This window comes from Antechinus flavipes, chromosome 4 (genome assembly GCF_016432865.1).
Source record: "Antechinus flavipes isolate AdamAnt ecotype Samford, QLD, Australia chromosome 4, AdamAnt_v2, whole genome shotgun sequence".
NCBI lineage: Eukaryota > Metazoa > Chordata > Mammalia > Dasyuromorphia > Dasyuridae > Antechinus > Antechinus flavipes.
Window position 1 is genome coordinate 268,772,986 of NC_067401.1, and position 144,179 is coordinate 268,917,164.

At 33.4% G+C, this 144,179-nt stretch overlaps 1 long non-coding RNA gene across 1 annotated transcript; it reads left to right on the plus strand.

Annotated features, from left to right (window-relative positions):
- Positions 1-45,023: 45,023 nt before the first annotated feature.
- LOC127562012 (uncharacterized) lies at positions 45,024-91,818 on the plus strand. The gene is made up of 2 exons (XR_007953590.1): positions 45,024-45,183; positions 91,618-91,818. It is a non-coding gene; the product is annotated as an uncharacterized LOC127562012 (long non-coding RNA).
- The last annotated feature ends 52,361 nt before the right edge of the window (positions 91,819-144,179 follow it).

Consider the following 144,179-nt stretch of genomic DNA (forward strand, 5'->3'; position numbering starts at 1 on the left):
ATCTGGAAGAACAAAAGTTCAAGAAGTTCAAGCAAATTAATGAAAAAAAAAATGAAGTTGGCCTAGCTGTATCAGATATAAAACTATATTATAAAGCAGTGGTCCTCAAAACCATTTGTTACTGCCTAAGAAATAGACTGGTTGATCGGTAGAATAGATTAGGTTCACAAGATAAAATAATCAATAACTATAGCAATCTAGTGTTTGATGAACTCAATAACTCCATCTTTTGGGATAAGAATTCACTATTTGACAAAAACTGCTAGGAAAATTGGAAACTAGTATGGCAGCAATTAGGCATTGACCCACATATGCCATATACCAAGACAAGGTCAAAATGGTTTCATGATCTAGATATGAAGAATGAGATTATAAATAAATTAGAAGAATATAGGATAGTTTACCCCTCAGAACTATGGAGGAGGAAGGATTTTGTGATCAAAGAACTAAAGATCATTATTAATCATAAAATAGATAATTTTGACAATATTAAATTTAAAAGTTTTTGAACAAACAAAACTAATGTAGACAAGATTAGAAGGGAAGCAATGAACTGGGAAAACATTTTTACAGTCAAAGATTCTGATAAAGACCTCATTTCCAAAATATATAGAGAATTGATTCTAATTTATAAGAAATCAAGCCATTCTCCAATTGAAAAATGGTCAAAGAATATGAACAGACAATTTTCAAATGAGGAAACTGAAACTATTTCTACTCATATGAAAAAAAGTGCTCTAAATCATTATTGATCAGAGAAATGCAAATTAAGACAACTCTGAGATACCACTACACACCTGTCAGATTGGCTAAGATGACAGGAAAAGATAATGAGAAATGTTGGAGAGGATATGGGAAAACTAGAACAGTGATACCTTGTTAGTAGAATTGTGAATGAATCGAACCACTCTGGAGAGCAGTTTGGAACTGTGCTCAAAAAGTTATCAAACTGTGCATACCCTTTGATCTAGCAATGTTACTACTGGGCTTATATCCCAAAGAGATCTTAAAGAAGGCAAGAGACCCACATGTGTGAAAAACTGGAAACAGAGTGGATGCCAACAAATGGTCTATGGCTGAATAAATTGTGGTATTAATAATATTATGGAATATTATTGTTCTGTAAGAAATGACCAGCAGGATAATTTAAGAAAAGCCTGGAGATACTTACATGAACTGATGCTGAGTGAAATGAGAAGGACCAGGAGATCATTGTATATTTCAACAACAATACTATATGAAGATCAGTTCTGACCGATGTGGCCCTTTTTGATGATGAGATGAACCAAATCAGTTCCAAGAGAGCAGTAATGAATTGAACTAGTTGCACTCAGCAAAAGAATTCTGGTAAATGAGTATGAACTACTATATAGAATTCCCAGTCCCTCTATTTTTGTCCACCTGCATTTTTGATTTCCTTCAAAGTTTAAATGTACACTATTTCAAAGTCCAATTCATTTTGTACAATAAACACAAAGTTTTCCAAGGGTCGATGTTGAAAAATTATGCATTTGTGTTGTAAATAAAAGCTATGATAAAAAAAAAGAAACTAGGATTTAGAATTGAAAGAAATCTTAGAAGTCAAGTTCAACATCTTCATTTTATAAACTAAGGTCACAAATAGTGTCCTTCTCAGCCTTAAATCATATCAAACAAATAATATCAGCAAAGCCTTAATGTAAATAAACTCAGATCTTCCCAGTTTAAGTTTATAACTCTTTCCACTAAACCACACTCCTTCATTACTAACATTTTCATTAGTCCTATGGATACTTCATAAATTATGATAAACATATTTTCTAGTTTTTTTTTAAATTTTAATCTTCTAATCTGTCAAAAATTGTTATTCAAGCCTTAACTTCATCTGTATATAATATCCTTTGTAAATTGATATGACTTCATTTAAAATTGTCTATTTTTAAAAATTCTAAATAAGTTACTCATTTTTGTGTTTATACAACACGTGCATTTTTTAAAGACTCTATAGTTAATAAACACAAGACTGGCTAACCTTAAAATATAGCTGCAACTTCTTTCTGGAGGCAAAAAAACTAGAAATTGAGGTGATGTATATCAATTGAATAATGGATGAATAAACTATACCATATAATTGTGATTGAGTACTCTTATGCTATAAGAAATAATGAGTAGGATGTTCCAGAAAAAACTGGAAAACTTCCATGAATTGCTGCAAAGTAAAATGTAGTTTGTACAAAGTATCAGCAATATTGTGAAATGATCAGCAATACAATGATTCATGACAACTATGAAGGGATTTATGATGAAAAATGCTTTCCATACACAGAAAAATAACTGATGATGTCTGAATAGAAATTTTAAGCATCTTTTTTTTCTTTTTGGTCTAACTTTTCTTTCACATGACTAATTATAGAAATGTTTTGTATGACTACACATGTGTCATCTATATTGATTGCTTGCATTCTCAATGAGGGGGCCGATAGGAAGGGAAGAGAAAGAAAATTTGGAATTCAAAAATTATTTTTTACATGTGCTGGGGAAAAAATGCAGTGTCAGCAAATTGACATATCCCTAATATGATCATTTTCACTAGCCAAAATAAAGTCTCATAATTTTATTAGAGATACACATCAAAAAAATAAAGTTCATGTTTATCAATTTTAACACAATAAAGAAAATTTTAAAATAAAACTTCATTTTTCTGAAATTTCCAGTGATGTCATGGGGACTAAAAGAAATGTGGCCAGTCATTTATCACTGAAGAAATTTGTCTCTTAATTTCTTTTGCTTTTGTAGAATATTGTTAAATGACTGCTTGTTTGTGCGAGATATAAATTAATGTGAATGGTCTTTTAACCATTAAAAAAAAAAAAGCCTAAGTAAAGCTGTAGCTTCATGTTCTATAAAATAACTTTTTTTTTTTTCGTATCGGATTCCCTCATGTGCTTTCTTATATAATTGAAACAGATTTCTATGTGTATATTATAGCTATCTTCCATATGCACAAAGTTGCTTCAATATTGCTTACTTTTATAGCTATTGCTTGTCTACTGGTAGAATGTAAACCTCTTGAGGGCATGTTTTCAGTTTATATTTGTATTCCCATTATCAAGGACAGTTGGGTGCTTAATAAATTCTTATTAAATGGATTGAACATACAATGTATTAATCATAAAATCAGCCATGGGAATAAATTTGTTAAAGGAGATTCATGTAACTATATATATACAATGAGTAAATGGCTTGTTATTTGAAAACATTTATGTTATGTGTAGCATTTTAGGTAAATATCTACTTAGTCTATTATGGGACAGATAGATTTGTTTTAATGAGAACAATTGAAATTCCAAGAAGAATACTGATCCTTGTCATCAGCTGGAAATTTATTTCTATTACTAGGAATTTATTATTTCCTACGTTTAAATGTTTCCTTTAACGTAAAACAGTTCAAATATTGGATGGCATACAAGTTTAAGTACTCTATAAACTGAAATTTTACTTTTCCAATCATGCCGTAGACAGTATTCATGTTATTTTCTACTTGTTTTAATCTCTAAAAACAATTTTTTACAGGCAATGATTCTTTGCTCTTGAACTGCTAGGGTATGCAAGAAAAGTGTCAAGAGCAAAATGACTCTGATACACTACATTAAAAGATAGATTTTTAAAAAAAAGTTGGGTGAAATGATTTAATTCATGATTTCTTCCACTTGACATTGCTCATACCCAATGAGAATCATCTATTATTTCGCTACATGAAACTCTCACTTTTGCAAATTAAACTTCTTCTCAAAAAGACATGTAGCCCATTAGGCCATAGTGCAATGGTTCATGTGTTGAGATTCAATGCAATCTATAAAGAAGTTGGTGATTGGATGTTAAAGCCTGATTAAACTGGGGAAAACATGTGGCTTGAAGATGGATGAGTTGTAATGTGCCACTACAGCGATCCCATCGCTCTGTTTATCTTAGTTTCAAGCTGGCACTAAATCAAGATAACAAGCAGACCAATATAAAAGAAAATATAAAGGAGGGACATTTAATCACTGTATTAGCTTCAGATGAGTATTGATTCCTGCCCTGCACTGTCAGATAAATGGAGTTTGGTAAAGTAAACTCTGTGTGTGTGTGTGTGTGTGTGTGTGTGTGTGTGTGTGTGTGTGTTCAACACCTTGAGTTCTCTTGGTATCAACTAGCTAGCCCACTCTCTGACCTAATGCACTAGCTATAGAAGAAATTATTCTGACTCAGATCTATTTCCTTACTTCCCTTCATGTCAGGAGTATTAGGATTCAATAATTCAGTATTAGGAAGGACCATGGTTATTCAATTTACTCAATCAAAAAAGTTGTCCTTCCAATTGCATGATTAAACATCTACCTCTTCCCCCTGCCTCATTTATGTTTTACTGTAATCACCTTTCATCTATTTAGAAGTATGTTTCTTCTCATATTAAAGAAATGACATTTATGCACATTCAATGAACTTCTTAGGTTCCTGTGAATGAGAGAATATTAGACTTTTTTGTACAGCTAGTAATTCCATTAGCATTTTTTCTTTATAATAGAAAAGCTTTATGGATGAATTTAGAAAATATGTCAGCCTAAAAAGATTATATATGCTTCCAGAGTTGTCCTGGAATTTTCTACATTTGACTTGTGATGTCAGGAAGCATAAATAATCTGAGGAAATACAGCACTCATGCCAGGAGTAATTTTTTTTCCAATGGTATTAAAGTTATTACTTTCCTAGTTTTATTTCTTTTAGAATTTAGATCAATGAAGGCATTACAACTAATTAGAATTGGCTACCAAATCTGATTATGTAAACCATAATGGTTTATTATAAGTATGTGTAGATTGGGAATGGATGAAGGTTTTTGGATGCAAAATAATGAGACTTACAAATATGAAGATTTCCCTACAAATAGTAACAATTAATCAAATATCTACAAGAATTTTTTTAAAAACTTAAGAGGTGAGTTCCCACAATACTACATACACTCAGTATATATTATGCATCCCAGTGACTGGCTGAAGGGAAAGTGGTCAAGTAGAAGGTACATTAAACTAAGCTTCAGGACACTGAGGCTCTACTCTAATTGCTGGCTGACTTGGAATAATGTGGAACTTTAGCCTTTTCATCAGTAAAGTTAAGGTGGAAGGTGATAGATTAGACAGTCTCTATAAGTCTATTTGAGATCTAAATATTCATAATTGTTGGGCCCAATTTATGCAAAAGGAGAAGGGGGAAATTATTCCTCCTCTTCCATAAATATTATAATAAACTTTCAGGAAATAGCTAAATTGTTTATATAAAAGAGAAACATAGGAAACTAAAATCCTGCCATGTAATGTAATGAATTAATAGCCAAAAATTGCAAACAAAGAGTGTTATAATTGACACAGATATGAGCATATTTTTCAAGACCAGGCATATTTATGAGAATGAAAAAGAGGAAAAAAAAGATTTACAAGGCCAAATTTCTGAATAAGAACATAATAGAAAACATAACCAACAAACTATATGACATTTCTTTCAGATGATACGTCAATCAAATTTGCAATTTTTTAAACAAATAAAATATATGTGTATACACATATGCATATCCTGGATTACCTGGGATGATTTTATATATTATGCATGGATGTGTGTGTGTGTGTGTGTGTGTGTGTGTGTGTATAAAATGTATGTACATGTAATATATTTACATGTACACAAATATATATTTAGGGGTATATAGACATATAAGGCATTTTGGGGCTTGTTTGCATTTTTTATTTATTGAATAAAAGAAGTGTTGCTATAATTTAGTATAGTAAAGATATGATTGTTCATGAAACTGCAAATCTATTATGTACAACTTGTTATTTAAATATATAATAATTGAAAATTTTCCACTGCTTATGTAAGTGATGTAAGTAATAAGTGGGTGATCTCATAAATGTGGCAGAATTCTGAAATCTGCTTTGTCCCAGTATTCATTGTCAAGTCAGGGTGAAGTTACTGAAGCTCTCTTTAAGACTCCTCAAAATGAAGTTATTGATCAACTCATCAAGATGCTTCTACTATGTTCTAACCATGTGGTAGGTACTGTGCTAGATGTTGGGGCCTTAAAAACAAAAATGAAAAAGTCTTTGTTCTGGAAAGCTTATATTCTATCAAAAGAGATTATATGTGCTTACACACACACACACACACACACACACACATACTTTATACTTCCAGGGATGGGATAGCAATTCTGATCTCAGATAAAGGAAAAGTAAAAATAGATCAATAGAGCTTATTAAAAGAGATAAGGAAGAAGAGTTACATCTTGTTATAGAGCATTATAAACAATGAAATTATAAGCATCATAAACAATGAAATTATAAGGCTGTTAAATGTGTATGCACCACGTTGTAGAGCAGTCAAATTCCTAGAGAAGATTTTAAGAAGAAATAGTTAGCTAAATTTTACTAGTGCAGGACCTCAAACTTCTTCCCCCCTCAGAATCAGATAAATAAACAAAAAGAAACTAGGGAGGTTAATAGGAATATAAAAAAACCTAGATATGATAGATCTCTGGTGAAAAGTGAATAAAGACTGAAAGGAACATACCTTTTTCTCTGCAGTACATGGCACCTACACAAAAACTGACCATCTATTAGGGCATAAAACATCTCAATCAAATGCAAAAAAGCAATAATAGTAAATGTTTCCTTTTCAGACCACAATACAATAAAAATTACATTAAATAAAGGGGCAAGACAGACTAAAAACAATTTGGAAATACAATAATACAATTCTAGAAAATGAGAGGGTCAAACAACAAATCACAGAAAAAAATCCATAATTTCATTCAAGACAATGAAAATTTAATTCAAGAGTCAAAGTAGTTCTTAGGGGAAATTTTCTATCTCTAAATAGCATTAATTAAATAGAACAAGAGGAAATAAATGAATTAGGCATGCAATTAACAAAGCTAGGGGGAAAAATTAAAAACCCTCAATTAAATACCAAATTTGAAATTCTGAAACTTAAAGGAGATGTTAATGAAATTGAAACTAAGAAAATTATTAAACTAGTAAATAAAACTTAGAGTTTCATCATGAGAGAAAAAATGACTGAAAAAAGTAACTAAATAGATAAACTTTTGATTAATTGGATTAAAAAAAATCACCAGTATCAAAGATGAATAGGATGAATTTACCACCAATGACAAAAAAAGTTAAAGTATGATCAGGCGCTATTTTGCCCATCTCTACAGCATCAAATCTGATAATTTAACCAACACAGATTAAAATATATAAATTGTCCAAATTAACAGAAGAGGATCACTTCAATAGTTTCATTTGAGAAAGAGAAGTTGAACAAGCCATTAATGAACTCCCTAAGAAAAAATCTTCAATGCCAGATAGAGTCACAAGTGAATTCTACCAAATATTTAAAGAAAATTAATTCCAATAATGATGTAAACTATTTGGAAAAAAATAGGCAAAGGAGTACTGCCAAACTCCTACTATGACACAAACATGATACTGATACCTAAACCAAGCAGAGACAAAACAGAGAAAGACAATTATATATCAATCTCCCTACTAAATATGAGTGCAAAAATTTTAAATAAAATATATGCAAATAGATTAGTGCAACTTATCACCTTGATCATACATTATGACCAAATAGGATTCATAAAAGGAATCCAAGGCTAGTTCAATATCAGGAAAACTATTATCATAATTGACCATATCAATAACAAAATCAACAGAAAGCCTATGATAGTCAATAGATGCAGAAAAAGCTTTCGACAAAATACTAGACAGCATAGCTATTAAGGGAGCTTTCCTTAAAATAATAAGTATCTATCTATCTAAAGTATCTATCTAAAAGAAACAACAAGCACTATTTGTAATGGAAAGAAGTTGGATACATTCCCAATAAGATCATGGGTGAAACAAGGATGCCCATTATCATCACTGTTATTCAAAATACTTGGGAGTGTGTCTGCTAAGACAAAACCAAGAACTACATGAACACAATTACAAAACACTTCTCACACGAATAAAGTCAGATCAAAACAATTGGAAAAATATCAATTGCTCATTGGTAGGCTAGGCTAATATAATAAAAATGACAATTCTGGACCTTAATTTGCTTATTCAGTGCCATATCAATCAAATGGCCAAAAATTTATTTTATAGAACTAAAAAGAGTAATAATAAAATTCATCTGGAAGAATTAAAAATCAAGAATATCAAGGAAATTAATGAAACAAAAAAAAAAATAAAAAGATGGTAGCTTAGCAGCACCAAACCTAAAACTGTGTTATGAAGCAATAGTCATCAAAACCATTTCCTACTGGTTAAGAAATAGAGTGGTAATTCAGTGGAATAGATTAGATACACATGACAAAATAATCAAGATCTACAGTAATTTAGTTTTGATAAACCCCCAAACTCCAACTTCTGGAATAAAAACTCTAAATTGCTGTAAAAAACTTGGAAATAATATGTCAGAAACTCAGCATAGACCTTCATCCCACATTGTATACCAAAATAAGATCAAAATAGGTACATAATTTGGGCATAAAGGATGATATCATAAACAAATCAAGAGAACAAGGGATAATTTACCTATCAAATCTTTGGAGAAGGCAGAATTTATGACCAAAGAAGTACTAGAAGACATCATGAAAGTTAAAATGGACAATTCTGATTACATTAAATTAAAAAGGTTTTGGCACAGACAAAATCAACAGGAAAAAAAAAAAAGATTTAAAGGAAAGTACAGAGGTAAGGAAAAATCTTTACAGCCCAAATTTCTGATAAAGAAACTCATTTCTAAATTACATAAAATTATATATCTATATATATCTAAATTATATAAATTTGTCTCATTTCTAAATTATATAAAGCACTGTGTCAAATTTATAAGAACACAAGTCATTCCCCAATAGACAAATGGTCAAAAGATATGAACAATTTTCAGATGACAAAATTAAAGCCATCTATAGTCATATGATAAAATGCTCTAAATCATTACTGACTAAAGAAATGCATATTAAACAACACTGAGGTATCATCTCACACCTCTGCAAATGGATAAAATGACACAAGAAGATAATGAGGATGTGAAAAAACTGGGACACTAATAGGTTGTTAGTGGAATTGTAAACTGATCAAACCATTTTGGAAAGCAATTTTAAACTATGCCCAAAGAGCTGTAAATCTGTGCATACCATTTGATCCAGCACTTCCATTATTAGGTGTGTATTCCTAAGAAATCTTAAAGGAGGAAAAAGGCCCTGCATGTGCAAAGATGTTTGTAGTCTGCCACACACTTGGAAAAATTAATCAGTTAATCAATACATTTATTAATCATTACTGTCATGAAAGAGAAACAAAATACTCATAAAGAGAACTTATGGCTTTTACATGCTTTTGAAAAAAAAATTGCACAGATTTTTCAAGAATGATGTATTAAATTGCTGGAATTAGTAAAACCTAATGAAAATAACAAAATAAACTGACATTTAACTCAAGGTTATTTAAATGGAAAAAAATATAGCACATATAAAGAGGGTTTAACCATGACCTTAACAAAAAAAGTTTTAAGAGGCAGGCGATGATTTAAAGATATAGAAAAGGATACTTAAAAAGCCTATCTAAAGATAAGAACCCTAGAAACTTTAAAAGAAAACAAGAAAACTTATTTTACTTTTCTGTTAAAAATTAAACTATATCTGAAACAAGAGTAAAAGAAAACTTTCTGACTGTCAGATCCTGAACATTGAGTTGGTGGAAATGAGATCTCTCAACAGATCCTACTGGAAGTAAAATATAACTATCTACATCTCAATTCTGATAAATATAAATAGCATTTGCATTTTTTAGAAAGGAAAAAATAAAATTTAGCATGAATGATCCTTTGTGTATAATAAGTACAGAGAATTGTGTCCAAAATTAGATAGGGATCTCTGCAGTATTTTTTCTATAGCAAACCCAAATAAAATTTCAGAAGATGCATTTTAAACATTTTTAAGTTGATATGGGAGGGGAGTCAGCAGTGAATGTACAGCATAAAAATGCCTTTTAGACTAATAAAATGTCTAAGAAACATTCACATTCCTTTAAAAAATCCATTAGGTGGCACTTGGAGTATAGTACACTTGGTGTATAATAGTATTAAAGATAAATTCGCTAATTCATGAATAAGCATGATGAAAATGCTGTAGTAAACTTTTTCCATCAGAGCTTTGCTTAAAAAGAAAATAAAATCCATTTAATATTTTATTTTTTAATTTTTAACTCTAGACCATATCATGCATGTGATTGTGAGATGGACTTGTGTTTCATAAGGGTTTTTGTAGTTTTGATATTAGTGGGAAAGAGATAGCTATGTGAGGATTATCTTCTAATGTTACTCTTCTAGTACAGTGTTATTTCAAACTAACTTTAACACAAAATGAGATTGGACTTTAAACTATTTTGGAGATTCCATTATTGGATTATTGGATATGTAGAGGTGAGTTAGGGAGGAGACTTGGGGTGTAGAGTACCAAGATCAGGTGTATGGGGAAATTTTGAAGCAAAATAGTGGAAATCAAGCCTCTTTCCACAATTCCACATGTAAATATTTTTGATATAATTCTTCATAATCAATTTTATAAGAATATCATTTTGCCTGGATAATATTCTGTCTGTATTATATATAATATGTATAAAAATTTGGGAAATATTGATGTATCCATATGTCTTTTTCCTTTCAGTCCTGCCTGTGAACTCCCTGGAGCCTGGGACAAAAAGATTACAAAGAAAACATTTTATTTGCAAAAAAAGTTCTTTATTATTTGTAATGCTCATACTATTCTAAAGTGGTTTCAGATCTCCTTTCCATATAGCACTTTCTTTAACAGTGCTAATCTACTGCAATAATGCTAAATTATTCGTATAAGATTTCTATATTCCGGAGGATACTACTTAGTCAAACACTTGGGGCATGCTACATAGCCGTAAATTCTTTGTAATCTTTATTATCTTTCAAAATAGAATGAAATGAACTTTATTTAGAGTTCATATTTTAGAAGTATGACATTAAATAAAGAGTCATATTTATAGTGCAGAAATTAACAAACAGTACATTTTTTTCCTAACTACTACACATCTTGTTAGAAGGAAGAAAGCAAGGCAGAACAAGCAAGGGAAAACTATTATACATTAGAAAATAATGAATTACTCTTCTATATCAAAATTGATCAATCTAAGAAAAGAAACTAAACATTAAAGACACTTTTCAGAGAAAAGAAGTCTGCTCAGCAGATTTACTATAGTGATATATAGAAATCTATACATATATATACACACACACATGCATTCTTGTATGCACAAATACATATATGCCCACATACATGACAATCAAAGTGATAAAGTGAATACTGAGCCAATCTTGAAGTTACAAAACCTGTATTCAACACCTAACTCTGATAAAATTTGGCTGATTGACCCTAAACAAGTTACCTAAGACAAAAAATTATAGAGCATGTAGAGATAGTTTTGGTAAATGGAGTTATCTCACCTGAGACTTTGCTATACATATGAAATCTCTAGTCAGGCCTATATTAATACATATTTATATTCATGTTTTTCCAATATACCAAAAATCTGATACTCATTTCATTTCATTGCATAGAAAAATTGGTATAAATTGACATCAAATTGTAAATATCTCCAAATTTAATTCTTCTTGAAATGGATGTTTCTAAAATGTCTGAACATGAACCATTATAATGCTGCTCTAAATTATTAAGCAAGAAAAAGCAAGATCAAATTGTTGTTTGACCCACACAGACAGACACAGACAAATACTGATTTACTGACATTGGCCTGATAGCACAATTTCATTCTGTGACTTATGGCTTGGTTTTATGAACATCTGCACCTAGACACTCTCATCTCCATACTTCTTCTGAAATCTGATTTTCTTTCATCATCCTGGAATGAGGATTCAAAGCCTCTTGTAAAATTGCTGAAGGTTTTCGTTTAAAGCCACCTCTTTTACCTTCCACAACATATTTGGGGTAGTTCTTGTTGCCTTTGTTTGTTACTCATATATGTCCCTTATGACTCCTTTAAAGCTTTATCATCTAGAATTCTTAACTATATCACAGAAGAATACAGTGAGGAAAAAAGAAAAATAATAAAAAGACTGATCATCATAAAAATAGACAGTCTAGGAAAAATGTGCATATTGTCAAAATAATAAGAGTTTGAGGCAAACTAATCAAATGAAGGAAGAATTCTGCTAAGTGTTAAAACAGTGGGGAAAAGTCCTTTCCCCTCCCTCCCAAGTCCTACTTTTAAGTTCCTTTGATACAAGGTGGCACAAAGTCAAGAGAGAACTTAAAACAAGCTTCACATTAATATTTGAAAAAGGGCACCCAGTGTGTTTGATGTGGCGCCCTTCATGCAAATCATGTAGTCCGAGAGAAGTCCCAATAGGGAAGATTCTGCTTTCTTCTTAGCATGTGCTTCTTTTTTTCTGGTGGATAATAATGAACTTTTCACACTCCCTTTGCAACCCCCCTGAGCTATACAGAAATAAAGTTATTACTTGCTGGCTGCTGACTGTTTTGGCAGATTTGGGAGGCCTTTTATTATTGATTTTTGGTACAGAAAAAGAAGCAGAATCTAATCTTTATGAAGTAGAAAAAAAAAATCTTGCCTACTTTTCTCCCAGAAAAAAAGCTAGGAAAAAATCTGGGAAATGGATGCCAAAAGAAAATAATTGTTTTAAGAAATATACCAAATGGCTACTGATAACAATAAAAGCAAAATAGATCCCCACATATTTATTCATTGGTTGCACACAAGACACTAATTTAGCTGGTGAGAAGGAATTATCAGCAGAGTGAGCCTAGAGGGTTAAAGGGATGCTATAAAGAAGATTCTTGAACTCCTTATAAACAGCTCCCAGCTTCAGAAATACGTAGTTACAATTATCAAGTCTTGCAGTTAGAATTGCTACTCTATTGACAGTCCTCCATATGTCATGCAATGTCATGCAAACTCAGAGTAACTGTACAAAAACAGCTCCCCACCCCGCCCCCCAACACACACACCTTAGAATACTTGGAGGAAAGGCTCATCTACTTTCTCTCTATAATGAAAATAAGGTCATGTCCAGCATCTCAAAGCCTTCAACTAGGTGAATAACTGAGGAATGCTGCTTGGTTTTTCCATCTCCAGAGGCTACTTGGTTTTGAACAGGAATTCACCTATTTCACTTTAATTATTCTGAATATTTAGAGGATTTTCTTGACAATTATACTATATAGCTGCTTTTAGCAAACCAGAATAGTTACCCAAGCACATAATAAACATGAATCCTTTTCCTCCATCCCCACAGCACATCATATCTGCATAGACAGGCATTATCAAAAGCACTGAAAATGTTCAGAAGTTTTTCCTGGCCTTTGATTAATTGTAGACTTTTATCCTCCTGATATGTGCACTCCTGTCTCATTACTTTTGTTACCAGAAAAAATATTTATGGTAATGCAAAAGACACCAATTATTCTCACCATTAAGGATGCATCCATATGGAAAGTCAACCTATGACTAGCAGTTCTATTCATTCAATTGCTTTATCAAACCATAAACTAACCTCCTTATCTTATTGAGTGTCAGGTAGTTGGTAGGGACATAGGACACCAAAAATGATCACCTTCATATAACAGCATGCAAAAACAGGATTTGAATGAATTCAGGGTGTATTTGACTGGAATATAAACATTTTTTTCTTCTTTATAAAGCTCTATATTTTCAAAGCATATATATATATGAAAGAAAGAGAGAGAGAGAGAGACGGTTTTCAACATTCACCCTTGCAAAGCCTTGTACTCCAATTTTTTTCTCCCTCCTTTCCTCCCACTCCCTTCCATAGACAGAAAGTAATTTAATATATGTTAAACAGGTGCAATTCTTCTATATACATATATATATATATGTATATATATATATATATACATATATATATATATATATGCTGCAGAAGAAAAATCAAATCCAAAAGAAAAAAATGAGAGAAAACAAATTGTAAACAAAAAACAAAAAAGTAATGATGCTATGTTGTGATCCACATTCAGTCCCCATAGTTTTCCTTCTGGGTGCAGATGGCTCTCTCCATCACAAGACCATTGGAAATGGCCTGAATCACCTTGCTATTGAAAAGAGCTATGTCAATCAGAATTGATCATCATATGCTCTTGTTGCTCTGTACAGTGTTCTCTTGGTTATACACATTTCACTTAGTCTCAGTTCATGCAAGTCTCTCCAGGCCTCTCTGAAATCATCCTGCTGATCATTTCTTGTAGGACAATAATATTCCATAACATTCATATACCATAATTTATTCAGCCATTTTAAAAACTAATGGGCAATCATTCAGTTTCCAGTGACTTGCCACTTCAAAAAGGATTGTTACTGGAAACTGAGTAGATGCTCATTATTTGGAGAATGGCTGAATAAATTATGATATATGAAGGCTATGGAATGCTACTTTTCTGTAAGAAATGAACAGTAGGATGAGCTCAGAGAGGCTTGGAGAGACCTACATGAACTAAAGTTAAGTGAATGAACAAAACCAGGAGATCACTATACAAAGCAACAACAAGACTATACATATGGATGATCAATTCTGATGGACGTGGCTGTCTTCAATGAGATGATTCAAACCAGTTTCACTTGATCAGTGATAAAAAGAGCCATCTACACCCAAAGAGAGAACTGTGGGAACAGTGTAGAACACAACATAGCATTTTCACTCTCTTTGTTATTACTTTCTTGCATTTTGTTTTCTTTCACAGTTTTTCTTGTTCTTTCTTGATCTGATTTTCTTGTGTAGCAATATAACTGTATAAATATGTATACATATATTGGATTTACCTTGTATTTTAACGTATTTGACATGTATTGGACTACCTGCCAACTAGGAGAGGAGATGGGAAGGAGGGGAAATTTTGGAACAAAAGATTTTGCAAGGGTTAAATGTTGGAAAAATTACTCATACAAATATTTTGTAAATAAAAAAAAACTTTAATAAAAAATAATAAAATAAAAAAGGATTGTTACAAACATTTTGCACGCGTGGATCATTTTCCCTTTTTTTATGATCTCTTTCCATCTCCAGAATTGTTGAATCAGTTCACAACTTCACCAACAATGTATCAGTATTGCAATTTTCCCACATCTCCTCCAACATTCGTCATTATCTTTTCCTGTCATTTTAGCCAATCTGAGAGGCATGTAGTGATACCTCAAAGTTGTCTTAATTTGTTTTTCTCTGATCAATAGTGATTTGGAGCATTTTTTCATATGACTAAAATGGCTTTAATTTTTTCATCTGAAAATCATCTTTCGTATTTCTTGACCATTTGTCAATTGGAAAGTGACTTACGGAATATAAACTTCTTCAAGGCTGAATCTTCCCCCCCCACTGGAACAAAAGATATGACAATTTGATAGTTCTTGTGGCATAGTTCCAAATTGTTATCCAGAATGGTTGGACTAGTTCATTAGTCAAGGAATACTTCACTATTGTATTTATTTTTCCACATCTCCACTCACTTTTTTTTTTTTTTTTTTTTTGATAGGTGAGAGGCTGTAATGTTCCATTTAGCTTTCTGGAGGGCCTTTGGACCATCCTTGGTTTCAGCAGAGTAATCACCATGTGAATAGTCAGGAATAAAGTTCAAAGTCTTTATCATCTCTTTCAAAGTCTGTTTCCTTCACCTGGGGCTGGGCAAGCTTTCTGAGGGACCTCCAAATGGGTCTTGGTTTCAGTGGAGAAGTGAAGGAGTCTATATCTGTCTGAGTCCAAGAGGTTGAGCTGTTGCAGCCGCCAGTCCTCTGTCTTCTCTCTCTCCAGTTGAATTTGTCCCAAGTTTATATATTCTATTACAATTACATCATTACAGTATACTGAATATAAGCCAATCATTATATCACTAGGGAACCATTATTTGTTCTAAGATTAAATTAATCATACTGAATTAGAACCCTTTTAATCACCATGCTAAACTAGATAACCATTGTCATATCAATTCCACTGAATTAAAACCTTCTAAGAATCCTTGCCTCAAGAATACTTCTCCAGAGTTCTGGCCCATTACAAGAGGTGGTACCATAGAGGTGTTTCAATTTCTATTTCACCAATACTGATTTAGACCATTTTTTTAGCATGACTACAAATTGTTTTGATTTCATCTGGAAAATGCCTGTTCTTATACTTTGGCTATGGATCAGTTTGGAAATGACTACTTATATATATATATATATATATATACACACACACACACACATGTATGTATATATAAATTTGACTCAGTTTTCTACATGAGAAATTATGGTTTTATCATAATTATAAATTGTAAAAAATTGATATTTCTGTATTGTCTATGTTGCTTTTTAGCAAAATGTAGTTTCCATAATTTAAATTAGATATATTTTTGTTTTTGCTTTTTCTGGGATTATGATTGCTATTTCTACTTTTTTTTTTTTTTAACTTAATCGAAGCATGTTAGATTCTGCTGTAGCTTTGTACATGCTTCTGTTTCAAATATATTTCTTGTAAACAACATATTATTGGAATCAGGTTTCTAATCCATTTTATCTACTTCCATCTTATGAGTTAGCTCATAATACATTAGTTCATCCCATTCACATTCATAGCAATGATTACTCACTATGCATTTCTCTTTATCTTATTTCCTTCTGTTTCTTCTTCTATTTTTTCTTCTAATCACTATCTCTCTTAATCTACATTCCCTTTCATCACCCTTTCTACTCCTTCTTTCTTATTTCCTTCCACTCCTATTTCCCCATTGGGAAAGATACATTTCTATAGATGGTTAAGTATGTATAAATGTGTTTTGTGTGTGTGTGTGTGTGTGTGTGTGTGTGTGTGTGGTGTGTGTGTGTGTGTGTGTGAGTTCCATTTTTAACCAATTCTGATGAAAGTGAGGTTCAAACATTGGCACCACACACATTCACAATTTCTTCTCTACTATTAAAGTTCTTTTATTCCTCCCTCTTCGTCATTCCTCTAATGTATCCATTTTTTTATCTCTTCATTTTTTGAGATCATTCCAATATAATTACCTATTTCCTCTATGTAAACTTTTTTTGCTTCTCTAATAATGACAAAATTCTTAGGAGTCTTCATACATTCTATAAAGAAATGTAAATGTTTAACCTTAATGAGTTCCTTATGTTCTCTTTTGAACGTTTAGCTTTTTATGCTTTGCTTGGATCTTGTATTGGAAATTAAATTTTCTGACTTACAAGAACAGATGTTGAGTGAAGTGATCAGAACCAGTAGAACATTGTGCCCAATAACAGCAAAATTGTGTGATAATCAACTATAACAGACTTAGCTCTTTTCAGCAATTCAGTGATCCAAGACAGTTCTAAGATGTGAGATGGAAAATGCCATTTGCATCCAGAGAAAGAACTATGGAGACTAAATGACAATCAAATGATACTATTTTCACAGGTGTTTTTTGTATGTTTGTTTATTTTCTCCCTTATATTTTTTCCCTTTTTATTTTGACTTTTCTTTCACGACATGACTAATGGAAATATGTTCAAGATTATTGGCCATATATAACTATATCATATCACTTCTGTCTTGGGGAAAGGAGAGATTAGGGAAGGAGGAAAAATTGGAACTCAAAATCTTATAAAATTCATGTTGAAAACTATCTTTACATGTAATTCAGAGAAAAAAAAAACAAATTTTCTATTGAGCTCTAGTCTTTTCATCAGGAATTTTTGAAAGTCCTTTATTTCATTACATAGCCATTTCCCCCCTGAAATATGAAAATCACTTTTCGTGGGTAAATGAATCATCATTCTAACCCCAGCTCCTTTATTTTCTGGAATATAAAATTTCAAATCCTCCAATCATTTAACATGAAAGCTGCTAAATATTGTGTGATCCTGATTGTGCCTCCATAACATGAGAACTGTTCTTTGCTGCTTGCTGTATTTTATTGTTGATGCTAGAACATTCTAATTTGTCTATAATATTCTTGGGAGTTTTCTTTTCTTTCTTTCTTTTTTTTTTAGTTTGGTTACTCCAAAAGTTAATTTGAGGTGATATATAAGAGTGTTTTGGAAGGAAATAATCAGAGAGCACAACTAGGTTGTTTTCCCTAATCTCTATGTGTTTATATATTTAAGTAAAATATATAACAACATTAGATTCTTTGGAGAAGGACAGTTTCAGCGAGGGAATAAAAGAAAAATGCTTCATTAGAAGGTGGTACTTTCCCTGAATTTTGAAGGAAAACATGAATTACAAAAAACACAAGTAAAGAGAGAGTCAGCCATTGAAAAGCCTAGAGATGGCAAAAACCAGGTATTGACCCACACTTAACATTGTACACCAAGACAACGTCAAAATGGGTTCATGTTTTAGGCATAAAGAATAAGATTATAAATAAATTAGAAGAATATAGGCTAGTTTACCTCTTAGACCTGTGGAGGAGGAAGGAATTTGCGATCAAAGAAGAACTATCTTTATTATTTATCACATTTTTTATGTGATCATTATTTATCACAAACTAGAAAAATTTGATTATATCAAATTCAAAACCTTTTGTACAAACAAAACTGAATACAGACAAGATTAAAAGGGAAACAATAAACTGGGAAAACATTTTTACAATCAAAGGTTCTGATAAAGGCCTCATTTCCAAAATATATAGAGAATTGACTCTAATCTATAAGAAATCAAACCATTCTCCAATTGATAAATGGTCAAAGGATATGAACAGACAATTTTCAGATGAAGAAACTGAAACTATTTCTATACATATGAAAAGATGTTTCAAGTCATTATTAATCAGACAAATGCAAATTAAGACAATTCTGAGATACCACTATACACCTGTCAGATTGGCTAAGATGACAGGAAAAGATAATGCTGAATGTTGGAGGGGATGTGGGAAAACTGGGACAGTGATACATTGTTGGTGGAATTGTGAATGCATTCAACCATTCTGGAGAGCAATTTGGAACTATGCTCAAAAAGTTATCAACTGTGCATACCTTTTGATGCTTCAGTGTTACTACTGAGCTTATATCCTAAAGCAATCTTAAAGAAGGGAAAGAGACCCACATGTGCGAAAATGTTTGTGGCAGCCCTGTTTGTAGTGGCAAGAAACTGAAAATTGAATGGATACCCATAGATTGGAGATTGGCTGAATAAATTGTGGCATATGAATGTTATGGAATATTATTGTTCTGTAAGAAATGACCAGCAGGATGATTTCAGAAAGACCTGGAGAGACTTATATGAACTGATGCTGAGTAAAATGAGCAGGACCAGGAGATCATCATATATATCAACAACAATACTATATGATGATCAATTCTGATGAATATGGCTCTCTTCAACAATGAGATGAACCAAGTCAGTTCCATTTGTTCAATAATGAAGAGAACCAGCTACACCCAGCAAAAGAACTATGGGAAATGAGTATGAACCATAACATAGCATTTCCACTCTCTCTGTCTTTGTCCATTTGCATTTTTGATTTCCTTCTCAGTTGATTTTTACCTTATTTCTAATTGTATAGATATGTTTACATATATTGTATTTTTAACATCTACTTTAACATATTAAACATGTATTGGTCTACCTGCCATCTAGGGAGCAGGTGGAGGGAAAAAGAGGAAAAGTTGGAATAGAAGGTTTTGTAGTTCTCAATGCTGAAAAATTACTCATGCATATATCTTGTAAAGAAAAAGCTATAATAAAAAAAGAAAAGCCTAGAGAGACAAAAAGATAGTTTTCAACATTCACCCTTGCAACACCTTGTGTTCCCTCCTTTCCCCCACTCCCTCTCCTAGAGAGCAAGCAATTCAATTTATGTACAATTCTTCTATACATATCTCCACATTTATCAGATCAAAAGGGAAAAGAATGAGAATAAAAATAAAAAATAAATAGCAAGAAAACAACAACAAATAACAAGAAAAATTATGTTGTCATCCACATTCAGTCCCCATAGTCATCTTTCTGCATGCAGGTGGCTCTCTCCATAAAAATTTTTTCAAATTTTTTCCTGAATCATCTCATTGTTGAAAAGAGCCACATCTATCAGAATTGATTATCACATGATCTTTTTGCTGTGTACAATGATCTCTTGGTTCTGCATGTCATTTCACTTTGCTTCAGTTCATGTAAGCCTCTCCAGGTTATTCTGAAATCATCCTGCTGATTGTTTGTTGTAGAACGATAATAGTCCATAACATTCATATATCATAACTTCTTCAACCATTCTCCAATTGATGGGCAATCGTCAGTTTCCAGTTCCTGGGCACTACAAAAAGGTTTGCTAAAAATATCTTTGAATATGTGGGTCTTTTTCTCTTTTTATGATCTTTTTGGAATATATATCCAATAGACACACTGCAGGATCAAAGAGTATGCCCTTTGGGCATAGTTCCAAATTGCTCTTCAGAAATGAACCAGTTTACAACTTCACCAACAATGTATTAATGTCCTACTTTTCCACATCTCCTCCAACATTTATCATTATCTGTTCCTGCCATTTTTCAGCCAATCTGAGAGGTGTATAGTGGTACCTCAGAGTTGTCTTAATTTGCATTTCTCTGATCAATAGTGATTTACAACATTTTTTCATATCATTATAAATGGTTTTAATTTTTTCATCTAAAAATTGTTTCTTCATGTCCTATAATCATTTATCAATTAAAGAATGGCTGATGCAAACATTTTAAATTAAATATTAGCAAAGTGATTACAGCAACTTATCACCAGGCTAATACATGACAACCAAGAGAGATTTACACCAAGAATGCATGGCTGGTTCAATAATAGGAAAACTCTTACTATAATTGACCATATCAATAAGGAAACCAACGGAAATGATATGATAATCTCAATAGATGCAGAAAAAGCTTTTGACAAAATGCAGCACCTATTCCTATTAAAGTATTACAGAACACTGGAATACAGAGAGCCTTCTTTAAAATAATAATCAGTATCTATCTAAAACAAATAGCAAATATTATTTATAATGGTGAGAAGCTGGATGCATTCCCAATAATATCAGGGGTGAAACAAAGATGCCCATTATCACCATATTATTCAACATTGTACTAGAAATATTGATTTAAGTAATAAGAAAAGAAAAGGAAATCAAAGGAATTAGAGTAGGCCATGAGGAAATAAAACTATCACTCTTTGCAGATGATACGATGATGTACTTAGTGAATCCTAGAAAATCATTCAAAAACTACTGGAAACAATTCATAACTTTAGCAGAGTTACAATATATAAAATAAACCCACACAAGTCATCAGCATTTCTATATATTACTAATAAAGCTCATCACCAAGAAATAGAAAGAGAAATTCCATTTAAAATGACTGTAGAAAAAATAAAATATTTGGGTGTCTATTATGCCAAGACAAACCCAAGAATTATACAAACAAAATTACAAAACACTTCTTACACAAATAAAGTTCTAATAACTGGAAAAATAGTAATTTCTCATGAGTAAGCTGAGCTAATATAATAAGAATGATAATTCTGCTTAAATATGTCTATTTATTTAGTACCTTAGCAATTAAACTGCCAAAAATTATTTTATAGAACTAGAAAAAAATAATAACAAAATTTATTTGGAGCAACAAAACGTAAAGAATATCAAGGGAATTAATAAAAAAAATAAAAAAGATGGAAGCTTAGCAATACTAGACTTAAAACTATATTATAAAGCAGCAGTCATTAAAATCATTTGATACTGGCCTAAGAAATAGAGTGGTAGATCAATAAAAAAGATTAGATACACATGACACAATAATCAACCCCTGTAGTAATCTAGTATTTAATAAGCCCCCAAATTTGAGTTTCTGGGTAAGAACTTGCTCTTTGACAAAATTTGCTAGGAAAATTGAAAAATAAATTATCAGAAACTCAGCAGAGACCTACATTTCACACCTCATATCAAAATAAGTTCTTATAAATTTGAGTCACCTTTTTATATATGTTAGAAATGAAATCTTTATCAGAAACACTGGCTATTAATTTTTTTAAATTTTTATAAGACTATAAGTCATTCCATAATTGATAAATGATCAAAGAAAAGATATGAACAGAAAATGTCCGGATGATGAAATTAAAATCATCTATAGTCATATGAAAAAATTGCTCTAAATTATTACTGATTAGAGAATTGCACATTAAAACAACTTTGAGGTACCACCTCACACATCTCAGATTGGCTAAGATGAGAGGAAAAGATAATGATAAGTGTTGGAGGGGATGTAGGAAAACTGGGACACTAATGTATTGTTTGTGGAATTTGAAATGATCCAAACATTCTGAAGAGCAGTGTAAAACTATGCCTGAAGGACTCTAAAACTGTGCATAACCCTTTGACCCAGCAATGCCATATTGGGTCTGTATCCCAAGGAAATCATAAAGGAGGGAAAGGGCCCCACAATGTGCAAAGATGTTTGTAGCAGTTCTGTTTATGATAGCCAAGAATTAGAAAATGAGCAGATGCCCATCAATTGGGGAATGACTGAGTAAGCTGTGAAGGTAATAGTATGTTATCATTCTATAAGATTGGTGAACAAGCTGATTTTAAAAAGACCTGGAAAGATTTACATGAACTTGATGTTCACTTTTTTTTCTGTTTTTCTCTCTCCCATGTTTTTTCCCTTTTGTTCTGATTTTTCTCTCCCAACATGATTCATGAATCAATGTGTATTAAAAATAAATGAATAAATGAAAGAATTTTTAAAAATTGGTTCTAAAGGAAATAGGGAGCCATTAGAGATTATAAATAATGGGTGACATAACAATATCTATAATTTAAGAAATGTTTGTCAATAGGGCCTTGGACAACAAGAACAACAGAAATGGTCATGGGCAATAGTGGCAGTGGCAGTTTGCAAAAGTTTCAGCTCACAGGAGGTCTCATTACTATCACTGAGGAAGGGCTCTGTTGTATTAGCAGACTAGATCTTACAGCTACTGAGGGACAGGGACACTCCTAACAGTTACAGGACAGAAATCAATGCTTGTGGTCAGGTGTCTAAAAAGAACTCTGAAAACAACAGCACAAGAAAATGATGTTTCACTTGAGTGATTAGGTCTGAAAAAAATACAGAGGATTCATTAGAAGTTTCTTTAATGTTATAGAAATATTTTATTCCATATATTAAAAATGAAATAAATGAAAAACATTTTCAGTCCCTATCCTATGGATATATACCTCATTATTTTTATCACTTAGGATGGTAACACTATTTAGAACAAGACAATATGAAAATTCTGGGCATCTTAATTACAATCTTATACATTGAGCATTACAGTCTTTTCAAGAATAAGAGTTGGTAACATACATATTGAAAAAATAAGCTGTGATTGGATCTATGATATACTTAGATTCAAATCCTGCCTTTGATATTTACTAGCTGAGGGACTCTGGACCATCACATCATGATTCAGAATCTCAATTTTATCCTTTTATAAACGGGTATGGCCCAGGAAGTAGTAGAAGATTCTGGCATTTTTGATGTCTGACCAAACTCTTAACATTCTGCAGAATCTGCTTCAGCTGCCTTCTTAGTCCATTGGAATAAATTGTTCTTATATTCCCATTCTACCAGAGAAAATGTTCACATGCCCCTTAATCACCAATAGATTTGAACCATGTTGGTTATGTTCAACTTATTTTAGCCTTTCTGCCAAGATAATTTATTGGGGTATATCTGCTGCCCATGCTAAAGTGTCTTAGAACAGGTGAGAGTTGAGTGATAGTTGATGGACACCAAAATTGAACAAACAGCACTAAAAAGTGTTCAGAGTGCATCAAATACTCTGAAAATCTTAGAGCATTATCCACTATGAAAGTCAGATGCCATTATCATTTTTACTCTATCACCTATATGTATATATATGTGTGTATATATATAAATATAATAAAGGGCCTTCTTTTATGTTCTAATCACACTCTGGAAATTATCATTAAAAGACCATACTTATGATATATAACATATGGGTTTTTGTTTTTGTTTTTGTTTTTTTTTTTGAAATCTAGAAAATTCTTGGGATGGAAGGGATTCATTTTCTGAATCAAATTATGTATTTGCTGTCCCAGGAAACCAATAAACCAAAGGAAGCAGTAGTTATAAAACTGATGAAGTTGTCAAAATATGGACAAGAAAGTTTTTTTTTACTAAATTATTTCTACTTTGATAACTCTAAAATAGTGAGTTCTTATCCCCTCAAATAAGATCCTATATTTTAATATAACACCTCAAACAATTAGTATATCTAATCTTCACAAGACAGGTGCTCACGCCAGCTGCTTGAGAGAAAGACTAAAAATCACATATATATCCTTCTATTCAGAGCATACAGCACCCTTACTGACCCGAACAGATGACACATTTATTCCTCGGAGATTCTAATGACTTCTCTAATGATCATATCTTTCATAGTTACCTTCTGCTAACAGTTTAAAAATTGAACAATCTTTTCAAAAAGATAGGTAAGCATGCAATCATATGCAATCATAGTAACTTAGCATTGACCTTTTTTTATTCTTTTTAGAAACCAAAAGCTTTTTTTTTATTGCTTTACAATTTCCTTTGACATGGCTTTTATTGTTAGAAGACAAAAAAATATGTCTTTCACTAATTAAAAAAATGGGAATGTGACATAAGGAATGGTTAGCTTTTGCTTTGTTTTGCCACTACAATAGTCTACACCAAGAATTTATTAAGCATCTATGACATGCTACTTATTGCACAAAGATGTGAATATAAATAAGAGGAAAAAAATAACAATTTCTGTTCTCAAAGATCTCATATTATGGAGGTGGTAATATTCAAACAACCACATACAAACAAGATATATCAAGATTAATTTGGAGGTTATCACAAGGAGCTTGATAATTAAGAAAAACTAAGAAATGCTCTTTCAGAAGCTATTAATTGAGATTAAAAGGAAGTCAGGGAAGCCAGGAGTTAGAAGTAAAGATGGGGCTAATTCCAGGCATAGAGGGTAATCAATGAAAAAAGCGTTCATGAGATAAAAAATCTTGTAAAAGGAACAAGGAAGTCAAAGGTATAATTTGATGTGTACTATGTAGATGGAAATAATGTAGATGAAGACTAGAAACACTGGAAGAAGTTAAGATATGAAAAATCTTAAAAACAAAATGAGAGATTTTATGTTTCATACTAGAGGAAATAGAGTGCCACTTGAGTTTATTAAAGAGAGGAAAGACATCAGTACAACTGGGATTTTAAAATCTAACATTGATAGTTGAGTGGAGGATGGGATGGAATGTGGAGAGATTTGAAGCATGGTGATTTTGCAATATATCATACATGAAGTGATAATGGCCGGCACCAGAGTGATAGCTGTGTCAGGAGAGAGAAGGAAAGTGCATAATATATGAGAGATATTAAAGAATTAGAATTAACAGAAGTTGGTAACTCAGTGGATATGGGTGTCAGAAAGGGTGAGAGTCCAGAATAATATTGAGGTTCCAGGTTTAATTGAAGAGGAAGGTGTTTGCATCCTCAATAACAGTAATATGGATGTTGGGTAGAAAGCAAGGTTTGAAGAAAAATAATGAATTTAATTTTAGGCATGTTAATGTAATGAAAGCTGAATTAATCTTATTTTTTGGCCACAGAATGCAGAACCTAGTAATGTATAAATTTTAGAGAGGTTGATTTCAGGAAATACTTTCTAGAAACTAAACTATTCAAAAGTGGAATGGACAGATCTGAAAAGAAATAGATTCATTCTTAATAGAGATCTTCAACAATAGCTGAATGCATACTTGTAAAGACTATTTTATAGAAGAGTCCAGTTTAAGTAGGAATTAGAATTAATGGGTTCTAAACTCTTTTCCAATGCTAAGATACTGTGATTCTGTGACATGTTCCCCTCTAAAGATTTATGTATGTGAGAAATCAAGGTTTGTCTGTGCAGGAACACTATGGCAATTGGATTCTTCTCAGGTGGTAGAAGCTATTTTAAATTATTCTTAAACATCTATTAGGTATCTATATGACTTTAAGTGGGAGTGGAGATGGGAGGGAGGAAGTAATCAAAATAATGATAGCAACATCTATGCTATTATGCTGGGATTATTGAATAAAGAGATGTCTTTCAGTCAGAAAAGAACTGAGTTCATAGCCTGTCTTTGACATATTCTAGCTATGTGACTCTGAACAAGTCACTGAATTTCCCAGGATTCTAGGCAATATATTCAGAATATAAATTGTAGAATAATTTCACTGTTGAAGGGAATTTCCTCTCTCTGGGGCTTTCAAAAATAATAAAATCATACATCTGGACTGATCATAATAACAAACATGATGGTGATGATTACAATATTGATGATGAAAAATTACCCAAAGCAGCTATCCACCTACAATTATCTTTAAAAGAACCTAGTGAAGACTATATACTGACTTAGAGAGGAGAAAATATTAGAATTGTCTTTGGGACCCATCTCTGCCCTTTCCAAATCTCCATTTCTCTTTCAATAATATTGGACATTTATTTAGTCTAAATTCAAAGAATGTGAAAAGCTTTACATAAATTATTTATTAATCCTCACAACATGCCTGTGAGTTAAAGAGTATTATCTTTATTTTATAGATGGAGAAACTGATGGTGAAATCTGTTCAAGGTTAAACAATGAGTCGGTCATGGGTCTAGAAATAGAAAACGAGGCCCAATATTTTATCCTCTAAACCATACTACCTCCTTTAATAAATAATTCAAAACAAAATGCTATGCATTATTTCCCTTCATGTTAAAAAACGGAAAAACCCTCATTCCCAGCTATGTCCTCCACCAGAAAGTCTGAGTTAAATTCAGAGCATTTGTACATAGCATAAACTCCACCTAGAGTTTTCATCACCCACTGAAACCTACTGGAGGATTACTACTCTTTCTTCCTAGATGAACCTAAATAAGGAAGGCCTACAAAGTCCTTTCTTTCAACGGTGCCTTTACTCAGAAGCAGAGAAGACAGAGATTTTCATTTTGTTTGATGATTTCTTTAATCTTTTAAAAATTTATTTTATTTTTAATTAACAAGAATTTATCTTCTTCTCACTTTATCTCCCCACCCAATTTAAAAGAAAAATAACTGTGATGATTATTCATATTCTTGTAAAATATTCATCTGAAGGAATAAAAGGTTAAGAATCTTAAGGGAAATTGTGGTTATATTTTTAAGTAAGAATGAAGGGGGAATACCAAATCTCAAAATATAATACCAAGTACTAGTCATCCAAATTATTTGGTACAATTATTTGGTAATTAAAAATTAAAAGTTCTTATGCCCAAAGAGCTGTCAAACTGTGCATTCCCTTTGATCCAGCAGTGTTTCTATTGGGCTTGTATCCTAAAGAGATCATAAAGGAGGGAAAGGGACCCACATGTGCAAAAATGTTTGTGGCAGCCCTTTTTGTAGTAGCAAGAGCCTGGAAAGTGAATGTTTACCCATCAATTGGAGAATGGCTGAATAAATTATGTTATATGAATGTTATGGAATATTATTGTTCTATAAGAAATGACCAGCAGGATGATTTCAGAGACGCCTAGAGAGACTCACATGAACTGATGTTAAATGAAATGAGCAGAACCAGGAGAACATTATACACAGAAAAGAAGGATTTTACAATGATCAGTTCTGATGGACATAGTTCTCATCAAGAAGAAGATAATTGAGGCCAATTCCTATGGCCTTGTGATGTAGAAAGCCATCTGTACCTAGAAAAAGGACAGTGGGAACTGAATATGGACTACAACATAATATTTTCACTCATTTTGTTGTTGTTTGCTTGTGTTTAATTTTTTTCTCATTTTTTTCCCTTTTGACCTGATTTTTTTTTTTTTTTTTTTGTGTGCAGCATAATTGTGGAATTATGATTAGGAGAATTATAAGTGTTTAACATATATTGGATCAATTGTCATCTAGGGGAGGAGGTGGAAGGAAGGGAGGGAAAAATTAGAACACAAGGTTTTGTAAGAGTAAATGTTGAACATTATCCATGTATATATTTAGAAAATAAAAAGCTTTAATTAAAAAAAAAAATTGAAAGTTCTATCAGTGTAATAAATTAAGCACCAAAATGACTGAAGCAAACAAATGTAGTAACCTAGTGTTCTGTAAACCTTGATGGCTTTTTCTGGTATGGCTTTTGTAATCTGAATGTCCCATTATCAGTTCTGGGAATTTCTTACTTTCTTGAATTAGAAGTTCGTCGATAGGCAATAACTCAGAAGTATATTTTCACCATCTCCAGAAAATAAGTAATAATAGCTTTCCAGCTAAATCTTATAAGCACATCCTATCTCAATCACCAGCTTTTTAAAATATTAGTTTATTTACTTATTTTTAATATACATTGCTTTTATAAATGTTGTTAGAGAAAAATCAGAACAAAAGGGAAAAAAACATGGAAGAGAGAAAAAATAACAGAAAAAAGAAGTGAATATAGCCTTTGCTGATTTACATTCAATCTCTATATTTCTTTTTCTGGATGCAGATAGCATTTTCTATCTAAAGTCTATTGGAATTGCATTGGATCACTGAACCACTGAAAAGAACCAAGTCTTTTACAGGTGATTATTGCATTCTTTACAAAGTATTTCTGCTCTGCTTGTTTCTCTCAACATCAATTCATGTAAATCTTTCCAGGCTTTTCTAAAATCATCTTGTTCATCAACTTTATAGAATAATAATATCCAATTATGTTCACCATAACTTATTCAGCAATCCCCCAATTAATGAGTATTTGCTCATTTTCCAATTTTTTGCTACCACAAAAAGAGTCGCTACAAACATTTTTACATATGTGGGTCCTTTTCCCTTCTTTATGATTTCCTTGGGATTCAGGCCCAGTAGAGACACTGATGGATAAAAGGGTATATATAGTTTGATAGGCCTTTGGGCATAGTTCCAAATTGCTGTCCAGAATAGTTGGATCATTTCACAACCCACTGACAATGAATTAGTGTTCCACTTTTCCCACATTCCCTCCAACATTTACCATTGTCTTTTCCTGCCATTTTAGCCAATATGAGAGGTTTGAGATGGTACCTCATAGTTGTTTTAATTTGCATTTCACTAATTTATAGAGATTTAGAGAATTTTCATATGATTATAGATGGCTTTAATTTCATCATCTGAAAATTGTCTGTTCATATTCTTTGACCAAAGACTAGCTTTATAAAAACTATAGTAATTTTTTAAAATTGCACAAATATCCCTAGAATCTGACTAGACAGGAAATCTTTATAATAGCACAATGTTAAACTTTTATTTGCCACAATGTCCTTCTATTTCTGTGAGCTGGATTTAAAGCTGAAAGAGACATTAATTTCTAGTCATGATATGTAATATGAATGAATTGTACCATGTTAATTTTCATATGAGGCCCAGAAAGATAAGGCACAAATTCACAAGGGTAAAATGATGAAAACCCAACATTAATTAAGATGTTCTTGGATCAACAACAATATCTCCAATCTTGGTTTCAATTTTCTCACTCCTACTTCAACTCTTTGTAATTTGGCTTCAACCATCATCTGTCAACCAAAATTCTTCTCTTTACAGTTACCAGTTTGGAGGGAAAAATAAAGTTATCTATTATCTAATAATTATAAAATATTATGTTATTTTCTCTATCCTCACCTTTTTTGACCTATCTATTGCTTTTCACACTAATGTCACCTTTTTAGTCCTGAATATGCTGTCTTCTCTGGGTTTTCATGACTACTTTTTTCTTCATTTTTATTCGACCTTTCTGAATATCTCCTTTTCTAGCTTATTATTTCTATCAGACTATCGAAGTGTAAGTATTCCCTAAGATTCTTATCCTGTGCTTGGTCTTCTTTTCCCTATTAAAATTCTTTTGAAAATATTCATTAGTTTTCATAGTCTTAACCATAATCTTTATCCAGATTATATATAGATGATAGATTATATATGATAGAAATAGGTATAGATATAGTTAGATTGAACTTGTACAAAAATGAACTTATCTCATTTACCCAAACACTTCCTTCTTCCAAGCTTACATATTAATGTTTAAAATACCACTATCCTTCCAATCTTTTAGTTTCTTAACATCAGCATTCTCCTGAATTTCTCATTCCTTCTAACTTAATATATCCAATTAGTTGTTGAACTTGATATCTCTATATTCATTGCATCTTTTACATCTGACTACTTTTTTTCTTCAATAATACAACTGCCACCTTAATCTTAAATTTCTCTCTCCAAGATTATCATAACAGTTTTCTGAGGCAGCTTCTCTGCCTCAAGTCCTTACAATTCACTCTGTACACTCCTACCAATTTCTCTTCCTTCAGGTCTGATCATGGATTCCCCTTCTCAATAGGCTCCAGTGACTTCCTGTTATTGCTAAGATAAAGTATAAACTCTTTTATTTCACTTTGAGATGCTTACATGACCATCCCAACTTATCTTTCCTTCTCACTGAATATTACTCTTTCTCCTTTCCTCTGCAATCTAAACACAATGACCTTCTCTGTAATCCTGACATAATCACTATTGATCTCTGATTTATGTACTTTTTTCTATTGGCCATCTTCAAAGACTAATGCACCAAATCTACTCTTAAAACTTGCCTTCTTTAACCCCTCTTTTGTTTGAAGATGCAGCCTAAACACCACATACTGCATTTTTTGATCTTCTAATTGATAGTGCTTTCTTTCCAGAATGCCACATATTTTAACTTAGTATATATTTGCATGCACTGGATTACATTTATGCTATATATATACATTGGTATTTATACCTGTGCTTTGCTATTTCTCCCATTACAATTTAAATGCCTTTAAAGACATTTAAATTCCTTTCATTCTTTGCATTTGCATTCCCCAGAGCCTCGAGAGGTCTTGATTTGTTACTGAGTGAGTAATTGTTTCTGTCTATATTTTTTTCTATTGTTACATAATACAATTTTATTCAACTTGATATACATCTATTGAGTGACTACTAAGTGCAAAGAGAACACTTCACTTATCAATGAGGGAGATATAGAGATAAGTTCTTCATAGGAACAAAAAATTATAGATATGGATCCGGAAGGAGCTTTGGAGGTCATCTTTTTTATACTCAGCCTCATTCTGTAGATTAGGAAACTGAGACCCAGAGAGGTTAAGAGTCTTGAACATAGTCACACAGAGAGAAAGAAACAGTTTGTGGATATGAAATAGTCATCTAATTCCATTAACTCTAAATCCAAAATAATTTTCCATTCTGTTACAGTACTTCTTTTATGGATCAAAGTAAATCTGCAAAGGGACTATCTTGGGAGGAAGAAGTCGAAAAACATATAACTAATCAGACTAAAAAAAGAATAAATGTATAAGAAAAGTACAAAGGGTTACACAAAATTTGAATAAATAAGAAATGAAACATAATCTGGAATTTCAGCTAGGGTGAGGAAATCAATTGTCATTTGATCTGAAACGTAAAAGATAAGTAGGTAGATACAATTATTCTCCCTTTGCCCAGTGTTCTTCCTTATATGACACAAGGGTGCCTTCTTAGAATGTGACAGAGTACAGACTAAATAATTTCTAAGTCAAATATTAATGGTTATAAAGACTATTTTCATTCCCTTGATTTATAAGGTTTCTTATGATTTAGAGCTAGAAGGGATCTCAGAGATCATGTGGCCATTCACATTATAATTAAGATAATTGAGGCCTACATTGGTGAAAAGTTTCAAATTCATTCTCAAATTCATTATTAGGGGAGCATTAGCATCTTGATAGTTTAGGTCTGATTTGGGAAAAAAATGAAGCAATCACAAATCATTGATTTGTGCATCATCAGTTAATAAAAAAAAAGATTGTTTATTCCTAACATGGTAATGATTGTAACAAGGATAGACAGGCGTTAGCTTCTATAGATGCAGACTTTCCATCCATATGGAAATGAGTCTGGTCAGTAAGACAGGATGTAATAACTCACATGGTTATCAGAAATCCACTATGACAGGGACTCCCATACCATATGATTGGGAGTTTCTATGTTCTTAGCTGATTAAAAACAAACAAAAAAAGAAAACAAAAACAAAATACAACAACAACAACAAAAACTTCATCAATAAAGGTAGAAGTCAAAATCCCAGCTGTTGTAGAAACAGCTTTGTCTCCTTTTTAAGCAAAATTTTCCCCTTTTAGGGATAAGAAGAGAGTGGGGAAACCCTAGTAGATATTATTCCCATTATAGACATATAAGTAGAAAATAACTGAACCAGGACTCAAATGTCCCTTATCCACTATATACTCATTAGTGGCAAAGGCCAAGGACCATTCTATATATCCCATGGTTCAGTAAGCTATATATTAAAATTAACCTCAATAATATACCTGGGTCACAATACAAGATGCTTTTCATGACAGACTGCTAGGGATAGAAGTAGCTATGTGGAACTAAAATATGCAAACCTTAGGATTTTGTTCCTTTCTCTTTGTTGATATGTTTTGTCATCATTTGAGTCTGACTCTTCCTGACTCTATTTGGGATTTACTTGGCAAAGATAGTGGAGTCATAGGCCATTTCCTTCTCTAGTGCTTTTTACAGATGAATAAACTGAGGCAAAGGGGGTTAGGCAATTTGTTTGGAGAAACACAGTTAGTAAGTGTCTATTTTGAATTTGAATTCAGATTCATTCTCTTGATTTTAGGCTGATAATATTCACTGCACCACCTGGCTGCTCTTTCTGTTTACATGCATTTATTTTCTAATATGGTAGAAACCAGTTTTATTCTTTATACAGGTGCAATGGACATAATTAACTATCCATAGTTCCATCTCTAAAAGTTACCTACCAATCTGTTTATTTCTTTATTTTCTTCATTATGGTTAAAAGTGTGACTGAGCATATTCCTACAGCAGTATACTAGTTTACAAAACAATGACATTCTGAAAAGATTGCTTAACTTTCCTATAGTTTCAGAGGAAGAACACTAAAGATTTAATTAAAGGACTTGGTCCTGAAATTATCCCTCTCACTAACCGTAAGCAAATTCAAACTGAGGTTCAGTTTTATCATTTAGAAAACTGGTGTAATAACAATGTCTATCTTAAGCATGTTCACAGAATCATAGTTCCTAGGGAGGAAGAGCAAGAAGAAGAAAAGGAAGAAGAGAGGGAAAGAAGCATTTATGCTTTAAATTTTAAATAAAAATGCTTTAAAATTTGAAAAAATGTATACTTTTGTTATTTCATTTGTTTCTTATAATAGTACTGTCCTATAAGTGCTATGACCCCTGCTTTATAGATGAGGAAACTAAGACTAAGAAAGGTTAAGTGACTTGCTCAAAAGCAAAGATTTAGTAAGAATCCAAGCAAGATTTGAACTCTGATCTCCTTAAATTGACTACCTACTATATTACCTTGGTGTGGGAAGAAACTATGGAAGTGTTCTAATTAATTTGTGTCTGACCAAACATTCCCATTTGAACATTCCAAACAAATGATCATTGAGCCTTAACTTAAAAATTCCCAGTGGGGAAAAAAATTCTGTAAAAAGCCCCTTTCCCTTTTGTATAACTAAAATTGCAAAGAAGTTTATTTTTTTCTTTGTTTTCTGAAAGTCTGAAATTTTTATCTATTTCTCCCAAGTCTACTCTTTAGAGACTAGCAGAGCAAATCATATTCCTCTTACTTGTGAAAAATCTTAAATATATATTATCACCACCCTTAGGTGGCTGTAAGTGTGTTATTTAGATGAAACATTCATAATCCCTCAAAGAATATGAGAATACCAACTTATTTAACCATTTTGATTGTCCTTGAGTGAATGCTTGCCAGCTTGTCTATGTTCATAATAGAACATTATGATCTGAATTTCATATTTTATCTCAGATATGACTTAACCAGAGAATATAATACACAATTCTTACCTTCCTCATTTTGGACACTATGTTTTTATGTAGCCTAGAATGACTTTAGCATCTGGAGCTGTCATATCACACTGTTGAGAAGCATAACAAATGGTATGGTGAATAGTGTGGAGATCTTAAAAACAGGAAACCCAGAACAATCTTACCTACGGCATTTTGTAGTTATGTGGCTGAGCAAGTCACTTATAAATACTGAAAAACCAAAAGGAAAAGAACAAAAGGAAAACAAGTGTCTTAGCTTAATTATATATTTAAAAGGAATCACAGATTGTACACAATATATTTACGGGTTCAAGTACAATCACCTCTCTTTTATTCTAGTATATTATGGAAATACTAGTTTATTTCTTGAGTTCAGAATAAAATTATAATTATTTTTCAATTTGGATATGTTGCAAAAAAAGGAGGAAAGCTTCAGAAGAAATTGAATCAAAGGTATAACTAAAGAGTTGGCCTTGTCAAGGAAAAGATACAATTATTATTATTATTATTATTAAATCATAGACAGAAGTAAAGGATATTAAAATGGAGGATGATGTTCAGGTGATTTAAGTTTAGAACTGAGGAAAAGGAATCATCATTTTTTTCAACAAGTATGAAGCAAGATCCTCTGTTGAGACCAGGAGAGGTGAAGGAAGCAGGAGAAGGAAAGATTTAGGATTTTAGATAGTCAGTGATCCTTTTGCTTCTGTTCTAACTTCCAAATCCAGGTGAAACAATTCCATGTATTTTTTTTTTTTTCTGTTAATTTCTCTTTTGAAGTTTTCCTTTCAAGGAATAATTTCTTTTCTAATAACCTCTCTCCCTTATCTTTAATTTAATTAAGACATACCTATCAGAGGCAGCTAGGTGTCATAGTCAGAGTATAGGACTTAAGAGGCAGGAAGACCTAAGTACTAGTCCTGAGATAATAATTTACTAAATACGAGACCCTCCAAAAAGGCACTTAGTTACTGTGAGGCTCAATTTCTTCATCTATAAGATGGAAATAAAATAATCTCTATCTCAGAGAGTTATTGTGAAGATCAAATTAGGCAATAATGCTTTTCAAACCTTAATGTACTTTATGTGATATTTCAAAAGTCAATGCAGTTTTAAATTGTTACAATTTAAAACTGCATTAAGATTTTTTGGACTCCTGTATACATTCTGGCATTAGTTATATTGTTAAAATTCTGATTGTTGTAGGTATTATTATAGCTATAAGTGAGCAAATCATTTATAAATATCTACATCAACTACAAAAGACATATACTCTGAAAAAGAATTCAAAGAAAAAACTGATAAATTGAAGTATATATAAAATGGTTTTACATATATTTACACAGTTATGTCTAATGTTAACCAAGCAAAGGAGCAGGGGAGAGAAGAAGAAAATAGAAAAAATAAAATTATAATTTTATTATGTGTTTAAATGGAATAACTAATTATAATACATTTGCTGTTTCACATGCAATTTTTTCTACTGTATTGCAAAAATGCTTGTTTTATTTTATAAGTTCAGAATAAAATAAATAAAATTAGTTATAATTAGTTTAAAATACACTTTGGGGTACTGTATAAATGTTACATTATGTCATCATCATCATTAGTAGTGTAGTACTGCTAATACTAATATATATATGCCTTCCCTTACAAAACAAATACTCCTTGAGCAATGAGAGAAGGATTAATTTTTGCCTTTGTATTTCTGGAGTTGAAGCTAGAAATTGACATATGCTAGGCAATTTTTAAAAAAATATTTGGAATTTCATTTTTCACCAGTTACATGCAAAAATAATTTTTAGCATTCATTTCTAAATTTTGAGTTCCAAATTCTCTCCTTTCCTTCCTTCTCATCTACTGCTCTCATTTAGAAATCAAACAATGTGATATAGGTTATACATGTGTAGTTATGAAAAACATATTAGTCTTGTTATAAAGGAAAATGTAGACCCCCCTCCCCGAAGAAGAAAACAAGAAAAATAAAGTAAAAGAAGTATGCTTCAATCTATTTTCAGACACCATCAATTCTTTCTCTGGGGATAGATAACATTTTTCATCATAAGTCCTTCAGAGTTGTCTTGAATCACAATATTTCTGAGAAAAGCTAAGTCATTCACAGTTGATAATCTTATAATACTCCTCTTACTTTGTATACATTTCAGTTTGTGTAAGTTCATGGAAATCTTTCTAGGTTTATCTGAAAGGGTCTTGCTCATCTTTTCTTGTAGCACAATAGTATTCTATCATAATCAGTCATTCCCCAACTGATGGGTATTCTCTCAGTTTCCAAATCTTGCCACTAGAAAAGAAAAGGTATTGCTACTTTTGTATATCAGGTTCTTTTCTTTTTGGTAAAGGATAAGCCGGTTTTATAACCCTTGGAGTATAGTTCCATATTGCTCTACAAAATGGTTGAAATATTTCACATCTCCACCAACAATGTATTAAAGTCTCTTTTTTCTCTCATCCTTTTCAACATTTTTCATTTTCTCTTTATATATTTTTAACAAATCTAATAGGTATAATAGTTCTAATTAGCATATCTCCAATCAAAAGTGAGTTATATTATTTTTTAATATGGCTATAGATATTTTGGTTACTTTATCTGAAAACTTTGTTATCTTTTGATCACTTCTCAGTGGAGGAATGGCTCTTAATTTTTAAAATAAATTTGACTCCGTTCACTATGTTTCAGAAATGAGGCCTTTGTCAGAGAATTTTGCTTCTGTTTTTATTCACATTCACTATTGCTAACTATATTTGCTTCTATCCTATTTATCCCATTTATTTAACCTGTTCCTCCTTAAAAGTGTTTTTCTTCTTACTACCTCTCCTTCAATCTTCCATTCCTTCATAAAAAAAAAAAAAAAAAAAAAAAAAAAAAAAAAACCTTCTCTCATCCTCTTTTTTTCCTAATATCCTGTAGAGTAAGATAGATTTTATATACTCAATTGAGTGTGAATGTTATTTGTTCTTTAAGCCAATTATGATGAAAGTAAGCTTCACTTACTCTAGATGATTTCTTCTCCTGCCCCTCTAATGTAAAAATTTTTCTTGCCTCTTTTATAGAAGATAACTTATCCCATTCTACCTCTCCCTTTCCTTTTCTCCATTCCTCTCTCATCCATTAATTTTATTTTTTTGGATATTATCCTTCATATTTAACTCATACCTGTGTCCTCTACCTATATTTATTCCTTATAACAGAGAAAGTTCTTATGAACGACAGATAGCATCTTTCCATGTAGTAATGTTCAAATTTATTAAAGCCTTTATGATTTTGCTGTTTACCTCATTATGCTTCTCTTCACCCTTGTATTTGAAATCTAAATGTTCTATTCAGGTCTTTTCAGGTATTTTCATAAAAATGCTTGAAAATCCTCTATTTTGTTGAACACTTGCCTTTTCCCTTGAAGGATTATACTCAGTTTTGCTGGATAGATGATTCTTGGTTGTAGTCCTAAATCCATTGCTCTCCAGAGTATAATTTCCTAAGCCTTCTGGTTTTTTAATGTAGAAGCTGCTAAATATTGTGTTATCTTGACTGTGGTTCCACTATACTCAAATTGTTTCATTCTGCATGCTTATGTTATTTTCTCCCTGACTTAGGCACTCCAGAATTTGGCTATAATATTTCTGGAAGCTTTCATCTCAGGAGGTGATTGGTGAATTTTTTTTTCCATTTATATTTTATCCTATGGCTCTAAACTAATAGGACACTTTACCTTGACAGTTTCTTGAAAGCTGATGTCCAGGCTCTTTTTTTTACTCATAGCTTTTAGGTAGACCCATAATTTTTTATTTGTCTCCTGGATCTATTTTCCAATTTAGTTGTTTGTCCAATGAGATGTTTCACTCTGTTTTCTGTTTTTTTTTTTTTTTTCTGTTTTTTTTTTTGTTTTATTTTATTGTTTCTTGATTTGCCTTAAAGCCATTAGCATATCTCCAATTAAATTTAATTTTTAAGTAATTATTTTTCTCAATGATGTTTTAAAATCCTTTTCAATTTTGCAGTTTTGTTTTTAAGGCATTCTTCTGATTAACTTTTTATCAATTAGCTCTGGCAATGCAATCTACAAAGTGAAGGTCTACAGAGCTGTTGTACTGACATTGTTGTAAGCCTGTGAAATCTGGACAGTATACAAGTGCCATATTAGGAAATTAAATTGCTTCCACTTTAATTGTTTTAGGAAGATTCTGAAGATTACCTGATAGGAAAAGATACAAAAAATCAAGATTCATCCTTGAATTGCAAAGCATTTAAATTTTACTACTGTGAATACATCTCCATTTGGTTGGCCATAATATTCAAATGCCAAATGTCTGCTTGCCAAAAAACCTATTTTATGAGAACTCACACAGGCAAAGTGCTCTCAAGATGGCCAGAAAAAGTGATACAAGGACATTTTCAATGTCTTTCTTAAGAACTTTAGAACTGATTGTGTGACATGGAAGATATTGCTGCAGGACCACCCAGCATGGAGTGCTCTCATCAGAAAAGATGTTGTGCTCTATGAGCAAAGCAAAATTGAAATAGCTCAGAAAAAATGGGAGATACACAGTTAGAGAATCTATCTCAAATATTCATAGTAACTATTTTGTCTAATCTGTGGCAGAGCATTCCAAACTCATATTAGTCTATTCAGTCAGTCAGATATACTAATTTGATGCTAAAATAACAGTATCATTTTGGTCTCCTTAAAAAGTGAAGGACAATATCCAAACAACCAGCTTTTCATACTTCCTTTTGCACCATACTCATTTCTCTCCCCAATTTTTCTTCTACCTTTCTTACTTTATTTTCATATTCCTTTTTGAGCTCTTCCAGAGTATAAACCAATCTTTATTTTTCTTGGAGGCTTTGGATATAGGACCTTTGGTCTTGTTATCTTCTTCTGGATCTGTGTTTTCATCTTCCTTGTCAGAATATTTTTCTGTTTCCTCATTTTCCCAGTTTTTTATTTGGCTTTTAAACACTTTGTTCAAAGAAGATTCTGTTTTCAGGGTAGAAGGTAGAATGTCTGAAGTTTCATAGATTTTGCACAGCTGTTTTCCGAGATCCTTCTAGAGACCTGTAAGTTTTCAGTTTGTCCAAGGTGAAATGATTCAAATAGAAATATGTTTAGTAATCTCCTGACCTATGCTCTGGTCTGTGAGTGACCATAAGCAGTTTTTTTGTGTCCTGGAACAGTCCACCTTAGCTATAATTTCTACAGTGTTCTTTCTAGCTTTGGGACTGTAAAACAGGATTAGATCCACTTCACAGTATGGAAAAAAGCAAGAGTCCTGCCTCAATGGTAGTAAAAAGAACTCCCTCAGATTCCTGTTAGACCTCTTTACCATCTGTGGTCTGAGACCTCCAGAAGCCTTTTCTGTGGCTGCTGCTATCACTGCAACTGCTACTACTTCTGCAATTACTATTGCAACAACTGTTGCCTACTGCCCATTCAGTGGCTCCCTAGATGAATCACTGCCTCTTCTATGACATTTTGAATCCAGTCCCTTTCCCCCATATTAGACATTTGTAATGAATAAATATTTCTTGATTTCTGATAACCTTAAGGGAAGGAAAATCAGTGGAGCCTAGTAGATTAAAGAAAAGGCCTTGAAGTCATGAGAAAAAGACTTAAAAGTTGCACTTCTCACATATACTAGTGATGTTCCTGAACAAGTAATTTGATCTCAAGTACCTCTCTAAGTGACAAAGAATGTACTTATCTACTTGGTAGAAAAAAGTTTCCTTAGAAGGGAATATCCTTTAGAGGAAAGAATAGATCCAGTCCCAGAATAAATAATAAACCTGAAGAGACTTCCTTTTCTCTTCCTGTCTTTGACTTTCTATTTTGTAGGCTAGAAATTACTTATGTTTTTTTTTTTTTTGGAACTTTCATAAATACCATATATCATAAATAAGGTTACAAAATTTTCTTTATCCTTGTATTTGCCTAAAACATGATCAGTAATCCTTTGTCTTCTCAGGAGTTCTTTTCTATATATAACAAAACTCAGGAGTTTTGCTTCTGATATCTATGTTTATAGGAAAAAAGAATGTAAGATTCCAGTATTAGATGGTCTACCTACATCATTTCACTTTGTTACTGATTTAAGATTTCTCCTATTTCCCTGAATGCTGGGTTCCCTGTTCTCTCTGGTGTGATGAGATGGAGAGTGAAGTGTTGAGGTTTAATTTACTTAGCAAACAAAAGCAGGCTAGACATAAGCTCACAAGATGCAAGGACATAAAATAAATTCTAGTTATCTAATGAAATCTTCTACTTAGTTCACATTGTTCCTAATCCACAGACAACTACTTCTATTGCTTAGATCCCAGGCTCTCTATCTCATCTTCAGTATATAGAGTAAGGAAGGAGTTATTTAATATATTTTATATATTCATTTCTTAGACTAGATGCAACCACAAGTCACTGTGAGAACTATATGAGATAATATATAGAGAACACTTTACAAATGACAAAGTATTATATAAATGTAAGGGGGCCAGGAATTTTATGCTTTCATTCTAGCAAAGAGCAGAACTTTGAGTTTAATAAATTGATAATATCTAAGGACACTGGCTGTCTTAAAGTATGTCTTTCATATGATATTAGGGAAAATAGCACAGAAACTAAAATTGGTATCTATAGGAAGTTCTCTTCTCATTGACAAGTAATAGTCAACAATATTTAACAAAGCACTTGGTTCAGTCTCAAAATCATGATTCTTCATGACCCCATGGATTTTGTTCATGGTGTTTTCTTGGCAAAAATGTCAGTGTTTGTTACTTCCTTCTCCTCTGTCCCCACTTTACAGATGAAGAACTAAAGCAAGCAGAAGTTAAGTGACTTGTCCAGGCCACACAGCTAGTAAGTGTCTAAGACCAGAATTGAACTCAGATCTTTTTGACTCCAAGCCTAAAACTTCTATTCACTGTGGTACTTAATAATACTCAGAATACAAAATCAAACAAACAAACAAACAAAAACAGAATAGACAAGAACAAACAAAACATGATACCTGTTCTCAAAAGAATTCAGAATAACAATAATAATAATAATAATAATAATAACCAATGTTTATATAGTACTTTCTATGTACCAGGATGTATGTTAAGTGTTTTATAATTATTATCTCATCTGAACCTTACAACAATATAAGAATGTAGGCATTATTATTATCAGCATTTTATACATGAGAAAACTGATGGATACAGAAGTTGCAATTTGCTCAGAGTCCCACAACTAATAAGGCTCTGAAGTCAAATTTGATTTCAAGTATTATTGATTTCTAACCCTATACTGCATTCTCTTCACCATTAGCTTCCCCTAATGGAGAAGAAAATATTTAAACAAATATGTGTATATAAGATAAAAATAATAACTAACCTATATATAGCACTTAAACTTCTGCAAAGTACTTAGCAAAGTAAACTATTTTATGCTTACAACAACCTTGAGAGGTGTATTTTATTTTTATTTCCATTTTACTGATAAAGAACCTAAGGTAGACAAAAGTTAAGTAATTTGTACAGAGTAACTTACAACTAGCAAGTATCATATTTGAACTCAGATCTTGTTGACTCCTAGTCCAATGTCCTACCTATCATGGTACATCAGTACCAAGCTGATGGAAAGTAATCTTGGAAGGAAAACACCGTTAGTGAATGTATATGCATGTCAATATGTATATAAGTATTTCTGTGAGTAGAAAACCAAGATAGTACTCTATAGAAGGTAGCCTTTAAGTTACATTTGGATATAAGTTCTAGAAATTAAGGGAAAGCATGGATAGCAATGAAGATATGGAAGACAATAACCACTATAGAATTTTATATCCAGCTCAAGCTTGGAATATTATGGTCTCTCATGGGACATGTTAACTTTCTCTAATCCAGTTTTTGTAATGGGCTGAGGCTTGAGTTGATGCACTGAGGTCCCAAGCACATGAGGCTAAATAGTAATTGGACCCTACTCTATTAATATATAAGCTTGGAGAAAGAATGGCCCCCGCCCACTCTTTGTGCAAGTCCTGATGTGTTGTATAGGAAATGACGATTTTGGTGGGTGGAGGCAGGGGAGTGGAAAAGGAAGGGGAAGGAGAGACTTTTGGGATTGCCATTGCCACGGTTGGCTCAGCTTACGTCTCTCTCTGTTAGCTGGCTTCCTGTCACAACTGCCTATATTTGCTATCGCAATCTTTCTTGCCTATATTTGCTATCACAATCTTTATTCACCTCTTCACTTCAATAAATATTGTTTTTCCCTTAACCTGAATTCCTGACTCCGGCTGATTTTAAATCCGTGGTCACTACAAGTTTTGTTTTATCTATCAGGATGCTATTGATGTGGAGCTTCTGCCTTAATGACTATAGTATAATATAGTTCAAGTAATGGGAAAACAAGCCTTTTAAGAACTCCCAAAACAATAAAAGTACTAGAAAATTGGAACAATCCAAGTGTCAGCCTAATATATCACCAAGTAAAAGAATAACAGATTAAATTTCTGTCCCTCTGATTTTTACTCCTTATCTCTTTCTGAATATCAACCTCTCTATATCCCTTACTCTCTTCTCCACTTTCTCCCTTTATGTTTCAAGAATACTTGAACTCATATGCTTAGTTGTATTATCTTGACAAGGTCATTTCTGCTCTCTGAATTTCTTTTGATCTATAAAATAGGGAGTATGATAATAATAGCATTTTCTAGGAAATATGATTTTATCTGGACTGATTTGTTTTTAACTTTAATTAAATGGTAAAGTAGGATAACAACTTTCCCATGTTCTTCTTCTTTTTTTTTTTTTTTTAAATACTTAATCATTACAGAAAGGCATTAGCACAAGAAAAAAATGAAAACATCAACAAGTACTTCTCCCTGATTTCAGGCAGCTTTGTGAGGACAGACTTAGAAAAATCTGAGTTAACTACTGGCTAATTTACAGAAAATGTTTAAATATGAATTGGCAAATTGACCATTTAAAATGAATCTTTAATGTCTTTTTTGTTTGTTTGTTTGGGATTTTTTTTTTTTTTTTTTGGAAAAGCCTTCTGGTCACCCTCAATTGCTAGGGCTATCTTGCTTATGACAGCTGGTGTATAATCTCTGATTATACTACAATTAGAATGTCTTATATTGCTTAATGCCATCAAGCAAAAAAGGTTTGCCTTTCAACTAATGTCTAAACATAGAGTAGATCATGACCGCTGGGGGACAAAAAGTGCTTCTTAGCCTCTCTTAAATTCTCAGTATTTTTCAGAATACTTTGCAATGTGAGAATTTTATCTCTGTTTTTAGTAAATTTGTCCTAGAGGTTTCTCCATTCCCCCTCCCGCCCAAAGGCTTTGGGGCTTACTCTTCTTCCCTTTCTATCACAACAGATGCAATTGATTATCATCATTTTAGTTCATCAGCCTGTGTTGTTGAAAATGGTGCTAATGAGGCCAAGGTTACAGGTTCAGTCTTTACTCAGGCTAATTATTTCTGCACAGAAGTAAAAAAAAAAAAAGAAAAAGAAAAAGAAATTTCTGTTTCTCAAAATCCAGCAAGTCTTCACAAAAATATGATCCATTAAGTTAGAAGTGCTGCCATAGACTAGATTTGTGGGGTATGGTAAGTAAGAATGGTAGAACTTGGCAATAATATTATACCTACTCATGAATTTAGCTCTTTAAGGATTATAAATTTTTAGTCCTCTGTTAAGTAAACAGATCAAACATCATTTTCTCCATTTGGAAGATCTTCTGTTCTGTTTCCTTCTAGGTCTTTCACCAAAACTTGCTATTTTTTAGGCATATTATACTAGTGATTGGACTGGATAGGTCTCCTTCAAGTCAGAAATTATGTTATTTGATAATTTTGTGACCTCATATAATTATATCTTTTTAATAGGAAGAAAACTGAGAAGTTTTCAGCTTCCCCCTTCCTCATTTTACAGACACATCTGAAGTCAAGAAAAGATGAGACTTAGCCAGGATTATGTAAGTAGGAAGGAACTGGTATAATATTTGAACTCAAGTCTTCTTGACTCCAAGTCCAATTCTTTTTCCATTATACTGGTCTGCCTTTCATTTTTGTCAATAAGCACCAAGGCTAACATTTGAATTTAGATCTTGGGACTAATTCTGTTCACTTTCCATTGAACCATACTATTGTAAAGATTTAAAGTTGACTAACCCAAATGATATCTTAAAGAATGTTTCATAGATAGTTGTCTGTTCTCCACTCATATTTAGCAAGTGAAGTCACTCAATAGATATTTATAAAGTATTTATGTATCAAGTATTGTGTTTAGGTTTAGGGATATGGATATAAAAAAAAATCAACTCCCTATCTTTAAGAACCTTACAATCTAGCAGGAGAAGGTAACACACTGCACAAGAAATATCAGATCAAAAAGGAAAAACATGAGAAAGAAAGAAAAAATTTGAAGAAAAAAGCAAACGAACAACAAGAAGAGTCAAAATATTATATTGTGATACACATTTATTTCTCCACAGTCCTCTTTCTGGATTCAGATGGGTCTTTTCATCATAAGTCTATTAGAATTTATCCAATAATAATTTTAAAGAAGTTATTTTATTCAGTAATTTTTTCCCATTTTACCAAATTTATTTTTTGAGAAATTGTTTTCTTTTTTTTTTCATTTTCTCAAATTTATTTTTAAGGAGCTATGTTTTACTCATGCAGCATAGTGTCTTTTTTGATGCAGGCATGTTATACTGGATAGTCCTGTGCCAATGTCTCTGAAAACTCACAATTGATTATAAAGTTCTTTAGAGAATGCTCTTGCTTTGTATGAGTTCTCTTAAAGTCTGTGGGCATTTGAATATGACTAATCCTTCAGAGTGGTAGTCTTTTCAGTAGAGTTTTAAATGCTTTATAGGTCAGCTGATAAAGTACCTCAATTTTTTTCCAGTTCAAAAAAAGAAAGGAGCATCACAAATACTGATGAGGCATGAGTTCCAGGGCTGAAGTCATAATGCAGGCTGAAGAGATTCTCAGGGGCATGATGGAAAAAGTGGAGAGGAGTGCAGCTAGTTGGGAAACAATGGAAATTTGACAACATCTTACTATTACTGCTCCTGTGAGGAAAGAATTAACAACTGCATCAAAGGAAAAAACAAACAAAAAAGAAAAAAAAGTTGCTATTCAGTGGAGAACAAATGGATCTTGGGAAAGAATGTTAATAATCAAACAAAAAATAAACTGGTAAGTCCCTACTTTAAGTCAAGTTCTACTCAATGCTGGGGTAAAAAAAAAAGAGACCAAGGGCAGTTCTATCTTCCAATAGCTTATGATATAATAAGAAAGACAACATGCAAAGAAATATATACCAAAAAATCATATACAGGATAAAAAATAAATAATTAACAGTGGGAAAGCACTAGAATTAAAAGTAATTAGAAAAAAATTTCTAGTAAAAGATAAGATTTTAGTTGCAAATTAAAGGAAGCACCAAGGAAGTCAATAGGCAAGGCAGAAAGAGAATATTCCAGGCATGGGAATAGTCAGAGGATATTTCTGAAGCTAAGAGTTGATGTGTCTTGTTCATGGAATATCCAGGAAGCTAATATCACCTGACTGAAGATTATATGTTAGAAAATAAGGTTAAAATACACTACTAAGGTAGGAGAGGACTAAGTTATGAATGACTTGTAATTCTAAAAATTTGTATTTGGTTGTGAAGATGATAAGTTACTGGATTTTATCAAAAGATAGTAGGGTAGAGGAGTGGAGAAGAGGGGAGGGATGATATAATTGGATCTGTGTTTTAGGAAAATCTCTTTAGTGCCTGGATGGAGAATAGATACAATAGGGAAAATAGTTGAGGCCGGCAGACTTATTTATAGGAAGATGATAAGAGCCTATGCCAGTATTCTGACAGTGTCAAAGAGAGAAGGGGGCTGGTTCAAAGAAGATTTTATAAAGACAGATTGAATGTGGGTGAGGAGATAGTAAGGAATCTAGGATGACTTTTAGGTAATAGTTAAATGGAAATTAAATGGTAAGAGTCAAGGAGACAAACCACAAAATGTATGATAGTAACTTTCAAGATCATGTACAAGTATGGGAACAGGATTTGTCTGAAGTTAAAGCAGATATCTAGGAGCAGAGGGTTACTGGGTGGAAAGGAGGAGTTAGTTCTGAATGCATCTGTGCCTATATGCATCATATGGAGAAAATATTAAAACATAATAAAAACTTTATCTTCTGCTATTATGAAAGTTTGTTAATGCTGCTATAGACTAGCATGCACAGTGAAAGAAAATTAAATGTTGGTAGTTCAAATGTGGGGTTCTTGTTCTTCTCAAAATATTATAAAAGTTCTCTCTGGGTGCCTTCCCTGGAATCAGGATTTTGTCGGTCCCTGTTCGGGCGCCAAAATGTGGTGAGCTTTTTCTTCTCAAAATTCAGCCAGGTGATAAAAGTTCAGATCTTTTATTATCTCCAATATAGCCCGGTTAGCTTAGAGGCCTATCTCTCTGCTTGGTTCCAAGAGCTCTCTCCGAATGTTGCCAAATCCAAAGGTCTGGTCCTTCAGCCTCTGCCTCTGCTTTCTTCAGCCTCTAGCCAGCTCCACTCTTCATATAACTCTGCTGAAATCTCGACTTGTAGCTTCTTCACTCTGAAGAACTTCTTTGACTGGCCCACTGAAGCTCTATTTATGCTCCCAAAGAGCTTCAAGGGAGGTGTGAACTCATTGAACTCCAATGAGTAAAGGTGTGAACACAAGCCTTGTATTAATTAGTTCTACTTAGTACCTTGTTTCAGGTTCTGCCCAAAACATCTTGTAAGATTAGATCAACTCTAATTAGTTAGCAGTTAGTAAGGATTCCAACAATTAAAGACCAATTTCTCTATCCAACTGCATGGCTTGACCATGTAGTAGGGTAATAGCCATGATAGTCATGAATTTACTATCTGAGTGATAGATTATTATTGTCTCAAAGGCTATGCAAGTTTATTTGATTCCTGCCTGTGACAAGGGTAACCAAGTAACTGAGTCTCTAAGACAACATCACCTCATTCTTGGCTGGGGGGGAGGGGGAGGAGGAGGTAGTGGAGTAGGGGAGGGGGAGAAAAGGGGAGGAGTCATAAGCATTTCTTTGCTGAAGGCAATAATCAATAATGATGTGGTGAATCACTAGCATTGCTTTGGCATACTTGTAATGTAGTAATATCTTAAAAGACTCCAGCTCAGAACATATTTAAATGAATCCTATTACCAATCTGGTACAGGCAATTTTAAACAGCTTTGCAAGTTCTGGACACTAGCCATTTATAGTCCTTATAATTACTTTTTATGGAGACTTTTATTGCAAAATGATAATTTGCAGGTTCTCTGTAGAAAAGAAAGTAAATGATTTAGCAAACTTGATTTTAATGTGTCTAAAGACAACAAGAAACGTCATTTGTGGAATATTCAGTCATTTTATATTGCAATGTTCCTGATAACTATTTGAAAAAAGTCACTAGGATCATGATAACATCCCAGGTACCAATCTCTTTTAATAAAGGATGATTAAGTAAAGAAAAAGTAAAAAAAAAATTGCTGGAATATTCAAAATAAAATCAAAATAGGCACTGATATTCAATGAATTCAATGAAAATAGGGGAAGATTGCAAGAGGCAATGAAATATATATCAGAAGTAAGGAGAAAAAACAATGACTTACTCATTACTCATTATTCATTAACTCAGATGTATCCTTCTCAAAAAATTCCTCGGGAAAAAAAAAAGTGTTACATATGCTAAGATCCAAAATAATAGATATTTCTCATTTATTTTTAACCAAAAGTAAGTCACTGGAATGGAATTCATTCCTCAATTCTGTATGTATAACAGCAGATAAATGTCTTGTTGAGCAAAGCTTAAAATTAAAAGCTGGAAAAAAGTACAAATATAAAATAAAAATATATATCATAACATAAGAATAATTCAAATCTGACCTGTTTCAACCACTTATATATTATGAAAAGTGGTATTTCAATGGATAGATTAAGGCTAAAATTAAGTATTGAAATTTAACCAAAGTAAATAAATTATCATACAAGGAGAACAAAAGAAAATAAACAGAACCTCAGTCAAAATATCCTTGACTTCTTTGATAAACAAATGTGACAGTTCAGTGAAATAAGTTTCAAATATCAACTTGTTTATCAAATTTCCTCGAGATGGATGGTGGAAGATTTTGAGCAGTGTTCTTCAAAAAACAAAGAAAAGCACTATGGATAAAGGCATTTTAACGAAATTTGAAATAATACACAAATAAAATACATACACAACCTGAATAATCTCAATAGCATTTAAGTATGATACTGAAAGGAAAACAAATAGAAGAAAAATTAGAAAAGATGGGAATTGATACAAAATGATGTATATTTCTTAATAGTAGCCTTTTTATTTTCAAGGTATAAGCTAAGATAATTTTCAATTTTCAGCCTTGTAAAACCTTGTGTTCTAAATTTTTTGCCCTCCCATTCACCCTCTCCCCTAGACAGCAAGTAATGCAACATATATTAAACATGTGTTACACGTATTTCCATGTTTATCATGCTGCACAAGAAAAATCAGATCAAAAAAAGAAAATGAGAAAGAGGAAAAAAACAAGCAAAGAACAAAAAAAAGATGAAAATATTATGTTGTAATGCACATTCAGTCCCCCCATCTGGATACAGATGGCTCTCTCCATTAAAAGTACATACCTCTCAAATTGGTTGACGACAGGAAAAGATAATAATGAATATTAGAGGGGAAGTGGGAAACTATTTGATCCAGCAGTGTTTCTACTGGGCTTGTATCTTAACAAGATCACCTTTTCTTATTTTTCCAAATAGTTTACCTAGTGCTGGAATTAATTGTTCTTTAAATGTTTGGTAGAATTCACTTGTAAATCCATCTGGCCCTGGAGATTTTTTTTCTTATGGAGTTGATTAATAGCTTGATCAATTTCTTTCCTCTCTTTTTCTCTCAATTTCTTTTCTTCTTATATATTCTCTAAAATGGGACTTTTAAGTAATTTATTTCCTCTTCTGTTATTCTGGGAAATCTATATTTTTAAATCATCCATTTCCCTTAGATTATCATATGTTTTGGCACACAGTTAAGCCAAGTGCTTCCTAATTATTACTTTATTATTGCTTATTGATGGATAGTTGACCTCTTTCATTTTTGATACTAGAAATGTGATTTTCTTCTTTTCTTTTTCCTAATCAAATTAATGAAAGATCTATCTATTTTGTTGGGTTTTTTTCCTAAACTAACTCTTAGTTTTGTTTATTAATTCAAGTTTTATGAGAATAATGTATATTTACATAAAAGGAATCATTGATAAAATAATTTTAATATTATAATCAGACTACCGCAATTGATATTCCATAGCTGATCATATCTTTGCCATCACTGAAATGACTACTGTAAAATATAGAGTACACATATTCCCATTGTGCTTATTACCTCACCTTTCAATGAACACTGGAGACATTTTTCTTCTCTTTACCTTTCATAAACCTATCACTTTTTTCCAACTTTGATGTCAACTCTTTCTGATAAGCCTATCTTAACAGACTTTCACTATTCTCAACTCTCTTCCCACTCTCGTCTCAACTCACTGCAATGACTTCTGACTCCTTCATTCAACAGAAACTTTTTTTTTCCAAATATTCATATAATTATGAATAGTTTTTTAATTTCCAAACCAAATGGCCTACCTTTAACCCTCATTGTTCTTAGACTGTCAGTAATCTTTGACACTGTGTATTTCTCATTTCTATAAAGTCATACATATTTTGTTTCTTCTACTAGCCTATGAATTCCTTTAGGACAAGAAGTATGTTATTAGTTTTCCTTTTCTTTATACCTCTAACCCTTAGTATAGTTCTTGGTGCTTAATAAATGCTTGATAACTGATTATTTCTTTTGCTTTCCATTTTGTTTATCTTTTCTTTGGCTTTTAGAATTTCTTCTTTTCTGTATGTTTTTTTTTAACATGTTTCAGTTCAATTTTTAATTGCATCAACATTTTTTCATCTCTGTTTACTCCCTTTTTAAAAATAAAAATCTTGAGAGTTAAAATTTTTTACCATTAAGCAGAATTTTAGCAGCAATCAATATATTTTGCCTTACTCAGTGCCTTCTTACTACCATTTTTGAAGATGATATATTCTTTTGTTTCTATGTTGTATTCTTTGATCCACCAATTATCTATGATTATTGTGACCAATTACTTTTTAATCCTTTCCTCAAATATTCTTCATGTGCCGTTTATTCCATTGTAGTCAGTAAATAATATGTTTGCTATTTCTCCTTGTTTGCCTTTGTGAAACTTTTAAATGTCTTAGTACATGATCATTTTCTGTAAAAGTGCCATACCAAGCTGAGAAATATGTAAATTTTCATTGATAATCACAAAGTGTCAGATATTGACCTTGTTTAGCTTATCTAAATTTCCATTTAAGCCTTAATTTCTTTCTTATTTAACCTCTCTTTTTAGAAATTTCAGATAGATCTACAATGGATATATTAAGAATCTCCAAAATTATTATTTGTTCTTTTTTTCTCTCTGCGACTTTTCCATTACATATTTAAATGTTAGCACATGCAATACATAGATAGTTGTATTCGTACATAAACATTAAGTTTGTTTTGCTTGGTACCATACTAAACCCTAGGAGAGCAAAAATGAGGAAGCAGAACAGTCTGTAATCTCAAGACCTTATACTAATGAGGGAAGACAACAAATAGAAGGAAACTGAAAAGTGTCTAGTGGAGGGATAAACTGTACCCCTGCCAGAAGATAGTCATTAAAAAAAGACTTTAGAGAAAGTCCCAAAAGAGGAAATATTTTGAAGATAGCAGATTCTCTCCTAATCATTCTCTTTTTTTATTTTTACTATGGCCCTCAGCCCTCTCATTTCTTTTCCTGAGACCACACAAAAAGAACAAAGGCACCTCCAAGTCTTCAATCTGTCTTATTTCTTTCTTTTTATTCTCGAATACATTAAGACTCTATGATAATGCTTCTTTTTCCTAGTGTATTAGAATTTCAGTAGTTCATCATAGAGCTGCTTCAACTTGGCTAAATATATTTACCTTTCTGTATTTCTTGATTCATGAGTTTTCATTTTCTACTGAGTTTGTGCCTTTTAATCAGCAATGTTTAGAACTACTCTATTTAATCCATCTGTTACCCCTCCCCCAATTTTTTTTTTCTTTTAAGATTATATGCACTTTTGCTATATAGGTTATTTTTGGCTGCAAGTCTTTATCTTTGGGTTTTTGGAAAATTGAATTGAAACTTCTCTTTCCTTTCCTGTACAATGGAAATAGCCAAGTTTTAAATAATTGAAATCAAGACTACTTGGTAATTGAATTTTTCCTTTTTGATGTATTGCAATATTTTTTTCTTTAAACTAGAAACATTGCATTTTGACTATGTGGGAGGATTAATTTGATTTTGTCTGATTGGTTATCTTGGTATGTGGATTTATTATATTTTATTCTTGTCTCTCATTTTAGTGGCTTTGAACAGGTTTTTGTTTGTTTATTTTTTGTTATGATTTTTTGAAATAAGACATTTAAACTTGGAAGTGGGAGTATTAAATTATGATTTCCATTTAGTCCAAAAATTCTTAAATTCCTTCTTTTTTACTGATTTTCCAAGTCAGTTATATTAGATAGTATATATCTTAAAATCTGTTCTATTTTTATTTTCTATTTTCCCCAGTCATGGTTATTGCTTTCTCTCTTTTTTTTTAACTATTCAAATTTTCAAGAAGTCCAGTCCTTGGATAGACTCTTCTAAGCTAAGTATTTTTCTTCCGGTTGTTATTTCCTTTAAATCTGCACTTTCCATGTTTAATTTATTTCACATAATTCATATAGACAGGATGTTTTTTTTTTTTTTTTCCCCCCTAAGGATATCATTCAACTTCTTCTTTTGAGTCCACTTCTTGGGCTACTCCATATTTTCTTTTATTTATAGAATAAATTGATGTCTTGGTTTTTGTATTGTAGTTTTATGTTTGGATCTGACCCTGTTTGGTCCTTGATGTTGTGGCTATGATTATGGTTTTCCTTCTAGGGGAATTTCTTGGTTGTGGCTCAGGATCTCTGTGGATCAATTTAGATTTTGGTCTTGGCTCCTTGCTGTTTTCTTCTCCTTTAATAATTACAAAATTGGAATTGGTTCTAAGTCTTGTTGTGAATCTACCTATCCCCAAACAGATTTTGTTCTTTATGTCACTGATATGCTTCCTACAAGATAGCAAGTCTCTTGCTTCCCCAGGTCTTACTCCAAACCTTTTTTTTTTTTTTTCTCTCATGTAATTACTGTTATGTCCCTGGGTTTATACCAGCTGCATGTTAGTATGACCCCCATCTCCTGCTATGGTGCAGCTTCCTGGATTCTCTGGTGAACTCTGGGTTGGCCTTGTTTCCTAAGCTAGATTGGTGTTATTCATGTACTTTGCCATCTACACATGTTGGAATTTCTCCATTCAGAACTTCTTTATAATTTTTGCAGTTTTTTTGTGAACTTTTCTGCTAGATAAAAGAGTTTAAACCTGTTTTTCTTAGATTAAAAAAAAATTATTGTTTTTTCTTGTTCATTTTGTGTATGTGTTTCACCCATGTGTTATGAAGGATTTGAGCTCTTCTGATTTGTAACATTTCAACTTTTTATGTTTATTTGATAATTTGGTTCCAAATGCAGTTTCAGGTCAATATAATCCTTAGGGTAAAAAAAGAGTCTTGTTCTCTCTCTCTCTCTCTCTCTCTCTCTCTCTCTCTCTCTCTCAATATTTATTTCTTTTATTGCATATCCTTGTCAATATCTCAGTTATTTCACACTATATTTTCTCTTCACTTCATCCTAGAGAACTCATCTAGTTTTAGTCATTTACTGCTGCTGAATTTCTAAAGTTTAAATATGATTCCTTCATAGAAACTTCACTCTCTGCTAAACCCACCCTGATATTCCATGAAAAGTACATTTGGAATAGGAATTTCCTTATTATCATCTTCAGTAGAGTCTGATGTGAAATATTTATTTAAGCTCTGTAGAAATTCCTAAGCTCTTCAATTTTTCTCTTTATCATTTACATACTTTATGAAACTATGATCATATATGCAGCTTTCAGTTAATAATGTAGTGGCCTTGGAATGGAATCTTTTTTTTTCCTTTCCTTTTACTATATTCTAAGTAATGAAACTAATATGAATTGTAGATGGTGAATGAATCTGAATTTTACCATTCTTGTGTGATTTTGAAAAATAAATAATAGCTTCAGAAAATATCCCTTTTTGGAAATCTAATTAAAGACCCCTAGTATCACAGAAAAGATGCTCCAGCCTCTACAACTAACCAAAAGAAATCAATTGTGAATTTAGAAGCAGTGGTGACTCAGTCATTTTAGCTGCCCTTTGTAATGCCTTCTATGATTTCCTAACATATAACATTTAAGATAGAAGGTCTCTTTTAGATACTTACATTTCTGATCACACTAGTATGAGTTCTTCCTCCAACAGAGCTGATTTTAATGCTTGCATACCTTATTATTCTGTGTACTTCATGTCCTTGTCTATCTTTAGATCTTTCATGGGGATACATTAAGCTTTCTAGAGATGTTCATTTTGTTGGTCATCTTAGAATTTCAAACATATCTGTGTAGCATTCAATTTATTCTTTGATTTTTTTCTACCCTTGTTACGCGACCAGTCCTTCTCCTCTTTCAATCATATATGCCCTTATTGTATCTGTCAGGTCACATTTATGCCATTGGTGACTTTTAACTATTTCATAACAATTTGGTGTATACTAAAGTTAACTTTATAGAGTTTACTGCTAACAGGCAAAATCAAAACAATGTGTATCACTGTTCCTCATTTGGAAAGCTGTCCCTAAAGGCATTGTCCTGTCAAATCAGTTGGACAAGTTCAAGAGGTGATGCTAACTGCCCATGAGGCTGCAAATTTTGTCCTTTATGCTTGTTGATCTTCACCTCTAAATATAATTCCCAAGTATCAAGGTCTTAGTTATATTTCAAAGCATAAAGTGTTTCTTGCTCTTTCTAATTCAGTCAATTCAAATTCTTCAAGGATGAATTCTTTAAGGAAACTACACAAATACTTGTATACTAATGATGCCATGAAATGAAGCTGGCAATTTTATCCTCCTGAATAATGCGGCTCTTTATTTCATTTTATAACAAAACACCTAATCAGAGAGGGAAGGGTCTGTAGAGGATATGTAATCCAAAACCCTTATTCATAGAGAAAGGAAACTGAGGCTTACAGAGGTTAAAAAACTTGTCCAAAGTCATATAAGAAGTCTTGAAGCCAGAATTGGAATTTAGGTGTTCTTGTTTGAAATCCTGTGATGTCAACATACCAAGCTGCTTCAATAAAGGAGGCACAATGTTTTATGATATTGTGATAACAATGAACTTGTAGTTCTTTTAAAAAGTCAATTCATTTAATATTAATTTTTAAAGATTTTTAATACCAATGCATTATCAGTTTTGTTTTATTTTGTTTACTAGGAATCAATGATGTCTTTAAACTTCTTCCATTAGTAACACTGGTCATAATATCACATTTGGGAGTTCATTTTTTGTGACTAACATTGGGGATTGACTTGAATAACACAGCAAAAACATTTTATTCTCTTAATTACATTAATGATAAACAAGTCAACCATTTTTTTTAATCCAAGACAATAAATTGTTTGGTTATATTAGGGTATAATATAATAATACTGTGTTTCATAGAAAATATCTCCTTGGATACCATATTATTTTTGTTAATTATTTCCATAATATTCATAAAGCTCCCAACTTTCAGTTTTTCAGTGATATCATTTTTACAACTAAGCATTACAGGTTTTTTTAAATGCAGTCTGCAAATAACTTTAGATAATTTACCATCATTTTATTTGTAATTAATTATTGAATTTCATCATAAATGAAATATGTACATAAAAACACACACATACACATGCAGAAATATGTATAATTCTTTGAAGAAGTTCAGTGGTTTAATGGAAAATTGTTGAGATTGGAGTCAAGAAGATTTGAGTTCAACTTCTGTCCTAGAAACGTAATAGTTTTATATTCCCCTATGCAAGTTCATTATCAGCTCTTAGTTTTAGTTTACTCAGCTGTAAAATGTAGACTACAACAGCAATTAATTTGCTGTGTTGTTGTGAGGAACAAATGCATTATTATGTTAAAATTATTTGTGAACATCAATGCCTTTGTTAGTATTAATATTCACTGTTGTTGCTGTTGTTGCTATTGTTGTTAATATTTAATTCTTTTCTCTCACCACACATCCATTTAAAAAAAATTTACCTGAGCTGATTGAATAGATCTTTATAATCTCTTACACAAATATGTATTTTCTCCAATTAGAAGATCCTTTAAATAAAAAAGAGAATTTATTATGGGGTTTAAAAGTATTTAGTATTTTATTTAAAAGAAAGAGAATATATGAAATGTATAATACTTTTTTTTACATTCATTTCATATCATATCTGATCCTAGTTTGCTAAATTTCTTTTAAAGAGTAACTTGATAAACAATCAGCCCATAAAGCAATAATAATCATACTGAATTGCTTCCAATTCATCATCTTTAACCTGACTAGGACCATGCCCTACCAGAAACCACCTAACTTCATTAATATTTGATGAAAGGCCATTTAGATTTAATAGAATGTTAGGATTTTCATCACTTGTTGAAATAAAGTGTGGTTTAATTTCAACACAGCTGGCTGGCTATTAAATAAAATACATCATTTTTTTGCTTATTATACAACTAAAAGTTCCTTGAGTTATAGAGCTATATGATTTCAGATGTGGTATTTTCATAATATTCATTTCTCACTCAAATCTGGGAACTGAAAATGAAATCTTTTTGTATGTGTGTGCATGAATGTGTATGAATATTTGTAAAGACATGCATATAGTAAGCCATCACTACTGAAAAAAACCTAAATCCTTCATCTTCAACATTCTTTTTTTTCCCCTATATTCATTCCTGTATAGCATGACAAGACAGCCTAAATATTTAGCTATAGGAAGGGGAAAGGAATTGGTAGGAAATGTTTCCTAGTTTTTTGCCTACTTTATAAATGATTCAGGGAGACAATTTCACATGAATACAGTCCATCTCAATGTAAAACCTATTTGTCTTAGCTCCCATAGAAGCTGCTGGACAGAAATGTTATTTATCTTTTGGCAATCAGAGATAAGTATTTTAATTTACCACCACCCTCACTTTACTACAAATAATGATGGCAGACAATCAGTGGCAGTTGACTGCACATTTTAAATGGTGCTTATCTTCCTAATTATCTGACATCCATCAATAGTCAGTATTTGAAGATAAAGGGAGAAAATTAAAATCAAGAGTTATGGAGATCAAAATTCTTAGGTCCTCCTTTAACAAAAGCAATATATGAGATTCATAGTCAGATATAGGGTTTGTGTTCTCACTATACTCTTTCGAATTCTTATTTTTTTGTCACTGTAAAGAAAATATAACACAATGATTTATAATTTATATGAACATTCATACAGCTTTACATATAATGGACAACATTCAATAGAGACTAATTTTCTGGGTTATATTTGTTTTCTTATTATTGATATATACATCCAAGAGTATATTATTGTATAGTAGAGGTTTTGAGTTTTTACAATTTAACACAGGCAACTTATTAAATATAAGTGTGTTGATGAAAACAGAACTTTCTATTACTGTACAGATATGAGAATGACATACAGTATATGTACATATATGTGTATGTGTGCATGTGTGCAAAAAACATGATATGTCTTTATTATTTATAAATGGCTAGATGGGACACTGGTTAGAGTGCTGAAATTAGAGTCAGGAAGACCTGACTTCAAATTCAGTCTCCCATACTTATCAACTGTGTGATCATGGGCCAGTCAGTTAATCCTGTTCATCTCAGTTTCCCCATCTATAAAATTAAGTGTAGATTGAAATAGCAAATCACTAGAGTATTTTTGCAAAAAAGAAAAATTCAAGAAGGGTCATAAAGAGTCAATCATGTGCGGGAAAACTGGGACACTAATGCATTGTTGGTGGAGTTGTGAATGAATCCAACCATTCTGGAGAGCAATCTGGAATTATGCCCAAAAAGTTATCAAATTGTGCATACCCTTTGATCCAGCAGTGTTTCTATTGGGCTTATATCCCAAAGAAATACTAAAGAAGGGAAAAGGACCTGTATGTGCCAAAATGTTTGTGGCAGCCCTGTTTGTAGTGGCTAGAAACTGGAAATTGAATGGCTGCCCATCAATTGGAGAATGGCTGGGTAAGTTGTGGTATATGAATGTTATGGAATATTATTGCTCTGTAAGGAATGACCAGCAGGATGAATACAGAGAGGCTTGGCGAGACTTACATGAACTGATGCTAAGTGAGATGAGCAGAACCAGGAGATCATTATACACTTCGACAACGATATTGTATGAGGATGTATTCTGATGGAAGTGGATTTCTATGACAAAGAGACCTAACTGAGTTTCAATTGATAAATGATGGACAGAAGCAGCTACACCCAAAGAAAGAACACTGGGAAAGGAATGTGAAGTATCTGCATTTTTGTTTTTCTTCCCGGGTTATTTTTACCTTCTGAATCCAATTCTCCCTGTGCAACAAGAGAATTGTTCAGTTCTGCAAACATATATTGTATCTAGGATATACTGCAACATATCTAACATATATAAAACTGCTTGCCATCTAGGGGAGGGGGTGGAGGGAGGTAGGGGAAAAATCGGAACAGAAACGAGTGCAAGGGATGATGTTGTAAAAAAAATTACCCTGGCATAGATTCTGTCAATATAAAGTAATTATTAAATAAAATAAAATAAAATATTAAAAAAGAGATAATATTTTTAAAAATCAAAAAAAAAAAAGAGTCAATCATGACTGAAACAACTGAACAAAAATAACAACAAAAAATATGCATAGAAGCATGACTTAGTGAAAGCCAGTTTTACTGAAATGGTTCCAGACATCAGAATTCATGAATGTCCAATAAAATGGATAGCTGAGAATTATTTACTTTTTATCTTCTTGCCATGCACTTATATGGAATAATTGAAGTTAAAAGTTTTTTGGGTCCCTGTCCATCATGTTCCATTCATTATTAGGCAATTCATGAAGTACCATCATTTCAGTTGTTCATGTTACTCTGTTCTTTTCCTCCATACCTAATAGGGCAATCTCTTATTATTGTCACATCTGTCTTTTTTTGTCTTAGGTTCTATATGCTTGATCTCTAAAAAACATTGTGCCTTTAATCAGACTGTGAATACTATTGTACATCCAAAACCATTCCATCGTGTGCTGCCTGTGGACTAATGGCAATACAGGCTACACAAAGACTATTCTCTATTAGCATCTGTTGTCTTTTTACCCTGCAGAATCTCAATAAACTTTTATTAACTTTTATCCCTCCGTGGCAGAATCACTTTTGATAAGAAATTCCCCTCATCTCCAGCCCTTTGGCATGGGAAGGAGAGAATGGAGTACTGTGGAAAAAATTTAATATCAGAATCCTTTGATATCAGAGAACCTAGGTTGAAATACCACCTTTAAAGCTTACTAATTGTGTCATAATCATTTCCCTTTCCTCAGCCTCAATTTCCTTATCTGTAAGATTTCTCCAAGCTCCATTTCAGGTCTAGATCTATGATTATATGTATATATGATTCTGTATAAATGCTATTTATATTATATTCATTTTTGCAAAATTTTGTGTTGTAGATTTATTCCTTAACTTCCCCTTCCCTAAAACAGTAAGCAATTTGATATAGGTTAAATGTATGCAAATCTTTTAAACATATTTCCATATTCATCATGCTATGTGAGAAAAATCAGATCAAATAAAAAAAGAAAGAAAAAAATAAATAAATAAATAAATAAGGAGAAAATACTATGCTTCAATCTACATTCAGTCTTTATAGTTTTCTCTCTGAATGTGAATGGTATTTTCTATTTCAATATTATTGGAATTGCCTTGAATCACAATATTATTGAGAAAAAGTAAGTTCATCAAAGTTGATCATTACATAATCTTATTGTTACTGTGTGCAATGTTCTTTTGGTTCTGCTCACTTCTCTCACTGTCTATGCTTTCCTGAAATTAGCCAGCTCGTTGTTTCTTTTTTTTTTTAATTTTAATTTTATTTTATTTAATAATAACTTTGTATTGACAGAATCCATGCCAGGGTAATTTTTTACAACATTATCCCTTGCACTCGCTTATGTTTCGTTTTTTCCCCTCCCTCCCTCCACCCCCCCCCCAAGATGGCAAGCAGTCCTGTATATGTTAAATATGTTGCAGTATATCCTAGATACAATACATATTTGCAGAACCGAACAGTTCTCCTGTTGCACAGGGAGAATTGGATTCAGAAGGTATAAATAACTCAGGAAGAAAATCAAAAATGCAAATAGTTCACATTCGTTTCCCAGTATTCCTTCTTTGGGTGTAGCTGTTTCTGTCCATCATTTATCCATTGAAACTCAGTTAGGTCTCTTTGTCATAGAAATCCACTTCCATCAGAATACATCCTCATACAATATCGTTGTCGAAGTGTATAATGATCTCCTGGTTCTGCTCATCTCACTTAGCATCAGTCCATGTAGGTCTCTCCAAGCCTCTCTGTATTCATCCTGCTGGTCATTCCTTACAGAGCAATAATATTCCATAACATTCATATACCACAATTTACCCAGCCATTCTCCAATTGATGGGCAGCCATTCAATTTCCAGTTTCTAGCCACTACAAACAGGGCTGCTACAAACATTTTGGCACATACAGGTCCCTTTCCCTTTTTTAGTATCTCTTTGGGGTATAAGCCCAATAGAAACACTGCTGGATCAAAGCATATGCACAGTTTGATAACTTTTTGGGCATAATTCCAGATTGCTCTCCAGAATGGTTGGATTCGTTCACAACTCCACCAACAATGCATCAGTGTCCCCATTTTCCCGCACCCCCTCCAACATTCATCATTATTTTTTCCTGCCATCTTAACCAATCTGACAGGTGTGTAGTGATATCTCAGAGTTGTCTTAATTTGCATTTCTCTGATCAATAGTGATTTGGAACACTCCCATTGTTTCTTTTAGAAGAATAATATTCTATTATTTTCTTATACCATAACTTATTCAATCATTCCTCAACTGATGGGTATTCATTCAATTTCCAGTTCTTTGCCACTACAAAAAAGAACTGCTACAAATATTTTTGAACATATGGATCTTTGTTCTTTTTTATTATATTTTTGGGATAAAGACCAAAGATCTGTATCCAAAGATGCTACTGGATCAAAAGGTATGCACAACTTTATAAATATTTGAGTGCAGTTCCAAATTGCTCTCCAGAATGGCTGGATCAGTTCACAACTTGACCAATAACATATTAGTGATACAGTTTTCCAACATCATTTCAAACTTTCATCATTATCCTTTCCATCATCTCAATCAATCTGAGAGTTGTGAGGTGTCTTAATTTGCATTTTTCTAATAAACAGTAATTTACAGGATTTTTCCATGTAACTAGAAATGGCTTTAATCCCTTCATCTCAAAATTGCTCGTACCTTTTGAGAATTGGGGAATAGTTTGTATTCTTATAAATTTGATTCAATTTGTGACATATTTTTAAAATGAGTCTTTTATCAGAAATAGTGGGTATAAAATTTTATTCCCAGCTTTCTGATTCCCTTCTAATCTTGGCTGAATTGGTTTTGTTTGTGCAAATACTTCTTTAATTTAATGTAATCAAAATTATCCATCTTGCATTTTATAATGTTCTCTAGTTTTTCTTTGACCAGAAATTTCCCCTTCTCCAGAGATCTGAAAGATAGACTGTCCTTTGCTTTGCTAATTTGCTCATAGTTTTACCCTTTGTGTTCAAATTATGAACCTATTTTATTTTATTATGGTATAGGATGAGAGATGTGGGTTTATACCTAACTATGGCCATATTATTTTCCAGTTTTCCCAGCTATTTTTTTTAATCAAATAGTGAGTTCTTATCCCATAACGTAGAGTCGCTGTGTTTATCAAACTTTAGATTATGATAGTCATTGATTGTTGTGGTTTGTGTACCTAAGGAATTCCACTGATCCACTATTCTATTTCTAAGCCAGTATCAAATGGTTTTGATGACCACAACTTTACAATAAAATTTTATGTCTGGTGTGGCTAGGCCAAATTAATTTTTTTTAATTTTCATTATTTCCTTTTATATTCTTTTTTTAAACTTTTTTTTTAATTTTCAAAACATATGCATAAGGTAATTTTCAAAATTCATCCTTACAAAAGCCTGTGTTCTAAATTTTTATCCCTGTCTTCTCTCACTCCCTTCTGTATTTGGCAAATAATCCAATATATGTTAAACATGTACAGTTCTTTTATACATATTTCCACATTTGTCACACTGTGCAAGAAATATCAGATCAAAAAGAAAAACCATGAGAAAGAAAGAAAAAAAGCAAACAAACAACAAGAAGAGTCAAAATATTATGTTGTTATCCACATTCATTTCTCCACAGTCCTCTTTCTGGATTCAGATGGGTCTTTTCATGATAAGTCTATTAGAATTTATCCACTAATAATTTTAAAGGAGTTGTTTTAGTCAGTAATTTTTCTCCATTTTACCAAATTTATTTTTTGAGAAGTTGTTTTCTTTTTTTTTTTTCATTTTGCCAAATTTATTTTCAAGGAGCTATTTTCTTCAATTTCTGTGTTTCCTTTTCTAAGCTGTTACTTTTCCTGCCCCCTCCTCAAAAAAAAAAAAAAAAAAAAAAAAAAAAAAAAAAAAAAAAAAAAAAAACACTTTAATAACTCTTCAGCATAGCTCTCATTTCTTTACTCCATTTTCTTCTATTTCTCTTTTAATATCATTTTTGGAGCTCTTCCAAAAGAGTCTTTTGAGCTTGAGACCATTTCATATTCCCCTTTAAGTCTTTACCTACAGGAATTTTGCCATCCTGTCCTCTTTGGGATTGGCATTCTGAGCCTCTCTATCTCCTTGATAGTTTTCTATGGTTAGAGCTTTTTTTTTTCCCTTTCTTCTTTTGCTCATTTTAAAAAGTTGAGCTCTGCTCCTAGGACAACAGGGAAATTGACTCCAGTTTCTTTTGCATTAAGACAGCAAGTTTTCACTGATTTTCTGCCCCTGTGGATCTTTCCCACTGCACTGGGTTGGCCTGGTCAAGTCCAGCTTATTATATCACATTCAGGGGCTCATAATTTGCCTTTTCTGGTTACATTGGAGGTATCACAGTAGGCCAGCTAATCCATTGGCCTTCTAAACTAGAACAGAGTAGCCAACATTGCTGTATTTTGACTTAGAGCCTTCTGCTAGATTTTTGGCTCCAATTCTCTCCTCTCTGCTCTCTCCATGCCACTTGTACCTATCTGAGCTTTGTTGCCCCCTGCTCAATTTAGACACACTACTGCTTAAGTCATTCCAAGATACAGTAAGTTGGAAACATTATGCTACAAATGTTGGTGGGTTCTGTCACTCTAAAATCTATTAAGAGGCTTGATCTAGAATTTATTCCTAAAGAAACTGGGGAGAGGTCAAGCAATGTCCTGGCTTCTCTTTACCAATCTTGGCTACACTCCAAGTTTAGTTCTTTGAAATTGAAACCAATATTGAATCAAGATGTATAGATATAGATATAGTTCTTTTTTTTTCCTAGTCACAATGTTTGGGAACCATTGCACTAACTAGACTGAAATGATTGCAGCCTAGTTTAGGGAAGAAAGAGCAGCTATGTTGGAATCTTTACAAACTGCTAACTAATTAGAGTTGATCTGATCTTACAAGAAGATGTTTTGGGCAGAACGTGAAACAAGGTACTAAGTAGAACTAATTAATACAAGGCTTGTGTTCACACCTTTACTCATTGGAGTTCACAAGTATGCCAGCTTCACAAAGTAAACTTTGTTACTTTGTGAATTCACACCTCCCTTAAAGCTCTTAGGGCCAGAGAGCACTATGGGAGAAAACTCATAATCCCATTCTCTCAGAAGATATAAAGCCAGTGAAGAGAGATCTAGTCCAGAATATATTTTCCATTTGGTGGCAGAAGAGAGTTCAGCTGGATTGGAGAAGAGCACTCTGGTGCAGACACAGAGCACTTTGGGAGATTTCAGAGGAATTATGCCAGAAGCTCTCTCTCCAAGGCAAGAGAGAATATATTCCACTTGGCTGGCTGGTCGCAGAAGAGAGTTCAGCTGAACTGGAGAGGAGCACTCTGATGCAGACACAGAGCACTTTGGGAGATTTCAGCAGAATTACTCCAGAAGCCCTCTCTCTGAGGCAAGAGAGAATATTTTCCATTTGGTGGCAATCGAGAGTTCAGAGGACAACCAGATTCATCTTCATCTCACACCACTGTGGTTGGTGGCTGGGCTCTTGCACTCCCCCCACTGAGACCAAGCTGGTCTGAAAGACTCACCAGAAAGCTAGCCGAGCCCCAAGTGAAGGAGACAAGAGATTCATTCCATCTTTGTGCTGGCTGGAGGCAGAAGAAAGCAGAGGCAGAGGCTGAAGGACAAAACCCTTGGATTTGGAGACATTCGGAGGGCTCTAAGCTAAACCGGCTGTGTTTTGAGAAGAAAAAGATCACACAGCTAAATGGCACAATGGATAATGCCAGGCCTGGAGTCAGCAAGGCTCATTTTTTCTGAGTTCTAATTTGACTGAGGCCCTTATTAACTATGTGACCTGGGGAAGTCACTAAACTCTGTTTGTCTCAGTTTCCTCCTCAACAGAATAAGCTGAAGAAGGAAATGACAAACCATTCCATTATCTATGGCAAGAAAATTCCAAATGGGGTCACCAATAATTGGACATGACTGAAACAACTAAACAAAAATAATACAGTGAAAGAGCCTAAGTTATGAATCCAAAACCTGATGTTCTAGTCCCTAATTCTGCAGTGAATCAGTTGTTTTCTGTAATGTCATTTTATTTTTCTGAACTTCACTTTCCTCACCTATAAAATTAAGGAATTAGTTTTGTCAATCATATTTGTCAGCTCTAGTTTTCAATAAAAAAAATAAAGCAAATGTAAACCAAATATTAAAAGCTCAGTGGAGAATCCTGCAAAGAAAAATAAAATAAATAAATAAAGCAAAAGGATCAGATTTTAGAAACCAATGATACTCAAATCAAATTATTCTAATTAAAAAAGAAGTATTCATAAGTTCAGTGGATTTGTGGGAATGACTTGCTTCTTCAAAATTACCAAAAATTACACAAAAATTGTGAAGACTATTCAGTCAATAAACATTTATTAAATAATTGCCATGTTTTAGGAATTACATTGAGCACCAGTGATATCATGAAAGGCCAGAGGATATTAAAAATAGGAAGAACCTATAAATATTGATTAACATTACTAAAAGTAAACTTTGGACTAAAAGTACCAGGGAATATTTCACTTTGTTTAAATGTAACACAAACTCAAAGAGAAATTCTTGAGTGCTATAACCCATTGCATTTGGCCCATTCTCCCAATTGTCGGCTTCTGGCAAAAACATGTGGATCTGCTTCATTGCACATTTACCCCCACATTTTCTTGGCTACAAGAAGACAGGTAATATGTATGTCTCAGTGGGGTGTGTTTCAGGGAAGGTTTCATGTGCAATTTCAGTGAGAGAGACAAATGAGATAACCAGGAGAGATCCCAGGAGTTTGTACTTCCCAGGCTGCAGTGCCATTTAAAAAGCATAAAATTATACTAAAAATTAAAAATGCACAAAGTGCATAAAAGCAATGTTTGTGTTTAGAGGGAAAAACTAACTACATTTATTTTTCTTTCTGGAATGTTTGATTATTTATTGCAGGCATGATAAAATCATTTTGTTGGTGGAATTCAGCTAGTAGGCAAATGTCATCATAGAACTGCCAATTCGAATCATCTATTTTATCTTGAACATTCTTTATCCTGAAAAAAAATTCAACTAAACAGTCTATCTAATGAGCAAAAAAGAGAATATTTAATTCCAAAACATTTTGGTTTGATATAGTAACAACAAGAACACAAATGAAAACTTATGAAACCTTTGAAAGTTTTCAGTTTTTCAATTTGTGTAATGGAAAGATCTTCAAACCAAAAGAAATCAGATTCCTATCCTGATACTGACATAAAATTGTTTAGTGATTTCTAGTTCAAATATTTTATAATTCTATCATTATATGTTTTTTAAATGCTCTGGATGTTAGTTTGATTGTTGTCTTTTGTTCTCAAACAGGACCAAAATGACAACACTATTTTGAGGTAAATATATACTATGTCCAACTGTGGCTGATTAGACCAATTTTAGTTCAGAAAGCTCTTCCTCAGATTAGACACAAAAAGTCTTTATAAATATTCGGAGTAGAAATGTCTCCAAATTTGCATAGCTTAAATTTCTTTTGAGTTATTGTAATCCTGCATCTAGAACACACTGCCTTCTTTAATGTGGACATACTATGCTGGCTGAACCTTGCTCATGTCTCCCATTTCTCATGATCAATTCCAAAGTTTTTAAAGAGAATTTTAGAATATCCTTATACAGCTTCTTTGGAACTCCAAGTGAGCATTTTCATTATGTGAGTTCTCTGCAAAACAGCTTTTTAGGCAAACATACATTTGGCATTCAAACAAATAGCTCAAACTATTGGAGTTGCACTCTCATTAGTAGAGTTTGAAGACAGCATTTTGGCTGAAGAAAAGACCTTAGTATCTCTACCTTATCTTGCAAGTGACTTTCAAAATCTTCCAGGGACAACTGAAATAAGCAATTTAGTTTTCTAGCACAGTATTGGCATACTGTCCAGGTTTCACAGGTCTACAACAATAGGGCCAACACAATGGATCTGAGAATAGTCTAAGACCCCTTTTCTTGCACACTTTCTTTCAGACCCTTCCAAACATTTAGCCATCTCTGCTGATATATGCATTAATTTCATCATCTCTGTATACATTCCTGGAGAGTATGTGATCAGGACAAGTGAACTTAGCACAGCATTCAAAATTTCTCCTTTTGCTGTAACCAATTGTTCCGTATATGTGTGGGACAGTGTTAGCAAATAGAGACCCTCTGGTAAGTAAAAATTAGTCCAAGAAGCAGAGAACCAATGCACACTTGATTGCATCTCAGTTTCTGAGGTTGCATAGAATGCACGATCATTTATGAACAAAAACTTCCCACGTTAATTCTCCTTTCACTTTTGTCTTGACTTTTAGCCTTTTGAAGTTTAATAATTTTCTATCAATGTGGTCAGTTATGTCATTTTCATCCTTAATGAAGGTATACTAAAACATTACTGAAAACATGCCAAAAAGTATGTGAACAATCTCGCAGCCCTACTTTATTCCATTGGTAACTTGGAAAGTGCAAGAGCATTGTCCATTATCCAGAACCATGTTAACTTGAAGTCATGAAACTGACATATTAATGAACTTCTGTGGGCAATCAGATTTTGCCATGATCTTTCACAAACCCTTGTGACTGACAATATCAAAGGCCTTAGCTAGGTTGAAAAACATTTGTATACTTATCTGTTATGCTCCTGGAATTTCTCCTGAGTTGACAGGCAGCAAGCATATTAACTATTCATTAGCCCTTTATGAAATCACACTGACTTCTGGGTGGATGTCAGTCTTCCAGGCTCTAGCAAAACTCTTGCTGGCAATGAGTAAGAGAGTAACCCCACTGTGATTATCACGGGCCAAGTTATTTTGTTTTCCTTTATACAGATGGACATTGGAGATTGCTATTTGGATGTGATACAGAAGAGTCCTCTCAGAACTAGAGCTGTTTATTTTTCAGGGCTACTGACATTGTTGTTCATAAACATGCACATTTCATGTGCCAGTCTTGAGAGGAATTATATCGACAAAAGTGTTTGTACATTTTTCTTGTTTTTTTTTTTTTTTTTTTTTAACTACATAGTAATATCTCTGCCTGCCCTGATAAGCAGGCCAGGATTAGATTTGATGACGCACTTAATCTTAATCTTTAGGGTACATTTTCTAGCTCGTTCCTCATTCTCAGATGAGAAGTTCATTACTTTAAAAAAGGCTGCTCAAATTTGGAACTACCTTCAAAATGTTATCAAACTACACACCCTTTGACCCAGCAATGTTTCTATTGGGCTTATATCCCAAAGAGATCCTAAAGGATGGAAAGGGACCCACATGTGCAATAATGTTCAAGGCAGCCTTTTTTGTAGTAGCAAGAAACTGGAAACTGAGTGGATGTTGGAGAATGGCTGAATAAGTTATGGTATATGAATGTTAGGGAATATTATAGTTGTATAAGAAATTATGAGGAGGATGATTTTAGAAAGTCCTGGAGAGACTTACATGAATTGATGCTAAGTGAAATGAGCAGAACCAGGAGATTATTGTACAAGGCAATATTAGCATTATACAACAATTCTGATGAATGTGACTCTTTCTAACAATGAGATGATTGAAATGGATTAGTTCCAATAATCTTGTGATGCAGAGAGCTGTCTGCACCCAGAGAGAAGACTGTAGGACTGAATGTGGATCACAACATAACATTCTCACTCTTTTTGTTGTTATTCGCTAGCATTTTGTTTCTTATTCATTTTCTTTCTTTTTTTGATCTGATTTTTCTTGTGCAGCAAAAGAATTGTATAAATATGTTTATACATATTGGATTTAACATGTATTTTAACATGTTTAACATATATTGGATTGCTTTCCATTTAGGGGAGGGGGAGGGTAAAGGAGGAAAAAAAATTAAAATACAAGGCTAAAATACAGGGATTAAGGGAGATGTGAATTCGGATATCTCATACTAAACCCTGAAATCTCCCAAACGTGTAAACTCCACTGAGTACTTAAATACATTAGTGAGCTAGAGGATAATGTTATGTAAGGGTCAATGTTCTCAAATTTTCCATGCATATGTTTTGAAAACAAAAAGCTTTAAAAAAAAAAAAAAAAGCTGCCCAGACACCCAGAGATTGTCAAATTCATTGTTGTTATTTCAATCCAGTGAGAAGATGACTGTATGGCTTAAGCCACTTGTGTGCAGGGTTGTGACTCCAGCTCCTAGTGTTTCTACATTTGTTGCTTCATCATTTGACAATTTTCACAAGAATCTGAAGAAGAGTAAAATGTGTTTTTTTACTCAAGCATAAGTTCCATTTAAGTGAGGCAGAGTTGCTCAAAGTCATCTATCTCACCCTCTTTTCCAGAGTAATGAAAGTTCAATGCAAGGATAACCTCTGCATCTTGCAATATCTTTGCATCAACCAAGTTCTAAGTATTCCACAGTGCTATATACATCACCTTCCTGGCCTATTGAAACAGATCGTTCACATTTGCCTAGGCAGAATGCCTGGGGAAGTCTTCATATGTTTAGAATAGACCCTCCTCTAACTCTAATGGGTTTGAGGCTCATGTGTTACCCATAATCTCCCATCTACCAAAATGTTTTTTTCCAGGATATGACTGCTATGCATGTTGAAGCTTCATGGAGTCACAGGTAAAATTTGAGTGGGAGATAGACACCATAGTCGTATAAATAGCCCTAGAAAGGTCTCAGCAGCCCTCATACCAAATGTGCTATTCTTCTCTGACACCCCATTGACCCCATGCCTTAGTTTACTCTCCTATAAATGAGGGGAATAAAACTGATTTTGTCTGATACAAATCTCATTCCTTAAGACTCTACAATTCATAAGATGTTCTAGACAATAGGAAATAAGGGCAAAAACAAAAAACCTCCACCTCCATCCCCTTAGAAGAAACAACAACAACAACAACAAAAAGTTTTTTTTTCCCCTCAAGAAACCTGAATTCTACTAGAGAGAAAATTAAAAATATAATTATATAAAGTTTAATTTATAAGAAAGAAGAGAGCACTAACAAATATGGATTTATGTGCCTGGTACACAGTAAGTGTGCAATAAAGATTTTATCCAATCTAATATAAAGGGGCAGCTAGGTGATAAAGTGAATGGAATACTGGGTTGAGAATGGGAAAGATTCATTTTAATGACTTCAAATTCAGTTCTAGACACTTGGTAATTGTGCAACCTAGGAGCTAGTTATTTAAACCTGTTTGCCTCAATTTCTCATTATAAAACGAACTGTAGAAGGAAATGCCATATTATTCCAGTATCTTTGCCAAGAATCCCAAATGAAGTCATAAATGAAATGACTTAACAACAAAAATCTAATCTGAAATGTTCTTTAGATGATTTGACATTTTTAGGCTCTAGGAAAGCTTTTTTCCCTAACTTTTTTTTTCTTTACAATGTCTCCTCATTCTCTCAGGTAAGGTTGCTAAAATTAATTTGTTTTGTGAATTTGTGTTGTTCCAATTGATTAAAAAAACATTAATTAAAATAACAAATTGCAGTGCTTTCTAAAACAAAATAAATTTAAATTATTACATATGTTATTTTATCATCAATATGATCAAATACATTAGCAGTCCCAAATCTTGATTTGTTTTTGTTGTTGTTTTTTCCTAATATACCAGCATAAGGGTCATTTTCATGTCAAAATTATATATCTTCAGATGTAATTTTTAGGAATTAAGACTAAATTGGTTCTCTTTATTGTGGGTATTCAGGTTCTGTGCTCCATCTCTGATATTGAAGAAACAAATATATCCTTAATTCGTTATGTTCTCCAATCAAATTTTCTCTTATATCTGGCTATGTTACCTTAAGAAGGTTAAAGTTGGTCAAACATATCTGCTCTTTGAGAAGTCTATTTGTTGTTTTCTGATTCAGATAACCTCCAAGAAGATATGAAGCAGATAAAAATAAACAAAGCTAGAATGATATAATACTAAGAAGCCTCAGTTTTGGATAAGAAAATAAACATTTGAATCCTAAATATTTCATAAACAAACTATCTGATATTAGACAAGCCATATCATCCCTCTAGATTTTATTTTTCTCATTTATAAAATAACATCAAGATAGATTATATTCCTCTCTATACTATACCATGTCTTACACCACAAAAATCTCCTTATCAGAGAAGTTGCATCTGTCCCTGGCCTTCTCAAAACGTAAATTATACATTCTCCCTGCAGCCCCATTCTCTAATTGAAAGTCTCCTCCCAAACCTTCCATTTTAAGGAAAGTGTCCAGGTCAGCTATATCTTCATTCTTCCCCATATTCCATTATAAAGACTTAAGAAGTTCTCTTCTGTACTCTATAGTTATTTTCTTCCCTTCACTCCCCTTTAAGCTTCCTTTCATGTATTGTCTTTTCTGTTAGAATATAAACTCTTGAATACAGGGAGTATCTTTCTGTAATATTCTTGTCTACAATGTAAACTTGCAGATTTTTTGGGGGGCTTCTGGAGTCAGCCTTCATTTCAGTTCAGTGTAATCAACACAAATACAGCCAGGAGTTAAAGTCTAGATCCTTTATTGTCTCTTTCCAAGTCCTGTCTCCTTCCTTGGGTCTGGTTAGCTTTTTTAGAGGTCTATCTCTCTCCTTAGTTGTGAGAGTTCCTGCTGCTAATTCTTTGCCTCTGCCCACTTCAGCCTCTAGCTCCCTCCGAATGAGCTTCTAGTGGGCTTGTTCTTCCTGGCCCTGAGAGCTCCTCCTTATATGCCCCACACTGAGTATTAGCACCTTGTAAGAATCCTAACATCTTTCTACTTTTATTTCTATTCCCAGCACTTTGAGGATTGTGCATTATCTTATATGGAATTAATAAATGTTTCTTGAGTTTATTTCACTGGCCTACATTCCTTTTAGGATTGATGATTTATCATCAAAAATCCAAAGCCAAAAACCAACATTTCCTAAAGATCATTCAGAAGTAAGATATACCTCAGCAGGTTTGATTCCTTTTAAGATCATCCCTGGAACTGCTAGGTGCCATGGTGGATAAAGAACTAAGCATGGAGTTAGGAAGACCTGAGCCTAGGCAAATCACTTAGCTTTGTTTTCTTCATTTTCCTCATCTGGAAGAGATGAGCTATAGAAGGAAATGGCAAACCACTCCGGTATCTCTGCCAAGAAAACTCCAAATGGGGTCATAAAGAGTTGGACATGGTTGAAACAACTAAGCAACAAGGGTTATCTCTCAAATTTGAGTCTGTCCAAAATTCTAGGGTTTTCCAATTTGGCTCTTAGTACCCCTGAAAACTAACTTTGAAAGCAATTCCCAACAAAATGAGATCTTTGGATCTCCCAAAGGCTAAAATTGAATAATTTGTCCTGTCCTACATACTCCTTTAACAAAATTGTGTCATTATTAAAATAGAAACAATTCTTAGTAAACTGATATTCTATAAAAATTACTCACTTCCTGTAGATTTTTTCTTTTCTTTCTCATGCCTAATTTACAATAATGAAGAACTCTGAAATTATCTAGCCCAATTCTCAGAAGATATATTGAAATACATTCCAGTTTGCTGTGACATAAGAACGATTATGTTTAGTAAACATTGCTCTCAAGAACCCAAGTTACCTCTATGTCATATCAAAAGTAATCATCAGTAGGAATCTGTAAAGTCAATTAATCTGTCATTAAGGAAACATTCAGTTGGAAATATTTTGGACCTTTTCCCTAAAGCTGAATGGTCTCCCAGAGTGTGATGGTTTATCATTCAGGTATTTGGCATTACAGAAAAATAGTATAAAAACTTCTTGCTTCACCTTGTTTTCTCCAATCAGTCTACAAGTTCCTGGAATTTTTGACCTCTGTTCAGTTCTTCCTTATTAAAAGCTGAAGTGTTCTGTTGTTGTTTGTTATTGTTTTACTATATATGTTTTGGTTTGTTTATGTATTTTTAAAATCTGATTTAAATCAGAATGTTTGCTCTTTGGTATACAGGATAGAGCACCAAACTTGGAATCATAAAGTTATGAATTCACATCCTGTCTCAGACACTTATTGTTTCATTCTGAGCAAATCATTTCATCTCTTTCAGCCTCAGTTCCCTCATCTGAATAATAAATCTATCTCATCGTGTTATTCTGAAGATTGTGAGATATTAGAAAATTGCTTTATATCTTTAACTGTTATATAAATGTTAGCTGTTATATTATTATTATAATGATTTAACTCTAACCCCAGTATAAATTATCAGTCAGGAGATAACTCCACTCCTTTAAAATATTAGCTTTAGAAAAAGGCTTAAACAGTTTTTTAAACCTCTATTCTTCTACTTTCCCCCCAAGTCCAAATAGAAACAATGAAGGAAACATCTGTAGTTCTTTTCCTCCAACCCTTCTAAGAGCCTGAGGTCAAGCACTTCCCAGTCAGATCACAATTAACTAGATGACTAAATTGGAAAGTAGCTAGCTTTTATTCCTTCTCTTTAAGTTTCTTATTCTTTTAGGCTCCCCTCTTCCTCCTAATCAATAGCTAATTAACGTACAGCAACTTCTTTACTAAAGCTTAAACTCCCAGCAGTTTTATAACTCTTCTCAATAGCCTTTGCCTTTCAGGACAAAATCAAACAAGCCACTACCTAATTTAAAAAAAAAAAAACCAAAAAACAAAAACCAAAGCCCCAAACCAACAACTTTTTCATCCCATAATACCATGACAGTGGTTTTCTCACCACTAACTTGCTTCTTTTGGTCTTATAGATTCCCATAGATGGAAAGACACATTTTACATAGCTCTCAGGTTTATGGATTTATTTATCAGGACTGGCCTTGGAGAGGACTGAAAAGCAGGTCAAGTGTCTCTTGATTGTGCCTTTCCCTTTGATTGCTGTTTGTCCATTCTGTATTTGCTGTTCTGCATGGTTTCAAACCCATGGAATAAGATACAAACCACCATCACCACCCAAGGTGCTAATTCAAGCTTTGATTGATACTACCCAGCTCAGCTTCTACTCCCATTGGATTAGAGGGCTGTGAGCTAGAATTCCAATTTCCTCCCTCATTCTATCCTATTCCTTCCTTTATAAACAATTCTAAATGGGATTCAGCTGCCTTCTAGATTCAACTCTTTATTTTGCATCTCCTGTACTACTTGGACTCCATGGAACTCCATGGAACAAGCTATTTCTGCGTTGAGTTTCTGTCCTGCACATCACATTTCCCATTTCATTTTGAGTCTCCTTTCCCCCATTAATTCTAAGCTACTGGAGACCAGGGATTGTGTTTTTTTCCTTATTAATTAGATATCCAATATTTAGAACAGAGCTAGGCACATAGGAAGCACTTAAAAATGATTATTGGATTGGATTTGTTGATTTTAATTTTTACTTTTGACTACTCTTCCTTTGGCTTTTCTGCCAAAATCCCCAAGTACCCCATGATTCTGCCAATGAAATCTTTGATATTACACCAATGTGTTTCCCAAGATCCAATTTCTTCTATGTCATTGAATTGATTATCCAACCTTCCTCTGCCTTGATAGAATTCCTGGTCAAAGAAGTCTACTTGCTACCATATAAACCCTTCCTACATCAAAACTTACCTATGGACAATTTATAACATGACACACAAAATCCCACACTTTTTCAATTTAGTGCTTTTTCTAAAAGGAACAGTGTATAGAATAGTAAATAGAATTATAGGACTTGGTATCAAAAAACCCAAGCTCAAATGCTGCCTCAAACACTTACTGTGTAACCCTAGACAAATCATTTAATCTTTCTTACCCTCAATCCTCATCCATGAAATAGGAACAATGATAATACCTATCTCACAGGATTGTTATAAAGATAATTGGAATTGGTCTGAATCATCTCATTGTTCAAGACAGCCACATCCATCAGAATTGATCATCATATAATCTTCTTGTTGCCATGTACATGGATCTCCTGGTTCTACTCATTTCACTTAGCATCAGTTCATATAAGTCAATATATCTATATATCTATATCTATATCTATATCTATGCACACACACAAGCATATAAATAGTTCTTAAGAGAAAATTGAAAATTATTAATATCTATAGGAACTATTTTGCCAATAATTGTGAATTGTGGAAATTATAAAATTTAAGAACAGATTGGCTTTGTGGTAAGTATGAATGAAAAGGCAAGGGTGACTTGTCAAAGTTATGAACAATGGCAATTGTAGGATGATGGATGTCTCATCAGTAATAGGAAAGTTGAGAAGAAACAGAGTATTTAGAAAGCAAGGAAGTGAGTTCTTTTTTTGGACAACTAAACTTATGAAACATAAAATTCAAATTGTTCAAAAAGATTTTAGTGATTCAGGACTGAAACTCAGCAAAGTGGTTAAATTTGAAGATTTGGGATTCATATGCATAGAAACAATAGTTGAATTAATCTAATCTTATTCAAGAACTATTTATTAAGTACCTACTATGTGCCAGAATGCAGAGAAGATGATAAGATCACTAAGCAAGATAATTTAGAGGAAGGAAACATGACACAGAATAGACTTGCAGGACACTCACAGTCAATGAGTATAACTTGGAAAAAGTCTGAGCAAAGGACACTAAAAATATAAACTATTTCATGAAATCCTATGGAGTTGATAAGATGATAAAAATGATACTTTAGAAGTAATCTATCAGCTAGTCAATAATAATTTTAAAAATACTTACAATGCCAGATATTTTGCTAAGTAATAGGATACAGAGGAAGACCAAAGACAGTTCCTATTGTTAAATTAAGACCTAATGAGATTAAGTAATTAGGCCAACATTATACAAGTGATAAAATACTCCCACTTGATAGAAGGGGATATTCCTAAAATGGAGCTTATGCCAAAGACATTAGAGATAAGCATCTCAAACCCTAATAAGAGGTACAGTTGAAATCTTAATGTGGCAGATAGAATAACCTGGCTTGAATAGTGAACCAGAGCATGGTTGTTATATTTTCATTTTATAATAAAAAACAGCTGAGTAGACCTTCTTGTGCCACATTTTCTTTTAATGTCCTGACCCAGTTTCCCTAATTGTCCTATTTAGTTACTTTGCCTTAGGTTATAACCATTCCCTCTTAATGTTTGATAGGATAAAGGTCTTATATCTTAGACTTTAGGCTATACTTATTGCCTCTTAACATTTGATGGGATAAAGGTCTTTATCAATTTTAGACTTCGCTCAAATATCAGGAGCCTTTCCAGTACCTTCCATTATGTCATTCTAGGTGTCTTCCCCCATTAGGTCATCCCCATCCAGGTACCTCCCCCATTATATCATTGTTCTTGTTACCTTATAAAAGAATCTTGTATCCCAGGGACCGGGCTGGATACTCTGAGACGATAGTCTCATTCAGCCCTGGGACCAAACATGGATCCATTTGGTCCCAGTAAATCTCTCCATTTAATAAATTATTAAATACTCTCTAATCTCTATCTTGCTCAGTTTCTCCAGCATTACAACCTATATAATGTAACTCAGCAGAAAACAATCACTGAACTTCAGCTATTACTCCAAAGTATCAAAACACTTTTATACTCTTTCCCTGCCCCACAACAACCCTGTGCATCAGGTACTACAATATGTGTGATAACTATCATTTTACATATGAGGAAAAATTAACTTGTTCATTCTGACATTTGCTTATAAATTTCCAAGGTAAAATTTGAAATCAAGTCAATCCTAGTTTTCAGCCCAGCATAGATTACCCTTCCTTAAATTCTGGTTACTTTCAAGCCCTTTTCTAAGCCCTAAAAATAGGGCAGCTAGATAGCATAGTCAATATAATAATAGACTTAAAAGGAAGACTCATTTTCTTGAACTCAAATATGGCCTCAGACATTTTCTAGCTATGTGACTTTGGGCATTTAAGTCATTTCCTTAAGTTTCCCTTAGTTCCCTTAGTTAATAATCTGGAGAAGGAAATGGCAAACCACTCCAGTATCTCTGCTAAAAAAAAAAAAAAATGGCTCATGATATGGTATGCACAATGAATATGATTGAGAAACAAAAAAGCCTTAAAAACAAATCGACAAATATTAACTAAATCTCTACTATTTCTAAAGCTATGTGCTAGATTATGAATACTGAGAGAGGTTGGAGTAGACTAAATATCGCCAACCCTTACCTAATAGAAGAGACTAGTGTTGTGAGTAATATGAGAATAAATTCTATTAAACTTTTGGTACATCTTGTGATATGCTGGCTACACTTAAATTTTTTAATTCATGTAATCCTTGATATTCATTATTAATGGCAGGGCAGTCAGTTTGATGGATTTTGTCATGGGGAGGCCATGAAGATTCTAATTTACTCTGAATAATTAAGAGATACCTATAATATAAGTCCATAATAGGATTGGTGAATGTCATCATAAGCTAGTCTAAGTTCACAACTCTTTAGCTGGAAATTATCTCAGAAATCTTCCCTAATATTACATATTAAAAAGAAGTTTCAGGATGTTAAATAATGCCAAAAATTATGCATATAGCCACCATCAGGCATGAGAAATTTTATAGCCCCAGAGGCAATATTTTTTTTTGTTACTATAGCATGTTGCTCCCCAAGTTATACAGCCTTTCTATAAACACATTCATTCTATCCTCCCACAGCTTCTGTGATTTCCATGAAATTGGACTTGATTTCTGATATGACAGCCACCTGTTATTGGCTGCTGGAGGTCTAAATTCAGACCTGTAGAATGGATCTCTTCATATAAGGGGATGATGATGATACAAAGAGACTGAGAAGCAGTTGCTGTTCTCTGACCTCTCCACTAAGAGGCAATTGCATTGTCTGACCTCTCTCCTCTTCCCTCTGAATCCAATTTATTTCATTGCCAATCCACAAGGAACATCTTTGTTAGTAAAGGCTGCTTTGAAACTCCTTCAAGTTTATGATTCACAACTGTGGAGGCTCTCAAAGAAGTGACCTGCCCCTTCACTTAGGCATGGTCCTTAAGAACTCATTTATGAATTGTCTACAAGAGATCACCATGCTTACCAGTCATTTTGCAAAATCATTCTTCTATTCTATGTAGCAAAAACTCTCATGTCCACTAATCACTAATTTAATATTATACATCCTTGCTGTCTAGAAAACTCTACAAATAATAACCTGAATGATAATCTATAGCACTGTACATCACATAGTGCTTTAGGAGCTATACACATAAGATACCCTTCACCTATTGCTGAAATTAAGCTATCCCTGATGGGAAGGATCTCAACTATTTAAAAGCTATGAGACTTTATATATTGATGAGTCTATAAATGCTATTTAAGAAAGGCAAACCTAAGCTGAAATTGTCCAAGATGCACCAAATTACAATTCAACTGAAAGTTAGGCATGATGACAATAGATCAACTTGGATCTTTGTAATTTTGGAATCATACTCTAATTTCTTTAGGTTCCTTAGATAGCATTAGTTTCTCTTTGAGAATATTAATCTCTTTATCAAAGGGGATTGCTGTTCCCTTTGATTTTTGTCAAACATCATCCATTTTTCCTTTCATATTGTCTCCAATATGTCCCCAAGAAATCCTTGATGAAGTGTTTTTCTTTGGTCTAAAAAAGATGGTCAAATGACCACCCTTTTAAAATAACCTATTGCCCCTGTTAACAAAATTATTCAATTGCCTCCCCCCCCCAAAAAAAAGAGGATACTAGGCTCTTTGACACCCTAAAGACAGACACATGATCCACTGAAGGGGTTGTTGACACTAGAATAAGAGTACCTTGCTTCAAATTCTGGTTCTGATACTACTTATGGAACTTTGGCAAGTTAATTAACTCTCAAGAATTCTATTTCTTCAACTATAAAATGAAAAGGTAGTACAACTCTGACACCACTTCTAACTGTTGCTCTATGATCCTATTTTCTTATTGATGGCACTTAAAGTGTCATGGAAACAGATTGAAACACTAAATGTTACTAGAAGCTTGAGTAAATTGATAAATGTCTCTATGCCTCACTTTTACTCTTTATAATACTAGACTTTAGGGATATCTGTATTACTTATCTCATAATGCTTTTACCATTAGATAAGATAATGTAAACTAAGTTTTATATACAGCTGCTATTATAGTATTTCACTGTTGTACTGCTGTGGCCAGCAAAATATTAACCATATAAAATTTTACGTATCCAAATGAATCAAACTTTGAATCCTTCCTTTTCCCTTTTAATTATAATTGTCTGCATTGTTTTTATTCAATTTAAGAATCCTCTTCAATGCTTATTCTAGAGCAGTATGAAACATTGTCTTAAATCAAAAGTGAGTTCTGGACCCCCTTCTTGACCTTTTTTCCATTTCCCATGAATCTTGAAGAAAAATTTGAATGCAATATAGTTTATGTAGTTCATGTTATAATAGGGAAATCTCAAAATGCATATGGAATTATGCCATTTTTCCTATTGATAATGATCATCTTTTTTAAAGTTCAAGTAACAAGTAACATTTAGAAATAAGATTTTTCTAAAATTTTAAATTGTGGAATTTTTTCAATTTGTAGATCAACAAAAAATAGCTTCCATTAAAATCTGGGTATAATGAGCTATGGCTTCATCACATTCTATTTTCAAAATGATTTCAGGGGACAGTGACCTTTAGTTTGGAGCAGGAAAAAAAAAATCAGTATAATTGCTTCTTGAAGCTAGAATATTAATGTATTTGTTTGTTTGTTTTGCCTGTTGAGTGCCAAGTACCCTGTTAAGGACCATACTTAGGTGAAGGGGAAGGTCAATACTCTGAGAGCCTCCACAGTTGTGAATTATAACATCTGAAGGAGTTGCAAAGCAGCCTTTACTAATACAGGTGTTGCTTGTGGACTGGGAAAGAAATAAAATTGGAGGCAGAAGGAAGAGGAGAGAGGTCAAACAACATAACTGCCTCTCAGTGAAGAGGTCAGAGAACAGCAACTGCCTCTCAATGTCTTTGTATCATCATCATTCTCTTACATGAAGAGATCCATTCTATAGGTGTAAGTTAGACCTCCAGCAGCCACTAGCAAGTGGCTCCCATATCATAACAGTATCCAGTTCCACAATTTCCCATTTGTTGTCAGTCCAGAAGTCTCATTATATTTATGTACCTATTAATTGATGCTCTTGATATCAATAAAATCAAGTCATGGAGAAGAGGCTTGAACTTCCAGAGATGATGTGGGCAGAGCAACATGATAGGACATTATAAACACAAATTTATACAGCAATTTGTCTAAAAAAGAACCCTAACTTCTTTTGAAGTTCCTCCTCCACTCCTGAATTTCTTCCTTATTCAACAGCTAGTCTTCTACTTGTTGAATAAGAGCTATTTAAGCATTTTATCTGATTTGACAGATTGTGTACATAACCTACATCCACACCCACAGATAATAAATCTCTCCTTGAAACCTCTATTGCCATTCTGGAGAACTTTCCCCAGATGTATTCTCTTTATCAGTGACTTCCAGTTTAACAAAACTGTTTTAAGAAGGACTTTAGCCATGAGCGTCATTGATTATCTCTCCAAATTCTTTTCTTAACTGAGTCAAATTTTGTCCCACCTTCCTACTTTCTTATTTCCTTTTGTACTTTATTTTTTTTCATTAGAATAATGACTCCTTAAAGATAGAAACTATCCTAATTTTACATAGATAAAGAGATATCTCCAGTGCTTAGCAAAGTAAAGAGCAAATAGTAACTGCAAAATAAATGTTCTATTAATCTATCTATCTACATATCCATTTATTCATCTGTTATCTACTCTCAAGTAAGTAAATAAGAAAAAAATAGAAAAAAAAATAGAAATACATTGTAGCAAAGTCCTGAGTACAAAAAGAAAGACCATCAATTCAGAAATGTACAAAAACTTTAATAAAATTCTAGAATATTTTTATAGAGGAAGAAATAATAGAGATTAAAACTTTGAGAAAATGGATTATATGAATTTTAGAGAAAAATAAGAATCCAAATAATACATAGTGATTATAATATTTATATATTAAAAAGATCACTAAAAGATATTTGAACGTGAAGAAAAATTTAACATGTTGAATGATTTAAATAAGAGTTAATAAAAACTATATCTGTCCTCATGGCAGATAGGGGGCAGAGGGGAAGGCTTCTCATCCAGAACAGTTAGTTGATACAGGGAATAGGAAAAGGACTGGGACTGGAATGAGAAAGGACTATGTTTCAATCTGGCCATATGAGTGGCCCTTAGCAAATCATTTAATCTCTGGTTTTTTTCAGTATCATCAATTCTAAAATAAAGCAACCCATCTCATGAGCTTGTTGTGAGAATCAAATGAGGTAATATTTATAAAGCAGATATAAAGTACAATGCCTGACACATCAGGTGGTTCCATATAAATAATTATCCCTTCCTTCTTTTGTTGTGCCACAGATCCCTTTTAATGTCCTGACCTAGTTTCCCCATTGTCCTATTTAGTTACTTTGCCTCAGGTTATACCTTTCCCTCTTAATGTTTGATGAGATAAAGGTCTACCTCAGTTGCTCTGCCCCAAAACCCCAGGCTATAATCATTCCCTCTTAAATGTTTGATGAGATAAAGGTTTAAAGGTCTATCTAGTTTAGACATCATTAGAATATCAGTAACATCTCCAGTACCTTCCTCCATTGTGTCATCCTAGGTGTCTCCCCCATTAGGGATAGGTACCTCTCCCATTATGTCATTGTTCTTGTTATCCTATAAAAATCTTGCTGTCCCGATACTCAGGGCTGGATTCTTTGAAACCTTAGTCTCGTTCAGCCCTGGGACCAACCATGGATCCATTTGGTCCCAATACATCTCTCCATTAATAAATTATTAAATTGTTCTCTAGTCTCTGTCTTGCTCAGTTTCTCCAGCATTATATTTTTCCCCTTCCTAGAACATTGAATACATTCTCAGATACAGTAGCTCTTTCTTCTTACTTATTACTCATTGTCACAAACAAAGGTTCAATAATCTTTGAATCTTTGAATCATTTTTTTGTAAAGGAGCAAAGGAAATGAATAAAATACAAAATAATTGAGACAATTTTAAAAAATTTCTTTAAATGGAAGCAGTAAGTAAAAAGAGCAGTGAACCAGGAAGTTCTACTATCAAACAAGTAGATTGTCAATGAACTCATTAATTAGGAAGAAAGTATTTTTTTCAATAATTTTGGACCATAAAGAGATCAGAGATAAATCCTGGAATCTGAGCAATAAACAATCATACATACATCATACTCTTAAGTTATACAGGGGCTATTGAGCAGTGATTCTGAATGCCTCCTTTTATGTACACATATGTGCACATATTGATCACATATTGATATACAATATCTTTGAGAGGAAAGCAGTAATATAATGCAAAAAAGGATGTACTCTTGATTTTTATTTTTCCTTTTTGTTTGTGATTTCCCTAATGATATCTTGTTACATTCACAGAATCCTAGATAAAATGTAGTTGCAAGAAATTGCACAAATCTTCTCATTTAACTCTTTATCTGCTGTTTCTACATTGATTTTTTTTTTTTAAAGTGGACTACTATATGCACATTATTTAATAGATCTATGGAAAATCAAGGTGAGTTAGCATACTTAAAGAGAAGTGTAGAGGGGAAATTAGGGTGGAGAAGTTTCTGTGTAGTTTGCCTTGGTTAGAACCCATTTCAGATACTATTTTCAATTCTGAGTGCTACCTTTTAGAGAGATATTAATAAAGTCTAAGCCATAGTGTTGTTTCTATCATTCTTCTGATCTATGTAAAATCTTATTTTCTAAAGTATAAGGTACATTTATTTTTTTAAAGTTTTTTTTTATTTTTATTTTTTACAATATATACATAGTAGTTTTCATCATTCACCCTTGCAAAGCCTTGTGTTTCAAATTCTTTTCTCCCTCTCTTACCCCCACTCCTTCCCCGAGATGGCAAGAAATTCAATATATTTGTTAAACATGTGCAACTCTTCTATATATATTTCAACAATCATGCTGCACAAGAAAAATCAGATCAAAAAGAAAAGAAAAATGGGAAGAAAAACAAAATGCATGCAAACAACAACAGAAAAGTTAAAATATTAAATGGTGATCCACACTCAGTCTTCACAGTTCTCAATCTGAGTGCAGATGGCTCTCTCCATCAGAAGACCATTGGAACTGGCCTGAATTATTAGGATACATTTCTGAAGATGATTAGAATGTCCTATTACATGGATCTGAATAGAATATAGTTACAATGAAATTATATCTATATCTATATATTTATCCTTTGCTTATAATAAAGTTGTTTCAAAACAAACACTGTGGCTATCCAATCTCCTGTCAATTCAATAGCCAATAGAAACCAATTGTATTTGTGGAAATTGAGGAAATGAGATGATTTTTTTTTTTTTTTACATCCTTAAGCCATATTCCAACAGTAAAAAGATATCATTTGTTAATTGTGATATTTTTAAGGAGATCAGAACTGAGAATGAGACCTTAAGTTAAATATATATCAGTGGACCTCAAAAAGGCTAAGACTAATCTGAGGGCTAAATAAGGGCCAGACAACCTGAGCATTCAGCAGAGAATTAGGTTTTATGTGTGGAATAGAGTTGGCTGGTCCAATACAGTCCATAGTGACCACTCTGGTTCCATTTTTTTTTTTAGATTTTTGTTGTTGTTGTTTTGTGTGTGTGTGTGTGTGTGTGTGTTTCTGTGTGAGAAAATTGTTAGAATCTTAGTGTTAACTCAATAGAATTGATACAATGCTTATTGATTCACACATTAGAGCAAATCCTTACAAGATGTTAAGTCACTAATATTGATAGAAACAGTGCTTAAGTTAACACTTTTGAGAGTTCACATATTAGCTCACACATTTGGGAGATTTCAGGGTTCAGTATGAGATATCAAAATTCACACCTCCCATAATCCCACTCTCAGAGGAGGAGTCAACCTTTGAGTTTATACCTCTAAAAGAACATAAAAACAGTTGAGCTCAGTCAGGAGAGTTCAGTTGAAAAGATTGAGAGGGGAGTGTCAGTTGGAGATTGAGAAACTATGAGTTGAAGTTGAGCTAGAGGCAGAAGCTGGAAGAGCTAAAAGACAAGCTGCAAGAGCTCTTGGAACCAAGGAGGGAGAGAGGCCTTTAAGAAAGCTAACTGGGCCAAGGAAAGAGATAAGACTTGGAAGGAGAAAATAAATGTTTGGATTTTATCAGCTGGCTGCATTTGAAGTGATTATTACTTTGAACTGAAACTAAGGCTGCCTCCAGAAAACCTCCCCAAGAAACCTGCTCACAGAGAGAACCATTATTATAAAAAAGAAGAGAACACCCAGAAAGTATTTTTTTAATCCTGTTATCGGATAGATGCATTTCAAAATAAGTTTGTAGTTGATCTTTCCAGAATTAAAATATTATATTGATTTTTTCATACACCCTACATAATTTCTCTCATAGTGAATTGTTTACCATTCTCACTCTAATCTTTCCCTTTTTTCTGTTTATATCCTTAACTATTATGCTTCATGACTAAAATGAATCTCGTCTCTTCATCATAACTTTATACACAAAGAGAAAAACAGAGAAAAAGACAGAAAGACGGATACTGACAGAAATACAGAGAGAGACTGATAGGAAAAAAGGGACAGAGAGATAGACAGAGACAGAGAGAAAGAGATAGATAGATGAAGACAGACAGAGACATAAAGATAGAGATAGCGAAAGAGACACAGAAGGAGAAACAGAAGAGAGACAAACAGACAAAGAGAGAAAGAGGGATAAGAGAAAGAAGAAGAAGAAGAGGAAGAGGAGGAAGAGGAAGATGAAGAAGAAAAAGAAAGAGAGAGAGAAAGAGAGAAGTGGGGAGGGAGAGAGGGAGAGGAAATTAGAGGAAAGGAGAGTGATAGGGAAAGAAAAAGGAAAGAGAGAAAGAGAGAGGAAGAGAGAAAGAGGGGGGAAAGAGAAGGGGAAAGAGGAAGAGGGAAAGAGTGAGAGGGGGAAAAGAGATAGGGAGGGGGAAATATAGAGAGAAAGAAAGAAGGAGACAAAGGAGGGAGAAAAGAGAGAAGGGGAAAAAAGGAAAGAGACACAGAGGGGAGAGAGAGAGAGAGAGAGGAAGGAAAAGAGACTACTTCTCTTTATTAAAAAAAAAAAAAAAAAAAAAAAAAAAAACTAACCCTTGTTCCGCATCTTCTATGAATTGTCTGTAATTTCTTGTGCCTTCCCTCCCTTACACATATATTTTAAATACTCAATATTTGGATATAGTATCAGTTGGTTATAAACCTCTTGAGGACAAAGTTTATGTTTTCTTTCATCTTTTTATCCCCCTAGAATAGTACCTTTTACATGAAGAATTTGCAAAGGTTTATTGAAATTAAACAAAAACTCCAGACAATCCTTAAATGTGGATTTGTACCTTGCAATGTTCTCTGGTTTGGTTTTCTTGGGGTCTCTGGGAGCAGCTTTTGTTTCAGTTCACCACAAGAGTAGCCAGGGGTTAAAGTCCAAATCTTTTATTATCTCTTTCAAAATCTTGTCTCCTTTCCTGGGGCACGGTTCTTAAAGGCCTTTGGAATCTTGGTTTCAGTGGAGAAACAAAGGAGGAGAGCCTGACACCAAGGTGATGTGAGATGGGATGAATGAATCTGAATCCAAGGGCTTATGCTTCAGCCTTCGGTCTGCTTGTCTTCTCTAGCTCTCAATCTGAACTTAGCTGAGGCTCCTTGCTTATATGCTCTATACTGAGTATAAACCAATCATTATATCACTAGGACATCATTATTTGTTGTAAGATTAAATCAATCATACTGAACTTAGAGAACTACTAAGCACCATGATAAACTAGATAACCATTGTCTCACCAGTTCCACTTAGTTAATACCTTGTAAGAGTCCTTGTTTAAATTCAGACTTCTAGCTCATAACAATACCTCCCTTCTCGTCTCCAGGAATGATCAATGGTAACTATAATATATTTTAGCTATTAGGCATCTTGATTGAAATCTAATAGTCCTTGGTACTTCCTTTGCACTAAACCATCAATTTTAAGCCATTTCAAGGATAATCAAAGATTCAAAAACCATGCCAGAGGTGTTTTTCTATAGGCTAATATTTATTTGTTAGAAATATTAGCAATCTTTTCAAATACAGCTGCATTCAGTGTATTTCTTTCCCTCCCTTTTGGTTGCTAATGACAGTCTATGGTAATAAAACTTACAAGGCCCTTGATTCTTAATGATATAGAGTAGTTTACCTTTATGAGGGTTTCTTTTTTTTTTTTTTTAACAATTTACAAAGAGTTATCCTACAAGAGACATGCTGTTTGCCTCAGTGAATCGTTAACTAGGATTTAACAAGGCCCAGTATGACACACAGAAACTCTATGACATGATGTTCAAATTATTTATACTCATTGAACTCCTGTTTCTTCATTTGTATAAGTGTTAATATCCACACTATTCACCACATAAGGTTGTTGAGAGGAAAGGGTTTTGTCAATTTTAATGTGCTGTATAAAAGTGACTCATTATTAATAATGCCATCCACTACACAGTTAGTATTAGTCCAGACTCATTATATCCATGGATAGACCTCAAAAATGTAATTTTTAGTCCTAGAGAGTAGGCCAGAGACAATGAGAATATAAACTATGATGCTTTCATGTTGCCTCTAAGATAAAATACAAATCTCTCTGGCAAGCATTTAAAGTCATTCAAAATAATACTTTTACTTGTCTTTTCAGGCTGATTGCAGAGCTAATCCCTTTCACACGTTTTCTTCAACCAAAGTGGTCAACTTCCTCTTCTCTATAGTTGGTATTTCACATCTCATTCACTTATATAGCATAAGCCACTCTATTTTCTAAAATATAGGCTGCCCCCTCTCCTATTTCTAGTATTGGATCTTTTATTCCATTCAATAGAATCCCTAGCTTACTCCAAAGCCACTACTTTGATGTCACTTTCTATAGGAAGCTGTTCTGATCCTCCTAGCAGCCAATGTCTATCCCAACACAAAAATTATTTAAAATCAATTGAATATTTATTTTTCAGATACCAATCAGATACCAATGTATAAGAGACCACAATAATGGCTAGAAAACTGGTCTAGGATTCCTTAAGACCTGGGTCAGCTTCATGCCTCTTTCACAAACTGTGTGACTCTAAAGCTAATCTTTCACTGCTTTAGACCATTCATGAAAACTAATGAAATTAGTACATTAGTATATTCCCTATACTAATGAAATCACAAAACTACTTGCTATCTCTACCTGTGGACCTATGACTTCCTCTCACCAGACCCCTACCAATAGAATGTCAGCTCCTTAAAAGCAAATAATGTATTTTTTTTCTTATTTTTATCTTCCCCGGGTCCTAGAACAGTGATTGGCAAATACTAGGTTTCAATTATGCTTGAATTGAATTGCTGAATTCAATGTAAGCAGCTTACCCACGGATGTCCTGTATTTGTCAAAGACAAGATTTGTAACCAGCTCTGACTGACAGCAAGACCAGCCCCTCTATCCTATTCCATCTTTACAGATGATGCTGTCACTTGCCTGTGGTTACATGGCAAGAAACCCAGATTCAAACCCAAATCATTTGAATATAAGTATGGTGTTGAATAATTGTACTAATGTAAGGCAACTTTGTAAGTTTGTAAGGAAAAATAGAGTGGCATTCATATGAAGTTATGTCTATGCAATAACAACTTATGTAATTCAATTCGATTTAATTCAATTCAATCAACATTTACTGGGAACGTAATATGCACCTAGTATCTTACTAGTCAATGGAAATACACATAAAACAATGAAAGTGCACCTATCCTGACAAAATTCGTATTTACATAGAAAACATGAATGCAGAAAAATAAAAATGTATATGCATATTAAAGATACCATAGGCTTCTTATAGGAAGTGAAACCAAAGCTAAAGTTTGAAGAAACTTAAGAGATTTTTGAAAGTGGAAATGAAAAAGACAAACACTCCAAGCTTGGGAGAAAATCTAGACAGAGATATGGATACAAATGCAGTAGTATTTCCACTATACTACTAAGAATGGAAGAGATGGATATGAAACTGAAAAACTCACCCATGGTTAGTCATGTTAAGAATTTGTACAATACCAGTCTCATCCAATATTACCAAGGCATCAGTATAGCATAACACCTGTCTACTAAGCAAATTTAAAATATGAAACATATTAAAATTTTTTGAATACTGCATAGAAAACATTAGGCTTTTGGAATGTTAATGTAGACATAGCCTACGGCTGTTTGGTTTACATCAGAATAATTATATATAAACAGTATAAAAAATCCTTCTGTTGAGGAATATCTATTCCTTTGGAGATTCCATATTTATAACTAAAAGACATAGTAGAGGTTATATAGTTCAAGCATTTAATTTTATAAATGAGGAAACTGAAGTCCAGACAGCTTATATGAGGTGCCCAAGATGACCTGGGTAATAATTGGCAGAGATTGGATTAAAACTCAGGTCCTCTCCTTCTAGCTAAACTATTATAATAAGGTCTCTTATTCTCAGGCATACATGACCTGTAGACTTATATTTTGGGCTAAAATCCAAAGGACTTCAAATCTAGTTCCATTCTTATTGATTGTATCAAATAGATATGTCAATTTATTATCCCATTAGTTCAATAATCAACTTGGGCCATCTTCCCATGGAACAACGATTTAATTATTCTGAGATTGTGCCCAACCAAGATATCAATTAAATGTAATCATTAAGATAATAGATAAAATTAGCTATTCCAACTATATTGGTCACCTTATTAAGTATATTAAATTAACAGTTCACCAATTCCTTCCTGGCAAGAAAATCAATTTTACCATTATAATAGGATATCCATTTTATGGTAGACACAATGTCTGAGTCAGTGTAGACCTCTACTACATTGCTTTCTTTAGGTCAAGTCTGTATAAGCTAATTGAAGCACAGGTTTGCACAGTTATAATTGAAGTTTAGACTGTGGAAATAGTTCACACAAATCCAGAAAGGAAATTCTTGGGATCCTAAACAAGTACAAAAGTTAATAAATCAAATCAGATGTAACAATATACATTTGAACATTGTGGTCTCCTAGTTTTCAAGTTAAATGAGATATTGTTGAAAATCAGAATGAGTAACATGTTTTATATAAGTAAAGAAATTAACCCTTTCATCAATTGGGCATGCCATTTAGAGAGGTAGAAAATGTTGACAAAAACACTTTACACTTGTTTGTACAGAAATATTAGGGGGAAAGCATGCTGATACATTAAATATTCTTCTTGTTAGAAAATACAAATTAAAACAAAAATTTAAATAGGATAATATCAATCCAGAAGGATTTATTGTTTCCAAACACTATGCTAAGACTTAAGAAATTGATGTTGAAATGGGAGAGAAAACATACAAATAACTGGGTACATTACATATTTGTGTGTGATTATATATGTATATACATACTTATTTATGTAGGTATATATGTAAAAGAGATAAGTACATAAACATATCTTCACATTTATATCAAATGGATGGAAAGAAAACAGGGAACAAAGAAAAAACTTCTTGCAGATCTACTTGCAGAATGTGCCCAATAGTGGAAGCACTAAATCAACCAGTATGAACAGACAATTTGATAATCTTTCTTCCATATTTCTAAAATAACTTCTGATATAAACATTATTTTAATAAACATTTATTTGTAGTTTTATAAACTATGTTTTCTTGTCTATTTTCTCATACGATTTTTCGGAGCATTTTTATCCTTTATTATATTTGCTAATTTGACACTTTTGGCTAAAATCTCAAGATTATTTTATTAAATTTTTATTATTAATTGTAAAGGTTGAAACTCTTAAAAGGTGTGCTTGAATCAAACAACCAAGCATTTAAGGCTAATTACCTATTCGATTTGAAGCAATGACTCTATTAACATATGTTTGGAAGAATGGCCCTTCTCACTGTTCAATGCTTACTCAACTTTTGGTGTATACAGATAATAGGCAAAGATTAGAGGGTGGGGAAAAACAAGCCAGACTTCACTTGGCTGCAGGAGGAAGAGAAAAGTGTGGAGATTCTAGACTCTAAAATCAAGGAGGGATCCTTGGCAAAATTTCTGGCAGTTTTGTCCATCTCCTTCACTTCTTTTCCTAAAGACCAAGGATTTTGGCTTATCCTGACTCTGGCTGATCCTGAGGCCTCTAGGGAACTAGCTTGGATTTTACAGTTAATGACTTGGCAAGTTTGGGGTGGGGAATGTACATTTATTCTTTTAAATTTTTTTAATATTTGTTCTTTTAAAAAGAATTTGAGTACTATGATAACTTACTTGTTGGGGAATGGCTCTTGTTCATATATTTCCTATGTATTGTTGATATCAAATTTTGATAGAGATGTTGAATACAAAAAAATGGTTTTGAATCAAACATTTTCTTCTGGTTGTATTGCTTTGTTCATGTAGAGGAAAAAAAACTTTATTTTTTTTTCATCATCAAAATTGTCTAACATTGTTATCCACTTATTTATTAATGAAATTGTTGTGCCACAGTTCCCTTTTAATGTCCTGACCCAATTTCCCAATTGTCCTATTTAGTTATTCTGCCTTAGGTTATAACCTTTCCCTCTTAATATTTGATGAAATAAGGATTTTATATCTTTAGGCTATAATCATTCCTTCTTAATGTTTGACAGGACAAAGGTCTATCCATTTTAGACATCATTAGAATATCAGTAACCTCTCCGGTATCTCCCTCCATTATGTCATCGTTCTTTTTATCCTATAAAAAATCTTGTTGCCTTGATACTCAGGGCTGGATTCTTTGAGACGATAGTCTTGTTCAGCGCTGGGACCAAATATGGATGATTTGGTCCCAGAAAATCTCTCCATTTGATAAACTATTAAATCGTTCTCTAATCTCTGTCTTGCTCAGTTTCTCAAGCATTATAAAATCCTCACCCAACAGTAGTGTGAAATATTCATCCTTCTAATCTTTGGGCTTAATTATCCTTTCAAATTATAATATTATTTTATAATCAAAGGCAGATAAATAATTTGTAATTTATATATAAAATAAAATGTTAGTCAAATCTTATTTTCTGCCAAAATAATTTAAGTTTTTCCCAGATATATTCAAATAAACATGGGATCTCCCTGATTAAGGAGTTTCTCCAATGATTCAGATAACAATCATTCCATTCTTCTCCATTCTTTGTGACTTGTTCTCCCAAATACTCATCCCAAAGATCCACTCAATATTCTAGAGATCTTCCTGACCTTCTTCCAACATCACAAAAATATCCATGTAGCTGTGGACTATCTACCTGTCATCTTTTATTTTTGCCACATAATCAGCCTATGTTCTTCTGGCATATAACTACTTGATATCATCCAATATCTCTACTATTTAGCATCTTTGTATTTAGTTGTATTTAGAATATTTAGTGTTGGTGGTACCTTGTAACCAGCTCAGAAATGCAATTTACCTCTTCATTGTCTTATATGTGGTTTTGTTCTTGCTTTAGATTCATTTCAGTCATGTCTGACTCTTCATGACCCCATCTGGGTTTCTTGGCAAAGGTATTAGAATGCTTTCCCATTTCCTTCTCCAGTTCATTTTGCAGATGAAGAAATTGAGGCAAACAGGGTTCATTGATTTGTTCAGGGTCACTCAACTAGTGAGTAGTGTCTGAGGCTTGGTTTAAACTCATGAAAATGAGTCTTTCTGATGAGAAGTCAGTGCTCTATCCACTGTAAGTTGTTCATACTTGCATGTGATATTCATCATTAGTTATTTATAGGAATTATGTGTACCAAATCATATTACCATTTAGTATCTCTGATAAAGACTAGGACATATTAAATGTGCCTTGAATAAATGAATTAATTTGTGAAAACCTAGGTCTTGACCTAATCCTGACATCAGTATATATGGTTTTGTGTTTGTTGTGCATGTCTGTATGTTGCATGATAACTAAAATCTATAAAATACTATGTTTTAAAAAAAGACATTTATTATAGTATCTTATTTTATTCTCCCAACAACAATGTAAGGTATATTATTGTTTTCCCTTTTTTATAGATAAGGATACTCAGATTGAATAAGACCAGGGGATTTATTGAGGGTCATACAAACTAGCTAGTGTCTGAGGCAAGAAAGATTTGATGTTATATGTATATAAGAAGTATATGTACTTGTCTATGCTAAATGCAGAAGCTCAAAGTTAGTTAGGTGGAAATATTTTAAGAAGTATGCATACATAAAGACATTACTGTGAATATCTTTTATGTACAAAGCATCATATTTGCTACTTTGGATAAAAGGAAAAACATAGAATAGCATAGAACTAGAAAAGTTATTCTTTGCCCTCCCATTGCCTACGGTCTAGCTGGAGAAATAAAAATAGCACATAAGAACAACTCGAAAACATGAAAATTGCTTCTATGCATGAGAGTTGGATCATAGGTTGTAGAGCTGGAAGGAAATGCTGAATGGAGAAGTCATCCTAATGAAGTTTCTCTGTTTGCTTCTGAAACCCTACCACTGCCAAAGCAAAACAGAAAACTGGCAATAAAAGCATCATTTACATGAGAAATTACCCAAGTGCCCCCACACATTCAGCTTTCCTTGCACAATACAATGTCGTTCCATTTTTGGTGGAGCATATGCTAAATGTTTAAGCTCAAAGATGATTTAGATGAAATAGAAAAGATTTTTTAAACATTTATTTTACACTTTACAGGACTCATTTCGATTGGCAGATGTTTCAAAGCCCTAGAAAAGTGACTGAAAAGGCTTGCAGAATAGACAATGTTGTAAAAGAAAGCGAAGAAGGAGAAAACTTGGAACTCTGGGGTATTTTATTCGATGAAAATAAATAAATATAAGTAGGTGAATGAATTAATCAATTAACATATGAACAAATAAATGAAATGACAAATGGATTGATAAATGAATTATTATATAAATATATAAACTAATAGGCAGATAAGTAGATGAATAAATAAATAAATAAAGTGAATTATATTTCAAAGGAAACCTAACAGTTAAAATACCAACAGGCTTCCAAATTCTTTCAGGTACCTGCAGCAAATGATGTATTGATTTTGCTGTTAAACTGCACAGCTGTAACCAACACATTAGACATGGAAGATAAAAGCAATGACTAAAAGCACCTTATTTCATCTGTCACACCTGAGGCTCTGCCTTCTCCAGACCTTCAGTGTATTAGCACAGAAAATCAATTAGGTAAAGAGCTAAGCAAATGAAGAGAGAATAAAAAGGGCCTCATTCACAAAGTGTCAGGGATGTCAACAAGCCCTGGAGACTCAGGCTGAGTATAAGATAGTTCTAAATAAACCATGACAACTTTTTCTCAACTTTTCAAAAATCTGCAATTATGTACCATCTCATCCATTGAGCTTCTCTCAAGGGGACCTGAGCAATACACACCATATTCTCAAATACTGAATGGTTTCTGCATTGGAAGGGAGGGGGAAAGAATGAAGAAAATGGGGCCATTTAAATCTCAGACTTCTTGCTATTTTGAACAATTACAATTCTTGCTCCAGCAAACCTCTGAAATGATGAACTACTTTTTGAGCAAAATAACCCCAGTTCAGCTCATCAGTTTGTCCAAGAGATGCTCAAAATACTGCACATTACCTAGGCATGTGCATGCCTTAGGCAAGGTTTTCAAATTCTGTTCCATACATAAATACACACCCCATGAAATTATAAATATAGTACCACCTCTTAAAATAGTACTTGATTTTCAACTTACCTTGCCTAATAGTTAAACAAGCAGTCTCTGCGGTGTTTTGTTTTGTTTTTTCCCCTTTGTAACAGAGCTGTGAAAATGTGTTCACAAGAGGCTTTGAGCCTTCACTGTAACATAGGAGACTTGACAGCACAAAATATGTACCCATATGCCATGAAGAGTAGCATTTTGTTTTCTAGAATAAAAATATGTGCTTTGTGAGAATTAATATTAAAATGGGCCTTTTTTGCATCCCATCTGTGTGTGATGCCCCAGGCAGCTGCTATTATGTCTACCTCTTGATTCTGCCTATACTATCATCACAATTTAATTCACTGAGTTGATGATCCTGACCATTTAAGCAATTGAAACTTGTCACTATTAACAAATACCACCTTTTAGCTACATTTCAAACTCAACTTATGGCTATGCCTATGCAACTAAAAGAGGGAATCATTGTGTCTATACCTAACTTCCACACAGAAATTTGCTTTATGGTATAGATCCATTGCAAAATGAAGAATGCTATACCTATAAGACCTAAAATCAATTCCAAATACAATGAGTTTCATATTTTTTTCCTTTTCCTTGGCTTCTTCAACTATACACAGGTCATTCCTATATTCAAACAAGTGTTGCCCACATCCCAGGATGCCCATTCCTTGAAAGAGTTTCTAGCTCTGGATACACAAAAATGGATCATAGATCCTTGAATCAACTTGACTCCAAAGAGAGAGAATTAACTTTTCTTTCATAATCAGACTCATTATACTACTAAAATTGTCGGGAAGGAAGGCTCTTTCCATGCATCTTAAGTATGCTTCATGCATAAGATTTCTATGAAAAATGATTAACAGGATTATTTATATAAAAGGTAAACTCTACAAAGTAGATATCTAAAGTACAGGACAACCATTTATATCTTTTACTATGAACAAAATGATTAAAATGCCAAAATTATACAAATATATATTAACAAATTCTTCAAATATAAAACAATAACTCATCATACTGAATATATGTTCTCCTAAAAATTAAAGACATTCTGATGAAAAGACATTTTACTTCAAGTCCTGTCCATCTGCACAAGAGAACTTAACAAATGCAGATATCAAAGCTAATCTTAGCTTATCTTTATTGGTTTCTTCAGATGTTGTAGCATTGACAATGTTGTTCCTCATTTAAGAAACAGCATTATCACAAGACATATTTCTGGCTAGGTTCCAGAACTGACTCAACAAGGGATATAAACAATCAATCAGACAAAAAGATTTTAGTATATTTTTATTCATCAGATCTATTGTTTGGTGATGTGGGCTCAGGAAAAGAAACACAAAACAAAAGTCAGATGTTTAAGGAAGACCTGGTACTAGAATTGCCCCAAGAGATGACAGCCCAAAATAGAGATGGACATAGAAACTTTCTATCCTGAGAATGGTGCTTCTTCCATCAGTTTATTCCTCGTGTCACTCCTTGACAAAACCTTGCTAATCTTGAGTCATATGAAAACCAATAAGAATTTGCTGTATGCATTATCTCAATAAAGTGAACTACCGATCTTCATCATGATGACAGTACCTCCACACAAAGTAAAAACATGGAATTGCTACTGATATGCAAACATAAAACAAGTTAAAAGCAAATAAAGAAACAAACAAACCTACTTGCTATTTTCTTTCCTAAAACTTATCACACTCTTTTATCTTACTGCCAAACATTTCAAACAAGTTCTCTACTGTCATCAGCCACATTTTGTTATTTCACAAATCCTTACATTCTTACTTTTAGCCTCAATACTTTACTATAACTACATTCTTGAAGGTCATAATGATCAAATTAAAAATATCTCCTAAACTTTTTCATTTAAACAACTTTAAAATAATAACAAATTGAATTCTGGAGTGGCAAACAACAAATGATCAGGGTGAGACATTTTTACATCCTAAAAACACTTTCAAGATTTCAAAGAGAAGTCTATAGCAGTGTGGTAGAGTATGACCTGAACGTGCAAGCAGAAGTAACACCAATAGTGGGCTTTAGAGGTTAGTGTGACAGAGCAGTATCAGTAGGAGCTCTCAGGCTCAAAGACATTAGGGGATTTGGAAACCTGCACAGAGAGAAATTACAGTAAACATTTTGTTGGTATTGGGTATGGAACCTGAAACTATGTGACAAATGTAGTGCCCATTACAGATTGCAATTCCAAGGTGGAGATGAGCCCATGCACCTGAAACAAAGGAACGTAGGTCTTACTTGAAATTCCAAGGCATAAAGGAGAAGCACTTGTGATTGCAGATAAACAGGGAATATAGATACAATCCCAGGACTAAGAGAGGAGTACTAATATTTTGGCTGTGGAAGAGAAGAGGCATTTTTCTGCTAAAGATCGGAACCCAGGCCTGGAGTAGAATGACCATACATCTCCCTGGATCATACTACTTTGGAAGCACTGAAAACTTGAAGATTCTCAGAACTAGCCTTGAAAATAGCAGCACAAAAAAGCCTGAATTTTGGGATGGCTCCTTCCTGATACCAGGTAAGAAGAGTCCAACTTAATTATGAAGTTTAAAAGAGGAGCCAAAATGGCAGAGTGAAATGAGGAAGCTACTTGAGCTTTGCCAGTTTCCTTTGAAAATCACATGAAACTAAGCCTCTGAACAGAGTTTGATATAATGAAACCATTCTCCAGATCAAGATATGTTGGAAGGACTTCAAGAAAGGTCAGCCTCACTAAGGTAGTCATCCCAGCTTAGATAGAATATGGGAAAGCCAGTGAAAGGGTCTTAAACATAGCAGATGAGTAACTAAGGCCCTCAGTCCTGGCTTAGAGAAAAAACAGACCAGAGGGCCACTCCTAGTACCAGCTCAGAAGGCAAATATTGGGAAATCAGGCTATTTCCTGCAATGAGCAGAAGAAGTTACCCCCTGTTGTGAGCAAAACATCAAATCCAAAAGGCCATTGTGTTCAAAGCCAAGGCTCAGAGCTGCACAGGAAACTTGGGACAGTGTCATCTTTACCCCAGCAGCAGAACAAAACCATGAAAGTAGAAAATATAGGGAATACAAAAAGAAAAGGGAAGAAAATGAGCAAAAAACCAGAAAAAGGACCTTGACCATGGAAAGCTTCTATGGTGATAGGACAGACCAGAACACCATCTAAGAAGAAGACAGAAAGTTCATAGAAGAAACCTCAAAGAGTGATATGAATTGGGCTCAAGACAAAAGAGAATTCTTTGAAGAACTCATAAGATATTTTAAAAGGCATATAACAGAAGTAGAGGGGAAAGAGAAAAGAAATTAGATGTATGCAAGAGAGTTAACAGCTTGGAAAAGGAAGATAATTTATTAAAAAATACAATTGGCCAAATGCAAAAACAAAAATTCACCGAATAAAACACCTTGAAAAGTAGAAAATCAAATGGAAAAATATAAACAAAAGCTAACTGAAGAACACCACACATTAAAAACTAGAACAAGGCCTTTCTAGATGGACAGAGCCACAATGGCAGAGCAAAGACAAGTCTTCATCTGAGCTCCTCTAGATAACCCTTAGATCAACCTCTGATCTGGTTTTGAAGTAATAACACCCACACATATTTGGAGTGTAACAAATTTCCAGCAGAAGATATTTTGATAACTTCAGAAAAGATTTGTTTCAGTTGGGCGGGTGGGAAGGATGGCATCCAAGCACAGGCACAGCATGGGGACTCCAGGAGGTATGGCATCCTGGCACTGGAGATTCTACTGGGAGGCTCTTAGACAAAATAAAGCAGTATTGTCTACTCTGTCCTGGTTATAAGCTAGTCAATCAGCAGAATAATTGTGAGGCATCCAACACAAATAAAAAAAGGCAAACAGTGAGCCTTTGAACCCCAGGATAACACAAGACTTAGCAACATCCATCCAACAACCGAAGGAAGTCAGCAGCACTGGCCCATTCCCTGTCACCTTGGTGACCCCTGTCAGATTACCTGGGGTAATCTCCCCTTTGCCCTAAGAGAAGACCTCAATCTTTTAAAAAATGGAAAAAAAAAAAAAAAAAAAAGAAAAAAGAACTCTGACCATAGATAACTTTAATGGAGAGAGAGAACAGACCTCAAAACTTGAGGATCCTAAAGACAAACCATCTTCAGATGATGCCACAAAGGATGATATGAATTGGTCCCCATTTCACAAGACCCTCTTGGAAAAATTCAAAAAGAATCTTAAAAGAGAGAAAGAAGAAAAATGGGGAAAGGGATTGAGAACTTTGCAAGATAGTTTAGAAAAGAAAACAGAAATTACCTGGAAAAAACTACATAAAAATTGACTTAGTGAAATGGAAAAAATATATAACTCCATACAAAATAGACCTGATGAAATGGAAAAAGAAAATAACTCCTTACAAAATAGATTTGACAAAATGAAAAAAGAAGATAACTCCTTAGAAAACATATTTGGAAAAAGAAACCAATTCTTTGACAAACAAAATGTGTGAAATGAAAACAAACAAACAAACAAAACCAACATTGAACAAAATTCCACATTGAAAAGTTCAGTTAGTCAAATGCAAAAGGAAATAAAAAAGGTAACTGAAGAAAATGATTCACTAAAAGTTAGAATTGGACAAATGGAAGTGAATGACTCAATGAAATTTCAAGAATCATTCAAACAAAACCTCTCCAAATGATTAAAAAATAGAATAAAATGTAAAATAATTCACTGGAAAAACAATTGATCTAGAAAATAGATCTAGGAGAGACAATCTAAGAATTAATGGATGTCTTAGAAAACCATAATGAAAAAAAGAACCTAAACATCTTCAGGAAATCATAAAGGAAAAGTGTCCTGATATCCTAGAACCAGAGAACAAAATAACCATTGAAAGAATTCACTGATCACCTCCTGAAAGAGACCTCAAAGTGAAAACTCCAAGGAATATCACAGCTAATTATTATCAAATCAAAGAGAAAATATTGCAAGCAGCCAGAAGGATACAATTCAAATATAAATGAGTCACAATAATCAGAATTACTCAGGACCTAGGAGCTTCCACTTTAAAAGATTGAAGGGCCTGAAATATAATATACTGAAGGGCAAAGGAACTTGGATTGCAGCCAATAGTCAAATATCCAGCAAAAATGAACATTATCTTAAAGGGTAAAAAAAAAAATGGCCTTTCAGTGAAATGGGTGAATTTAATTTATTTCTGATGAAAAGAATAGAAAATTCGATCTTACAAAACAGAACACAAGAGAAGCATGAAAAGGTAAAAAGAAAAGGAAAAAAAATAACTTTCTTTTAAATGTTAAAAAGCTTACATCCATAGATGAGAAGATGATGTGTTTAATTCTTGAGATTTGTAATTCTGTTATAGGTATACTTAGAGATTGCAGGTATAATTTGATTTTCTTGTGATGATATAAAAAAGAAACTAGAGGATAAAGGGAAAGAAGAAAAAATGGAGTTAAAATGGGGTAAATTAGATCTCATGAAGAGGCAAAAAAAGACTTACTACAATTGAGGGAATTAAAGGAGGAGGATGAGTATTGTGTCAATATTATTGTCACCAGATTTGGCTCAAAGAAAGAATATTACATATATTTAGCTTCACAGAGAAACTTGTCTGACCCAATAGGGAAGTAGGAGAGGAAAGGAGAAAGTAAATGGGAAAGCTAATAGAAGGAAGAACAAAAATAGAAGGGGGAATGTAATGAGAAAGGGAGCGGGGCTGTAAAAATGGAGGGCTATTTGAAGGAAGGGTTGGTCAGAAGTAACATACTGGGAAGGAGAGAAAGGGGGAAAAGAGAAGAGAAAAGTATACTTTGAGGAAAACAAGATGGCAGGAAATACAGAGTTAGTAATTTTAACTGTGAATGTCAATGGGATGAATTCTGCCATAAAACAGAAGTGGATAGTAGACAGTATGAAAAAACAGAATCCTACAATATGTTGTTTACAAGAAACACATTTACAACTAATAAATAAATAATAAACACATTATTTCTAATACCTATAGATTAACGGTTAAAGGCTGGAGCAGGTTCTATTATGCTTCAGCTGAAGAATTAAAAAGAAAGCAGAGATAGTGATCCTGGTGTCAAGTAAAAACAAAAATAGATGTAATTCAAAGAAATAAAGAAGGAAACTACACCTTGCTAAAGAGTAACATAAAAAATGGAGCAATATCAATACTACATATATATGTACCAAGTAGTATAGCATCCAAATCCCTATAGGAAAAATTAAGAGAACTGTAAGAAGAAGCAGATATCAGAACTATACTAGTGAGGGATCTCAAACTTACTCTCTCAGAATTAGATAAATCAAACCACAATATAAAAAAGAAAGAAGTTAAGGGGGCAAATTGAATATTAGAAATATTAGGTATGACAGACCTTTTGAGAAAACTCATTGGAGACATAAAGGAATATACCTTTTTTTTTCTTCTCAATAATATATGGAACCTATAAAAATATTGGCCATATATTAGGGCATAAAAACTTCAAATTCAAATGCAAACAGTCAGAAATCATAAATGCATCCTTTTCAGACCATGATGCAATAAAAGGACAGGGGAAAATAAACTAAAAATTAATTTGAAACTATATAATCTAATCCCAAAGGACAAGTGGGTGAAACAACAAATCATAAACCCAATTGATAATTCAGAGAATTACATTAATGAGACAACTCACCAAAATTTATGGGATGCAGCCAAAGTAGTACTTAGGAAAAGTTTTACATCTCTAGATGCTTACTTGCATGAAATAGAGATAAAGAAGATCAATGAATTGGGCATGCAACTCCAAAAAGTTAGAAAAAAGAACAAATGAAAAATCCCCAATTAAATACTAAATTTTAAATTCTGCCATTAAAAGGAAAAAATCATAAAATTGAAAGTAAGGAAACTACTGAATTGATAAAGAAAATTAAGAATTGGTTTTGTGAAAAAAACATAACAAAATAGATAAACTCTAGATAATTTAATTAGGAAAGAAAAGAAAATCAAATCAAATTGTTAAACGAGAACTTTGAGGGCCGAAGTGTTCCATGTGAACAGCAGTTGAACATGGGTCAGTCGGTCCTGAGAGATAGGAGAGCGCCGTTCCGAAGGGACGGGCGATGGCCTCCATTGCCCTCGGTCGATCGAAAGGGAGTCGGGTTCAGATCCCCCAAATCCGGAGTGGTGGAGATGGGCGCCGCGAGGCGTCCAGTGCGGTAACGCAACTGATCCCGGAGAGAATTTTCCTAAATTGAAGAGGAAATTAGAGCAATAATTAGGCCAAATTTTGTTTAAATATATGTTAATTTTGTCCAAATATGTGTTAATAGATCTGATAATATAAATGAAATGAAGGAATATTTACAAGAATATAAATTGCCAAGATTAACAGAAGAGGATATTACTTAAATTGTCTCATTTTTCAAAAAGAAATTGAACAAGCTATTAATCAACTATCTAAGAAAATATCTTCAGAAACAAATGAATTTACATGTGAATTCTACCAAGCATTTAAAGAACAATTAATTCTGATGCTATTTAAACTATTTGTTAAAGTAGGGAAAGGACTCCTACCAAATTATTTTTATGACACAAATATAGTGAATATAGTGTTGATAACTAAACCAGGTAGAATTAAAACAGAGAAAGAAAATAATAGAACAATTTCCCTAATGAATATTGATGCAGAAATATTAAATGAAATATCAGCAAAGAGATTACAAAATATCCCTAAGACAATACACCATGACCAAGTAAGATTTATACCAGAAATTCAGATCTAGTTTAATATTAAGAAAACTAATAGCATAATTGACCATATCAATTACCATCTAATAAAAAGCATATGGTTATTTCAATAGCTGCAGAAAAAAGCATTTGACAAAATGCAACAACCAATCCTTTTAAAAACACTAGAGAGGATAGAAATAAATGGACTTTTACTTAAAACAATCAGTAGCATCTATTTAAAACCATCAGCAAGCATCATATGTAATAGGGAAAAACTAGAACTATTCCCAACAAAATCAGGGGAGAAACAATATTTCCCACTATCAACATTATTATTTAATATTGTATTATAAATGTTAGCTTTGAGAATAAGAAAAGAAAAAAAAAAGATTAAAGGAATTAGAGTAGGTAACAAGGAAACCAAATTATCACTCTTTGCCAATGATATGATGGTATACTTGGAGAATATGAAAGAATAAACTAAAAAATTACTAGAAACAATTCACAACTTGAACAAAGTTTTAGGATACAAAATTAATGTACGTCAATCATTAGAATTTTTATATATATCCAATAAAGTCCAGCAGCAAAACATACAAAGAGGAATTCCCTTTAAAATAACTGTAGATAATATAAAATATTTGGGAATCTACTTACTAAGGCAAAGTCAAGAACTATATCAACAAAATTACAAAATGCTTTCCACAAAAAATAATGTCAGATCTAATCATCTGGAAAAATATCAAGTGCTCATGGGTAGGCAAAGCAAATATAATTTTAAAAATGCCAATAATACCTAAATTCGTCTACTTATTTAATGTCATACCAATTAAACTCCCAAGAAATTATTTTACAAACTAGAAAAACAATAAAAAAGTTAATGTAGAAGAAAAAAAGTCAAGAATTTCAAGTTGAATAGAAAATTCGATCTTACAAAACAGAACACAAGAGAAGCATGTGGAATAGTTTAGGTTCACAGGGCAAAATAATCAATGACTATAGTAATCTATAATAATACTATAGTAACTCAAAGACCCCAGCTTTTGGGATAAGAACTAACTATTTGACAAAAACTGCTGGGGAAACTGGAAATTAGTATTGTAGAAACTTAGCATTGACCCAGACCTAATATACTAATACATTGTTGTTGGAGTTGTGAATGAATTCAACTATTCTGGAGAGCAATTTGGAACTATACCCAAAGGATTATCAAACTGTGCATACTCTTTGATCCATCAATGTTTCTATTGGGTTTGTATTCCAAAGAGATCATAAAGATGGGAAAGGGACCCACATGTGCAAAAATGTTTGTGGCAGCTGTTTTTGTAGTGCCAAGAAACTGGAAAGTGAGTGGATACCCATCAGTTGGAGAATGGTATAATAGTTATAATATGTGATTGTTACGAAATATTACTGTTGTATAAGAAATGATAAGCAGGATTTCAAGGAGAACTGGAGAGACTTAAATGAAGTAATGCTAACTGAAGTGAGCAGAACCAGATCATTGTATATGGCAACAGCAAGATTATAAGATCAATTCTGATGGACATAACTCTTTTCAACTATGAAATGATCCATATTATTTCCAATGATCTTGTGATGAAGAGAGTCATCTGCATCCAAAGAGAGGTCTATGGGAACTGTGTGGATTACAAAATAGTATTTTTACTCTTTTTTTTGTTGTTTGCTTGAATTTTGTTTTTTTCTCATGTTTTTTTTTTTTCTTTTTGATCTCATTTTTCTAGTGTAACATGAGAAATACATATAGAAAAATTACAAATGTTTAACCCTGTCATCTAAAGGAGAGGGTGGGAGGAAGGGAGGAAAGAAATTTGGGACATAAGGTTTTGTGAGGGTGAATGTTGCAAATTATCCATACATATCTTTTGAAAAGAAAAAGCTTCAATAATAAAGCTAGAAAAGGACAAATGGAAGGTAATGACTCAAAAAGATACCAAGAATCATCCAAACTTTTAAAAAATTGAAAAGTGGAAAAAAATGTAAAATACCTCATTGGAAAAACAGATGGCCATAATAGATCCAGGAGAGACAATTTAAAAATTATTGACCTGTCTGAAGGTTATGACCAAAAAAAAGAATTAGATAGTATTCTTTCCTTCTTTAAGAGATTATCAAGGAAAACTACCCCGATATACTAGAAATAGGAGGGGAAATGGTCATTGAAAGAATCCATAAATCACCTCTAGAAAGAGATCCTATGAGAAAAATCCCAAAGAACATTGTTGCAACCTTCAGAACTATAATCTTAAGGAAACAAAATACTGCAAAATGTCAAATAAAAACAATTTCAATATCAAGTAGCTACAATCAGGTTTACCCAGGACTTGGGGTCCACAATAAAGGATGGGAGGGTCTGGAATACCATATTCCAGGAGGCAATGGACCTGGGGTTACAACCAAGAATGAACTCCCCAATGAAACTGAACATCATCTTTCAGGGGAGGAGATGGATCTTGAATGAACTAAGATTTTTTTCAATCATTTCTATTTAAAAAAAAAGAAATAAAAAGAAAATTTGGTCTTTAAACACATGACTTAAAAGAAACATAGAAAAATAAAAAGGAAAATGCATTATTTAAAGATTAAACTGTTTACATTTGTAGATGGGAAAATGAAATGTTACTGGAGAAATGTCTCTATTATTGGGTCAGTTAGAGAGGGCATTGCATAGATGGAGGGTATGGTTATGAATGAACTGTCATGTGAAAATAGCAAAGGAAAAGAAATTAAGGTATAGGAAAAGAAATGTCTTGGATCAAATTGAAAGGGAAGGTATAATGGAGCAAATTAGAAAACATGAAGAGACAAAAGATCTATCACAAGAGGGAAAGAAGAAAGGGGAGAAGTATTGTCTGATGCTTAATTTCATTCGTTTTGTCTCAAAGAAATAATGACAAAATACATCTGGAAGAACAAACATTATTGGAGAATTAATTCAATTCAAAGAATTAATTCAGTTCAATTAATTTAAGAATATCAGGAGATTTAATGAAAAAAAATTTCAAAGGATGGTGGCCTAGCAGTACCAGACCTAAAACTCTATTATAAAGCAGCAGTCATCGAAACCGCCTAGTACTGGAGGAAATAGAGTGGTAAATCAGTGGACACAATAATGACTATAGCAATCTAATATTTGATGAACTCATCTATTCTAGCTTCTGGAATAGGAATTCACTATCTCACAAAAATTGCCTAGAAAACTGGAAAATGATTTTTAGAACTCAGCATACACCTATATTTCACACCCCATACCAAAATAAGATCAAAATTGGTACATGATTTGGCATAAAGGATGATATTCTAAACAAATTAGAAGAGCAAAAGATAATCTACCTCTCAGATCTTTGAAGAAAAGAGGAATTTATGATCAAAAAGTAACTAGAGAACATTATGAAATGCAAAATGGACATCTTTGGTTATATTAAATTTTAAAAGGTTTTGCACAACTAATAAAAACCAATAGAAATAATGATAAAAGGGAAGTATAAAAGTGAGAAAAAAAAATTTACAACCAGTGTTTCTGATAAAGGTCTCATTTCTAAAATATATAAAGAACGTGTAAAATTTATAAGAATACAATTCATCACCCAAGTATTAAATGGTCAAAGGATATGATAAGACAATTTTCAGATGACAAATTTAAAACCATCTACTATAGTACTATATCTAAACTCTATTAAATCAGCAGTAACCAAAATATTTGGTACTAGTTAATAAATAGAGTGGTGAATCAGTAATTCTGTTGAGTGAATTGAAAAGGAGTTCTGACTATTCTCTTTATGATTGAGTCATGAGAGTATACAGCACAAATATTATATTTGGATGCATCTGTAAAGATAGTTCGCCCTTTAAGAAGAACCTTAGAAATCTTTTCTTCAAAAATCCATTGCCAATTATGTAATAGCCAAATTATCTTTAATGGAAACCCATGTGTAAAATTTGCAGCTGTGACCAATAAAATTTGCCAGTCTGGGATGTTTTCACAGCATATATTAATTTGTGCATTGGTATGAAAGGTATTTATCTTGTCAGGACTTATCCCAGATAAATGTACTACTTTCCTAATGGCTTTTAATAAAATTCTAGCCACAAGCACTGGATAAGGAGTAAGGCTTTGGCCTGGTAGTGCTGGGAGGTTCACCTACTCTATCACACTGGACATCCTCCATTTTCCAGATTTCTTTTTTACAACAAATATGGGGGAATTCCAAGGACATAGAGAAAGTTGTAAGTGTCCTTGGTCAGGTTGCTCTTGTACAGGTCTAATAAGATCTGAATTTTTTCACTTATCAAGGGTCAATATTCTACCCACAGTGATGTATCAGTTTTCCATTGAATCGGAACAGGTGAGCGTGCAGGCAGGCCTTCAACAGTAGCCCTGCCTAAAAAGCTGAAGTACTCAATTGTAATCATAACTGTTGTAGGATGTCTCTTCTCCATAGATTGATGGGGATTTTTTTTCTACTACAAAAGAAATAAAAACTCTTGTTTCATCTTCAAATACCCTGACACATGATGAGACTAAAACAGGACTTCAAAACCTGCAGGAATCTTTGCATTCCCTGATATATGAAGTAATGGACAATAGATTGGTTTTTGACTTCCTCTTGGCTGCTGAAGGAGGTATATGTGTGATTGTATATGTGTGATTTTTATTTATATACCCTACTTCTAGAGTTTATGGACATATAAAATTCCTCATGCTGATTAATGTTGTTTATTACATCACTACTAGCCTGTGTTATATTACTATGTGCTTGTGCAATACCTCCAATGCTGATGGATTTATGTATACCTGCTTCAAGTAAGACCCTGCAATACAGAGGAAACCTGCTAACAATATCTGGTTTGGTGTTTTCACCTCCCTTCCTGAGAAGTCAGGGAGGGCATGACCCCCTGTGTTCTAAAACAAAAGAAAGGGGGAGATGTAGAGGGCAGGTGCTTTGGAAAAGTATACTTGAAACAAGGATACTTACAACAAAGTGTTAACAAGGTAGGATTGATGAGATAATGGTTTTCTAGTACTTAGTACTTAGTATGGTGATATAATAGTTCTCTAATTCACACATATTCAGTATGCTGTAATGATGTAATTGTAATAAGGTATTTAATAAGGGCTGAGAAGGACTGGAAATAAGACATTCCATTTTTGACCAGCCTTGTGGTGGCTGTCCTACCTTCATCACATCTCCACTAAGACCAAAGATTCAGGTTGATCCCAAGGTCCTCCAGAAAGCTACATTACATAGAAAGGCCTGGAAAAATTTACATGAACTGATGCTAAGTGAAGCAAAGAGAACTAAGAATACATTCTGCACAGTAACAGCAAGATTGTGTGATGATCAACTATGAAAGATTCTGTTCTTCTCAGTGGTTCAGTGATCCAAGGCAATTCCAGATAGAAAATATTATCTGCATCTAGAAAAAAAAAAAAAAAAAGGATTATGGAGATTGAATGTAAATCAACACATGCTATGTTCACTTTTTTTTTTTTTTGTCTCATGATTTTTCCTTTTTGCTCTGATTTTTCTTTCCTAACAAGATTCATAAAGAAATGTGTATTTAAAAAAGTCAATATACATGTATAACTAGAAAAAACAAAACAATAAAAAGGAAAAAAACATGGAGTTCAAAATCAAGAAATTTACTAGGAAAATGAACAAACAAAAAAAAATTGATCATGAAAGGCTACTATAGTGACAAGGAAAATCAAGACAAACTCAAAAGAAGACAAAAGTGTAAAAAGAGCTGCAAGAAACAGTTCAACCAAAGTGATAATTAACTGTTAGACAAACATGAGTTCCTATGGAGTTAAAAAGATAATAGTGGTAGAAGAAAAAATAAGGGAAACATTAGGATGTTAAAAGAAAAAAAAAATAAAATAATTAGCATGTTGATAAAAGAGACACCAAAATACTAAAAAAAAAAAAAAAAAAAACTTTAGAAAATACAACTAGCAAAAGGATAAAAGAAGCACAAAATTCACTAAAGAAAGAATTTCTTAAATCACAGAATTGACTAAAGAGTAAAAAAGGTGCAAAATCTCACTAAACAATAATTCATTAAAAAATATAATTGGATAAGTAGAAGCTAATCTCTGCATGACAAATCTAGAAAACAATAAAATGTGAAATATCTCATTAGAGAAACAAAGGACTTAGAAAATAGGTCAAGGAGAAATAATTTTAAAGTATTCCACTATCTGAAAGCCATAAACAACAAGAGAAAAAAATGGGAGTCTAGTCATATTTCAAAAAATTATCAAGGAAAACCATCTTGATACCCAAAAGCAAAATAGAAATTGAAAAAATCCATTGATCAACTCCTGCAAAATATCTCAAAATAAAAATTTCAAGCAATGTTTTGTAACTTCCAGAGCATTCAGGTCAATGATAAAATGTTGCAAGAAATTAGAAAAAAACAATTCAAATATTATGAAACCACAGTGAAAATCCTAGCATTTATCAGCTTCCACATGAAAGTAGTAGAGAAGTAGAATAGATTATTCTTAAAGGCAAAAGACCTAGCATTACAACCAAGAATACACTATCCAGAAAAACTGAGTATAATCCTTTGGAGTAAAAAAAAAAAAAAAGGGAATTTAATGAAAGAGAGAACTATAAAGCATTTCTTATGAAAAGACTAAAGCTAAATAGAAAATTTGACATTTACACAGAAAATTCAAGAAATGCATAAAAAGGTGAATATGACAGTAACCATGAGGAACTCAATAATTTGAAAGTGTTAAAATTCCTACATGGAAAAATGATAAAAGTAATTTATAATTTTTAGGAAGTTAGAAGAATTCTATGAATTCATATGAAAAGTGTTATCTACTTCCAGTTAGAAATCTGTATGTATATTGAAGCATACACACACACACACACACACACACACATATACTTTCTTCATTTGTCTTGGTTTTTGGTGTGATGTGGCTAATATGGAAATATATATTTTTTTCTGATTCCATAAGTATTGTTATCATATTACTTACCATCTCAGTGAGTTTTGAGAATTTTATTTTTGATCCCGGAAGTAAAATAATTTATTGGAAAGGAATATGGCATGATTATTAAAACTTGCAGTTTAGGAAGATTGCTTTAAAATCTAAAGCAGAATGGATAGAAATTTGAGCCAGGAACACCCTTAAATAGGCTTTTGTGGTAGTCTACTAGAAAACTAAGCATTACTCTTTAGTTTAGGCACTTCCCAGAGATTTAGTTAAGCTCTTTCAGATCATCATACACTCTCAGATAATAATAGAGCTGGAAATAATCTAAGAGCCTATCTAGTCCAAACCTCTTATTTAGATATGAGGGAACTGATACTCGCAGGGAAAAAAGCTAAACAAAAAAAAAAAAAAACTTTCTCATGGTGACAGAGCTCATGAGTAAAAGATATACATTTAAATTTGACTTTTTTTTTAAGACTCCCAAATGAAATACATAAGTGTTAGAATAGATAAATTGTCTTAGAATCAAGAAGACTTATATTCAAGTTTGACCTTAGGTATCTATTCACTGTGTGACCCTGGGCAAGGTATTTTACCTATGTTTGCCTTAGTTTTCCTTATCAGTCAAATAGTGATAATAGTAGTACCCACCATTCAGAGATTGTGTAGATCATATGAGATAATGATTGTAAAGTGGTTAGCATAACATTTGACATTATGGTTAGCACTATACAACTGTTGTTATTGTCATTGCTGTTATTATGCAAATATGTGTGTCTATTCTTATAAGAATCTTCTCAGGACATGATATGGAATATAGGAAAAAGGCTAACATCTGAGAAAGAAATAGCTTATCTTCATTTTCAATATTTATTGCCATTTAGTGACAAAATTTTAAAGTTTTTTGTTTGTTGTTTTAAATATAGACAGGTTTTTGTTGTTGTTGTTGTTAAAGTTAGTTGTTGGTTCTTTCAAAATTAGGCATAGGTCACTTTGTATCAGCATCCTGATGTCAAAGAATGAAATGTCAATGAATACTTAAGGAAGTTATCTGAAGGAAAAGACCACTTTTTTCCTATATTTATAGATTAAAAATCATTGATTCTATATTATGCAATAATAGAAAGTAGAATCTAATTAATTCCTAATGAAAACACATTTCAAACACAGCTCCAAATCCACTTTAAAGATGATGAATCTGAAATTCAAATACTTCATCTGAGATCAATCTGATTTTACAATCTAAAGTAAACAAATAAATCCTAAGTGCTAAAGTCTGTTGTTTTTACCTTGCACAAAGAATTCAAGTGCTTTTAGAACTCTCTAAATTCAGTTCCCAGTAGAAGGACTTATGAAGATTTAGATTTGAGCCACTTATTTCTGAATTCTTTTCTCTTAATGAAATCTAAGTTGATATAAGTTGTTTCACATTGCTAAAGCACTTATCTTTTCTTGAGAAGAGCTATCTGACCAGGCCTTCACCATCTTACATTTGCACTATTGATTTTTTGGACCCAAGATATTACTTCTCATTTATTCTTATTAAATTTCATCTCATGATATTCAGCTCATCAATATGTTAAAAAATTTTAATGCATTGTTGATGGAACTGTGAAATAATCCAACATTTATGGAGAGCATTTTGGAACTATGCCCAAAGTGCTTTGAACCAGTAATGTCTCTCCCAGGTCTGTATCCCAAAGAAATATCAAAAGAGGGAAAAGGATCTGCATGTGCAAAACTATTTGTAGCAGTCCTTTGTGTAGTAACAAGGAATTGAAAAATGAATGGATGCTCATAAGTTGGAGAATGGATGAATAAGTTGTGATATATGAATGTAATGGAATATTATTCTTCTATTAGAAATAGTGAGCAGGCTGCTTTCAGAAAAATCTGGATTTACATGAATTGATGCTAAGTTAAGTACTAGAACTAAGAGAACATTGTACACAGAGCAAGATCATGTGATGATCAACTGTAATGGAAGGGGCTCTTTTCAACAATGAGATGATTCAAGGAAATTCCAATAGACTTAGGATGGAAAGTACCATTCACATTCAGAGTCAGAACATTGGAGACTGAATGTGGATCTAAGGTTATTATTTTCATCATTTCGTTGCTGCTGCTCTTTGTTTGCTCTTTTTCCTTTTTGATGTTTTTTTTTTTTCTTGCAAAGAATAATAAGTATGGAAATAAATTTAAAAGAACTGCATATGTTTAACCTATATTAAATTGATTGCTTTCTTGGGGAAATGGCAAGGGGGAGGGAGAGTGTAAAATTTAGAACACAAAGTTTTACAAAGGTAAATTTTGAAACTTATCTTTGCATATATTCTGAAAAATAAAATATTATTAAAATAAAAACAAATATTTTATATACTTTTAACTTTTCCCTTTATGTAACATTTGAAAATTTGATGATCATGTCATCTATTAATTTATATAAGACACAGAGTCAACTAGAAATCTTTGCTTAATCCAGTAAAGACTGCCTCCTACACTACCATTTTAATTACTATTGATTAATCTTTGAATCTGCTTATGAACAAAATAACATCACTCCAAGTTTTCCATAATATAATATGATCTACTTGTTTTTTTTTCTAAAAATAAATTTCAGATACTAGATCATTCCTAGAATGCTGTGTCCAGTTCTAGATACCACATGTTTGGAAGATTATCAACCTATTGAGTAGGGCAGCCAGAACAATTGAGATTCCAAAAGACCATGTCATAGGAAAATAATTTGACTGAATTGTAAGGCCTGTCATGCGGGAGAAGTACTAACCTTATTCATCTTGGTCCTAGAGAACACAACAAGGAACAAAGGGAAGAAGTTATAAAGATGCAGACTTAGAACCAATGTCAAAATAAATGTTTTTAGCCATTACAGCTATCCCACAATAAAAGAGATCATATTTGAATGAATACTATTCCCTGCTATTAGAGAGCATTAGGCAGAGGTTAGATGACCATTTTTCAGCAATGTCATGGAGAAGGATTCTCAGTCAATTTGGGTTTTAATTGGGAGGTATTGGAGGTCTTTTAAAATTTTGAGAATTTTGTTTTATAAGTTTTGATGGTTGAGGAAAGAAAAGGTCCTATTTAATATAGTACCCAGAGCTTAGCATTTACTACAGTAGATGCTTAATAAATGTTAGTTGACCTGAAATTTTATTTAAGTCAATTGCATAAAAATTAATAAACTACTTCCTTCAGAACCAAAACATAGGATCTGTTGTGAAGTTATAAAGATAGAAGGTTAAAATAAAGTACAATAAAGGAAAAGCATTTCCTTGTGGAATTGAAAAAGATAAAATATGTATAAAACTTACAATTCTACATTGAAAACTAGAACATGGAAAAATGATAAGATACACATAAGAAAATGCTATTTGAGGCATCACTAATAACTCCCATTCAAAGAATTCTCAGTTGTGTGAAATAAACAATTATAAATAGTGAGATATTAGGGAAGGGGTGGGGGAGTGGAGTCAAATTGTTTTACCAAGTACCTTTTCCCTGCTCTGCCATCAAATGACACCATTTTTTTGATGGTCTACTGAGATATTGGGAACAATTTTTCAAAGGTGGAAAATTATTTTGAATCCAATATAAAGTTGGTCTCACTTCTCATTCCTCATAAATGTACAAAATCTTAGATGATAATTTAAATGGGTATACTTCATGGTCCTTGTAGATGATAGATAAAGTCTTCAGGCACCTTTTTGTGCCAGAAAATTTAAGTTTCTTAACTGCTGATAATAAAATAAACATACACTCAAGCCACTGCTGAGCTGATAATCAAATGCAGCATTGTCTTCATTAGTTCCATGGAGGCTACAATTGTCTTCCAGGGGAATCATATCTGCATGTAGATTTCAGGACAAATGCTTTTTTAAGTAACTTGTTTCTCTTATAAAAGCATTCTGAGGACATATTTTCAATTATTTCTGTTTTCTAGGGTCATGCTGTAGAGGTAAATGTGGAAATGTATACAGCATTCCCCAAACATTAAGAATAAATATATTCTTTCATTTATTTTTTCACTGAATACTTTTGTACAGTGGTCCTTTTCCCAATTCAAACATTTTTAAACTTTAAAAAAATTAGCTGCTAGGTATTCATTTTTAGGCCATGTACAACATATGTTTGTGAAATAACTTCATACATGGGATGTTTGCCACTTCCAAATACAGCATAGGATGATTATGTACCATTTGAAATTCAAAAGTCATATCCACACAATATTACAATATATTTTGGAGTTTACGTGTGTATGAAACTCATGTTGAGGAAACTTTTGCTACTGATACTTATAGAGATCAGTATGAGCTCTGCAATTTATCTTTTGAAATAGCTATGTGAAGCATGATGAGAATAAAGGAATTGTCCTGTGGTCTCAGACAGTATGTAAGAGGCAAATCTCGAACTCATGTTTTTCTGATACCTAGGACTACTCTACCAGGTATGTTATACTTTCTCTAAACTACAGGATTAATAGAAATACCACTGGGCTTGGATTCTGGAAACTATGGTTAAATCTTCAATTCAGCACTTATGAAATTATTTCCATAGGCTCTATTTGACTATTCATAAATTAGGTTAATAATATTTGCACTACTTAGACAATATAGTATAATGGGTAGAGTATTATACATTGACTGAACTTTGTATCCCTAGCATTTGATACAGTGTATACCATAAATAATCTTTAGGAAATTTATTTTTATTTGAATTGGACAACTGGGTTAACACCCTGCCTTTGACATATGCTAGTAATGTGACCTTAGACAAATCACAATCTCTATGAATTTCATTTTCCCTGTTGCCAAAATGAAGTTCTATCTCTTAGAGTATTTGTGAAGCTCCAGTGTAATGGGCTGAAGCTGAGCAGATGCACTGAGGTCCCTTTGGAGCACTTATAGCTAATTAGCGATTGGCCAATACTCTATTAATATATGCTTTGAGAAAGAATGGCCCTGCCCACTCTCTGTGCAAGTTTGATGTGTTGTTTAGGACAATGGATAGAGGATTAGGTGGGTGGAGTGTGAGAGCCAGAGGCACTGCTGGCCAGATTCGTGTAGCAATTGCTCTCACTTTGTATTGCCATTCCCCTTTACCTCCACAAAGAATAAAGATCAAGGATTTTTGCTTATCCTGACTCCTGCTGATTTTAAAATGCCCTGGGTGCTAAACACGATCATCATATTTGGTGCCCATCATGGAACCAAGAACCCTACTTTCATTGAAGAAGTCTCTGGTGACCAGGAAATTAGGTTGGTATTTTAATAGACAAACAGGGAACTTATTTTGTTAAGGGCTAAACTAGTAACCTTTTCTGGCTGAAATGGGGCAGATGTTAGGAAAAGGTTCTCCTCCATCCCCACCATCACCCCCACCCCCACTCCAAAGGAGCGTTATATAAAGCACACTTAAGTTGATCAAGGGACTAGGCTTAATTATAACTTGGGAACAGATCGCTAGACTCCTGGGCACATTAGAACCCATGACCTCTTGGTTCTTAGAGGAAGAGCAAATCTCTCCAGACAATTGGATTAATAGGACAACAACTCTGTGAATATTACATTGAGAAAGGTCCTTGTTCAATTTCCATCGAAGCATTCTATGTATACAACATAATACAGTAGGCCTTAAAGAATCCTGCAAATTATAGAAAAAAGAAAAGTTCTAGGAATAGCCAGATGAGGAAGACTGAAGAAAAAGAGGAAGACAATGAACAGATTAATGACCATATCCCCACAGGGCATGGAGATTTAAGTGAGGCTCAAGGGTGTGGTGACATTCCATCCCACCAGGAAGCTTCAACCCAGCCTCCAGAGCAGATGATTGATTCTCGTCCATCAACCCCACCTTCCAGGATGGAGGGAGAAGTAGTGGAAGGGGCAATGAAACCACCAGCACCTCCCCCCACCCCAGCAACCAACCGCTCCTATGAGTAGATTGCAAAACACACTACTGAAAGTCACTGAGAAAGGGAAAAATGTAACTGAACTAAGACTACAAATTTATCCTGTGATTCAACAGTTTAACTCTTCAGATGAAGAAAGTAGAAAATACACTCCTTTTGATATAGAAATCCTCAAAGATCTGAAAAAGGCTTGCACTCTTTATGAGGCTACATCAGCTTATGTTAAGATGTTATTACAGAATTTGGCTTATGAAGTCTTAACCCCTAGTGACTGGAAATCTAAAGCAAGTGTGTGCTTAGAACCTGGACAAAATTTGTTGTGGCTTTCTGAATATAGTAAGTCTGTAGGATACAAGCCCAACAAAATACTCAAAGTGGAGTTCATACTCCAATCATCTATGGCCAACTAACAGGTGTAGGTTCTTATGCAGACATCGCAGTACAGATTAATTACTCCATAGCAGCATATGAGCAAATTGCTGTTACTGCTCTCAAAGCGTGGGCTTCTCTCCACAATAAAAATGACAAGGGTGAGGCCTTCACAAAAATAACACAAGGGCCAAATGAACCCTTTGCTGATTTTGTGAGATAGTTGCAGACAGCTATCACAGGAACTAATGGTGAAAATGCAGTAGCAGACATTTTGATAAGCCAACTTGCTAAAGAAAATGCTAATGAGGTTTGTAGAAGAACTATACTAGGACTGTGCAAGAATGCTCCGTTAGAGGAGATCATAAGATGCTGTGCCACAGTGGGCACAAATGCCTTTTATAACCAGGCTATGATGTAGACTTCCCAAAATCCCAACATGGGAAGATAGGGTCCCTTTTGGCAAGGGACTTCCAGGGATACTTGTCAATGCTTTCAATGTGGTAAAGTAGGACACCTGAAAGCTCAATGTTGGTATAAAGACAGAATGGGAAAACAGGGTGAGAGAACAAGACCCATGTCCAAAATGCAACAGAGGCTTCCATTGGGCCTCAGAATGTAGACTGATTCAGAGAAATGGGATGAGGGGTCCAACTCCAGGGTCCCAAGCAAAAAAACACTTGGAGCATGATGGCAGCGAATGGTGCACCCAGAGAGTGCCTAGAAGTCGAGTGCCTAGACATGACCAATTAGCCAGGAAGCCATCTGATGGAAGATAGGGACTACACAATCAATCAGCCAGGAAGCAATCTGATGGGAGAAAATGATTACAAGTGGGGAGAATAGAGTTGTATGCAGCTGGGACAACTTAGATACACCCTGGAGAAGTGAAATCTGTTCCTATCCAGCCTATGGATCCCTTGCCTCCAGGCACAGTACGCTTGACCGTTCACCTCCTGCAAATTCGTACAAAACAGTATCCATCCACACACTGATGTGGGAAATTGGGGAATGTGTAGATAATATCCCAGTCACTAGTACAGGTAGACAATGTGTGACTTATCACTCAGGAGAAGTAGTAGCATCAGGTTTACTGATACAGACTCCTAATAAGCAATCTGGTGATAGTTGTCCAGATTCTGACTCCAAGCAACAAAATCCAGGAATATACTGGACAGCAGCTGTGACAGCTGACCAACATATGCTCATGATCTATATAAATAGTATACCATTAGAAGGATTGGTAGACGCTGGTGTATATCGTACAGTCATTAGAAGTACCAACTGGCCCAGTCACTGGCCAAAGATTAAAGTAGACACCTACATGTCTGACATAGGAGGATCAATAGCAGCTGAAATTAGTGCTGTCCCTGTGAGATGGACTTTTGAAGGCAAAACAGGTTTTATAGTTTTTATAGTTGAAAAATGTCCATCAGTATGTGGGGAAGAGACACAATTAGGGTTAAAAATGAGTACTTCGGTTTTTTAGGCAGGGCTACTGTTGAAGGCCTGCAAAAACTTTCACCTGTTCCTATCCAATGGAAAACTGATACACCAGTATGGATAGAACAATGGCCCTTAGGTAGTGATAAAGCCTTATTAGATATAATACAGGAGCAACTTGACCAAAGACACTTATAACCTTCTCAAAGTCCTTGCAATTCCCCAGTATTTGTTGTAAAAAAGAAATCTGGAAAATGGAGGCTGTTGACTGATTTAAGAAAGGTAAATGAACAGATGGAAACTATAGGCATTCTTCAGCCTGGACTTCTATCTCCTACTCAATTGCCTAGAGAATGGCCTCTTTGGGTCATTGATATTAAGGATTGTTTCTATTCTATCACTCTGAATAAGGAGGATACAAAAAGATTTGCCTTTTCAGTGCCCAGTGTTAACTTAGCTGAGCCTTATAAAAGATATGAATGGATAGTTTTGCCATAGGGAATGAAAAACAGTCCCATTATGTGTCAAATGTATGTTGCTGCTGCTACTCCAATAAGAAAAGCACTTCCAAAAGTAATGTATTACATTATATGGATGATATATTGGGATGTGCCCCTGAGGAACAAATGTTAGAAGCATGTCTACAAAAGACCACATAAACACTAAGGAACTACAAATTGTACATACCGTGTTTCCCCGATAATAAGACCTATCCCAAAAATAAGCCCTCCCCTTACTGTGTACGATTCCTCTAAAATAAGCCCTCCCCCGAAAATAAGCCCTATTGAGATTGCTACTGTAGTGAAGGTGATCCCCTGCACTACATGCTACGTTACAGTATCCTCTGTATGCACCATTCTCTGCCCCCCTCCCCACCTCCAAGTGAAACACACGCCACGCTCCAAGGTGCATCCAATCAGAGCTGCAGCAGTGAGCCCATCATCCTGTTCTTCCCCAATGATTTGCTTGCTGGCACCATTGAGAGCAATGTCATGGAGGAGAGCTGAGGCAGGACAACATAAAAACCCGGTATGTAAGCAGGAGTGAGGGGGCATGATGGAGGATAAAAGAAGAACTCAGCCAACACTCACCGTGCTAAAGAAATGAAGAACTTTCTTGCAGAGAGAAGAGTAGATCAAGTAATGATTCCTGCAGGAATGACTGCCTATCTCCAGACCCTTGATATTGCAATAAATAAGCCATTCAAGGACCATTTGCGCATGGAAGTCAATGACTACATTGAAAATAGAATGGAAAGAAATCAACATGGAAACTTTGTGAAGCCCTGTCTGCAAGAAGTCATGACTTGGGTGAAGAAGTCATGGGATAAAATTACTGACAGCTGTGTCACCAAGGCACTACGAGCAGGTTACCTGGACAAGACATGTTCATTTAAAGAGAGCTATATTGCTGGACATGACAGATTGGGTCCACTTCTTCTGAAGGAAATAGAGGCGCAAGACATCCAGGATAGAATTCAGGGTATGGACACTTATGACGATGTTGTTGAAGAAGATGACATGATCATTATTGAATAAAGGTACTTTTTTTGTTCACATTTACCTGTTTATTAAAATTGCTGTCAATGTTCATTAAAATAAGCCCTCCCCTGAAAATAAGCCCTCTGATGTTTTTCTGTCCAAAAAAATAATAAGATAGTGTCTTATTATCGGGAGAACATGGGGTAGCTCCAAAAAAATTCAAAGACATGCTTCTTTTCAATATTTTAGGATATAAAGTATACCCTAAGGTGCTTACAGTACAAAAACTGTCCTTAAGAACAGAGAAGCTAAACACCTTAAATGACTTTCAGAAATTAATAGGAGTTATCCAATGGATGCGACCAGTGTTAGGCTTGACTACCTATCAGTTACAACCATTATATGACATTTTAAGGGGAGACAGTGCTTTAAATTCACCACTCCAGCTTACAAAAGAAGCTCAAGAGGCTTTGAGAAAAGTTGAATTGGCTTTATCCAATGTGGTTGAGTGACTCAAATACCCTTGGGAATATCAGTTTTTGCTATATAAGAGGCACCCACAGAAGTCCTCCATCAAGGAGACAGTGTGATAAAGTAGGTGAACCTCCCAGCACAACCAGAACAAAGCCTTACTCCTTACTCAGTGCTTGTGGCTAGAATTTTACTAAAGGACATTAAGTGAGCAGTACAATTATCTGGGACAAGACCTGACAAGATATACACCTTTTATACTAATACACAAATTAATGTGTATTGTGAGACCATCTCAGAGGGCCAAATTTTATTAACCATGGCTCCAAATTTTACACACAGGTCTCCATTAAATATAACACATTTATCTATTACAGACTATTACATAATTGGCAATGGATTCTTGAAGAAAAGATTTCTAAAGTTCCTCTTAAAGGACCAACTATCTTTACAAATACATCCAAACATAATATTTGCACTGTATACTCTTGTGACTTAACTATAAAGAGAATAGTCAGAACTCCTTTTCAGTCCACTTAGCAGAATGAATTGTATGCATTCTAGCTCTTACTCATTATCCAGGAGATATAAATATAATATCTGATTCGGCCTATTCAGTAGATGTGGTACAAAGAATTGCCACAGCCCAAATAAAATTTGTAGCCTCTAATATATATCAGCTGTTTAAGAAACTTCAAGAGCAAGTGAGAAAGCATCCAGGTAAGATTTATATTTTGCATGTCCATTCTCATAGTGGACATCCAGGTCTTATTTTTGATGGTAATTAAAAGGCAGATAGCCTTCTAACTATGTTGGTCAATACTCCTTTATTTCAAGAAGCCCAGGAATCTCATTCTAAATATCATCATGCTGCTCAAGCTTTACATTTACAATTTGAAATAACAAGAGAGGAAGCTAGGAGCATAGTAAAAGCCTGCCTTCCTTTCCACACTCCTATACTGCCTCCAGGGAAGAACCCTCATGGTTTGAGACTCAATGAAATCTGGCAAATGGAAGTGACCCATTATAAATCTTTTGGTCATCTGTCTTTTATCCATGTTGTTGTAGACACCTTTTCAGGATTCACTTTTGCAATACCAGCAGCAAAAAAGACAGCCCGAGTGGTCACTGAATTCCTCACACAAGCATTTGCCATTATGGGTGTGCCACAAGCCATAAAACAGACAATGGTCCTGCATATTTCTAAACATTTTGCACACTTTTGTGCACAGTATAAGATTTTACACACCACTGGCATAGCTTTTAATCCTCAAGGACAGGCAATAGTAGAGAGGAGAAACAGAGACTTTAAAATGCTCCTCCAAAAACAAAAGAAAGGGGGAGCCACAGTTAACCCTAGAGAACTTCTAAATCTAGCCCTTTATAATATTAATTTCTTGATTTTTGACCAATATGCACTGGCTCTGGCAGACAGGTTTTATAACCCACAGGAAGGGCAGTGTCCAGTGAGAGCAGCTCCACTATCTTTAGATAATTGCCAGGTGATGTGGAGAGACCCAGAAAGTGGTGAATGGAAGAGACCAGGTAGATTAACTGCATGGGGGAGAGGGTTTGCTTGTATCTTTACAGGTGGAGAAGGAATAAGATGGGTGCCAATAAGCTGTATTCTCCTTGTCCATCAGAGAGAGATGGAGCAGACCCTTGAAATGAAAGAGAAGACCCAAGAAATATCAGGTGGTTCCATTGATGATTGTGCCCACCACTGAAAGAGCATGGCAGTTATGGCGTTTGTCTCATGACATCAAAAATTGTTGGACTTCAAAACTCTCAGGAATCATTGGATTCTCTGAGACATGATAAGACTGTTGTAGGACTTGAAAGCCCTCAAGAATCATTGGATTTTCTGAGAAATGATAAGACTGTTGCAGGACTTCAAAATCTGCAGGAATCATTGGATTCCCTAACACATAAAAAGACTGTTGCAGGACTTCAAAACCTTGGGGGGAATCATTGGATTTCCTGACATGTGAAGCAATGGACAATAGATTGGTTTTGGACTATCTCTTAGCTGCTGAAGAAGGCGTATATGTGACTGTTGTTTACATACCCTCCTTCTAGGACTTCTGGAAATCTTTTACAACACCATGTTGATTTATATCGATTGTTTTATCACTACTTTCATGTACAATTCATGTTTGTTACATCACAATGAACCTGCACTGAGTGTGGAGAGAGTCATCGTTAATAGTCTGTGCATTATTTCTATGTGCTTGTGTAATGCTGATGGGTTTGTGCATACCTGTTTCTAATAATACCCTTCACCCCAGAAACTTGCTAGCAATCCCCACTTGCCTTTGGTGCTTTTCATCTCCCTTCCTGAGATGTCAGGGAGGGCGAGATTATCTCCTTTTTAGTGCTTTCACTTTCCTTCCTGAGAAGTCGGGGGGAGGAGGGGCGTGACCTCCTTTTCAGTGTTTTCACCTCCATTTCTGAGAAGTCAGGGAGGATGTGCTCACTTTCCCTTGGGGGCTCTCACCTCCCTGAGAGATCAGGGATAGCGGGACCACCTGTGTTCTAAAACAAAAGAAAGCAGGAGATGTAATGGGCTGAAACTGAGCAAATACACTGAGGTCCTGTCCAAGCACTTATGGCTAATTAGCAATTGGACAATACTCTATTACTATGCTTGGAGAAAAAATGGCCCACCAACTCTGTGCACGTTTGATGTGTTGTATAGGAGAACGGATAGAGGATTTGGTGGGTGGAGTGTGGGAGCCAGAGGCACTGCTGGCCAGATTCATGTCATGATTGCTCTCACTTCATATTGCCATTCCCCTTCACCTCCACAGAGAATAAAGATCAAGGATTCCCCCTTATCCTGACTTCAGCTGATTTTTAAATACCCTGGGTGCTAAACATGGTCATCATACTTCTGTTAGATTATACACACACACACACACACACACACACACACACACAGTGCTTTGCAAATATTTAAGCACTGCATAGTCAATTATTATCTGATAGACAATCTGATGATGGTTGCCCAGATGCTGACTTCAAGCAGCAGAGTCCAGGAATATTTTGGACTGCAGCTGTGATAGATGACCAACCTATGCTCACTATTTATGTGAATGGAATACCACTAAAAGGATTGGTAGACACAGGTGCAGATCATACTGTAATTAGAGGTGCCAGCTGGCCCAGTCACTGGCCAAAGATTAAGGCAGACACCTATATGTCTGGTGTAGGAGGATCAATAGCAGCAGAAGTTAGTGCTGCCCCTATGAAATGGACATTTGAAAGGAGTTTTTAATATATATATAAATGTAAAATTGATGGCAAAATAAATACAAATGAAGCAAAGAGGAGAACACTGTTGAAATTCAGAGATTATAAGAGGTAGAGGTGATGAGGGAGTACATTCAGTCATTGGATACAATGTGTAAAGTCTTAAAGATAGGAAGCTTCTTTTTGATGAGGCAATTGAGATTAAGTGACTTGCCCAGAATCACACAGTTAGACCTGAGGATGCATTTGGACTCACATCCTTCTAACTTCAGGGCCAGTGCTATATCCCTTTTCCCACCTTGTTGCCACAATATCTTTTTAATGAGTCATTAATATCTCATATATCCTGTTTCATTAATTAAGAAAATAAATACTGCCTTTAGTATTGACCTGAGTGAATTACTACAAAGCACTGGAAATTGTCTCATCTCTTAATGTCTCCTCAATTCCTCTCCCCTCATTCTCCTCATTTCTGTTATTATTATTATAGGGTTATTGTAAGTAAAACACTTTGTAACCCTTAATCTTTATGTGAAAGAGTTCATAACAATAATGTGCTTTTCCATACATTTCATAGAACAGAAAAGCTTCAAGAAAAAATGTTTACATTTTGTTTGCCTATGATACATCTTTGATTTTGTAAAACTGTTTTAGACTTAGAACCCATGGGACTTAGAAATTCTTGTAATATAATACTTACATGATAAGATCATTATGGCTGAGTTTTCTTTTCCTTTTCACCTCTTTCCTCAACTTTATTTGGGCTAGTTTTTGCCCTCAAGTTCAATGAAGCCATTACCAAGATTTGCCTGATGTGTTGGACTCATGCTAATCTAATTCTCATCCCCACTGTTCCCTTGACTTACTCCCAAACAACTGGCTTGTGTCCTATGCCATTCTGTTTTGTACTTTGGAGCCATAAAATTATCTTCAACAAACTTCTCTTACATCATCAAGCTTTGGATAAGAGAGAATGTTGATATCAAGCTTTGGAATCAACATTCTCTCTCTCTCTCTGTTTTCACTGAAACTTGCCCTCCTGTGAGGTCATTGTATCTTTTTTTTAACCTCCATTATCTGAATCACCATTCCCTTTTCAAACCTTGCAATCTATTTATTTTTTTCTCATCACTCTTCTAAAATTGCTCTCTTTGGTCACTGATTATTGATCAGTTATCAAATCCAGTGATCTTTTATTATTTGTCCACCTTCCTTCTTGACCCCATTATAACATTTTTCCACTTTCTTTCTTTATTTTTAATAGGCATTGATTTGTAAATCAAGTTGGAAGACAAAAATCAGAACAAAAAGGAAAAATCATGGGGAAGAGTGTGAAGACCAAGTTAGCACCCTGTATACCTTAGAATCAGCCAGAGTCAGGATGGGCAAAAGCCTTGGTCTTTAGGCGTAGAAGTGAACAGGATAGATACAGGACCTTCCTTCTCTTCTTTTACTGTCAAAGTGACTCTGGCTTGTCTTACCCCCTAATCCTTCCCACAATTCTCTGTATGCACCAAAAGATTGAATGGAAAGGGACATTTTCCAAGCATATGCTAATAGAGTATCGTCTATTACTAAAACTAATTTTTAGTTAGCCTTAAGTGCTTGGTTGTCCATGGGATACAAATCCAATAGTGATACTGCTGAGTCAATGGGTATGTACAGTTTTATAGCCCTTTAGGAATAATTCCAAATTGCCCTCCAGAATGGTTGGATTATGTCACAACTCCACAAACAATGATTAGTGTCCCAGGTTTCTCAATCACCTACAACATTTGTCATTATCTTTTCTGTCATCTTAGCGAATCTTAACAAATTCCCAGCAATTTTGTGAAATAGTGAATTCTTATCCCAGAATCTGGAGGTTAGGGGTTTATGGATTACCATATTAGATTAATATAGTTATTTTTTTTCTTTTTTATGATCTCTTTGGGATACAAGTAGAGCAATTTATATAGAATTATGATTTTTATTATATTAGCTCAGCCTACCCATAAGCAATTAATATTTTTCCAATTGTTTAGATCTGACTATATGTATGTGAAAAATGTTTTATAATTGAATTCATACAGCTTCTGGGTTTGTCTTAGCCTTGTAATAGGTCTTTTGTGCCTCTTTAGGTGATCTAATTTTTCCCATTATACTTCCTCTTGGCTGGTCCCTTCATTAAAAATAATGCTTGCTGATAGTTTTAGATAGATCTTGCTTATTATTTTAAGGAATGCTCGCTTAATCCCTATGATCTCTAGTGTTTTTAATAGACATGGGTGCTATATTTTGGCAAATGTTTTTTTCTGCTTCTATTGAGATTATCATATGATTTCTGTTGACTTTGTCACTGATATGGTCAATTGTAGTAATAGTTTTCCTGGTATTGAAACAGTCCTGCCTTCCTGATATAAATCCTATTTGGTCATAGTGCATTATCCTGCTGGTAAATTGCTATAATCTCTTTGCTAATGTTTTATTTAAAAGTTTTGCATAAATATCCATTAGGAAGATTGGTTTGTAATTTTCTTTCTTTGTTTTGGTTCTTCCTTGTTTAGGTATCAGTACAATATTTATGTCATAGAAAGAACTTGGCAAAACTCTTTTTTAACTTATTTTTCCAATAGTTTACATAGCATTAAATTAATTGTTCTTTAAATGTTTGGTAGAATTCCCTTCTGCATCCATCTGATCTTGGAGAATTTTTCTTAGGGTGTTCACATTAATCGATCAATTTATATTTCTAAAATTGTAATATTTAAATAATTTTTCCTTCTCCTGTTAACCTGAAAAAATTGTATTGTTGCAAACATTCGTCTATTCTAATAGATTATTGCATTTGCTGCTATACAATTGGACAAAGTAGCTCCTAATTAGTGGTTTAATTTTTTTTCATTGGTGATGAATTTACTCTTTTCATTTTTGATACTGGTAATTTTTTTTCTTTCCTTTTTCTAATCAAATTAAACAAAACTTTAATTTGTTGTTTTCTTTTTCATAAAACCAACTATTATTTTTATTGGTTCAATTGTTTTCCTAGCATCAATTCTATTTATCTCTCCTTTGAGTTTCAGAATTTCTAATTTGGTATTTAATTGGGATTTTTAAATTTGTTCTTTTTTTTTTAGCTTTTTTAGTTGCATGCCCAATTCATTGATCTCATCTTTATTTTGTTCATATAACTATGTAGAGATATGAACTTTCCCCTAAGAACTGCTTTGGCTGCATCTCATACATTTTAGTATATAGTCTCATTATTGTCATTCTCTTGGGCGAAATTATGGACAGTTTTTGTGATTTGTTTTTTGACCTACTCATGATTTAGAATTAGATTTTTAATTTCTAATTGCTTTGTAGTCGATCTTTCTCTGGTCCTTTATTGAATATAATTTTTATTGCATTGCAATTTGAGACAGAAACCTTTTCTATTTCTGCCTTTCTGCATTTGATTGTGAGGTTTGTATACCCTAATATAAGTTCATTTTTTGTATAGTGGCCAAGTCCTGCCAAGGAAAAGGTGTATTCCTTTCTTTTCCTATTCAATTTTCTCCAGAGATCTATCATATCTAGGTTTTCTAGGATTCTGTTGGCCTTCATAGCTTCGTTCTTATTTCTTTTGTGGTTAGATTTGTCTAATTCTGAGAGGGAAGGATTGTAATTTCCTAATGTTTCTAATTGTAGAAGTTGACAAATCCTGGGTAATCCTACTGTTGATCCTTAATATGTGAATTGTTTTTTTGTCAGCTTTCATTATTCTTTCCTTTATACTGTAGCTCTAGAGTTTTGCAACAATGTTCCTTGGAGTTTTCTTTGTGGAATCTCTGAAGGTTATGGCAGATTCGTTCATTGACTATTTCTCTCTCTATTTCTAAAACATCAGGACTTTTTTTCTTGATGATCTTTTGAAGAATGCTATCCAGTTCTTTCTTTAGCCTTCAGGTAGATCATTAATTTTTAAATTGTCTCTTCTGAATCTATTTTCCTGGTCAGCTGTGTTAACAATGGTGTATTGTACCATTTCCTCCATTTTTTCATTCCTTTTAGTTTGTTTGACTGATTCTTGATGTGTAATACAGTCTTTAGCTTCCATTTTCCTTGTTCTACTTTGTGATTTTCTTCAGTTAGCTTTTGTATTTCTTTTTCCACTTCATTAAATCTACTTTTCAAGGTGTTATTTTGTTCAATGGCTTTTTTGTATTTGGACAATTATTTTTTTAAGGAATTGCCTTCCTTTTCCAAGCTGTTGATTCTCTCTCTCCCTCTCTCTCTCTCTCTCTCTCTTTCTCTCTCTCTCTCTCTTTCTCTCTCTTTCTTTCTCTTTTGTTTCTACCTTTCTTATTTGCATTTTAAAAGATTTTATTAGAACTTCCAGGTAGCCTCTTTGGGCTTGAAACCAATTCATGTCATTCTTTGAGATTTTCTCTGTGGATACAGTGTGCTCATTTGAGTTGGTGTTTTGTTCTTTCCTATCAAAATAGTGGCTTTCTATGGTCAGTGCTCTTTTCTTTTCATATTCATATTTTTTTTTCCTTTTTTCTATTCCTTTTTTTTTATTCTTACAGTCCAGTTCTGCTCCTGGAGTAAAGGTGGCACTGAGCCACCTTTGAACACCAGGGCCCCTTGTATTTTCAAGGGGTAGCTTTACCTATTCTTTCCAAGAAACAGTCTGGCTTCCCAGAATTTGTTTTCTGAGCTGGAACTAGAGTTTAACCCATGTGTCTGCTCCTCTACTAAGCCAGGATGAGTGGTCTTTGTTGCTTATTTGTGGCTTTCTCACTCTCTATCCCAAACTTCACCTGAGCCCAGCTGAATCCCCTTTTCACCCAATGACATGGACTTTTCTTAAAGGTTTTCCAATTTATCTTGAGCAGGAGAGTACTTTCATGCTGTCAATCTGTATAGTGGCTTGGTTTCATTTTTTTTTTTTGAGGGAAATTGGGAATGCTTAAGTAGCTTTTTGGCCGTGCTGCATTGGGAAGTCCCCGCTATAACTTTTGGATTGTAGCAGAGTAATAGAATCATTGGGAACAGCATCTGATTGAGACTTTCAGAGAAAGAAAGAAAAAAAAAAGATTAATAGAAAGAAACAGAAATAATACCAGAAACAATCCATTTAGTCAGTAATAGAAGGAAGCCAGAAGATATGAAATAATAAAAGTAAATGAAAAATGAAGATAAAGGCTCTAGAAAGAAAAGAACACATAAGAGTATAGGTCAAAAACCTGTGTTCTAGTTACACTTCTACTACTAATTTACCATATAACCAGGACAAATAATGAGCTCTATTTATACTTCAGTTTTCTCATCTGTAAAATCATTCACATTTTTAAGATCTTGTAATATGTGCAAAACATTATCTATATTATTTCATTTGAGTCTTATAACAATCCTCTGAAATAGGTACAGTAGTGATCATTGTCCTCCTTTTATAGGTGCTGCAGATTAGAGCTTTGAGATACTAGATGCCTTGTTAAAGATCCTACAATTAGTGTCAAAGATAGATTTTAAATACAGGCTGTTCTTACCTGAAGTCCAATATTCACCCCGAGGGGCTTGAATAAGGTAACGTTTAGGTTCCAAGTAAACAATTATATTCTCAAAACAAACATACATACATGCAATATGCCCATGTTTATTAAATAAATAATGTATGACCATTGAATCCCTTGAACTAGTCATAATAGTCATATGTATTAGAATTTGCAATATTCAAAATATTCAAAGTTATGATTATACAAATAATAGTCATTGATTCCAATCCAATGAAATAAGCCAGTATAAATTTGAATAATGCAACTATTTAAGAGGGATTCCCTGCTTTACAATAATCAGGAGCTAGTCACATTATGGTATGGATCATTAGGCCCACTGAAAATTAAAGAAATTTCCAAATTTGCATTATTTTCAAATATTACGAAAATATCTCTGAGATAGTTAAGAGCATCATAGTCTAATTGAAATATTGCTGTATTGAAAGTCAAGAGGTCTGGGTTTGAATTTATTTCAAACTACAATATGACAGTGGGCAATTCAATTTCTTAGATCCTTAATTTTTACTTCTATAAAATGCAGCTAATAATACTAGTTCTATTCAAATCACCAAATGTTTACAGTGAAAAAATTTTGCAACCACACTTTTTTAAAGTTCTATGTGAATTTAAATTACTATCCTCCCCAAGTAAAGCTAAAGAGAAGTGACTATTTCTTTTCTTTCCTTGCTTCCTTTTTTCTTCCTTCCTTCCTCCCTTTTTCCCTCCCTCCACCTCTCCTTCTCTCCCTCCCTCCCTTCCTTTCTTCTTTCCTTCCTCCCTTTATTCCTTTTTCCTCTCTTCCCTTCTTTCCTCCCTTCCTCTCTCCTTTCCTTCTTCTCTCTCTCCCTCCCTCTCTTCCTTCCTTCCTTCTTTCCTTTTTTCCCTCTTTCCTTCTTTCCTTCCTCCCTTTATTCCTTTTTCCTCTTTTCTCTTCCTTCCTCCCTTCCTCCTTCTTTCCCTTTTTCTCTCTCTCCCTCCCTCCTTCCTTTCTTCTTTCCTTCCTCCCTTCCTCCTTCTTTCCCTTTTTTCTCTCTCTCCCTCCCTCCTTCCTTCCTTCCTTCTTTCCTTCCTTTCTTTCTATTTTTCTTTCCCTTTTTTCTCTATTTCTTTCTTTTCTTCATTATTATATCTTCCAAAGCTACCACAGAACTTTGCACAGATTGAATATGATAAATGCATGTTGAGTGCATGATAAAATTAGAAACATAGAACCCAATGTCCTAAGTCATTCAAGTCCTCTTTGATATTTTCTGTACATCATTATAGAATTTTTTTGTTTTTATGATTATAGTAAAACAATCTATAGGAAAAATCTTCAAATAATGTAAATGCTTAGGTTGTAAAGAAGGGTGAAATAACTTAAGCATAAAATACCCAAGATTCTAGCGATCTCCTCAAATAAATCAATGCCTTTCTTGCTCAAAATCTTATTAGCAATTGTTCTCTTCAGAAACATGACATGTTTTGTTTCTTAATTTAATGTAAACTTCCCAAGTAACTAAAACATCCCAAACTGAATAATGCAATCAAGCATTCCATTTGCTGCCTGATTCAAGTGCACCCCATAAAATATACACATGTTTTCTAAAAATGAAGGGTCATACCAGAGGTTAAAACAATACTCTTTGAACAGTTCCCAGATAAATCAAGTAGCTTCTTGTTTTGTTTCAGCAAATGAGAGTTTGTTTAGTTTATGTAAAGAAATAGTTTGTGCTTGAAATAGTTTACATTGAAGAAAAGTAGAATGTACAAAAAGATTAATGATTAATGGACTCTACTTAAGCAGCATAGCTAATTAGGAATTTTATTTTAAAGTGCTGTGCTATAATTTGCATACTGCATAATGCATGTTTGCTGCCTTTCAGGGGGAACATGTATTATGTTGTCAAGAGATAATTTTCCAAATTCCTAAATATGTCACCATCAATTCCCTGCCCCCAAGCTGCATTATGCCTATTTTTTCACCAAACTTTTATTAAGTACCTAATATGTGCAAAATCTTATGCTAATCCCCAGGCAAGATACAAAGATAATTAAGTTCTAGTTGGTTTTATTTATACTATTATATCATTGCTATAACCAAACACTTTTTTTTACTTAAAATCAATGTTATCCCTATAATAATTGCATGGAAATAACTGTGCAGACATTTTGAGAAGGGCAATCGTTATTGTGATGCTGGAGATGATGGCTACATCTATTTTTGCCTAGGAAACATTTAAATCATTTAATTGGCCTTACCTAATCATGAGTATGCTCTATTCTTTGTTGAATAAATAACAGCCTATGTATTTTGTTTAAGTTAAACAGTATTTCTGTGGAGCAATGTCTTATTTTAGATTGAGCAAATATGCCATCCCCACACCACACACACAAACACATTTTCCTTTAAAAAAAATTCAATACATTAAGTTCAGGGACAAAATTGTAATGTGGCTAAGGTGACTGAGAATTTGCCTCAAGGGAACTGAAAACGTGTAGAAGCCATGAAAGAAAATCATTTTAAAAGACTGCATAATTTTGAAGTTGGTTATATTTTGAAAGTATTTCTTCAGTTACAAAGAACCAATTGAGATTAGTATAGGAACAATGGGAGGAAACAGTTGCAAGATTTTTTTCTCCCACTCACTAAAAAAGAGTTTAAACTTAGATTATATTTGTGCCACTATCAAATATGATTGGAGAGCCAATAACTATGTAAGTTTTCCTACATTTTCCCTTTTTGCTATGTCTCTCTTAATTATTCAGTGATAGTTTGTTAGAGTTCAAATGTTGGAGTTTGTTCTTCTCAAAGCACAGCCGGTTTAGAGGCTTGGAGCCCTTCAGATGTCTCCAAATCCAAAGGTTCTGTCCTTCAACCTCTGCCTCTGCTTTCTTCTGCCTCCAACCAAGACAGAGATGGAAGGTCTCTCTTATCTCCTTCTGGGGAGCCCAGCCACCAACTTGCCGTGGAGAGAGGGCTTCTGGCGTAGCTCCACTGAAATCCGTCAAAGTGTTCTCTGCACCAGAGTCGTTCCTCTCGAGTCCAGCGCGATCAGCCAGCCAAGAGAAAAAAGTGTATTCTGCCATAGATCCCTCATCGCTGGCCTTTTATCTGCCTCTTCTGAGAGAATGGGATTATGGGTTTTCTCCCATAGTGCTCTCTGGCCCAATGAGTTTTAAGGGAGGTGTGGACTCCCTTGAAGTTAGAAAGTGTACTTTGTGAAGCTAGCATACTTGTGGACTCCAATGAGTAAAGGTGTGAACACAAGCCTTGTATTGATTAGTTCTACTTAGTACCTTGTTTCAGGTTCTGGCCAAAACATCTTCTTGTAAGATTAGATCAACTCTAATTAGTTAGCAGTTAGTAAGGATTCCAACAATAGTTATCTAGCTCACTTAAGTAAGTGACCTGCTACTAATTTGGGAATTACAGAAATATAATGATTAGAATTGATGAAAAGTAATAACCCAATGAAAATCCATCAAAAATGTCTTTGAAAATATAAAGAATGATGAGGACTACTTAAACCATGTCTATACCTTGCTTATACATTACTGATCTGTACAAGCTTATGCAGAATCAGGCAATTCAATTGTTTTTATTTATATCAGTATGCCCAATCATTTAGTTTAATTTCTCTTTTTTTCCCCCAATCATATTTCTGAAATCAAATAGAACTTCAGTGAATCAATCCTTCATATTATTTGATGGAGAATTTCTTTCTTTCCTCAGAGCTTCAAGTATAGAGTTATGTGTGCAGTGAACATTCAATAAATATTAATTGACTATGATAATGATTCATTTTTGAATCTCTACTTAGAATAGCTAAAATGTAGTGTCTTGACTGCTAGGGACCAATTTTAGATTTCTTAATGAAATCCTGACTCCCCAAAGTCTCAGAAATTGGTGCAGAAAGATAATGAAGACTCCATTTTCTTTGCTCACTGAAAACATGAAAGAATAATTTAACTAATATGCAAACTAAGCACAAAGGGAAATGTATAACAAATTTGTATTAATGGCCAGTTATTCAGTTGCAAAAAATCTGTTAATCATAAATTGTTAGAGTAGAAAAGAACTTTAGACAATCTAGACAAATTTATTTATTTTTCCTTTTATAATAATAGCTTATGTTCAAAATGCATTTAAAGATAGTTTTCAATATTCACCCTTGCAAAATCTTGTTTTTCAAAATTTTCTCCCTCCCTTCTTCTATCCCCTGCCCTACATAACAAGTAATACAATATAAATTAAACATGTGCAATTCTTCTATACATATTTCTACATTTATCATGCTGCATAAGAAAATGTCCAATCAAAAGGGAGGAAGTGAAAAAAGAAAAGAAAACAAACAAAAAACAACAAAAAAGGTGAAAATACTATGTTGTGATCCACATTCAATTCCTACAATCCACTTTCTGTATGTAGATGGATCTCTCCATCACAAATCTATTGAAATTGGCCTGAATTGCCTCATTTTTTAAGAGTCATGTCCATCAGAGTTGAGCATCACATAATCTTCCCGTTGCTGTGAACAATGTTCTCTTGGCTCTACTCACATCACTGAGCATCAGTTCATATAAGTCTCTTATGGAACAATAATATTCAATAACATCCATATGCCATAAATTATTCATCCATTGTGCAAGTGATGGGCATTCACTCAGTTTACAATTCTTTGCTATTACAAAAAAAGCTGCTACAAATATTTTTGCATATGTGTGTCCTTTTCCTCTTTAATCATCTCTTTGTGATACAGTGCCTGTAGAGACACTGCTGTTTCTACTAGATAGCCCTTTGGGAATCATTCCAAATTGCTCTTCAGAATGGTAGGATCAGTTCACAACTCTACCAACAATGTATTTTGTCCCAGTTTTCCCACAACTCCTCCAACATTTATCATTATCTTTTCCTGTCATGTTAGCCAACCTGGGGGGTATATAGACATATACCTCCCAGTTGTCTTAATTTGTATTTCTCTAATCAATAGTGATTTAGAGCATTTTATCATATAACTAAAAATGGTTTTAATTTCTTTGTCTAGAGATTGTCTGTTCATATCCCTTGACTATCAGTTGGAAAATGGCTATTCTTATAAATTTGAGTTAATTCTCTATATATTTTTAAAATGAAATCTTTATCAGAACCTTTGGATTAAAAAAAAAAATTCCTAGTTTTCTGCTTTGCTTTTAATTTTGTCTGCATTGGTTTTGTTTGTACAAAACCTTTTTAATTTTATATAATCAAAATCACTCATTTTGCATTTTATAATATCCTTTAGTTCTTCTTTGGCCATAAATTCCTTTCTTCTCCACAGAACTGACAGACTATCCCATGTTCTCCTTAAAGTATCACCCTTAATATCTAAATAATGTACTCATTTTGACATTATCTTGATATAGGTTATTAGGTGTTGGTCAATGCCTAGTCTCTGACATACTATTTTCCAATATGCCCACTGATTTTTGTGAAATAGTGAGTTCATATTACAGGAGCTGGAGTCTGTAGGTTAATCGAATATTAGATTACTATAATCATTGGTTATTATTTTTTGTGAACCTAACCTATTTCACTGACCAACTACTCCATTTCTTAGATAGTACCAAATGCTTTTGATAACCATTGCTTTAAAATACAATTTTAGGTTTAGTATAGGTAGGCCATTTTCATTTGTACTTTTTCAATTAATTCCTTTGAAGTTCTTAAACTTTTGTACTGCCAGATGAATTTTTTGTTATTTTTTCTAAATCTGTTAAGTAATTTCTTGGGAGTTTGATTGGTACATCACTGAGTAAATAGATTAATTTAGGTAGAATTGTCATTTTTGTTTTATTTACTCAATGTAATCATGAGCTATTGGTATTCTTCAAGGTTTTTTTTTAGAGCTAACTTTTTTGTATGGAAAGTGTTTTTAAATTACATTCATATAGTTCCTGGCTTTGTCTTGTCAGGTAGATTCCCAAATAGTTTATATCATTGAGAATTATTTTAAATGGAATTTCTCTTTCTATCTCTTGTTGCTGGACTTTGTTGTTAACACAAAGAAATGCTGATGATCTATATGGATTTATTTTGTATCCTGCAACTTTGCTAAAGTTGTGAATTGTTTATAATAGTTTTTAGTTGCTTTTCTAGTATACAATAAGTATGTCATCACTCATTTGCAAAGAATGATAATTTTGTTTCCACATTACCTATTTTCTTTAATGTTGGAATCCTTACTAACTGCTAACTAATTAGAGTTGATCTAATCTTACAAGAAGATGTTTTGGGCAGAACCTGAAACAAGGTACTAAGTAGAACTAAGTTCAATGAGTTCACACCTCCCTTGAAGCTCGTTGGGCCAGAGAGCACTATGGGAGAAAACCCATAATCCCTCTCTCTCGTATCCCACAATTCCTCCCTCTTGGATAAAAGAAACAGACAGAAGCTCTCGGTCAGATTTCAGTAGAGTTACGCCAGAAGCCCTCTCTCCGAGGCAAGGCAGAATATTTTCCACTTGGCTGGCTGGTGGCAGAAGTGTTCTTCGGAGAGTGAAGATGCTACAAGTCGAGATTTCAGCGGAATGACATGAAGAGTTGGAGCTGGCTGGAGGCTGAAGAAAACTGAGGCAGAGGCTGAAGGACCAGACCTTTGGATTTGGTGACATTCGGAGAGAGCTCTTGGAACCAAGCAGAGAGATAGGCCTCTAAGCTAACCGGGCTATATTGGGACAATAAAAGATCTGAACTTTTATCACCTGGCTGCGTTTTGAGAAGAAAAAACTCACCACACTTTAATTTCTTTTTCTTCTCTTATTGTTAAAGCTCATGTTTCTAATACAATATTGGATAGTAATTGGGATAGTGGGAAACCTTGCTTCACTCCTGATCTTATTGGGAATGGTGCTAGTTTATCCCCATTACATATGATGCTTGTCAATAGCTTTAGATAAATGCTACTGATTATTTTAAGAAAAATAGTATCAGGTCCTTATTGAATATAATTTTTATTGCATTGTGGTCTAAAGAAGAAGCATTTACTCAGTTTACAATTCTTTGCTATTACAAAAAAAGCTGCTACAAATATTTTTGCATATGTGTGTCCTTTTCCTCTTTAATCATCTCTTTGTGATACAGTGCCTGTAGAGACACTGCTGTTTCTACTAGATAGCCCTTTGGGAATCATTCCAAATTGCTCTTCAGAATGGTAGGATCAGTTCACAACTCCACCAACAATGTATTTTGTCCCAGTTTTCCCACAACCCCTCCAACATTTATCATTATCTTTTCCTGTCATGTTAGCCAACCTGGGGGGTATATAGACATATACCTCCCAGTTGTCTTAATTTGTATTTCTCTAATCAATAGTGATTTAGAGCATTTTATCATATAACTAAAAATGGTTTTAATTTCTTTGTCTAGAGATTGTCTGTTCATATCCCTTGACTATCAGTTGGAAAATGGCTATTCTTATAAATTTGAGTTAATTCTCTATATATTTTTAAAATGAAATCTTTATCAGAACCTTTGGATAAAAAAAAAAAAATTCCTAGTTTTCTGCTTTGCTTTTAATTTTGTCTGCATTGGTTTTGTTTGTACGAAACCTTTTTAATTTTATATAATCAAAATCACTCATTTTGTATTTTATAATATCCTTTAGTTCTTCTTTGGCCATAAATTCCTTTCTTCTCCACAGAACTGACAGACTATTCCATGTTCTCCTTAAAGTATCACCCTTAATATCTAAATAATGTACTCATTTTGACATTATTTTGATATAGGTTATTAGGTGTTAGTCAATGCCTAGTCTCTGACATACTATTTTCCAATATGCCCACTGATTTTTGTGAAATAGTGAGTTCATATTACAGGAGCTGGAGTCTGTAGGTTAATCGAATATTAGATTACTATAATCATTGGTTATTATTTCTTGTGAACCTAACCTATTTCACTGACCAACTACTCCATTTCTTAGATAGTACCAAATGCTTTTGATAACCATTGCTTTAAAATACAATTTTAGGTTTAGTATAGGTAGGCCATTTTCATTTGTACTTTTTCAATTAATTCCTTTGAAGTTCTTAAACTTTTGTACTGCCAGATGAATTTTTTGTTATTTTTTCTAAATCTGTTAAGTAATTTCTTGGGAGTTTGATTGGTACATCACTGAGTAAATAGATTAATTTAGGTAGAATTGTCATTTTTGTTTTATTTACTCAATGTAATCATGAGCTATTGGTATTCTTCAAGGTTTTTTTTTAGAGCTAACTTTTTTGTATGGAAAGTGTTTTTAAATTACATTCATATAGTTCCTGGCTTTGTCTTGTCAGGTAGATTCCCAAATAGTTTATATCATTGAGAATTATTTTAAATGGAATTTCTCTTTCTATCTCTTGTTGCTGGACTTTGTTGTTAACACAAAGAAATGCTGATGATCTATATGGATTTATTTTGTATCCTGCAACTTTGCTAAAGTTGTGAATTGTTTATAATAGTTTTTAGTTGCTTTTCTAGTATACAATAAGTATGTCATCACTCATTTGCAAAGAATGATAATTTTGTTTCCACATTACCTATTTTCTTTAATTTCTTTTTCTTCTCTTATTGTTAAAGCTCATATTTCTAATACAATATTGGATAGTAATTGGGATAGTGGGAAACCTTGCTTCACTCCTGATCTTATTGGGAATGGTGCTAGTTTATCCCCATTACATATGATGCTTGTCAATAGCTTTAGATAAATGCTACTGATTATTTTAAGAAAAATAGTATCAGGTCCTTATTGAATATAATTTTTATTGCATTGTGGTCTAAAGAAGAAGCATTTACTATTTGTTCCCCTTTTCATTTGATTATGAGGTTTTTATGCCCTGATGCATGGTCAGTTTTTATGTAGGTTCCATGTACTTCCAATAAAAAGGTGCCTTCCTTTCAGTCCCTATTTGATTTTCTCCAGAGGTCTATCATATCTACTTATTCTAGAATTCTATTTACCTCCTAGTTTCTTTCTGGTTTATTTTGTGGTTAAATTTGTCTGATAATGAGAAGGGAATGTTGTGGTCCCCCATAAGAATAGTTTTGCTGTTTACTTATTCCTATAAGTTGCTTAAAATCTTCTCGAAGAATGTGCCTATTCTACCACTTGGTGCATACACATTTAGTATAGGTGCTACTTCATTATTTATGTCATCTTTTATCAAAATAAACTTTTCTTCCTCATTGCTTTTAATAAGATGTATTTTTTACTTTTGCTTAATCTGAGATGAGAACTTCTACCCCAGTTTTATTTACTTCAGCTGAAACATAATAAATTCTGTTCCAGTCTTTTACCTTTACTCTGTAGGTATCTGTATCAAATTTGTTTTTTGTAAACAACATCTGGTAGGATTTTGTTTTTTTAATCCACTCTGCTATTCACTTCCATTTTATTGGAGAGTTCATCTGATTCACATTTACAGTTATGATTACCAGCTCTGTATTTCCTTCCATCCTAATGCTCCCTGTACATACTTTTGTTCACTTTTCCCGCCCTATCCTTAGTCTTGTGTTTTTTTTTTTTACCCACCCCACCCACTACCTCATTTCTTATTACCCATCCACCTTCTTTTACTATTTTTTTGTATTCTACTCTACCAACTACACTATCTTCTATCAATCCTTCATTCCTTCTCTTATCTCTTCCCCTAGTATTTGTGCCTTCCCTTCTATCCTACGCTTTTCTTTTATTCTTTCTCTTCCTACTTCTTCATAGAGTTAGATAAATTTCTATACCCAACTAAATGATTAAATTATTCTTTCTTAAAGCCAAAACTGATGAGATCAAGCTTCAGACAGTGTTTATCCTCCTCTCTTTTTTTCCCTCAATTTTAATAGGTCTTTTGAAGCTCTTCATGTGAATGAATTGTCCCATTATACTGCCCTTTTCCCTTTTTTTCCAATACAGACTTCCCCAAACCTTAATGTCTTTTTCTTTGATGTCATCACATCAGGGACCATTCCCAATCACACCCTCCATCCATGTGACGCCCCCCCCTGCTGTTTGCCACATTGACAGATATATTTCTCAAGAATTAGATAAATTGTTTTCTTATCTAGTGATATAAACATTTTAACATTTAAATATATTTTCCCCTGTCTAGTTTTTTATAGTTCTCTTGCCTTCTGTTTGTACATTAAATTTTCTGTTTAGTTCTGTTTTTTTTTTCAATAGAAATTATTAAAAGTCTCTTATTTAATTAAAGCTAGATCTCCTCTCTTGAAAGATTCTGCTGTGTCTTTCTAGGTAGTTAATCCTTGATTATAACCCCATGTCCTTTGCCTTCCAAGATATAGCATTACAGTTCTTTTTATCCTTTATTGTTGAAGCACCAGATCTGAGTGACCCTGACTATCTCTCCTTGATATTTGAATTGGTTTTTCCTGACAGCTTGCTGTATTTTTTCCTTGGGATTATAGTTCTGCAATTTCACAACAATGTTCCTTAGGGTTTTCCTTGTGGGATCTCTTTCCAGAGGTGATTGATGGATTCTTTCAATGAGTATTTCCCTACTCTGTTTCTAGAATATAGGGGTAGTTTTCCTTAATGATATCTTGTAGAATGCTATCCAGACTCTTTATTTGGTCATGGCCTTTAGTTAGGCCAATAATTTTAAAATTGTCTCTTCTGGATCTATTTTCTAGGTCAACTGTTTTTCCAATGAGGTATTTCATCTTTTCTCCCTTTTTTCATTCTTTTTACTTTATTTGATTGATTCTTGCTGTTTCACAAAGTCATTAGATTCTATTCACCCTGTTCTAGTTTTTAATATGTGATTTTCTTCAGTTATCTTTTGCATCTCTTTTTCCATTTGGTTTATTGTACAATTTAAGAAGTTGTTTTCTTCAGATAATTTTTCCCTTCCTTCTGCAAACTGTTGACTTTCTCATGCATACCTCTCATTTTCTTTCTCATTTTTTTAATTCTACTTCTTTTATTTGCCTTTTGAGGTCTTTTATGAGCATTTCCAAGAAGCCTCTTTGGGTTTGAGATCAATTTATATCACTCACTGTAATTTCTTCTGTGAACATTCTGTTCTCATCTGAGTTTGTGTTTTGGGCTGCCCTGTCACCATAGTAGTTTTCTATTGTCAAGCTTCTTTGCTGTTTCTTTTTCATTTTCTTCCCTTTTCTTTTGGTTTTTCCTTTTTTTTTTTTTTTTCTTTTTAACTGGAGCTCTATTCCTGGTTTAAAGGTAATGCTGAACTAAGATTCCTGTGCAGCTCTGAGCTTTGGCTTTGAGCACAGAGATATTCTTGTTTGTAGTGGGTAGATTTGCCTGCTCTTTTCAGCAAACAGACTGCATTCCAAGAATTTACTTTTTAATCTGGGACTGGAAGCTGTCCCCCTGATTTGCACATCTACTGAGCTAGGACCGAGGGATTAGTTGCTGATTAACTGTGATTCTTCTCACTGGTTTCCCAGAGTCTATATGACTTGGGCAGCACATTTTTTTACCCCAGTGAAACTGACTTTTCTTCAAGCTTTTTCAATCTATATTGCACTGAAGAGTGATTTCATTCTATCAGACTGTTCAAAGGCTTGTTTTCACATAGTTTTGAAAACTGTGAGGACTCGTGCAGCTTCCTGACTTTACTGTACCATCTTGGCAACATTCTCAGAACTTCCAATATTCATTAGGGCAGTTAGTCTATAATTTTCTTTCTTGGTTTAGACCCTTCCAGATTTAGGTTTTAGCACCATATCTGTGTCATAAAAGGAATTGGTAGAATTCCTTCTTTTCCTATTTTTTCCAAATAGTTTGCATAGTATTGGAAGTAATCTCCTCTGTTCATCTGGGCAATCTATACTTGGTAAGTAATCATACATTTCACTTAGATGATCATATTTATAGGCATACAGTTTAGCTAAATAGTTCCTAATTGCTTTAATTTCCTCTTCATTTGTAGTAAATTCACCATTTTCATTTTCAATACTGCCAGTTTGATTTTATTCTTTTCTTTTTCTAATCAAATTAGCTAAAGGTTTATCTATTTTTTTCATAAACCCAACTCTTAGTTTAGTTTATTAGTTAGTTTTCTTACTTTCAGTTTTATTAATCTTCCCTTTTATTTTCAGAATATCAAATTGCTATTTAATTGTGGATTGCTAATTTGATCTTTTTCTAGCTTTTTTTTTTTTTTGGTTGCATGCCCAATTCATTAATATTTTCTTTCTCTATTTTATATAAGTAAACATCTAGAGATATAAAACTTTCACTAAGAATTGCTTTGGCTATATCTCATAAATTTTGGTAGGTTGTCTCATTATTGCCATTCCCTTGGATAAAATTATTGATTGTCTATGATTTGTTCTTTCACCTACTTTTTCTTTTGGATTAGATTATTTAGTTTCCAATTAATATTCCAATAATAAAATTCCAATTAATAATTTCAATTAATATTTGGTATATTTTTTCTGGCCCTTTATTACAGATAATTTTTATTGCATCATGATCTGAAAAAATACATTTGCTATTTATGCCTTCCTGAATTTGCTTTTGTAGTTTTTATGCCTAATAAAAACTACAAAAAAAAAAAAAAGTCAATCCCATGTACCACAGAAAAAAATCTACATTCATTTCTTTATCCATTCAATGTTCTCTAAATATATAGCATACCTAACTTTTCTAAAATAGTAAAATTTCTTTCAAAATGTAGTTTAATTTATCTAGTTCTGATAGAGCAAGATTGAGATTCCCCACTAGTATAATTTTGCTGACTATTTCTTTTTGTATCTTTCTTAACTTAGTCCTCTATGAACTTGGATGCTATACTATTTAGTGCATATATGTTTAGTATTGATATTAATTCATTATCTATGGTATCCTTTAGCAAAATTTAGTTTCCTTGTTTATCCCTTTATTTCTGCCTTTGCTTTATCTGAGATCATGTTTGCTACCCCTCTTTGTTTTCCCTTTAGCTAAAGCATAAAGGATTCTGCTCCAGCCTTTTACCTTTGCTCCATATGAATCACTCTGCTTTAAATGTGTTTTGTAAATAATTCTGGCTTTTAATGCAGTCTGCTATCTGCTTTTCTTTTATGGGAGAGTTCATCCCATTCACATTCACAGATAAAATTACAAACTCTGTCTTTTCTGCCATCTTATTTTTCCCATTGTATTTTTCTCTTTCTCCCTTACCCTCCCTCACTAGTGGTTTACTTCTGACCATCACTTCCCTCAATCTGCCCTCCTTTTTTACTTTTCTTCTACCTTTCCCCTTATACTTCTGTTCTCCCTTCTATTACCTTCTCCTTTCCTTTCCCCTTTCTCCACTTACTTCCCTATAGGAGGAGAGAAGTTTATAGACAGGTCTGAATCATCTCATTGTTTAAAAGAGCCACATCCATCAGAAAGGATCATCATATAATCTTGTTGTTGACATGTACAATGATCTCCTGGTTCTGTTTATTTCACTTAACATCAGTTCATGTAAGTCTCACCAGAAATCATCTGGCTGATTGTTTCTTCAGAACAATAATATTCAGTAATATTCATATATCATAACTTGTTCAGCCATTCTGCAACTGATGGGCATCCACTCAGATTCCACTTTCTTGCCACTACAAAAAGGGCTGCCACAAACGTTTTTGCACATGTGGGTCCCTTTCCTTCCTTTAAGATCTGTTTGGAATATGTATAATAGAAACACAGCTGGATCAAAGGGTATATGTGTTTTGATAGCCTTTTGTACATATTTCCAAATTGCTCTCTACAATGGTTGGATCAGTTCTCAATAACAGCAATAATGTATTATTGTCCCAGTTTTCCCATATCCCCTCCAACACTCATCATTATCTTTTTCTGTCATCTTAGCCAATATGAGAGGGATGTAGTGGTACCTCAGAGTTGTCTTAATTTGTATTTCTCTGATCAATAGTAATTTAGAATGCCTAGAAATGGTTTCAATTTCTTCACCTCCAAACTGTCTCTTCATATACTTTGACCATTTACCAACTGGAGAATAGATTGAATTCTTATAAATTTGAATCAGTTCTCTATATATTTTAGAAATGACACCTTTATCAAAATCCTTGAATGTAAAAATGTCTTCCCAGTTTATTGCTTCCCTTCTAATGTTGTCGTATCAGTTTTTGTTTTTGTTGTTGTTGTTGTTGTTTTATACAAAACCTTTGTAACTTAATATAATCAAATGGATCTATTTGTGTTCAGTAATGAATTCCAGTTCATTTTTTGGCAACAAATTTCCTTCCTTCTCCACAGATTTGAGAGGCAAACTATTCTTTGCTCTTCTAGTTGGCTTATTATATCATTTTTCTCTAAATCCTGAACTCATTTTTATCTTGTATTAATATGTGTTATTAGGTGTGGATCAATGCCTAGTTTCTGCCATAAAAGTTTCCAATTTTACCAGCAATCTTTGTCAAATAATGAGTTCTTATTCCAGAAGCTGGGATCTTTGGATTATGAAACACTGGGTCATTATAGTTATTGACTATTATGTCTTGTAAACTTAACCTGTTCCACTGATCAACTAAACAGAATAGTTGCTTTGTAATATAGTTTAGGTCTGGTATAGGTAGGCTCCCTTCATTTATATTTTTTCATTAATTCCCTTAAAATTCTTGACCTTCTGCTCTTCCAGATGAACTTTGTTATTATTTTTTCTAGATCTGTAAATAATTTTCTTGGAAGTTTGATTGCTATGACACTGAAGAAGCCTATCAATTTAAGTAGTATTGTCATTTTTATTATATTAGCTCAATCTACCCATGAACACTTGATATTTTTCCAGTTGATTAGATCTGACTTTATTTGTGTGGAAAGAGTTTTACAGTTGTGTTGTCTTGCCAGGAAGAGTTTCAAATATTTTATATTATCAACAATTATTTTAAATGGAATTTCTCTTGCTGCTGAATTTTGTTGGTAATATATAAAAATGCTAATGATTTATGTGGATTTATTTTGTATCCTTTGCTAAAGTTGTGAATTGTTTCTTTTAGTTAATTCTTTAAGGTTCTTTAAGTATACTCTGATATCATGTGCAAAGAAAGATAATTTGATTTCCTCATTTCTTACTTTCAATTCTTTAATCTCTTTTTCTTTTCTTACTGCTGAAGCTAACATTTCTGATATAGTTTTGAATAGTAATGATGAAAGTGGGCAACCTTGTTTTACCCCTGATTTTATTAAGAAAGGATCTAGTTTGTCCCCATTATATATGATGCTTGCTGATGATTTTCAATAGATTCTATTGATCCTTTTAAGGAAAAATCCATTTATTCCTATATTCTCTAATGTTTTTTAAAATGAATGAGTGTTAGTTTTTTCAAATGCTTTGTCCCCATCTATTGAGATAAGCATATGATTTTTATTAGTTTGGTTATTGATATACTCAATTATGTTAATAGTTTTCCTAATATTGAACCAGTCTTGCATTCCTGGTATAAATCCTACTTGGTCTTAGTGTATTATCCTGGGGATGACTTTCTGTAATATTTTTGTTAATATTTTATTTAAGATTTTTGCATCAATATTCATTAGCAAAATTGGTCTATAATTTTCTTTCTCTTTTTTCACTCTATCTGGTTTAGGTATCAGCAGCATATCTGTGTCATAAAAAAAAATTGGTATGATTCCTACTTTCCTTATTATTTCAAATGTTTTGCATACTATTGGAATTAATTGTTTTTTAAGTGTTTGGTAGAATTCAAATATAAATCCATCTGGCCCTAGAGATTTTTCTTAGGGAGGTGATTAATAACTTCTATTTCTTTTTCTAAAATGAGACTATTTAAGTAATTTATATCTTATGTTAATCTGGGCAATCTATATTTTTGTAGGTATTCCTCCATTTCACTTGGATTATCAAATTTATTGACATATACTTAGGTAAAATAACTCCTAATTATTGTTCTAATTTCCTCTTCAATGGTAGAAAGTTCTCCCTTTTCATTTTTGTGATTAATAATTTGATTTTCTTCTTTCCTTTGTTCATAAAACCAACTCTTAGTTTTAAGTATTAATTCAATAATTTTATTACTTTCAATTTTATTAATCTCCCCCTTTATTTTCAGAATTTCAAAGTTGGTGTTTAATTGGAGGTTTTTAATTTGTTCTTTTTCTAGCTTTTTGAGTTGCAAATCCAATTCATTGATTTTCTCTTTTTTCTATTTTATGCAAATAAGCATCTTAGAGAGATAAAATTTCCCCTAATAATTGCTTTGGCTCTATCCCAAAACTGAATTTTTTTTTTCATTTCACAAATTCTGTTTTTCAATGAATTTGTTTCTTTGCTGAGATAATTGGTGTTAAATGACTTGCCCAGAGTCCCACAGCTAGGAAGTGTTAAGTGTCTGAGACCAGATTTGAACTTAGGTCCTCCTGACTTCAGGGCTGATGTTCTATCAACTATGCCACCTCACTGCTCCATCATCATCTATATTATTTAAAGAAGTTTTTTAAGGTTTTTTTTTTTTTTTTTTTTTTTTGCTTTTCCATACCATACTCCCTTGCAAAGATCTCATTTTCTTTTCCCATTGTTCTTCTAACTCTCTTATAAGATCCTTTTTGAGTTCTTCCAAGGGTGCTTTATGAAATGGGTAGCAACTCATATCACTCATTGGGCTTCATCTGGAGCTGATTTTCTTTTAGGATTCTAAGGATATGAGATCTGTTCTTCTCATTCTCTATAAAACCTATCTGTGGTCAGAGATTTTTTTTTTTTTTTTTTTTTTTTTTTTTTTTTTTTTTTTTTTTTTTTTTGGTTGTTGTTGTTGTTTTGGTTTGGTTTGGTTTGGCTTTTTTTGTTTTTTTGCCCTTTTCTTAGAGGTTTATATATGCTTTTAAGACAAAAAGGGCAACAGATGTTTTAGTTTGCTTTGGGTCCCATGCTGCTGACTGAATTCTGGTGCTAAGTAGGTGTGGCCAGGTTCTTGGGCTCAGGGGTTCACAATTTCCTTTTTCTATTTGCTTTGCATGTCTTATAACTTATTTGCTGATCCACTGGCTTGTAAACAGGACAGAATAGCCTAAGGGCCTCCAGTGGATTCCCTGGTGGAGGAATGGGACAACAACTTGGCTCCCTGCCCCAGCTCCTAGCCCCAAAGTCCTTGTGCTGATGTCTGTGTTCAGCAGCTTCTCCTCATGCTTGATTGAAAAAGACATTTTCTGAAGTTCTTCCAAAGTATCTTCTTCTGGAAATATGTTGTACTCCAAATATTTGTGGGTTCTGTCACTCCAAACCTAGTTCAGAGGCTTAATCTGCTGTTGATTTGAGGGAAGCTAGTAGAGGTCAAATAGATATATATTTACTCTCTCTATGCTCCACCCCTCTAAGTTTGTTTTGTTTATTGAATGTTTTTCCTTTTAAGAAATTCTGTTTTTTAAGATGTTCTTTTAGTTTTAATTTAGTCAAAATTATTCTTTAGGTAGTGATTTTCTTCAGATAATTTCTTTGTTTCCTTATCCAGGTCTCCCACTTTTCTTCCCCATTTTTATTCTAACTCTCTTTTAAGATCCTTTTTGAATTCTTCCAAGAAAGTTTTGTGAGATGGAGACCAATTTATATCACTTTGAAGTTTTGTCTGGAGGTGTTTTGCCTTTAATATCCTCAGGGTTTGACATCTGTTTTTCTCTGTCTCCATAAAAACTATGATCAGAGCTTTTTTTTTTTTTTTTTTTTTCTTTTTTTTAAAGGTTATAGTCTGCCCTTAGGACAGAGGGAGGATTATTCCAAGCTTCCTCTACAGGAAAACAGTGCTTCACGACCTAGGGCTGGTGCTGCTGGCTTTCTTCTGATGTTGGGTAGTCACAGTCAAGTCCTGCTTATTCTGAAATTCAGGGGCTCACTGTTTTCCTTTTGTAGTTGTTTTGGATATCTCACAGCTAGTCTGCTGATCCATTGGCTTCTGACTTAGAGTATTTAATGCTGCTGCATTTTGGCTAGTTATCTCCCATCAGATTTCCTCACCATGTAAATGCCACTCTAGCTCTGGGTCACCACTCTGTGACTGTGTTGGCTATCTCCCAGCCTAATAGAACAAGAACTTTTCTGAAGTTCTTCCAAACTAGATTCTGCTGAAAATTTGTTTTAATCCAAATATTTTGAGGTTTTGTCACTCTAAAATCCATTCAGAGGCTTACCAGGATGATTCTGAGGGAAGTCAGGAAAAGCTCAGGCAAAGTCCTGTCTACTCTCTGTCATCTTAGCTCTGTTTAATTTAAACAGGAACCTAGAGGAGATAAGAAGGTGAAATAAAGGCAGCAACACATCCAATATCTTCCTTAGACTTTTCCAAACACATTTAAATAATGACTTTTAACAAATCTTAGAGCATCAATACCCACCAAAAATGGAGTGTGAAAAATTTTCAGATCAGATCAGTTAGAAAGCTTGGCAGGAAAGATCTGTCCTACCAGGGTGAG